At 47.2% G+C, this 144179-nt stretch overlaps 2 protein-coding genes across 3 annotated transcripts; one reads left to right on the top strand and one right to left on the bottom strand.

Moving 5' to 3' along the window:
* Positions 1 to 82028: 82028 nt before the first annotated feature.
* Positions 82029 to 105201, bottom strand: vrtn (vertebrae development associated). The gene is made up of 2 exons (XM_080202104.1): positions 105088 to 105201; positions 82029 to 84073 (listed from the first exon to the last, which is right to left on the bottom strand). The coding sequence occupies exon 2, from the start codon at positions 84069 to 84071 to the stop codon at positions 82029 to 82031; it is 2043 nt and encodes a 680-aa protein (XP_080058230.1). The 5' UTR covers positions 84072 to 84073; positions 105088 to 105201.
* An 8047-nt stretch (positions 105202 to 113248) lies between these two features.
* abcd4 (ATP-binding cassette, sub-family D (ALD), member 4) lies at positions 113249 to 143431 on the top strand. Of its 2 annotated transcripts, XM_080202294.1 has the most exons (19): positions 113249 to 113345; positions 114644 to 114762; positions 115525 to 115652; positions 118504 to 118643; positions 119945 to 120061; positions 120186 to 120311; positions 121311 to 121361; positions 123419 to 123513; positions 123809 to 123930; positions 126792 to 126883; positions 127980 to 128072; positions 128959 to 129173; positions 129769 to 129860; positions 130930 to 130966; positions 131066 to 131115; positions 135955 to 136007; positions 139381 to 139457; positions 139952 to 140067; positions 142164 to 143431. In XM_080202294.1, the coding sequence occupies exons 1-19, from the start codon at positions 113296 to 113298 to the stop codon at positions 142224 to 142226; spliced, it is 1836 nt and encodes a 611-aa protein (XP_080058420.1). In that variant the 5' UTR covers positions 113249 to 113295; the 3' UTR covers positions 142227 to 143431. The 2 variants fall into 2 exon arrangements, with proteins under 2 accessions (XP_080058420.1, XP_080058421.1); XM_080202295.1 differs by lacking the exon at positions 120186 to 120311.
* Positions 143432 to 144179: the final 748 nt, after the last annotated feature.

Below are 144179 nucleotides of genomic sequence, written 5' to 3'. Positions count from 1 at the left end.
TTTTCAAAGTACAGTACCGCACAGGAACAGGCCCTTCAGCCCTCCAAGCCTGCGCCGACCACATTTACCCATCTCACCCAACCACTTATATCCCTCTATTCCCCATTGTTCATATGCCTATTAAGATGTCTCAAATGTGACTAATGTAACTGCCTCAACCGCCTTATTTGGCAGTGCATTCCAGCCCCCCCACCACCCTCTATGAAAAAAACTTCCCCCCCACATCTCCACTGAATCTTTACCCCCTCGTCTTGAACTTGTGTCCCCTTGTAATTGTCATTTCTGCCCTGGGAAAAAGTTTCCAACTGTTCACCCTCTCTATACCCCTCATTGTTTCATAAACTTCTATCAGGTCGCCCCTCAGCCCCCATCTTTCCGGGCAGAACAATCCCAGCTCATTCAGTCTCTCCTCATAGCTAATACCCTCCATACCAGGCAACATCCTGGTAAACCTTTTCTGTATTCTCTCCAAAGCCTCCACGCTGGTAGTGTGGTGACCAGAATCGGAATTCCAAATGTGGCCTAACCAACGTTTGATACAACTGTAACATAATTTGCCAAGTTTTATACTCAATTTTGCCAAAGTTTTTCATCTTGCACTCATCAGGACAAATGCAAAAATGCCAAATTTCAAACTCTCACAACAATTTATACCATAGGAGAGAAGGCTGCTGATTGGTCGACATTGCCATGGAACAAGCAAAGAATAGGCTCCACAAACTCACGGGTAATTCAAGTAAGGCACAAAGCTTGAATATATTTCTTTTGTTTGCATTGAGTGGATACCTGTATCTGAATGTCTGTTGTTTCTAGCAAGTATGAATATACCATGTTAGGAGCTTGATTAATATCAGTAAAGTTCTTCAAGTGGCTCAGTTACACTTGCTAGAAGCTAATTTCAGCAACAGGTGAAGCTAGCTGTTTCACTCTACAATAGCAACACGAGTGGTATTCGCCACAAGATGCTGTCGTCAAGCCATAAAGGTGTTCTGCCCATCACACAAACAGGTACTGTGGTATATGAATTTTAGTAACAATGTGATACATACATGCCAAAGACTGATAGATCGTATTAAACAGTATGTCCCTTCCACTGCTCACAATGGACAAGATACGGACTATACGCAACCAGTCTATGTCTGAAATACAGATGGAACAGTGGCTGTACTGCTGCCTCACAATGCCAGGGACCTTGGGTTCAATTCCAGCCTTGGATCACTGTCCATTTGGAATTTGCACGTTCTCCCTGTGTCCACTTGGGTTTCCTCTGGGTTCTCCGGTTTCCTCCCACAGTCTAAAGATTGGTTTAGGTTGATTGGCCATGCTAAGTTAACCCTAGTGTCAGGGGGATTAGCAGGGTAAATATGAGAGGTTATGGGAATAGGGCCTGGGTGGGATTGTGGTTGGTGCAGACACGATGGGCTGAATGGCCTCCTTCTGCACTGTATGAATCCTATGATTCTTCTATGATTCTAACTCAAAACATAGTATCCAACATTAGTTGTGTTTCTGTAGTTCGACAACATTTGCTAAATAATCCTCAGCGTGTTAAAAATAATACTGACAACCGATGTACAATTTGCTTGTAGTGGAAGCTACATATATAAGTACACAGGGCCCTGTATTTTACAGACAAAAGAAACTTGTACACACATTGTGCCTGCTTCAGCTAAACAAAATAAGTACTAACCATTCGCTGGTTCATCCCTCCGGACAACATCTTGACCAATCAGAGTCAAGCTACTTGGTGCTTGGCAGCTAACTGTCAATCACCACAACCGGTACATTCTCCATGGCAACACCTCTACCAATCGGAGTTCACTTGCCAACCAATCAACCATTCTCTTTGCACACAGCATAAGGTTAATGTTTCCCCGGACATTGATTTCTTGCGATTGTGCTGATGAGTGCAAAATTTGATTTGATTTGATTTATTATTGCCACACGTATTAACATACTGTGAAAAGTATTGTTTCTGGCGTGCTAGAGAGACAAAACATACCATTCATAGAGAAGGAAAGGAGAGAGTGCAGAATGTAGTGTTACAGTCATAACTGGGGTGTAGAGAAAAATCAGCTTAATACAAGGTAGGTCCACTCAAAAGTCTGACAGAGCAGCTGTTCTTGAGTTGGTTGGTATGTGACCTCAGACTTCTCTTTCTCCCAATGGAAGAAGGTGGAAGAGAGAATGTCCAGGGTGTGTGGGATCCTTAATTTTGCTGGCTGCTTTGTTGAGGCAGGGGGAAGTGCAGACAGAGTCAATGAATGGGAGGCTGGTGAAAAGCTTCAACAAAAGATCTTCTCTCCAGCAATGCTCCAGACGCTAATTGCTTGGAATTGGTTGTAACAACTCACTCAAATGGCCAAATTGGCCAGATGGATTGAGTCGCCAAGAATTACACTGATAACCAACTTAAGATAATCAGTCAGGCTCACAGTGTGGCTCACTTATGCATGCTAGAAGCCATATACATTCAGATACTGGAGCCTGTCCTTTCCAGACAGAAGGAGGATGCCCTCACATTGACCTTTTTCCATTAAACAAAAGCTTGGAGGACAGTCATTCCCTGGTTCATTCCTCATAGCAATGCCTTGACCAATCAGGGTTGACCAGCCTGGTTTGAATTTAAATAAAACCTTGGCAATTAACTGTTCCCTGGTGCATTCTCCGATCACCAAGTTTCCATCTACAGCACCTTCCAAACTCACGACTTCCAGCCAGCCTCTAGAAGGACAGTGGTAGCAGGTGCTTGGGAACTTGGCCGCCTGCAAGTCCCACACCATTCTGACTCGGAACATTATCGCTGTGAGCTCGCTGTCACTGGATCCTCGTACCCCTGCTTTGTGCGTGTTCCCACACCACATGGACTGTAGCAGTCCAGGAAAGCGGCTCACCCCTGCCTGCTAAAGGACAATTAGGGATGGGAAATAAAAGCTGGCCTAGCCAATGGCCCATAAATGAATAAGAAATAAAACAAGACACAAGGAGAATCAGAGGCGACGTGAGGAAGGATTTATTTTACACAGTGAGTTGGAACAATCTGGGATGCAGTGGCTGATAGAATAGCGAAAACAAATTCAAGAGCTATTTTGAAAAGCAAATTGGATAAATATTCAAAGGAAATGCGTTTGCACAGAGATGGGGAAGGAGAGGGGGAGTGGGACTAATTGGATAGCTCTGTCAAAACACTGGCACAGCTCTGATGGGCCGAGTGGCCTCCTTGGGTTCACTGTCATTCTGTGATTCCAAGTCAGGCTGTGTTTTGAAAGGAAATTGTTGACACCTTCACGTAAAGACGCAGCACCAGAAGTGTCCAGAATCAGAACCTTTTAGTCCCAATTACGGGTTTTGTGCTAAGCCCAGATTGTGTTATTCTGTTTTCATTTCTCACAGTGAAATCTGACAGCTCTGTAATTTGTCAAGGCGCCCCTTCTTGCATGAGTGAAAGAGAAGAACTAGTCACAGCTGAGGAGCTGCAGTCCCCTTCGTCACAGCAAGTGCTTATTAACACGGTCCACTTGTCAATCAACCCTCGTGATTGCGTCAATTTAGCAAGGAGGAGATTTTGGAGTGTTTCAAGCAATCGGCATCATTCTGTGGTGATTAAGATCTGACAGCCATCTGGATCAAGCCAGTGACACAAAATATACAAATGACTCTTAAAGAGGAAGGCCACATAAGCCGTGGAAAACACGCCTCTTCCTATACTTCCGGGATAATCCTCCCAACTGGGACCCTTGCCCGTTGAAAACGCACACAGAGTAATTGGAAAGTGCCCATACTTACCCAATAAGAAGTCTCACAACACCAGGTTAAAGTCCATTAGGTTTATTTGGTAGCACGAGCTTTCGGAGCGCTGCTCCTTCATCAGGTGGGTGCAGGATTCATTTCACAAACAGGGGATATATAGACACAGACTCAATTACAAGATAATGGATGGAATGTGATTCTCAACAGGTAAAGTCTTTACAGGTGCAGACAATGTGAGTGGAGAGAGGGTTAAGCTCAGGTTAAAGAGGACTTTGACCTTGTATTGTGAGACTACATGTCTCTTTAACCTGAGCTTAACCCTCTCTCCACTCACATTGTCATAAGAACATAAGAAATAGGAGCAGGAGTAGGCCATCTAGCCCTTCGAGCCTGCCCCGCCATTCAATAAGATCATGGCTGATCTGTCGTGGCTCAGTTCCACTTTCCCGCCCTCTCCCCATAACCCTTAATCCCCTCTCTTATCAAAAACCCATCAACCCGCGTCTTAAAAATATTTAGCGAGGCAGCCTCCACCACTTCAACGGGCAGAGAATTCCAGAGATTCACCACCCTTTGAGTGAAGAAGTTCCTCCTCAACTCCGTTCTAAACCGCCCCCCCTTTATCTTGAGGCTGTGCCCCCTAGTCCTACTGTCTTTTTTGAGCGGGAAGAGTCTCTCCACCTCTATCCTATCCATCCCATTCATCATCTTATACATCTCAATGAGATCTCCCCTCATTCTTCTAAACTCTAACGAGTACAAGCCTAGTTTATTCAGCCTCTCCTCATAGCTCAACCCCCTCAACTCCGGTATCAGCCTAGTAAACCTCCTCAGCACTCCCTCCAAGGCCAAAATATCTTTGCGCAGGTGCGATGCCCAAAACTGCACACAGTACTCCAGCTGCGGCCTCACCAATGCCCTATACAGCTGCAGCAAGACCTCCCTACTTTTATATTCAATCCCCCTCGCTATGAAGGCCAGCATCCCATTCGCCTTCCTGACCACCTGCTGCACCTGCAAGCTGGGTTTTTGCGACTCATGCACAAGGACCCCAAGGTCCCTCTGCACCGTCGCCTGCTGCAGTTTTTCGCCCCGTAAGTAATAGTCCTTCCTACCATTCTTCCTACCAAAGTGGACCACCTCACACTTGCCAACATTAAATTCCATTTGCCATTTCCTGGCCCATTCGCCCAGCCTATCTAGATCCTTCTGCAGACTCTCCACACCCTCCACACAATTTGCCGTTCCCCCAATCTTGGTGTCATCAGCAAATTTCGACACCCTACACTCGGTTCCCTCCTCCAGATCATTTATATAAATGGTAAAAAGCTGAGGCCCCAGCACCGACCCCTGGGGCACTCCACTAGTCACCATCTGCCAATCCAAATAGCACCCGTTGACCCCCACTCTCTGCCTCCTATTTGACAACCAACCCTCTATCCACGCTAACACCCTACCCCCAACTCCATGTCCCTCGACCTTCTGCAATAACCTCTTGTGAGGTACTTTGTCAAACGCCTTCTGAAAATCTAGAAAGACCACATCCACCGGCTCTCCTCTATCCACCGCCCTAGACACATCCTCATAGAACTCCAGTAAATTTGTCAGACGCGACTTCCCCTTAACGAAACCGTGCTGCGTCTGCTCTATCAAGCAATTCCCTTCAAGATGCCTCGCAATTTCCTCCTTGATGACAGATTCTAACATTTTACCTACCACAGACGTTAAACTAACCGGCCTATAATTCCCCGCCTTTTGCCTGGCACCCTTCTTAAACAACGGCGTAACATTAGCCGTTTTCCAATCATCCGGCACTTCCCCGGAATCCAGCGACGTCTGGAAAATAGGTCTGCACCTATAAAGACTTGATTACCTGTTGAGAATCGCATTCCAACCATTATCTTGTAATTGAGTTTGTGTCTATATATGTCCCGTTTGAGAAACAAATCCTCCACTCACCTGATGAAGGGGCAGCGCTCCGAAAGCTCGTGCTACCAAATAAACCTGTTGGGCTTTAACCTGTGAGATTTCTTACTGTGCTCACCCCCGTCCAACACGGGCAACTCCACATCATGTCTACTTACCCAGTACGCGCTGTCAGCAGACTAGGCTGCAGTAGGGGAGTGCAAGGAAAGGAAAATGTTCTTTTATCTCTTCTCCTCTCTTCCACTCCACTGGTGTGAAACCATTGCCAACCATTCCCAATCCGATTGTCACATATGACTCCAAAATTACATTGAATACAAAATCGAAAATTGGTGCTGTAGATTGTGCAATTATCAGCGAACACCCCCACCTCTGATCTCACAAGGAAGGGGAGGTTATTGATGAGGCAACTGAAAATGGTTGAGCCCAGGACACTATCCTGAGGAGGTCCAGCAGTGACATACTGGGACAGAGTCTCCAACGACAGGCATCTTCCTGTGTGTAATGTGTATAAATGACTTGGAATCTGGTCTGATAGACAAGTTTGCAGATGATACTAAGATTGGCAGAGTTGTGGGGGGTGATGAAGGTTGGCAGAGAATACAGCAGGTTACTGATAAACTGGGAAACTGGGCGGAGAAATGGCAGATGGAAATTAATCTGGACAAATGCGAGGTGACACATTTTGATACAGCCAATTCAGGTGGAAGCTAAAATATAAACGGCAGGACCATCAGGAGCAGAGACACACTGTGACACACATCCTTAAAAGTGGCAGCACAGGTGGAAAAGCTGGTGAAGAAAGCACATGACATGTTTGCCTTCATCAGCTGGGGCATTGAGACTTTGGGGCCTCCATCCCCCACACACAGTGGCAATCACTGCCTCCATCACCCACACACAGTGGCAATCACTGCCTCCATCACCCACACACAGTGGCAATCACTGTCTCCATCACCCACACACAGTGGCAATCACTGTCTCCATCACCCACACACAGTGGCAATCACTGCCTCCATCACCCACACACAGTGGCAATCACTGCCTCCATCACCCACACACAGTGGCAATCACTGCCTCCATCACCCACACACAGTGGCAATCACTGCCTCCATCACCCACACACAGTGGCAATCACTGTCACCATCACCCACACACAGTGGCAATCACTGCCTCCATCACCCATACACAGTGGCAATCACTACCTCCATTCCCCACACACAGTGGCAATCACTGCCTCCATCACCCATACACAGTGGCAATCACTGTCTCCATTCCCCACACACAGTGGCAATCACTGTCTCCATCCCCCACACACAGTGGCAATCACTGCCTCCATCACCCACACACAGTGGCAATCACTGCCTCCATCACCCACACACAGTGGCAATCACTGCCTCCATCACCCACACACAGTGGCAATCACTGCCTCCATCACCCACACACAGTGGCAATCACTACCTCCATTCCCCACACACAGTGGCAATCACTGCCTCCATCACCCATACACAGTGGCAATCACTACCTCCATTCCCCAAACACAGTGGCAATCACTGCCTCCATCACCCACACACAGTGGCAATCACTGTCTCCATTCCCCACACACAGTGGCAATCACTGTCTCCATTCCCCACACACAGTGGCAATCACTGCCTCCATCACCCATACACAGTGGCAATCACTGCCTCCATCACCCACACACAGTGGCAATCACTGCCTCCATCCCCCACACACAGTGGCAATCACTGCCTCCATCCCCCACACACAGTGGCAATCACTGCCTCCATCACCCATACACAGTGGCAATCACAGCCTCCATCACCCACACACAGTGGCAATCACTGCCTCCATCACCCACACACAGTGGTAATCACTGTCTCCATCACCCACACACAGTGGCAATCACAGCCTCCATCACCCACACACAGTGGCAATCACTGTCTCCATCCCCCACACACAGTGGTAATCACTGTCACCATCACCCACACACAGTGGCAATCACTGTCTCCATCACCCACACACAGTGGTAATCACTGTCTCCATCACCCACACACAGTGGCAATCACTGCCTCCATCACCCACACACAGTGGCAATCACTACCTCCATTCCCCACACACAGTGGCAATCACTGCCTCCATCACCCATACACAGTGGCAATCACTGCCTCCATCACCCACACACAGTGGCAATCACTGCCTCCATCACCCATACACAGTGGCAATCACTGCCTCCATCACCCACACACAGTGGCAATCACTACCTCCATTCCCCACACACAGTGGCAATCACTGCCTCCATCACCCATACACAGTGGCAATCACTGCCTCCATCACCCACACACAGTGGCAATCACTACCTCCATTCCCCACACACAGTGGCAATCACTGCCTCCATCACCCACACACAGTGGCAATCACTGCCTCCATCACCCACACACAGTGGCAATCACTGCCTCCATCACCCACACACAGTGGCAATCACTGCCTCCATCACCCACACACAGTGGCAATCACTGTCTCCATCACCCACACACAGTGGTAATCACTGCCTCCATCACCCACACACAGTGGCAATCACTGCCTCCATCACCCACACACAGTGGCAATCACTGCCTCCCTGCCCCACACACAGTGGCAATCACTGCCTCCATCCCCCACACACAGTGGTAATCACTGCCTCCATCACCCACACACAGTGGCAATCACTGCCTCCATCACCCACACACAGTGGCAATCACTGTCTCCATCACCCACACACAGTGGCAATCACTGCCTCCATCACCCACACACAGTGGCAATCACAGCCTCCATCACCCACACACAGTGGCAATCACTGCCTCCATCACCCACACACAGTGGCAATCACAGCCTCCATCACCCACACACAGTGGCAATCACTGCCTCCATCACCCACACACAGTGGCAATCACTGTCTCCATCACCCACACACAGTGGTAATCACTGCCTCCATCACCCACACACAGTGGCAATCACTACCTCCATTCCCCACACACAGTGGCAATCACTGTCTCCATCACCCACACACAGTGGTAATCACTGCCTCCATCACCCACACACAGTGGCAATCACTACCTCCATCGCCCACACACAGTGGCAATCACTGTCTCCATCACCCACACACAGTGGCAATCACTGCCTCCATCACCCACACACAGTGGCAATCACTGTCTCCATCCCCCACACACAGTGGCAATCACTGTCTCCATCACCCACACACAGTGGCAATCACTGCCTCCATCACCCACACACAGTGGCAATCACTGTCTCCATCCCCCACACACAGTGGCAATCACTGTCTCCATCACCCACACACAGTGGCAATCACTGTCTCCATCACCCACACACAGTGGCAATCACTGTCTCCATCACCCACACACAGTGGCAATCACTGCCTCCATCACCCACACACAGTGGCAATCACTGTCTCCATCACCCACACACAGTGGCAATCACTACCTCCATCACCCACACACAGTGGCAATCACTGTCTCCATCACCCACACACAGTGGCAATCACTGTCTCCATCACCCACACACAGTGGCAATCACTGTCTCCATCACCCACACACAGTGGCAATCACTGCCTCCATCACCCACACACAGTGGCAATCACTGCCTCCATCACCCACACACAGTGGCAATCACTGTCTCCATCACCCACACACAGTGGCAATCACTGCCTCCATCACCCACACACAGTGGCAATCACTGCCTCCATCACCCACACACAGTGGCAATCACTGTCTCCATCACCCACACACAGTGGCAATCACTGCCTCCATCACCCACACACAGTGGCAATCACTACCTCCCTGCCCCACACACAGTGGCAATCACTGCCTCCATCACCCACACACAGTGGCAATCACTGTCTCCATCACCCACACACAGTGGCAATCACTGTCTCCATCACCCACACACAGTGGCAATCACTGTCTCCATCACCCACACACAGTGGCAATCACTACCTCCATTCCCCACACACAGTGGCAATCACTGCCTCCATCACCCATACACAGTGGCAATCACTGCCTCCATCACCCACACACAGTGGCAATCACTACCTCCATTCCCCACACACAGTGGCAATCACTGCCTCCATCACCCACACACAGTGGCAATCACTGCCTCCATCACCCACACACAGTGGCAATCACTGCCTCCATCACCCACACACAGTGGCAATCACTGCCTCCATCACCCACACACAGTGGCAATCACTGTCTCCATCACCCACACACAGTGGTAATCACTGCCTCCATCACCCACACACAGTGGCAATCACTGCCTCCATCACCCACACACAGTGGCAATCACTGCCTCCATCACCCACACACAGTGGCAATCACTGCCTCCCTGCCCCACACACAGTGGCAATCACTGCCTCCATCCCCCACACACAGTGGTAATCACTGCCTCCATCACCCACACACAGTGGCAATCACTGCCTCCATCACCCACACACAGTGGCAATCACTGTCTCCATCACCCACACACAGTGGCAATCACTGCCTCCATCACCCACACACAGTGGCAATCACAGCCTCCATCACCCACACACAGTGGCAATCACTGCCTCCATCACCCACACACAGTGGCAATCACAGCCTCCATCACCCACACACAGTGGCAATCACTGCCTCCATCACCCACACACAGTGGCAATCACTGTCTCCATCACCCACACACAGTGGTAATCACTGCCTCCATCACCCACACACAGTGGCAATCACTACCTCCATTCCCCACACACAGTGGCAATCACTGTCTCCATCACCCACACACAGTGGTAATCACTGCCTCCATCACCCACACACAGTGGCAATCACTACCTCCATCGCCCACACACAGTGGCAATCACTGTCTCCATCACCCACACACAGTGGCAATCACTGCCTCCATCACCCACACACAGTGGCAATCACTGTCTCCATCCCCCACACACAGTGGCAATCACTGTCTCCATCACCCACACACAGTGGCAATCACTGCCTCCATCACCCACACACAGTGGCAATCACTGTCTCCATCCCCCACACACAGTGGCAATCACTGTCTCCATCACCCACACACAGTGGCAATCACTGTCTCCATCACCCACACACAGTGGCAATCACTGTCTCCATCACCCACACACAGTGGCAATCACTGCCTCCATCACCCACACACAGTGGCAATCACTGTCTCCATCACCCACACACAGTGGCAATCACTACCTCCATCACCCACACACAGTGGCAATCACTGTCTCCATCACCCACACACAGTGGCAATCACTGCCTCCATCACCCACACACAGTGGCAATCACTGTCTCCATCACCCACACACAGTGGCAATCACTGCCTCCATCACCCACACACAGTGGCAATCACTGCCTCCATCACCCACACACAGTGGCAATCACTGTCTCCATCACCCACACACAGTGGCAATCACTGCCTCCATCACCCACACACAGTGGCAATCACTGTCTCCATCACCCACACACAGTGGCAATCACTGCCTCCATCACCCACACACAGTGGCAATCACTACCTCCCTGCCCCACACACAGTGGCAATCACTGCCTCCATCACCCACACACAGTGGCAATCACTGTCTCCATCACCCACACACAGTGGCAATCACTGTCTCCATCACCCACACACAGTGGCAATCACTGTCTCCATCACCCACACACAGTGGCAATCACTGCCTCCATCACCCACACACAGTGGCAATCACTACCTCCCTGCCCCACACACAGTGGCAATCACTGTCTCCATCACCCACACACAGTGGCAATCACTGTCTCCATTCCCCACACACAGTGGCAATCACTGCCTCCCTGCCCCACACACAGTGGCAATCACTGCCTCCATCACCCACACACAGTGGCAATCACTGTCTCCATCACCCACACACAGTGGCAATCACTACCTCCATCACCCACACACAGTGGCAATCACTGTCTCCATCACCCACACACAGTGGCAAGCACTACCTCCATCACCCACACACAGTGGCAATCACTGCCTCCATCACCCACACACAGTGGCAATCACTACCTCCATCACCCACACACAGTGGCAATCACTGTCTCCATCACCCACACACAGTGGCAATCACTGCCTCCATCACCCACACACAGTGGCAATCACTGCCTCCATCACCCACACACAGTGGCAATCACTGCCTCCATCACCCACACACAGTGGCAATCACTGTCTCCATCACCCACACACAGTGGCAATCACTGTCTCCATCACCCACACACAGTGGCAATCACTGCCTCCATGCCCCACAATGGCAGCAGTGTGCCCTATCTACAAGATGCACTGCAGCAACTCATCCAACAGTCCTGAAACAGCAATTTCCAAACTCAAAGACCCCCCCACCGCCTAGTAGAATAAACTCAGCAGACACATGTGGGAATGCCTGCAAATTCTCCTCAAAGTCACTCACCATCCTGATGCAGAAATACATTGCCATTGCTTCACTTGTCACTGGGTCAAAATCCTGGAGCTCCTGCCCTAACAGCACGGTGGGTGTACCTACACTGTATGGACTACAGCAGCTCAAGGAGGCAGTTCGCTACCAGCTCCTCAAGGACAAAGAGGAATGGGCATGGTTGTGGGGTGGGGACTATGAAGGGTGTAGGTTGGGGTATTCACTGGGGGGGGGGGTGTGGGAGGGAATGTCGAGAGTTTGGGGAGCATTGTTGATGGGGATTCATGGAAATGGGCATGTATTCGGGGAGGTCGGGAGAGTAATCCGGTGAGGCTGGGGATGTAGTGGGGCTAGTTGGGAGTGATCTGAGCATGGTGACCAGGATGGGGGGAGGAGGGGGATGATTTGCAGGGGTGGGAGGTGGGGCCAGCCTTCCAGTGAGGACTGGGGGAGTCAGTGCCATAGTTATACAATCCCTTCCTGGGTAACTATTCCGTGAAATGTATCCGAGGCATCCAGCTTCTTCAGTTGAAACAAAAAGCGTTGGGATGGATCCGGGTGTAGGGAAGTTACCCATTGGAAGTTGAAATTCCCAGGCAGTTCCCGTGCAATCCTCACAAGGGGGCTTCTGGAGGGTGGGGGGGTTGCCCCAGTACATCATCCAAGATGGTCCTCAGGAGATTAGAAGTTCCTGATCATCGATCCCAGAATTCTCAGAGCAATTGAACCAAGAAGTGTGAAAGTAGTTGGGGGAATCCTGATGATTAGGGGTTCGCTCCTTAACCTCTGGTCCAGGGCTGGTCTGGAGTCTAGTTACCTTTTGGCCTGTTATCTGAGAGAGGTGGTGGCTGGCTCAGGGAGAGGGAAAGGAAAATAATCCCCTCACAAGAGGAAATCTGGCTCGGCGTATCAGACTGAACCTACCAAACACTGGCAGCTGCTCCTCGATACTGTCGAGAGACCTCTTGTCACTCTGAATTCTAATCACCCCGTACGTTCCCTATTTGTCTAATTTAAAAGCTCACCAAAGACTTTGCAGAAATATTAATTATTCATCAGTTTAGCCGATTGAGTAACAACAATACATTTTACTTCAAGAAATTAGTCTAATTATTCATTACCACTTTTCTCCCTGGCCAATCACTGCACATTCCAGTGTAATACTGTTTAAACAATCCAGGCACAGCTTCTGGAGAATGCAGTCAGTGAATACATTGGGAATCCTTAAGGAATATTTCCTGCAGCTATCTGCAAAAAACCTGGGAAAAGGACAACATTTGTGATGTGCTTTAACATATGCTATTTTAAATAATAAGCTTCCTCAGCTGTTCACACTGTACATAATAAATAATAGCTCTAGTCAATTGCAACAGAAGTGGGGTGGGATCTCTTCTCATTCAGAAAGTGCAGTGAGTAAGAGGCCACCGATTAACATAACAACCCAAATCTTCCAAGGAGCGATGTGGAGAAAATGTTATTATTTTAATAAGTTGGGGTTTTATTGTGTTTTTCTATGAAGCAGGCTGGTGTCCGTGTGTTTCTCTGTGTCCCTGTTTGTGTGTGTTTGTGTGCATCTGTGTGTGCGTGCGTGTGTGTTCGTGTGTGTGTGCACGTGTTTTTGTGTGTTTCTGTTTGTGTTTCTGTGTGTGTTTCTGTGTGTGTGTTTCTGTGTGTGTTTCTGCGTGTGTGTGTGTGTGTGTGTGTATGTGTGTGTGTGTTTGTGTTCCTGTGTATATGTGTGTGTTTCTGTGTGTGTGTGTATTTCTGTGTGTGTATGTTTGTATGTGTGTGTTTCTGTGTGTTTATGTGTCTGTTTCTGTATGTGTTTCTGTGTGTGTTTCTGTGTGTGTGTGTTTCTATGTGTGTTTCTATGTGTGTGTTTCTGCATGTGTTTCTGTGTGTGTGTTTCTGCATGTGTATGTGTCTGTGACTAGTTGAGCTAGAACATCAAAGGTCTAGATGTGAAAGACAGGCATTTGAAGCAAATAGGCACAAGCTGAATGTCCTGCAGATAAATAAGACAGGGTTAGAAATTTGCATTAGGAGATAAAGACGGTCTATTGTATTCAGTTGTTCAACTTCAAAAGGAACAACAAAGAAGTTTACAGCTGGGAAAAGAACAGAAATAAATATTTGGTTTTATTTTACCCAAAAGTGTCGGCCATAAGGAAAACATAAAAGATATTTGTGCTCTGGAAAGAGTGAATTGCAAAGAAGGATACGGGCAAAGGGATAGGATGAAAAAGAATCACATATTTAAAGAGAAGTTGCGAGTTGTGAGAGAGAGGCTTTGGAACTTCTTTTCCCTTCAGCAACTGTGGGGTGTGCTTTGTGGTAATATTACTGGAATTTTTGTGGATTAAATGTCTTTCAGAACTAATGAGGTGTTCATTTGTGTATATAGCTAGGTGGAGATTTTTGTGGGAATGTTCTGTAAGATTAATTTTATAAATGTAATCTTGTGAGTTAAGTTTTCTTTCCTTTTGTCAGTAAATGTCAGGAAAGCCTACCAAGTTTCCCTTTGGGCTTAGGCTTACACAGTATGGCCTGTTGATCATAACCACAGCAATCACCATCGATTTCCCTCTCCACTGTGCCACTCCGGAGTGGCCAGGACTTATGGCTGGGATCTCTGATCCCAGCTGCTCCACGTATGCGAAGTGTACCTGATAAGGAACTGCTGTTAGGCAGGCTAGACCATTAGGGCATGGGGATAGGGATGAGGGAGGAGTTCAAACTTCCCAAGTAGTTCCCATGGAGTTGATCCATTGGAACTTCCAAGGGGTCCTGGAGCACAATCTGGAGACTGGAAGAAGTCTCCAGGGTGGGCAGTGGCCTAGTGGTATTATCGCCAGAATATTAATCCAGGAACTCCACTAATGTTCCGAGGACTGGGGTTTGACCCTAACCCTAACACTAACCCACCTCGGCAGATGGTGGAATTTGAATTTAATCAAAAATATCTGGAATTAAGAATCTATTGATGACCGTGAAACTGTAGTCAATTGAAAAAAACCCCTCCTGGTTCACTGATGTCCTCAATGGGAGGAAATTAGTGGACCAGGTCTGAGCTACATGTGGCACCAGAGCCACAGCAATGTGGCTGACTCTTAACTGCCCTCTGAGCAAGGGCAACTACTGATGGGCAATAAATGCTGGCCTGCCTGTTACTCATGTATCCCATGAATGAAAATAAGTAGGCCAATGAAAATGAGACTTGTATTTAATTATCGGGAGTGGGGGGTGGTTTGGAATACGGAAATGATGTTTTAATTATGTAAATCAAACATAATTGAGGCAATGAACTTCTGTTTTGAACATTAAACATCTAGAAAAATATATACATTAGAGAGAGATCCTTTCACTACTTTGGGATGTCCCAAGGTGCTTTAAAACCAATGACATACTTTTTATGCTCTAAACCGAACACATGATTAAACAAAAACAACAGGGGATGCTACCCTCTGGTGAGGTACGAGAAAAAATTGAAATGCGAAAGGAAACTTATCAAATTAAAATATCTTTCCTGAGGTGATAATGTACCTCAGCCCCTGTGGTGTCCACTGGCCACAGAAGGCCTTGACATGCTTATAGGTGTAGTCATGGTATTATGTAGGAAAATTGTGGTCATGTGAGAAAAGCTCCGGCTTTTAGGGATTATTGGAGGCAGGGAGGGTCCCAGCGGACTGGAAAGTAGCTAATGTAACACCGCTGTTTAAGAGGGGAGGGAGGCAGCAGCTGGGAAATTATAGGCCTGACTACAGTCATTGGCAAAATTTTAGAATCCATCGTTAAAGATGAGATTGCGGAGTACTTGGAAGTGCATGATAAAATAGAACTGAGTCAGCACAGCTTCGTCAAGGGAAGGTCATGCCTAGAGTTAGAGTTCTTCAAAGAGGTAACAAGGAAGTTAGATAAAGGAGAACCAGTGGATGTGCTTTATTTAGATTTCCAAAAGGCCTTTGACAAGGTGCCGCAGAGGAGACTGTTAAACAAGTTCAGTGCCCATGGTGTTAAGAGTGAGATCCTGGCATGGATAAAGGATTGGCTGACTGGCAGAAGGCAGAGAATGGGGATAAAGGGGTCTTCCTTAGGATGGCAGCCGGTGACTTGTGGTGTGCCTCAGGGGTCAGTGCTGGGACCACATTTTTTCACAATATACATTAATAATTTGGAAGAAGAAACTGAAGGCACTGCTGTTAAGTTTGCGGATGATACAAAGATACATAGAGGCTCAGGCAGTATTGAGGAAGCAGGGAGCTACAGAAGGACTTGGACAGGTTAGGAGGATGGGAAAAGAAGTGGCAGATGGAATACAATGTGGAAAAATATGAGGTCAAGGGAGGTGTAGGAAAAATGCATTGTTAAGGTGGCAGCGTGGGCTCGTTGGGCCGAAGGGCCTGTTTCCTGTGCTGTGTTGTTCTTTGTTCTTTGTTCTTTGAGGTTATACACTTTGGAAGGAGGAATGGAGGCATAGATTATTTTCTAAATGGGAAATGCTTAGGAAATTCAAAGCACAAAGGGACTTGAGAATCCTCGTTCAAGACTCTGTTAATGTTAATGGGTAGGTTCAGTTGGTAGTTAGGAAGGCAATTGCAATGTTAGCATTCATGTCAAGAGGGCTAGAATACAAGAACAGGGATGTACTTCTGAGGCTGTATAAGGCTTTGGTCAGATCCCATTTGGAGTATTGTGAGAAGTTTTGGGCCCCGTATCTAAGGAACGGTGTGCTGACCTTGGAAAGGGTCCAGAGGAGGTTCACAAGAATGATCCCTGGAATGAAGAGCTTGTCTTATAAGGAACGGTTGAGGACTCTGGGTCTCTACTTGTTGGAGTTTAGAAGGATGACGAGGGATCTTAATGAAACTTACAGGATACTGCAAAGCCTGGATAGAGTGGACGTAGAGAGGATGTTTCCACTAGTAGGAAAAACTAGAACCAGAGGGAACAACCTCAGGCTAAAGGGACAATTCTTTAAAACAGAGATGAAGAGAAATTTCTTCAGCCTGAGAGTGGGGAATCTGTGGAATCTTTGCCGCAGATGGCTGTGGAGGCCAGGTCATTGAGTGTCTTTAAGACAGAGATAGATAGGTTCCTGATTAATAAGGGGATCAGGGATTATGGGAAAAAGGCTGGAGAATGGGGATGAGAAAAATATCAGCCAGGATTGAATGGCGGAGAAGACTCGATAGGCTGATAATTCTGTTCCCTTGTCTTATGGTCTTGTGGCTAATCTGTGCAGAGAGAGCAAGTTCCTACAAATAATGTATTTATGATGTTGACTGGGGGCTAAAAGTTGGCCCAGAACCGTGGGAACACCACCTGATCTTCAAATAGAGCCATGGGATTGTTTACATCCATTGGGGTTGGGGGGGGGGGGGGGTAGTGGTTGAGGGGGGAAATGGCCAGGGGGAGGGGGGGCAGTGGCAATTTAATGTCTTAATTAAAACATGCTGCACTGGGAGTTCTTGGACTTTGAAAACACAACCAATTAAAGAAGATTACAACACTGAAACAGGCCATTCTGCCCATCTGGTGGAGACTTAACACAAGCCTCTCCTTATTGCTTCATCTCCTATCCCTTTCTCAATCACTCGATCAGCAATGTGAAGTCGACAGGCAGTTTGATTTTGATTAATGAAATGACGATGGTAAAGAATGTTTCTTGCTCTCAGCAGCTTTGGACATAATTAGCAATGACCTGATTTTGCAACCATGACTCCCCAAGCCAACTTCCCTCTGCATAGAAAAGAACTCAATTGGCCAATAAGTCTCCCTACTCTCCATTCATTCATCATGGATTTTTCTTATTAATTAATGGGGTGTGGGCATCGCTGGCTGCGCCCACATTTATTGCCCACCCCTGAGGGCATTGAAAAGTTAACCACATTACTGTGGGTGTGGAGTCACACATAGGCCAGATCAGGTAAGGATGGCAGATTTCCTTCCCCAAAGGAAGTTAGTGAACCAGATGGCCTTCTATGACATTGGTTTTATGGTCATCATTAGATTCTTAATTCAGGATTTTAATTGAATTCCTAATTTCACCAGTTGCCCCAGTGGGATTTGAACTCAGGTACCCCAGACTATTACCCTGGATCTTATTACTAGCCTAATGACAATGCCACTCTGCCACTGCCTCCCTCTAATGTTCCAGTTAAGTTTTCTCATCAGTTCAACAGCAGTGACAGAAAATCTTGATTTCCTATCTATTGCCTCTACCCTCCGTATGTACCGCACTGGGTGCCAGATTGCATAGTTTCCCATGCCAGCTTTGCCAGCTGACCCATCAGAGGTCTTTAACACAGATGACACAAAGATATGTAGCAGTCTTTTTCGTTTGGAAACCTCTTCCACCCACACACCAGCCACACGCTTTTGATCTTTCTTTAAAAAGATTTTTACTCTTTGTAAATACTCACCGGGGTACTCGTGATATGTGAACAGTTTCTGTCTTGATCTAGTTTAGTGGTTGTCTCTTCAAATTAAATCAGTGTGTAAGCAGTTTAAAACAACACAGCTGCACATTCACCCATCATTTCAATCCGATTAAAGGTTGGAGGTGAGATACATTGAAATTTGGCATTGTAGTCGGAGCCCGGGAGGTCTTTTGGGTTATAAAGGGCTGCTTCTCTGAAAATCTCTGAGGAGATAAGTTAGTAACTTCATTGCAGTGTTAATGTAAGCCTGGTTGTGACAATAATAAATAAACTTGAACTTAAACTTTGGAACTTCAGAATTGTGCAGTTGCCGCATCTGTAATTTATCTTTGCTGATTCCTTAGAGTTAGACGCCAAAACTCTCCATTCTCGTTTGTGGCTGGGATTCTCCGTTGCCGTGGAAAGTGGATTGGGGTTTGTGGCTGGAATGCCAAATTCTCCATTCTCACTTGCAACGGGGCAGGGATGAGATTGGAGAATCCAGCCCAGAATCTTGAGCTGGTGCAGATCAGAGGCCATTCAGCCCATTTTACTCTGTGCTGGTTCTTTAACTGAACCATCTCCCTCCCCTGCTCTTTACCCACCTCTCTTCAAATATTTACCCAATTCCCTTTCTGAAGTCTGCTCATGAAATTGTACTCACCACAATCAGCACATTCTAACACTGGAAACGATTTTCCTTAATGTTAACTTATGTTTTTTACCCATTTGTGCTTTCTAGTTATCCAAACTTCAGCCATTGGGAATTATTTTCCATTATTTACTCTTTCTAAACCCTTTGTGATTCTAAATACTGCAACCAAGTCTCTTCCTATTCTCTCTGCTCTCAGAACAACACTAACTTCTCTATTTTACCCAAGCAGAGGAAGGAGACAATGGCATAGCAGCATTGTCACTGGATGAGTAATCTAGAGTAACTTTCTGAGGGTGTGAGTTCGAATCCCACCACAGTAGATGGTGAACTTTGCATTAGGAGTTAATCCCAAATCTACTGATGACCATAAAGCCATTGTCGATTATCACAAAAACCCATCTGGTTCATTAATGCCCTTTAAGGAAGGAAATCTGCTGTCCTTATAATTGATAAGCATATTACTTCAGATACTAGAATCTGAAACCAAAAGAGAAAATAACTTATCTACCTCCCAACAACTTCTCCTTCAACTTATCCCATTTCTCCAAATCAAAGCAGTAGCAATGGGTACCCATGTGGGTCATAACTATGCTTGTCTTCTTATGGGCTATGTGGAACATTCCTTGTTGTAGGCCTACCTAGATCACTCCCACAACTCCTTTACCAGTACTTTGATGACGATTTTGATGCCACTTCATGCTCTCATCCGGACAGGGAAAAATTCATCAACTTTGCTTCCAGTTTCCACCCCTTTATCATCTTCACCTGGTCCATCTCAGGCACTTCCCCACCCTTAACCTTTCTGTCTCCATTTCCGGCAATAGACTATCTACCAATATCCATTACAAGCCCACTGACTCCCACAGCTATCTATTTTTCTATTTTTTTCTCCCTATTTTATCCCCCCTTTCTTTACCTTTGCTTCCCCTATCCCCCTTCTTCTCAATTTCCCCTCTCCCCCCACATCTTTATCTATGACCGTTTACCCTCTGATTTCAGCTTCTCTGCCGTTTGGCCATTCACATTTTCTATTCTCTCTTTGGCTGCCATTAGCAGCCTTTCCCCTTGTTTTTGTGGCTATGACTCATCTTTCATTCCCTCACCTGCAGTATAAACATCTCCCACTTTCTATGCCTTTTAGAATCATAGAACCCTACAGTGCAGAAAGAGGCCCTTTGAGTCTGCACCAAACACAATCCCAACCAGGCCCTACCCCCATATCCCTACATATTTTACCCGCTAATCCCTCTAACCTATACATTCCAGGGCACTAAGGGGCAATTTCATAGCATGGCCAATCAACCTAACCCGCACATCTTTGGACTGTGGGAGGAAACCAGAGCACCCGGAGGAAACCCATGCAGAAATGAGGAGAATGTGCAAACTCCACACAGACAGTGACCCAAGCCAGAAATCGAACCCAGGTCCCTGGAGCTGTGAAGCAGCAGTGCTAACCACTGTGCTACTGCGCCGACCAAAGCTTTGACAAAGGGTCACCTGGACTTGAAACATCAACTCTTTTCTCTCCTTCCAGATGCTGCCAGACCTGCTGAAATTTTCCAGCATTTTCTCTTTTGGAATCTGCTATCCTTACCTGGCCTGGCCTACGTGTGACTCCAGACCCAAAGCAATGTGGTTGACACTCAAATGCCCTCTGAAATGGAGGGCAATTAAGGATGGGCAATAAATGCTGACCCAGCCAGAGATGTTCACTTCCCGTAAAATGTAGAAATAAATGCAACAGCAATTCCTAAGCCCTGGAGCCATGCTCAAACCCTCGGCACTCTAACCCTTCATATGTTATTTAGAGGTCCTAAACTCGTGTTCTGTATTGGTTTAGTTTAACTTCCTCGATTTTGTACCCAATCCCTCTATCAGTAAAGCTCAGAATCCTTTGCTAACTGTTTCATTAATCTGACAATCAGCCCCAACACTCCATTTTTCCAGCTCTTTTATAACTGTATCATCTCTCCTCATTTTCCTATGGCCTCTCTTTCCTGCTCTGAATCTCCTCTTGCTACGGAACCATTTATTCTACAAGCCTGTCACTCTCTCCCCTTGCAGTCAGTTACTAAGCTCATCACTGTTTAACAAACCTCCAAACTTCACATCATTCACAGATCAAAATTGTCCCCTGTACCCGCTAGTCCAATTCATTAAAGTTAATTTATTAGCATCACAAGTAGGCTTACACTAACACTGCAATGAAGTTACTGTGAAACTCCCCTAGTCGCCACACTCTGGCACTTGTTCGGGTACATTGAGGGAAAATTTAGCATGGCCAAAGCACCTAACCAGCACATCTTTCAAACTGTGGAAGGAAACCAGAGCACCTGGAGGAAACCCATACAGACACAGGGAAAATGTGCAAACTCTGCACAGTGATCCAAGCTGGGAATCGAACCCAGGTTCCTGGCACGGTGAGGCAGCAGTGCTAACCATTGTGCCACCATGCAGGTCATCAAAGCCAGCAGTGAACACAGTACTAAACTGCACACCTCCCGCCTGTTGGACACATTGTCCTTTGGAACAATTTTTTCTACATTATAGAATCCCTACAGTGTGGAAGGTGGCCATTCAGCCCTTCAAGCCTGCACCGACCACAATCCCACCCAGGCCCTATTCCCATAACCCCACATATTCACTCTGCCAATCCCCCTGACACTAAGGGGCAATTTAGCACGACCAATCAACATAACCCGCACATCTTTGGACTGTGGGAGGAAACCGGAGCACCCGGAGGAAACCCACACAGACATGGAGAGAACGTGCAAACTCCACACAAACAGTGACCTGAGGCCGGAATTGAACCCGGGTCCCTGGCACGGTGAGACGGCAGTGCCAACCACTGTGCCACCCTAAATATCCTTTAGTCAGTTTTCTATCCTTGCTGTGGTGCCTGTTTTCCCCAGGGATGGATTGGGTGGAATGTTTTCTGCCATTAATATATAAACAAGATTACATGACTGCTGCTCTTGTTCATCTTTTGCAAAATTTAGTTTGATATTTTAACTTGAAGCAGAGCTTGACGTGGAAATATAAGATGTTCATTAATAAATCCAATAGCAAATGCAGAAAACATTCTGCTTTTCCCCGAGGGCAGTTGGAATGCCAAAGACAGCAAGTAATTGATGTGAATAGTACTGATGCATTTACAAAAACTAAGTAAGTACATGAGGGAGAAATAAATAGAAGGTTATAGTGATAGAGTGAAATGAAGTAAGAGAACATTCAAATCACGTGTAAATACAAGTGTAGACCAGTGCAGTGTAGTTGGCTGGCACTGTGTTTAGCTTTATTTTAGCTTCTATCTTAATCCAATCATAAACATTTATTTTGCTATCTAATTTAAATTAATCGTGAATGATGTTAATTACTTTTAAACTTCTCTTTTGATTTGATTTGATTTGTTATTGTCGCATGTATTAGTATACAGTATTGTTTCTTGCGCGCGATACAGATAAAGCATGCTGTACATAGAGAAGGAAAGGTGCAGAATATAGTCTTACAGTCATAGCTAGGGTGTAGAGAAAGATCAACTTAATGTAAAGTAGGTCCATTCAAATGATGGCAGCAGGGAAGAAGCTGTTCTTGAGTCGAATGGTACGTGATCTCAGACTTTTGTATCTTTTTCCTGACGGAAGGATGTGAAAGAGAGAATGCCCGGCTTGTCTGGGGCTCTTCCTGGTTTGCTGTCTGTGAAGATACTTCAGTGTGATTGGCTGCTCACCTGTTCACTCATTGCTGCCAAAACATCCCCTTAACATGGCGCCAGATTTAACTTGCTGTCGGGAGAGGTAGAAATCCGTGCAACAATGTATGCCAGAATGCTGTTGGCAGCTTTCTTCAAAGGCAGAGGCCTTGCTTCACTGTTGACCACTAAATCCAGCGCAAGGTTGAGGCTTGATGACCAAAGTGTCTCATCGCAAAGATGCAGCCTTGTTTCCAAGGTTTCTGTTGAGTTTCATTGGAACAGGAGGCTGAGGAGAGAGAAAGAGGTCAGAGAGGGAGCACAGCAGAACATTATAGCATCAAGCATCCAGAAATAGAGGGTCACGCTTTTGCAGACTAAATGTTGCTGTTCAGCAGAGCGATTTCCAAATCTTCATTTGTTCTCCCCAGTGTAGACCATGTCCCATCAAACTGAATGCTTTAATAATTTAATGATTTGAAATTAACAGGTAGTGTCCTCATTGAAATAGATAAAAGAATTGCCTGTACAAGCTAATCTTTGCACGGTGTAATTTCAAGCTACTTCTGAATGGGGGGGGAGGGGGAGCATCCGCGTGAAGGGCAGATTTTGAAATGAAAGAGATTCCTATGCAGGCAGAAATCCCTGAAATAATTACTGTCCGTTAAACTATTACTCACAGCTAATTTACACTGTAAAAAGCAATTCAAGCAGTTTCTCCAACTGAGAGAGCGGTCGACTAGAAACTATTTCACATGGTTAATTGTACTTTATTGTAACTCTGCCATATCGCTGTTTTAATGTACTTTACACAAAATGGAATTAGCAGCAAAGAGTTAACCACTTGCTGGACGTTGGACTGTACCCCAGCAATAACTTACTTGGGATGACATGGGTGGACCTTGCCACTTGCCAGAGTATAAACTCAATGTGAGCTAACCCAAATAAATTCAAGAAGGAAATTCAGGAGAAGCAGGGAGCAGTTAGAGTGTGGAGTTTGACTGTCATGGGGAGTGGTTGAGGGGAATAGCCTTGGTGCATTTAAGAGCAACTGGATAAATAAATGAAGGGTGAAATGACTAAAAGCATTCAATGAAGCAGGATGACAGAAGGCTCATGTGGGTGCAAGAATAGAGAGGTTGGGCCAAATGAGTTGTTTTTGTGATTTGATTTAATTTATTATTGTCACGTGTTAGTATACATGAAAAGTATTGTTTCCTGCGTGCCATACAGACAAAGCATACCGCTCATAGAGAGGGAAAGGAGAGAGTGCAGAAGGTAGTGTTGCAGTCATAGCTAGGGTGTAAAGAAAGATTGGCTTAATGCAGGAGTAAACACACTCTAATACTAAACTATCTCACAGCACTTGGTGTGAGGTTTATTTGGAATCACAAGCTTTCGGAGCACTGCCCCTTCATCAGATAAGTGGAGAGCTAGGATTCACAAACATGCCATATATATATATATATTTATGATTGGAATGCATTATCTTGCAATCGCGTCTTTGTCTATATATGCCAACTTGTGACACTAACAAATAATTAAGTAAAGATTAGGCTAGACTTTGCTGTATGCAACTTGGGAGAATAATTCTAAGGTCTTTTAAATGAAACATCAAGCTAATGACTTTCCCCTGACCGTCTATATCCACAACAAGGCAAGAAGACAAAAACTGAGCATTGTGTTTGAACTGGAAAAAGTCGCAAATATTCAGGCATTTGCATAGCACAGTGACAGACAACATAACAGTGCCATGTTATGATGTATGTGTGTAATAATCTTTTATTTCTCAGCTGCTCAAATAGACATTGAACTTCTTTAAAACAGCTTTTAAAAAGCAAGCAAAGATACTGACATAAGATGGCTGCCACCAGTCACTTGACATGTCTGTATTACAGGTTGGTCAGTTTCTGGAAGGTTTTAAAGTAGATTATGATGAAGACATGCCAAGACAAACCACCCATGAAATTTCACACTTACTGACATCAAGAATTGCATCAAAAATGAATTAAAACTTGTACCTGGCTCTTATAATTTACATTTCTATAACGATAACTTTTGGGCAGAGACAATTTTTGTTAGGATAATGGCTATATAGAAGGTCTCGATATGTTCTTCCAAGTTCAACAAAAGGAAGAATGATCCATTCAGATGTGATGTCTAGGATATCACTTAGACCATAATCTAATCCCTACACTCTGTCCAGACATGAGCTATTCAAATACCTTTTGTGGAAAATTCATCATTGAGCAGAAAGGTCATGTAACGTGAATAATCATTTTGAAATGTCTTTTTATTACAACACCCAAGCTGCTAAAAGGCAGTTAACAAGAAGAATTCTACATTGAACAGTAACAACATCTCGATAATGACTTCAATCAGGTCATTGAGATTGGCCAATGGAGTATGAACTCCCTGATTAAGGATCCAACTGATGGGCCAATCAGGGAGTCTTTGCCTTGTACTTAACTGGGAGTGGCAGTTCCTCTGGCATTCTGCGTACTGCCGTTAGACTTCGTAAATAAAGGGATTTTGGTGAAGGGACTTCTACCTCCAAAGACTTATTACAGTGTCCCAATCTGAGTTTGGAGCCCTACCTGTTGGAAACTACCATAAGAGGTTGGAGCCTTGAAAGAAATTTCATCAGCTTTTGGAAAAGACTAATTTCATTTAAAAATAAATAAATCATCTCCAAAATTTTACTGTTTATCCTCGCCCCCATGGAAATTCAAGAATGCTGTAGGGGTGAAAAACAGGCTCAACCACGAATATCAATGAAGGACTCATAAACAGTGAACTCTCCTTTTCTAACCTTTTGTCATTGAATCATTTTTGGCCACCCTGTATAGCTGGTAATGTTGCAGCTTTGTGTGTGCTCCGAAGCTCAGACAATGAGTTTGCTTTCTCTAAAATATCTTTCCCCTGGGTGGATTTTTGCTCAATTAAAACCTCTTTGTGTTTCAACTTCAGGCCTGTCAGACTGGGTTCTTGGCAACCGGCAGATAAATGGTTAAGTTCAGACATTGAATTGATGTCTTTGTCCTTGCAAACAATCGGAGGGAAAAATCCGCCCTTACAATCAATGGGGGAATGAGAAAGAAAGGACGAGTCCTGAAAAATGTCCTCAGTGGCCAGAACGAGAGTGACACACGTGATGCAAAGTGCCACCAAAACAATGTGTAGGTTAGTTATCCCAGTTGGCTCGATGACTAGAGAGGTAGTGTGATGCATCATGGCATCAATTGTGTGGGTTCAATGCTTGTACAGGCTGTGTTAGCTTGCAGAGGCTTCTCCCTGTGCCTTGCCTCGTGGAGTGCTGCCCTGTAAGCGTGATGCCTTGACAGAGACACCTTTTAGAGGCAGATAAGGGCCCTTGTGGATTCTGGCTAATTACCTAACAGAATCCGTGCTCCTGCACTGTAACATTGCTGCTGGAAGGCTGCCATCTTTCAATATGGAGGGACGGAGACCATAGATGGCCTGGTCGAACACTGAGGGCCCAATTTTGAGCTGCACTCCTTCAGGTTCCAGTCTGACAGACAACAGCAGCACTGTTAGGGGCACAGTTGCTTTTACCCTGAGAGCAGAAGGAAATATGCCACCCCCCATCCCACCCTCCCCTCCCCTCCTTCCCCAGCACCACCAGTTTGAATTTATTTATTAGTGTCACGAGTAGGCTTACATTAACACTACAATGAAGTTACTGTGAAAGTCCCCACACTCCGGCGCCTGTTTGGGTTACACTGAGGGAGAATTTAGCACGGCCAGTGCTCCTAACCAGCACATCTTTCAGACTGTAGGAGGAAACCGGGGCACCCGGAAGAAACCCATGCAAACACGGGGAGAAAGTGCACACAGACAGTGACCCAAGCTGGGAATCGAACCCAGGTCCCTGGTGCTGTGAGGCAGCAGCATTCACAACCGCACCAGCCTGCCACCCAGCTCCTAAACACAGCAGACTCTTCCTGTTTGTGTTGATCAGTGATGGCCGCTCCCATTGCCAAAAATGTCTGCTGCAGGAGGGTCAGTGCAGACGGCGCGCCTGATTCCCCCACTGCTAGCTGGCAGCTAATGCTGCTGCGTACAGGTGACTTTATTCTGTAAAATCTGCCCGAGGACACTGAAATGTGTTTGGATGATTGTGTGCCTGTCACAGTTGAATAGCTAGCTGAAGGTGGAAGCTCCTGCGATATATGGGCAGCTGAGGGGAGGGGAGGCAACTGATTGAGGTTTGAGTTGTGGTTAATAGGGGCTGTAGGGAGGCAAGCAGAGGGGGAGTGTGGTTGGAGCAGAGGCTAGTGATGCAGGTGGTAGGTTTTGGCAAACAAGGATGTATCCACTGGCCTTGATGATTCATACGAGGTCATTCATCTTCTTGTAGCACCAGATGATTGGGATTCTCCTTTCTGTTTGGATGGCCTTCTGACCCCATAAGTCTCACAACCCCAAGTTAAAGTCCAACAGGTTTATTTCGAATCACGAGCTTTCGGAGCGCTGCTCCTTCATCAGGTGAGTGGCCCATCCCAATCTAACGCAGGTATCCCCACACCATAAGGGAAGGGAACTTTGCCTCCCCAGTCATCTTGTGCTTCAGGGATTATATCAGCAATCTTGAAAGCACACTCTGCTGCCTGTTCCAGCATCTTCAGGCTCTTCCTGCCTAGACAGTATGGCAACCAAAACATACCAGCCCTTTATGAACTGCAGTTCTAGCCTGAAGGTTGTTTTGTTTTTATCCATTCACAGGATGTGGGCGTCGCTGGCTAACCAGCATTTATTGCCCATCCTTAATCACCCTTGAGAAAGTGGTGGTGAGCTGCCTTCTTGAACCGCTGCAGTCCACGTGGTGTAGGTGCACCCTGAGTGCTGCAAAGGAGGGGGTTCCAGGATTTTGACCCAGCCACAGTGAAGGAACAGCGATAGATTTCCGATTTGGAATCATAGTAGAAGCAGATACAATAGTGACTTTTAAGGGGTGTGTGGACAAATATATGAATAAGATGGGAATAGAAGAGGATTAGAGAATAACCAATGTTGTTCCTTTGTTTAAGAAGAGTAGCAGGAATAATCCAGGTAATTACAGGCCGGTGAGCCTTACATCAGTGGTAGGGAAATTATTGGAGAGGATTCTTCGAGACAGGATTTATTCCCACTTGGAAATAAGTGGACGTATTAGTGAGACGCAACATGGTTTTGTAAAGGGGAGGTCGTGCCTCACGAATTTGATCGAGTTTTTTGAGGAAGTGACAAAGATGATTGATGAGGGTAGGGCGGTGGATGTTGTCTACATGGACTTCAGTAAGGCCTTTAACAAGATCCCTCATGGCACACCAGTGCAGAAGGTGGAGTCACATGGGATCAGAAGTGAGCTGGCAAGATGAATACAAAACTGGCTTGGTCAAAGAAGATAGAGGGTCACAGTGGAAGGCTGTGTTTCTGAATGGAAGGCTGTGACAAGTGGTGTTTCTCAGGGATCAGTGCTGGGACCTTTGCTATTTGTAATATATAAATGATTTGGAGGAAAATGTAAATGTATTGATTGTAAGTTTGCGGATGACACAAAGGTTGGTGGATTTGCGGATAGCGATGAGGACCATCACAGGCTACAGCAGGATATAGATCAGTCGAAGACTTGGGCGGAGAGATGGCAGATGGAGTTTAATTTGGACAAATGTGAGGTAATTCATTTTGGAAGGTCTAATACAAATAGAAAATATACTGTAAATGGCAGAACCCTTAAGAGTATTGATAGGCAAAGGGATCTGGGTGCAGGTACACAGGTCACTGAAAATGGCAATGCAGGTAGAGAAGGTAGTCAAGAAGGCATACGGCATGCTTGCCTTCATCGGCCAGGGTATTGAGTTTAAGAATTGGCAAGTCATGTTGCAACTTTATAGCACCTTAGTTAGGCTGTACCTGGAATATAGTGTTCAATTCTGGTTGCCACACCACCGAGAAGGATATGGAAGCTTTGAAGAGGGTACAGAAACGATTTACCAGGATGTTGCCTGGTATGGAGGACATTAGCTATGAGGAGAGGTTGGAGAAACTTGGTTTGTTGTCACTGGAATGATGGAGGTTGAGGGGAGACCTGATAGAAGTCTACAAGATTATGACAGGCATGGACAGAGTGGATAGTCAGAAGCTTTTTCCTAGGGTGGAAGAGTCAATTACTAGGGGGCATAGGTTTAACGTTCAGGGGCAAGGTTTAAAGGGGATGTACAAGGCAGACTTTTTCACAGAGAGTGGTGGGTGCCTGGAACTCATTGCTAGGGGGGGTGGTGGAAGCGGATACGGTAGTGACTCTTACGGGGCGTCTTGACAAGTACGTGAATAGGATGGGAATAAAGGGATACGGTCCCTGGAAGCTTAGGGATTTTTAGTTCAGTCGGGCAGCATGGTTGGTACAGGTTTGGAGGGCCGAAGGGCCTGTTTCTGTGCTGTAATTTTCTTTGATCTTTGTGTGTGGCTCGGAGGGAACCTTGCAGGTGCTGGTGTTCCCAGGCATCTGCTTCTCTTTTCCTTCAGGATGATAGAGGTTGTGGGTTTCAAAGTTGCTGTCGAAAGAGTTCTGATGAGTTGCTGCAGTGCATCTTGTAGATGGTACTTACTGCTGCGTCAGTGGTGGAGGAAGGGAGTACTTAAGGTGACGGACAGGAAGCCAAACAAACTTTGTCCTGGGAGATGTAAAGCTTCTTGTGTTGCCGGAGCTGCACACATCCAGACAAGTAGAGCAAATGAGCTTTAATTGGCACTAATCACGTGTGAATGGAGAAAGGAAATGTGCAGCCGCTCAGCATCCAGTTCAACATAATCACACAATTGAGTAGATGTACTAAGCTTGCATCACCTCGATCGCACACCATGACAATAGCACCCAAACATTTTTTTATTCATTGATGGGACATGGCTGTTGCTGGCTGGGCCAACATTTATTGCCTGTCCCTCGTTCCCCTTGTTCGAAGGGCAGTTGAGAGGCAATCATATTACTGAGGCTCTAGAGCCACATGTAGGCCAGACCAGGTAAGGACGGCAGATTTCATAAGAACATAAGAACATAAGAAATAGGAGCAGGAGTAGGCCATCTAGCCCTTCGAGCCTGCCCCGCCATTCAATAAGATCATGGCTGATCTGTTGTGGCTCAGTTCCACTTTCCCGCCCTCTCCCCATAACCCTTAATCCCCTCTCTTATCAAGAACCCATCAACCCGCTTCTTAAAAATATTTAGCGAGGCAGCCTCCACCACTTCAACGGGCAGAGAATTCCAGAGATTCACCACCCTTTGAGTGAAGAAGTTCCTCCTCAACTCCGTTCTAAACCGCCTCCCCTTTATCTTGAGGCTGTGCCCCCTAGTCCTACTGTCTTTTTTGAGCGGGAAGAGTCTCTCCACCTCTATCCTATCCATCCCATTCATCATCTTATACGTCTCAATGAGATCTCCCCTCATTCTTCTAAACTCTAACGAGTACAAGCCTAGTTTATTCAGCCTCTCCTCATAGCTCAATCCCCTCAACTCCGGTATCAGCCTAGTAAACCTCCTCTGCACTCCCTCCAGGGCCAAAATATCCTTGCGCAGGTGCGGCGCCCAAAACTGCACACAGTACTCCAGCTGCGGCCTCACCAATGCCCTATACAGCTGCAGCAAGACCTCCCTACTTTTATATTCAATCCCCCTCGGGTTTTCCAACAATCTTTGATTTGAATTGATTTGATTTATTATTGTCGCAAGCATACACTGAAAAGTATTGCATGCTATACAGACAAAAGCATACCATTCATAGAAAAGGATTGACAATGGTTTCATGGTCATCAGTAGATTTTTAATTCTGGATTTTTTTTATTGAATTCAAATTCCAGCAGCTGCCGTGATAGGATTTGAACCCAGGTCCTCAGAACAGTAGTTGAGTTATAGGATTAATAGTTTGGTGATAATACCATTGGGCCATCGCCTCCCAACATTCAGAGTTGGTCCAATTTAGTCCCCCAAACCTCCAACACCACCCCCGCCCCACCCCACCCCACCCTACCCACCCCACCACCTCACCCTTAGCAACTCCATTGCCACCGAGCTGCATGTTCACATCTCAGAGCATCCACATTCTGCTAGCTATTCGACTGGGGAAGGCACATCAGCCAAACACATTTGAAAGCCCTCACGGCTCAGCGCCATCTTGGGGCTTACACCTAATCAGAGCTTAACTGGAATAATTGGTATCTTCAGCCCACAGGACAGAGGTTGCACGCTGTGCAGTCAATGGCTCACTTTATTCGAAACGAAAGCTAGGAGTCGGGAATCTGGTGGAAAAGAGAGCATGTGCCTGGATGGGGGCAACTGCAGCTCTCACAAAATTTGCTGCCTTTCAGGAATAAAAAGGTTATGATATCAAATGGCATGTTTATGAGACAAAACTGTAATGCGAATAATATTAACGCTGCTTACGTTGCCCTTTTTATTTAGATGTGGAGGAGCTCTTAATTGAACGGGACGCCCGGATCACCAACCATGCTGAAGCTGAAGCAATTTCGCAGCTTCTTAGACAAATGAGCTGAATAATTGCGAGTGCACATGAGTTTTAATTTGCTGCTATTAATGTGAATGCTGATTAGAACTGAAGGCTCCTCGTCCTGTGTCACTGGGGTCTCCCAGGATCCAGATGGGGTCATGGACCTTCTCTTGAGGAAGTCTCCACCGAGCCAATTAGCCGTGTCAGTCAGGCTGCAACAGCGATCCGAAACCTGGCAGCGCAATCCGCTCCCCGTGTATCGAAAGTACGCTCACCGCGTCGGTGGAGGGTGAATGAAAGTGTACTTTTAGATTGGCTTCTCCTTCTGGAGATGTGAAAATTTGTCCAACTAATTGTCAGCGGGTTGATTGATGCCTTAGCCTCGCCCTCCTCTCCCCCATAATGATTCTAACTTCTCCTGCCCTCCCAACTCACTGCCCTGAGCAACCTCTGTCAGAGAGCAAGAGGAATTAATGAAGCGTTCGTTCCCACCAACATTAAGAATCAAACCATTGATTAGTATTTTCCCGCACACCACACTTTGATATTTTTATCTGCAATGTTGCAGTTAATTACGCTGGGAGATGACTGTAGATGGTAGAATTTACTGTTCCAGGGAAGAGGAACGCATCATTAACCTGAACGCTTTCAGCAATGTGTCAATTAACATGCCTACTGGGCCACCCACTTTTACAGATCCTGGCAGTGTTGGCATGTGGCTAGTGTGAGATCAGTGCTCCGGGAAACAAAGGCGTCAGCAGATGTCACGCACCGTGTAAAATCAGCTTGTAATATAGATCGCAAACCGAGGGGTCAAAATCTCATGGGTCAGAAAATGAGGATCTCGCCGGTGAGATCTTTTCCCACTTTCCCCTCACTCACCCCCTCCCACCAGCGACATAACAAGAGTCCCACCCAGGAATTTCAGGAACCTCATTTCAATAATTGTCACTGTAGTTGGAGGGCTTTGCCACCATATCCTTCGCCAGCCTTCGGAATAACCCCCTTACTGACGTGACATGATGTTGCCGAGGTTCACGATTGATTGGCAGAAATGGGAATCAGGCGAAGGGAAGCCACTTCAGAGGCGGGGGAGGGGGGGGTTGCCACATTTAAGTATAGCCCCTGGGGATACAGACACATGCTGCACCCTGGCTCTATCCCTGGCACCACCCCCTGGTGCCAGGCCCTTCAAGCTCCGCCCCGCCCTTCAATACACTCATGGCTGACCTATGGCGACCTCAACTCCTTTTCTGTGCCATTTCTCCATAGCCCTCTATTCCTCGATCTCCCCAATATTTATCCACCTCCACTTTAAATACTATTAATGATCCAGCCTCCACTATTTTTTGGGGCAGAGAATTTCTATGAGAAGAAATTTCTACGTTCCTCAGTTTTAAGTGACTGGCCCTTTATCTTGTGGCAATATTCGAGACCCTTCCACGAGTGAAAACATCTCACCACCTAATCCCGCCCAAACCCCCTCAGGATCTTTTATGTTTGAATAAGGTCACCCTCCTCATTCATCCAAACTCCATTCAGTTCCACTTACAAGCCAGGGGTTGTCTCCGTGCTGGCTGGTGCACACGTCTCCGTCCAACATTCGAGTGACCCTGGGTGAAGATCATGTGCTCTCTTCCATCACTGTGTGGGCTGTGTCTCACATTAACCCGATGTGTACCAGGTCCTCATATTACATAATATTATGAATCACAAGGGTCCCAGACTGAACAGTCACAATCACAGGGTAGACTAAAAAAGAAGCGATTTTTTTTTTAAAGTTACACTAAATAAAAGCAGCCAAACTGTCTATACATTTTGTCATTTATCATTCCATGAAAGAGGCCTATCTACCATCCTTAAGATCCCAGGGCTCAGCAAAGTTAAAAGGCTCCATGTAAAGTGGCCTTTAGAATATAAGATGGGAATCATTAACATAAGAAGCATTGGTCTCCAAGCATTTCATAGCGCTGAGTTCAAAAGATAAAAACCATGAAAGAAAACAGCAGAATAGAAACCCATCGAAGTGTTTATCTGCATCGCCTGCAGAAACTGGGCTGCTTATATCAATCAAAACAAGGCTCGCACATCCATTATTAACAAGAGATAGAGACTGAATGAATCTGGGCCCTGCCTTATCTACCAACAGCAGGGTGAAGCTCCTCAGCTGTGTGTCTTTTTACCATCTGCAGAAAGTAAATGACATTGAAAAGCAAGGTATCCCCGGCACTGGCAGAAGGTGGTATGTAATATTCCGCGCTCTGCTGCTTTCTCCATTCACTCCCCCAGGGCCCCGCGGAGGTTTTCAACACTTTAATTAATTGGCTGGCGCGTGTGGAAAGCTTCAGAAAGTGGAAGTGGTGTGGTTTGGATTTAAATACACACACATCCACACACACACACACACACACATTCATACACACACACATACATACATACACACACACCAACATACACACACACACTCACACGCACACCAACATACACACACACATACATTCACATACACACACTCACACACACTCACACACACTCACACACACACCAACATACACACACACACTCACACACACACCAACATACACACACACACTCACACGCACACCAACATACACACACACATACATTCACATACACACACTCACACACACTCACACACACACCAACATACACACACACACTCACACACACACCAACATACACGCACACACATACACACACACCAACATACACACACACATACATTCACATACACACACTCACACACACACCAACATACACACACACACTCACACACACACCAACATACACACACACACTCACACACACACCAACATACACACACACACTCACACACACACCAACATACACACACACACTCACACGCACACCAACATACACACACACACATACATTCACATACACACACTCACACACACTCACACGCACACCAACATACACACACACATACACACACATACACATACACGCACATAGAACATAGAACATAGAACATTACAGCACAGAACAGGCCCTTCGGCCCACGATGTTGCGCCGACCAGTTACAAAACAATGACCCACTAACCTAAACCAATCCCTTTTCGTCCATAAACCTATCCACATCAACATACACACACACATACAAACACATACATACACACACACAAACATACACACACAAACATACATACACACACCAACATACACACACACATTCATACACATACACACATACATACACACACATACACACACACACACACACATACATACACACACACACCCACACACACACACCCACATACACGCACCCACATACACACACACCCACATACACACACACATACATACACACACATACACACACACCCACATACACATACACACACACACATACATACACACACACACACATACATACACACACACACCCACACACACACACCCACATACACGCACCCACATACACACACATACACACACACACATACATACATACATACATACACACCCACACACACACACCCACATACACGCACCCACATACACACACATACACACACACACACACACACACACACAGGCATTTGGAGCTGATGGGTCTGCAGGGAGCTGGGGATGCATTAACTAACGGAAAGACAGACCAAGAGTCATTTAGATTTGAGCCGTCAAGCTTTTGTTTACAGGGGGAAGCCTGTTCCCCTACTCCCCCACAGCTCCCCCCCCACCACGCCCCTACCCCCACCAGCAAGGTTCACTAAAGAATAGGCGGCACAGTGGCGCAGTGGTTAGCACCGCTGCCCCACAGCACCAGAGACTTGGGTTCAATTCCTGGCTCGGGTCACTGTGTGTGTGGAGTTTGCACATTCTCCTCATGTCTGCGTGGGTTTTCTCCAGGTGCTCCAGTTTCCTCCTACAGTCCAAAGATATGTGGGTTAGGTTGATTGGCCGTGCTAAGTTGCTCCTTAGTGTCAGGGGGTCTAGCTAAGGTTAATAATCATGGGACTACAAGGATAGAGGCTGGGTGGGATTGTGGTCGGTGCAGACTCGATGGGCCAAATGGCCTCTTCCTGCACTGTAAAGATTCTATGATTAAACTGTCAAAGTGATTCGGAGTAGCAGGAGGAGGAGAGACTCTTTGGCAGTGAGTGATGTTCCACTCAGAGACCACATTGTCATGCCTGGGCCCACCAGTTAGCTCCACAGACATAGAATCCAGAGAGTCCCTGCCAGTGCAGGAGGGGGCCATTCGGCCCATCCAGTCAGCACTGACTACAATCCCACCCGGGCCCTATTCCTGTAACCCCATATACTTACCCTGCTAAACCCCCTGACACTAGGGTCAAGTTAGCATGGCCAATCAACCTAAGCAGCACATTTTTGGAGTGTTAGTGGTTGACTAGCACCCAACATGGGGGAAGGTGGTGGTTTAGTGGTATTATCACTGGCCTATTAATCCAGAAACTCAGCTAATATTCTGGGGACCCGTGTTCGAATCCCGCCACAGCAGGTGGTGGAATTTGAATTCATTTAAAAAAAAGATCTGGAATTATCAATCTACTATGAAACCATTGTTGATCCTTTTCTATGAACAGCGTTCTTCCTTCTCTATGAATGGTATGCTTTGTATAGCATGCAATACCTTTCACTGTATACTGATACATGTGACGATAATAAATCAAATCAAATCAAAGATTGTCGGAAAAACTCATCTGGTTCACAAATGTCCTGTAGGGAAGGAAATCTGCCGTCCTTACCCGGTCTGGCCTACATGTGGCTCCACAACAATGTGGTTGACTCTCAACTGCCCTCTGAAATAGCCTTGCAAACCAGTCAGTTCAAGGACAACTAGAGATGGTCAGCGATGCCTATGTCCCATGAATGAATAAAAACAGTGCGAATGGCAGATATCACTGTTCCCAAAGCAGCTTTGCTGACTGTTTCTTTGGCTTGGAGGGTCAGTGCTGACAAGGGTTTCCCAAATATCACCCCCCTCCTGCGATCTGTTCTCGTGCAGGGTGGTAGGAATGATGAGGCACAGTCCTCACTCGAGTGTCTGAACCCCTTCTCCCCCACTCCCTAGCCTGGCGCTGCCTTTTTTGGTGCCAGTCACCAGCTGGGCGTGACTGCCCCAGCCCATGTCATGATGTAGCCATCTGAGTACAAGAACTACCTTGAGGGGTCCTCAACAGGGGTTCAGCAGCCTCCTACCTGCTCACCTCCTCCTGCTCCTCCCCTACCCAGCCCGCTACCAGCCCTACCCTATCGCTCAGAGCTGCAGAGAACACTCCTGAAATCGAGCAAAATAGTGTAGCGCCATCAAACCCTTTTTTGATTTGAATTGTTCTGATTTATTATTGCCGCATGTATTAGTATACAGTGAAAAGTATTGTTTCTTGCGCGCTATACAGACAAAGCATACCGTTTATAGAGAAGGAAAGGAGAGAGTGCAGAATGAAGTGTTACAGTCATAGCTAGGGTGCAGAGAAAGATCAATTTAATGCAATGTAGGCCCATTCAAAAGTCAGATGGTAGCAGGGAAGAAGCTGTTCTTGAGTCTGTTGGTACATGACCTCAGACTTTTGTATCTTTTTCCCGACGGAAGAAGGCGGAAGAAAGAATGTCCGGGATGTGTGAGATTCTTAATTATGCTGGCTGCTTTGCCGAGGCAGTGGGAAGTGTAGACAGAGTCAATGGATGGGAGGCTGGTTTGCATGATGGATTAGGCTATATTGGTGACCTTTTGTAGTTCCTTGTGGTCTTGGACAGAGCAGGATCCATACCAAGCTGCGACACAAACAGGAAGAATGTTTTCTATTATCTTCATCCCAGTATTCCAATTTGAGTTTTGGGAGTTTGGAAAACAGGTCAAAAAAATGCCCAGACGTTAATCATCAGCCTCAGTCCTGTCACAGCAGGGTGGCACAGTGGTTAGCACTGCTGCCTCACAGCGCCAGGGACAGGGGTTCGATTCCCAGCTTGGGTCACTGTCTGTGTGGAGTTTGCACGTCCTCCCTGTGCCTGCGTGGGTTTCCTCCGGGTGCTCCAGTTTCCTCCCACAGTCAAAAGATGTGCGGGTTAGGCGGATTGGCCGTGCGAAATTGCCCCATGGTGTGAGGGGGGGCTAGGTAGGGTAAATGCCTGGGATTACGGGGATTGGGCCTGGGTGGGATTGTGGCTGCTGCAGATTCAATGGGCCAAATGGCCTCCTTCTGTACTGTACGATTCTATGATTCTAAATGATAGGCAACTCCGTAAGAGCATAAGAAGTAGAGGCAGCAACAGGCCTTCGAACCTCCTCCATTTCAACAACAAAATGATTGGTTTCATCCTCAATGTTGCTTCTGTGCTGTGGCCTATCTGGGAACTGAATCGCAGTGAGTTTCTGAGTGAGTTTATCACATGGTGTTTCAGGCACTGGGAAGGCCCAATGGCCTTTTCTTCATCCATTTGTGGGACACGGGCATCACTGACTGGCCAACATTTATTGCCCATCCCTAGTTGGGTTTTTCTGACAATGGTTTCACGGTCATCAGTAGATTCTTAATTCCAGATCTTTTTTTATTGAATTCAAATCCCATCATCTGCCGTGGTGGGATTCGAACACCGATCCCCAGAGCATTAACCTGGTCTCTGGATTACTTGGCCAACAACAGTACCACTGCATGACAGCATCCCTGCTTTACTGGGGGTGGCATGGTGGCACAGTGGTTATCACTGCTTCCTCACAGCTCCAGCGACCTGGCTTTGGTTCCCATGCTTGGGTCAGTGTCTGTGTGAAGCCTGCATGTTCCCCTCGTGTCTACATGGGTTTCCTGCGGGTGCTCAGGTTTCTTCCCAAAAGACGTGCTGGTTTACTAGGGGGTTTTCACTGCAGTGTTAGTGTAAGCCTACTTGTGACCAATAATAAACTTTAACCTTCATACCTGAGTATATTGTAATGCTACCAGTTTTACTGCTTCACCGTCAACCCAGTGGGATTGCGAACCTGAGACTCCAGTACGATAGCTGAGTTGCTGGATTAATAATCTAGCAATAGTCCCACTAGGCCATCACCGCTCCCTCAGAACGGAGTCTTTCAATCCGATAAGAAGTCAAATTTGAATATTTCATTCATTGTTTTAAAACAATAGTTCTGATTGTGAATTGGAATCTGAACCATGGAAATCGTACAGTGCAGAAGGAGACCATTCAGCCCATCAAGTCTGCACCAACAACATTACTACCTATGCCTTATCCCCATAATCCTACACATTTACCCCACTAATCCCTCTAACCTTCACATTGACACTAAGGGTCAAGTTAGCAGGCACCAAACCCGCACATCTTTGGACTGTGGGAGGAAATCAGAGCACCCGGAGGAAACCCATGCAGACACGGAGAAACTCCACACAGACAGGGACCCAAGCCGGGAATCGAACCCAGGTCCCTGGAGCTGTGAAGCAGCAGTGCTAACCACTGTGCTACCGTGCTGCCTTCCTGGAAGCCTTCAAGCTAAACCTCTAAAGGGTCAGAAATCCCCATCAGTCAACAAAGCAAAATAAGATCAAAGAGTGCCAAGGTTGGAAATCTGCAATAAAAGGAGAAAGTGCTGGAAACGTTCAGTCAGTTTAATGTGGAGATGGACTGGGGTGGGCACGATAAGAAGTCTCACTACAACAGGTCAAAGTCCAACAGGTTTATTTGGAATCTTGAGCTTTCGGAGTGCTGCTCCTTCCTCACTGGCCTGTAAGGAGTGTACACCCTAGTGGGTGATCAGGCAGCTGACTCGCACCCGAAAACAGGCGCCATCGATCTGTTCTGGACCGCTGTCCCGCTGTCATAAGACTTCACAACAAACCACATTAAACGCTTCTTTGACTAACATCGAATGCAATTCAAAGCATCGCTGATTCTAACAAAGGGAAAGGACCAGTGAGGCAATTTTGATTACATATGGAATATTTTTCATCCACTGCCACTTGTAATCACATTCACTGTAAATCACTCAGGGACAGTAGTGGCATTGATCTATCGCGGTGAAGACGCTCCAGCCTCTCTCATCACACAGCCAGCCTGATGGAAGAAATTACACTGTGCAGGTTAACAAATAGATGAGAGAACTAGTCCGCAACTCCAATGGCTGCCGCTGCACAGATCCATTGATTTATGTCTGAGCTTAAATAAAGCAAAGCAATACATAAAGAAACAGAAAAGCACATCAATAAAAACAGGCATTGCGATGTATACTGAAGAGTCCTGGTGAAAGCCAAATGTATTATATATATAGTTACACAGGAGAGACAATCCTAGTAAAGCGGGGAGTATTACAATACACCCAGGTGTGAGATCATCACAGCAAAACAGGGAGGTGGTGGCGCAGTGGTATTGGCACTGGATCAATAGTCCAGAGAATCGGGGTAATGGTCTGGTTCAAATCCCACCACGGCCGATGGTGAAATTTGAATCCAATAAAAATCTGGAGTTAAGAATCTACCAATGACCTTGAAACCATTGTCGGAAAAACCATCTGGTTGATTAATGCCCTTTAGTTAAGGGAAATCTGCCATCCTTACCCGGTCTGGCTCTCCATGTTGACATTTAAATGGCCTAGCTAGCAAGTAAGGATGGGCAACAAATCTGGCCCTGTCTGATCCCATAAAGGGATTAAAAATACAATATTCTGGAGAAGCACCATCCCAGTACAGCAATGGGTGTTATAATATACACAGTGAGAGATCAGCCCAGTATAGAGGAAAGATAGGGGCAGGAGGAGGCCATTCAGCCCTTCGAGCCTCCTCCACCTTTCATCACGATCATGGCTGATCATCCAACTCAATAGCCTAATCCTGCTTCCTCCCCATAACCTTTATCCCATTCGCCCCAAGTGCTGTATCCAGCCACCTCTTGAATACATTCAATGTTTTGGCATCAACTACTTCCTGTGGTAATGAATTCCACACGCTTATCACTCTTTGGGTGAAGAAATGTCTCCTCACCTCCATCCGAAATGGACCACCCCGACCCTCAGACGGTGACCCCTGGTTCTGGTCCCCACCCACCATCGGGAACATCCTTCCTGCATCTCCCCTGTCTAATCCTGTTAGCTGTGGGGAATGTGGAAAGCCCTGCTTGGACATTCCACATCAAAGGCTTAGAAATGATGGAATAAACTGAACAAAACATAGAACATAGAACATTACAGCGCAGACCAGGCCCTTCGGCCCACAATGTTGCGCCGACCAGTTAAAAAAAAACAATGACCCACTAACCTAAACCAATCCCTTTTCGTCCATAAACCTATCCACGGATCTCTTAAACGCCCCCAAACTAGGCACATTTACAACTTCAGCAGGCAGGGCATTCCAGTCCCTCACCACCCTCTGGGTAAAGAACCTACCCCTGACATCCGTCCTATAACTACCCCCCCTTAATTTAAAACCATGCCCCCTTGTGTTAGCTTTCTCCATCAGAGGAAAAAGGCCATCACTGTCCACCCTATCTAAACCTCTAATCATCTTATATGTTTCAATAAGATCCCCTCTTATCCGTCTTCTTTCCAGCGAAAACAACCCCAATTCCCTTAGTCTCTCCTCATAGGACCTCCCCCCCATACCAGGCAACATCCTGGTAAACCTCCTCTGCACCCTCTCCAAAGCCTCCACATCCTTCCTGTAATGTGGGGACCAGAACTGCACACAGTACTCCAAGTGCGGCCGCACCAGAGTTGTGTACAGTTGCAACATAACACTGCGACTCCTAAATTCAATCCCCCTACCAATAAACGCCAAGACACCGTATGCCTTCTTAACAACCTTATCTACTTGATTCCCAACTTTCAGGGATCTATGTACACATACACCTAGATCCCTCTGCTCATCCACACTATTCAAAGTCCTCCCGTTAGCCCTATACTCGACACATCTGTTATTCCTACCAAAGTGAATTACCTCACACTTATCCGCATTAAACTCCATCTTCCACCTCTCGGCCCAGCTCTGCAACCTGTCTAAGTCTTCCTGTAGACTATGACACCCTTCCTCACAATCTACCACACCTCCGACTTTGGTGTCATCAGCAAACTTACTAATCCACCCAACTATACCCTCATCCAGATCATTAATAAAAATTACAAACAGCAGTGGCCCCAAAACAGATCCCTGAGGCACACCACTCGTAACCGAACTCTAAGACGAATATTTACCATCAACGACCACCCTCTGTCTCCTATCTGCTAGCCAATTTCTGATCCAATTTCCTAGATTACCCTCAATCCCATACATCTGCATTTTCTGCAGAAGCCTACCATGGTGAACCTTATCGAACGCCTTACTAAAATCCATATACACCACGTCAACTGCCTTACCCCCATCCACCTCTTTGGTCACCTTCTCAAAAAACTCAATAAGGTTAGTAAGGCACGACCTACCCGCCACAAAACCATGCTGACTATCTCCAATCAATTTATTACTCTCCAAATAACTATAAATCCTATCCCTAATAATTTTTTCTAAAACCTTGCCCACAACAGAAGTGAGACTCACCGGTCTATAATTCCCGGGGAAGTCTCTGTTCCCCTTCTTAAACAATGGGACAACATTTGCTAACCTCCAATCTTCCGGTACTATACCAGAGGCCAACGACGACCTGAAGATTAGAGCCAGAGGCTCTGCAATCACTTCTCTTGCCTCCCAGAGGATCCTAGGGTAAATCCCATCCGGACCAGGGGACTTATCTATTTTCAAACCCTCCAGAATATCCAGCACATCCTCCTTATCAACTGTAATACTGTCTATTCTACTCCCCTGCAACCCAGTGTCCTCCTCAGCTATATCCATGTCCCCCTGCGTGAACACCAAAGAGAAATATTGGTTCAATGCCTCTCCAATCTCTTCCGGTTCCACACATAACTTCCCTCTGCTGTCTATAACTGGCCCTAATCTTGCCCTGACCAACCTTCTGTTCTTGACATACCTATAGAACGCCTTAGGATTCTCCTTAATCCTATCAGCCAAAGTCTTCTCATGTCCTCTTTTAGCCCTTCTTAGCTCACTCTTCAACTCCCTCCTAGCCAATCTAAAGCTTTCTAATGCACTACCCGAGCCCTCAAGTCTCATCCGAACATAAGCCTCCCTTTTCTTTTTAACCAACGAATCAACTTTATTGGTGCACCACGGTTCCCTAGCCCTACCAATTCCTCCTTGCCTGACAGGGACATACCTATCACAGACTCGCAGTAGCTGCTCCTTGAAAAAACTCCACATTTCGGACGTTCCCAGTCCCTGTAATCTCCTAGTCCAACCTATGCTTCCTAATTCCCTCCTAACAGCCTCATAATTACCCTTCCCCCAGCTAAAACCACTGGCCCGAGGCTCATGCCCGTCCCTTTCCATCACTAAGGTGAACATAACCGAATTGTGGTCACTATCACCAAAATTCACACCAACGTCCAAGTCTAGCACCTGGTCTGGCTCATTTCCCAGCACCAAATCCAATATAGCCTCACCTCTAGTTGGCCTATCTACATACTGAGTCAAAAAACCTTCCTGCACGCTTTGCACAAAAACTGACCCTTCCAACGAGCTAGAGCTATAACAATTCCAATCAATATTAGTAAAGTTAAAGTCCCCATAACAATTACCCTATTACTTTCACTCCTAACCAGGATCGTCTCCACAATCCTTTCCTCAACCTCTCTAGAACTTTTAGGAGGTCTATAAAAGACTCCCAACAGGGTGACCTCTCCTCTCCTATTTCTAATCTCCGCCCATACTACCTCAACAGACAAGTCCTCATCAAACTTCCTCTCTGACACTGTAATACAGTCCCTGACCAATAATGCTACCCCTCCCCCCCTTCTACCTCCTTCTCTGCTCCGACTAAAACATTTGAACCCCGGGACCTGCAACAACCATTCCTGACCCTGCTCTATCCATGTCTCTGAAATGGCCACAACATCAAAGTCCCAGGTACTGATCCACGCTGCAAGTTCATCAACTTTATTGCGAATACTCCTCGCATTAAAGTATACGCATTTCAAACCCTGCTCCACCCCACCCCTGCGATGCCGTGCATTGCAGTCCCCATCTATGCCTCCCTCACTTTCACCCCCTCTACTCAGGATCCCACCCCCCCTCCGAATCAGTTTAAACCTCCCTGCATAGCCTTAGCAAATTTACCCCCCAGGATATTGGTTCCCCTCTGATTTAGGTGTAGTCCATCCCTCTTATAGAGGTCCCACCTTCCCCAGAACGAGCCCCAATTGCTCAAGTACCTGAACCCCTCCCTCCTGCACCAACCCCTCAGCCACGAGTTCAAACTTTCCCTCTCTCTATTCCTCTCTAAACTATCCCGTGGCACAGGCAAGAGTCCAGAGATAACCACTCTATCAGTCTTGGCCTTTAGTTTCCACCCCAACTCCATAAATCTCTGCTTAATATCCCCTTCCCTTAACCTCCCTATGTCATGCGTCCCCACATGAACTATAACTTGGGGTTGATCTCCCTCTCCCCTAAGAGTCCTGAATACCCTTTCCGATACATCCCGGACCCCAGCCCCTGGTAGGCAACACACCAGCCCTGAGTCCCTACCATTACTTCCAACTCTCCTATCCGTCCCCTTAACTGTTGAGTCCCCAATCACGAGGCCCAATCTTTTGCATCCCCTAACCACCTGAGCTTTCACACTAGGCTCACCCCCAGAGACCTGCTCCCTTTGGCTATCCCCAGTCGATTCCTCCTCAACTGTAGCCTCTAGGGCCGAAAACCTATTTTGGAGGGGAACAGCCCCAGGAGATTGTCCCCCCGATTGCTTCCTTCCCCTCTTCCTGGCAGTGACCCAAGACTCATTTCTAGGAGTGACTATCTCCTTATAACTCCTATCGATGGCCTCCTCCGCCTCCCGAATTATGCGGAGTTCCTCTAATTCCACCTCCAGCTCCTTTACACGCTCCTCCAGAAGCTGCAATCTAACACACTTCCTACAAGTAAAATCACCTGAAACACTACTAGAGTCCCTCACCACATACATCCCACAGGAGATGCAGCATACTGCCTGAACTGCCATCCCTGCAACAATTACCAGCAGAAAAATAAATAAATAATTTAAAAAAACTTCCCCCACACTTATAATTAGGTTAGAGGAGGTGGAAGGGTGGGATTCTCTACCAGTGTAGAGAATCGGGTATCCTCTCTGCACTAATTTATAGGGTTAGGGGCCCGAGAAAAAAAAACTACAACTACCGGTAAGCGTCCTAGTGACGACTTCCGGTTTCTAACTAATTTAAAATAAAACCGCCGAAACTCGCGACTTTAAAACTATAAAAAAAAAGTTAAACAAAATAAACAGAAAAATGTACCTTTTTACTGCCTCCTCTCACGTCCAAAATCGCTGCCTCTCGACACTGCTCCTCAGGAACAATGAGCAAAACGGGCATGTGGTGGAGATTATGGAAGAGGGGATTGCAGGCAAAGTAAAATAAAGTTTATTTATTAGTTGCAAGTAGGCTTACATTTACACTGCAATGAAGTTACTGTGAAAGTCCCTGAGTCGCCACATCACATCACCTGTTCGGGTACACTGAGGGAGAATTTAGCACGGCCAATGCTGGCCTAACTAGCACACCTTTGGGCAGTGGGGGGGGGAAACTCAAACACCCAGAGGAAACCCACGCAGACACGGGGATAATGTGCAGACTCCACACAGACAGTGACCCAAAGCCCTAATCGCACCCAGGTTAACCACTGTGCTCAAGTGGAAGATGTTACATATTGGAAGAAAAATTAGAAGACACGTGTACTCCACACTGTGACAACAACTAAAGGTGATAGCATGAGAGCCTTTCAAACTCTGACTAAAATCAATACTGAGCATGTGCAAACAATTCTGAGAGGCAATCGTCAAACACGGTTGAATAGTTAATGCCAAGACCAAAACAGTAGGATGCAAATGAGGTGCGGCTGTGAGCTTACGCTATAGTGCTCTGGTCAGACCAAACCTTGTATCCACCTGAGACACAAAATTAAAGTTAAAGCTTTATTTATTAGTCACAAGTATTCTTACATTAACACTGCAATGAAATTACTGTGAAAATCCCCAAGTGGCCACACTCCAGCCTGTTCTGGTACACTCAGGGAGAATTTAGCATGGCCAATGCACCTAATTAGCACATCTTTTGGATTGTGGGAGGAAACCGGAGCACCCGGAGGAAACCCACACAGACACGTGGAGAATGTGCGAACACCACATAGACAATCATCCAAGCCAGGAATCGAACCTGGATCCGTGACACTGTGGGGCAGCAGTGCTAACCACTGTGCCACCGTGCCAACCCAAAAAGGAGAGCTCCAGGCGCTGGAAGCAGGGAAGAGCCATAAGCCCAATTCCGATTACCAGGAGTTGGAGCAATGAAGAGAAACTGGGACTTGGATTCTTCACACAGAGGGATCAGAGGTGTCCCTGACCTTGTGAGATAGTTAAAAGAATGATAAAGCTAAAGTGCAAATGATTACAGTAAATGTGATAATGAGAGTAGGGTAAGGGGACACAGCTCACAGTGTTAAATGGTAAATACAGGACTGGATCAGTTGTCCTGTCTGATGTTCACAATCATTAAGCTGCTGCAGCTTGGTTAGAGTCACAGGGCAGGATTTACCAGCCTCGCTCATCCCGAAGCTGGAAAATCCAGCTCCAGGTCAACAGACCCCCTCACCCGCTCCGATTCCCATGGTGGGCAAGACAGTGAAATTCCCCCCATAGAGTCATGGAGTAATACAGCACGGAAACAGGCCCTTCGGCCCAACCGGTCCATGCCGACCACAGTGCCCTCCCAACGAGTCCCAATTGCCCACGTTTGGCCCATATCCCTCCAATCCTTTCCCATCCATGACCTTATCCAAATGCTTCCCAAATGGCATTTCCTGCTGATGCTTAAATGCCCAGTGACTCAGTTGGTACAGACACATCCCAGAGATGTTGACTGCCTCCAACTTTGTGTCCACACTCTGATCCCCCTCCCCATCCCTTCCTTGTCACCCCCCTCCCCCCATCCCATCTCCATCTTTTAGCTTATTCTAATCATTCAAAACCCATGGGGATAAAAAAAACAATTTGCCAACAACTGTGTGATATCCCCCTTCCCGGAAAAATTCATTACAAAGGGAATTGTGTCTGACTGGTGGTGAACACACCTATCTGATTGATTTCTGGGATTTCATAAGCGGAATATGGCGAAAATGAAATAACAATCTGTATTTAGACAGCGTGCTTGGTGAAATCAAGTGCCCCATGGTTCTTCAGGTTGGGAGGTTTTGGGTTTGCCGGGATTATGCCAATAGTATCTGTCAGAATGCTTGAGACAGCGGATGTAAAAGTAATGATCGGATTTGGAGGAAGTACAGTTCCCTGATTGTACGCTCAGTTCAGCTCAGTTCCTTCCACATGCATCAGAAACTCAGATAGTTATCCCACTCTCTTTAAGATGCAAAATGTTGTCCTGGTATCTTTTTCATTGTATCCTTAACACTCAACATGATCTTGGAAGTGAAAATTCAGTGTGATTGCCTGATCATTTATAAATCAAACTAATTAATTCCCATCCCACTATAAAAACAATCTCATACCCACTTTATCACCAAGTCAGGGTGTATGAGTTCCTTACAAATCTTCTACAGTTTGGCTGTGCTCTCTCTGACATTCCCAGCCTCTCCCTAACCTTATCAAGTGAACCAAACCACAATGACCTCTCGTTCACCTCCCCATCCTGTTTCTAACTTGGCTAACCTCCCTCTCTGGTCCTCCCAGATTGTGTCTGATAATCACTCCATGGCCTTACCAACCCGTCCCCAACCAGCTGACCCCTCTCTGACCTCAATCATCTATCTCATAGGAAATAGATGCAGGAGTTAGGGGTAAGTTTTTCACTCAGAGGGTGGTGAGTGAGTGGAATCGGCTGCCGTCAGTGGTGGTGGAGGCGAACTCGCTGGGGTCTTTTAAAAGACTTCTGGATGAGTATATGGGGTTTTATGGGATTGGGGGTTATAGATAGGTCTATAGATTGGTAGGGGTTGATGTGATCGGCGCAACTCGTGGGCCGAAGGGCCTGTTTGTGCTGTAGTGTTCTATGTTCTATGTTCTATGAGTAGGCCATTTGGCCCTTTGAGCCTGCACCACCATCCAATATGATCATGGCTAATCATACACTTCCAGTATCCCACTCCCGTTTTCTCTCCATACCCCTTGATCCCTTTACCTGCAAGGGCCGTGTCCAGCTCCCTCCTGAACATATCCAATGAACCAGCCCCAACAGCTTTCTTGGTGGAGAATTCCACAGGCTCACAATTCTCTGAGTGAAGGAATTCTTCCTCATCTCAATCCTGAATGCTTTACCCACGATTCTGACCTAGCTGACAGTCACTGACCCAACAACCTGGTCTCTGACCTCAGCAACCTGTCTCTGACCCTGGCAACTCTCTCTCTCTCCCTCTGTTTCCAGTTGTAGCAAACAATATTTGACTCCATTATATTCCATTCTATTTCACCAAACATGGAGAAAAGTTGTTTATGTATGTGTGTGTATGCATGTGCATATATATGTGTGTATATGTGTGTGTGTGTATATAGGTGTGTGTTAGGGTGTGTGTGTGCGCGCATGTGTGTGTATGTGTGAGTGTGGTGTGTGTATGTGTGTGTATCTCTGTCTGTGGGTGTCTGTGCATGTGTGTGCGTGTGCACGCATGTGTGTGCGTGTATGTGTGTGGGTGTGTTTATCTCTGTGTGTGGGTGTCTGTGCATGTGTGTGTGTGAGTGTGTATGTGTGTGGGGGTGTGCATGTATGTGTGTGTGTGTGCATGCACGTGTGTGTGAGTATGTGTGTGTGTGCACGTGTGTGTGTGAGTGTATGTGTGTGTGTGCGCGCACGTGTGTGTGAGTATGTGTGTGTGTGCACGTGTGTGTGTGAGTGTATGTGTGTGTGTGTGCACGCACGTGTGTGTGTGTTTGAGTATGAGTATATGTGTGTATGAGTGTGTGTGTGCGCGTGCACGTGTGTGTGTGTGTGTGTGTGTGTGTGTGAGTGTATGTGTGCATGCGTGTGTGTGCGTGACTGCCCTAAAGGACACTTGTTTAAATATTAAGGCCTGACCCAACAGCAGTAATGAGAATGGAGAGTGTGGAGTGCGGGAGGTTGTGATTGAACATGAGACTATGTGATTAAATGACATGACCCCGAATGTCACTCTTCAATCTCCTGCCTGTCTTCAGTTGCAGTCAGCTACTTTTCCAGCTGTCTATTATGGCTTAATTTAAATCCAATCAAAATTTATGGAGTTTCACTGTTTCATACAAGCTTTGTTGTTTAACCTAACCCTGTGTTTTTGTGCACAGACAGCCCTGGGATCTGAGGTGTGGGTTTACTCGTTCTACCTCTGAAAATCCGTGGAGAGATCTTCCTTTGCCAATCTCCAATCACACTCAATTCGTTTAAAATTAACTTTACATTTCTCCTCCAGGCACTAAGGTTAAAGCCATCAAAGAAAGTGCTCCGACAGAGGGGGGGAAAAATAATAATGGGAACATCAGAGGGAGAAGATGAAAGGGAAAAAAGAAATCAAGCGCGAGTGCGAGAAATTTATCCTTGTAATTTTTTTTAAATTCTTCTCAAACGCACTATAGCAGTTCTATAAATATTTTGGCGAATGCCTTCAGGAGATTTGAGAACTGATGGAGTTTTTTTCCTCATTTTCTTCAAGTGTAATGAAATAAATATCACAAAGTGTTTCGAGGAGATTCAGCAGAGAAAAAGCAGCTGATATTTTGCATTTGGACTAACAGGAGGATTTTGCCAGGATTCACTGACGGTTAATGGCACAGGCGAGGAGGTGAGGAATTGCGAGTAAATTGAGGAGAATAACTTCCACCTATTTTTAATAAAGAATTAGCTTACATTTACGTAGCGCCTCCCACAACTTCCAGGCTTTCGCCAATGAAGTACTTCTTGCATTTTTTTTATTCATTTGTGGGACATGGGCGTCGCTGGCTGGGCAGCATTTATTGCCCATCTCCAGTTGCCCTTGGAGGGCAGTTGAGAGTCAACCACATTGCTGTGGCTCTGGAGTCACATGTAGGCCAGACCAGGTAAGGATGGCAGATTTCCTTCCCTAAAGGACATTAGTAAACCAGATGGGTTTTTCCAACAATCGTTTCATGGCCTTCAGTAGATTCTTAATTCCAAATTTTTAATTGAATTAAAATTCCACTGTCTGCCGTGGTGGGATTCGAACCCGGGTCCCCAGAACATTAGTTGAGTTTTTGGATGAATGGTGTAGCAATAATACCACTAGGCCATCACTTCCCTAAAGTGTGGTCACTGTTGTATTGTAAGAAATGCAGTGGCTAATTTGTGCACAGCAAGATCCCACAAACAGTAACATGATCCAACCAGATTATCTCTTTCAGCGATGTTCATAGGATCATAGGGTCCCTACAGTGCAGAAGGAGGCCATTCAGCCCATCTAGTCTGCACCGACCACAATCCCAACCAGGCCCTATCCCTGTAACCCCTCATATTTATCCTGCTAATCCCCCTGACACTACGGTTAACTTAGCACGGTCAATCAACTTAACCTGCACACTGTTGGACTGTGGGAGGAAACCGGAGCACCTGGAAGAAACCCACGCAGACATGGGGAGAATGTGCAAACTCCACACAGATGGTGATCCAAGGCCAGAATTGAACCCGGATCCCTGGCGCTCTGAGGCAGCAGTGCTAACTACCGTGCCACCATGCCACCCTTATTGATTGAGGGAACTCCCAAAGCTTCACTTCAAATGAGTGTGACAGGATCTTTTACATCCATCTGAGAAAGCAGAGTGAGTCTCAATGTAACATCTCACACAAAAGGCAGCAGTCCAAAAATGTGCAGGTTAGGTTGATTGGCCATGTTAAAATTGCCCTTGGTGTCCCGAAATGCGTGGGTTAGAGGGATTAGTGGGTAAATATGTAGGGATATGCAGATAGGGCCTGGGTGGGACTGTGGTCGGTGCAGACTCGATTGGCCGAATGGCCTCTCTCTGTACTGTAGGGACTCTATGATTCTATGAACCTGTGGCAATGCTGCACTCCCTCAGCATTGCATTGGAGAGTCAGCCTTGATGTTGTGTTCAGGTCTCTGGAATAGCCATTGAACTTGTTCATTCAAAGGGAAGAGTGCTGGGACCGAGAACAGCTGATGCAGCTTTGTACGTATGGATAGCTTGGGATGGGAACATCCAAGGAATAAGCAAATTTCCAAACTTACTGATGATGATCGGGAATAAAGCCAACAATAGCAGAACATGAGGATGAGCAGAACATGCAGACACTCAGGTCCGCTCCACCATAGCTGATCTTCTGCCTCAACTCCATTTTCCCGTCCACTCTCCTTGGGCGGCACGGTGGCACAGTGGTTAGCACTGCTGCCTCACAGCACCGGGACCCGGGTTCAATTCCCGGCTTGGGCTACTGTCTGTGAAGTTTTCATGTTCTCCCTGTGACTGCATGGGTTTCTTCCGGGTGTTCAAGTTTCCTCCCACAGTCCAATGACGCACTGGTTAGGTGTATTGGCCATGCTAAATTCTCCCTCAGGGTACCCAAGCTAGCACCGCAGTGTGGCGAGTAGGGGATTTTCACAGTAACTTCATTTCCATGGTATTGTGAGCCTACTTGTGACACTAATAAAAATAAAAACTTTAAAACTTTATATCCCTTCATTCTCTGATTGACCAGAAATCTCAATCTCAGCTTGCAACATTTTCAACAATGGAACAACTCTCTGGGGTAGTGTGAAGATAGTTCTTGCTATAGATATAAATATATATCATTTTTTTAAGTTTAAGGGGAATGTTTAAAGATTCAGTTATTTTCTGCAGGCAGTTGGTGTGTCTGGAAAACACACAGCTCAGATGAAGGGAGAGCAGGATATTTACTCATTTTAGCCATGTAGTGTTTACTTTGGAGAGAGCTAATTGATTCCTGTTTATAGATGAAGATTTCCTCAGGGGCTTTTGATTAGGTTGATTGACAGGATGATGTGATAATGTGGGTAATGGGAGGAGCTAAGTCTCTAGCAGAGAAAAACAGCTTTCAGTTGTGTCTGAGGTTTGTTTGAAGACAGAGGTTTGAAGATGCTCTGAAAATCAAAACCTTCCCAATGGCTCAAGACTGCTACACCCTTATAGCAAATATACTTCTGGCTGCTAACTGTATTTAAAATGGAATTTTAAGTCTGTAAGAAGAATTTTGCTTATTTGGAACTTTAACAGCGATAAATTGGAAATTAAAGTTGTTTCCTTTCATTTTTAAATACTGTTCACCTGTTAATAGTGAAGCTGCTTCACGTTGTCAAAATTATGGTTAAGCTGTGTTCTTGATATGGGTCCTGCTCTGCCCAAGGAACAAAAAACTACAATTGGGTGAATGTAGCCCAATCCATCAAGCAAACCAACCTCCCATCCATTGATTCTGGTTACACTTCCCACTGCCTCAGCAAAGCAGCCAGCATAATTAAGGACCCCACACAGCCCAGATATTCTCTTTTCCACCTTCTTCCATTGGGAAAAAGATACAAGAGAGGTCATGTACCAACCAATTCAAAAACAGCTTCTTCATGGCTGCTGTCAGACTTTTGAATGGACCTACCTTGCATTAAGTTGATCTTTCTCTACATCCTAGCGATGGCTGTAACACTACATTCTGCACTCTCTCCTTTCCTTCTCTGTGAACGGTATGCTTTGTCTTTATAGAGCACAAGAAACAATACTTTTCACTGTATACTAATACATGTGACAATAATACTTTTCGCTGTATGTTAATACAATAATAAAGCAATACAAATCAAATCAAATTCTTGAATAAAGTTTGTTTTACTATTAAAAAAATCCCTAATTTGTCAATGGAATAATTCCTGGAGTAAATCCTCACATTCACGCCAAAATAGAAAAATTGTTGGGGTCTGGTCTGGCTTCCTAATAACATTTGGGATTCTGCTCCAGGACCCTAATAAATACCAGGAATTCTTGTGGGATTTAGAAGTATAATTCCTCGTTTGGCTTGCGATTATTGAACTCAGGGACAGTGGGAATCGAGGAACTGATGATTTCTTTCAGGTGTTGCAAATGGTTATTTTAAATAGGGAGCGCCTTGTGAAAATGACTCTTCCAGTCTTTGCTGGGTGTGGAAAGGGGTCACTCGGAGTCATTTACAAAGGGTGGTTAAAGCAACGTTTTTTGGAATTGATGAACAAGTTTCAGTTGACTATACTTGCAGGGGGGCGAGGAAAACGAAGATAATTTCAACAGTAACAGCATATAAAATTGCCAAAGACATAGGCAGAACCTGTAAAGACTACAATCAGGCCATTGGGGTTGGCCTATTGGAATGTGAACTCCCTGATTAAGGGTCTCCTATGCTCCTGATTTACGGGCACCTAGTGCGGAAGCGAGTGAGGGAGGAGGAGAATCTCCTCGTGAACCCATCCTTGTAATCCTAAACATTTACCCTGCTAATCCCCTTGACACAAAGAGGCAATTTAGCATGGCCAATCCACTTAACCCGCACATCTTTGGACTGTGGGAGGAAACCAGAGCACCCAGAGGAAACCCACACAGAGACTGGGAGAATGTGCAACTCCACACAGACGGTGAGCCAAGCCGGGAATTGAACCCAGATCTCTGGCATCGTGAGGCAGCAGCGCTGACCACAGTGCCGCCATGCCACCCCACATTGTTCAACTAATATAATTTAAATAATTCAACTCTGTGATTTCACCTTGCGCAATGAGGTCGCTAGATTCATTGAAATATATGATGCAGAATAAGGCCATTCAGCCCATCATGTGTATGCTACACAAGCCAAAAAAAAGTTATCCAGCCTAATTCCATTTTTCAGCTCTTGGTCCAAAGTCCTGAGGTTGCTGCTCTTTCTGTGAGCGTTTCTGCCAAGATCACAATGCCCCCACCCATACCCTCCCCTCCCCTCCACCTTCCAGATGAAAAGGTTACTCCTCAGCTTCCCTCTAATCTGTCCACTTTCCTTCTGTGTTTGGTGATTTTTGGTGATTGTCCCTTTTAGACCAACACGACAGAGTATGGGTCACCTATCTTAGGGGACCAGTTGGGACTCGCTGAGGGTAATCACGCCAGGGGCTGGAGCCCTGTTAGGCAGGAGACAGGCAGGGAACTAGATGCAGCTTTGAGGTTGTTGTCTTCGTAGAATCATAGAATCCCTACAGCGCAGAAGGAGGCCATTCGGTCCATCGAGCCTGCACTGACAACAATCCCATCCAGGCCCCATCCCTATTACCCCATGTATTTACCCTGCTAATCCCTCTGACACTAAGAGGCAACGTATCCTGGCCAATCAACCCAACACATACATCTTTCAGACTGTGGGAGGAAACTGGAGCACCCGGAGGAAACCCACGCAGACACGGGGAGAACGTGCAAACTCCACACGGACAGTGACCCAAGGCCAGAATTGAACCTGTGTCCCTGGCGCTGTGAGGCAGCAGTGCTAACCATGGTGCCACCCATTTAAATACATTTAAATATCATTAGCGGGGATCCCTGATTTTATTGCGCTGTAAATAAAGTCTATTCCACACATAGTAACTGGTGTCATCTCTGAGTAGCTCCAAAATAGAAAATATGCAACATCAGGATCTGCTGCACCTCCACTTCATTCGATGCATCACCATCTAAAGGGAATTCTCTTCCTCTTTTATCACTTCTAACATTTTACTTCACGTTTCTCGACATTATGGTGCAGTTTTATAGCACTCTGCCTCGGGTTCGAATTCCGGCCTCTGTGTCTGCGTGGATTTCCCCCGGAGGGGGCTCCAGTTTCCTCCCACAGTCCAAAAGACGTGCTGGTTAGGTGCTAAATTCTCCCTCGGTGCACCCAAACAGGGCGCCAGAGCGTGGCGACTCGGGGATTTTAACAGTAACTTCACTGCAGTGTTAATGCAAGCCTTACTTGTGACACGAATAAGTAAACTTTAAAAACTTAAACTTCACCTGCCACCCATTTGCCCACCTTGGTAACTTGCTGTAACCTTGCACCATTCTCGCCGCAATGTTCCTCCCCACCACACCCTACGTCCCAACATCAATTTGCGGTGATACCGCGGTGCAGCCGAGTCGATCTCTGGAATGAGCACTGGCGATTAAAGAGTTAATTCACTTTCCTATTTTATTGCTTCATTTGAAAGATGGAATGCTGCGCATAACATGATTGGGTTGGATTCGTACTCAACTCATAATCAGCAGCATTGTTGTACAGAGTCTGCGAGCCTAGACTGTGCTCTATCTTCTACCTGTTTTACTCCATTGCCTGGGGCCATTCCAGTTGCGAGAGAGAAAAGAAATTCTTTTGACAGTGAATAATTTAAGCGGTAGATTGGTACGCAGTTGGGAAGTCACACTTTTGCGAAGATGTGGTTAGAAAAGTTACCTTTGATTTCTGTTTCTGCGTTTGGAAGGGTTCCTTCATTAGACGCATGAGAAACAGGGTACGTCAGAGGGGAGAAGCTGTAGGTAGTCATTGACCCTTCTCCCCCCCCCGAGAAGTGGGGAGTCACCGCCGTCAGTAAACAGGGCAAACGTGGGGTGAGGGGGGTGAGGGGGGTGCAGGGGGAACAATTTTCGTTGAGAAAAACCCTCAGATAGGTCACAAATAAACAACAGCTCCTGCAGACATGAGAAGTGGCTGCGTGAATGATGAATGGGGCTTCTCTGGGTGCACACAGGCCTCTGATTTGAAGCAATGTGTGAAGGGAAGCAGTGAGTATGACTGTCAATTCTCTTCCACAGCTAACAACGGGTATCCAAGGAGTTTACTGTTGTCAGACACGCTTGCCTGAATACACTCAGCAAAGTACGTTTTTATATCCAACACATACTGCAACATTTTAAAGATGTAACACAAGGGGAAGGCATCGAGGATACTTTCGAGGTGTTAGAACAGGTCAGCAGATGGAAACAGGTCGGAAGGGATTGTGATTAACTGTGATACGTCACGGTGGTACAGTTGTTAGCACCACTGCCTCACAGCACCAGGGACCTGGGTTCAATTCCAGCCCTGGGTCACTGTCCGGGCGGGATTTTCCAGCCGTGCTCGCCCCGAAGCTGGAAAGTCATGCCCGAAGTCAGTGGACCTTTCTGTGGTCTGTGTTCTGTCCATTATGATTCCTGTGGCGGACAGGTTATGGGAAGTCCACCCTCAGTGTGGAGTTTGTATGGTTTCCCTTTCTCTACGTGGGTTTCCTCCAGGTGCTCTGATTTCCTCCCACACTCCAAAGATGTGTGGGTTCAGTGGATTGGCCGTGTGTGTGTGTGTGTGAGTGTGAGAGAGTGTGTGTGTGTGTGTGCGTGTGAGAGTGTGTGTCTGAGTGTGTGTGTGTGAGTGTGAGAGAGTGTGTGTGTGTGTGTGCGTGTGAGAGTGTGTGTCTGAGTGTGTGTGTGTGAGAGTGTGTGTCTGAGTGTGTGTGTGTGTGTGTGAGAGTGTGTGTGTGTGTGTGTGCGTGTGAGAGTGTGTGTCTGAGTGTGTGTGTGTGTGTGTGAGAGTGTGTGTCTGAGTGTGTGTGTGTGTGTGAGAGAGTGTGTGTGTGTGTGTGCGTGTGAGAGTGTGTGACTGAGTGTGTGTGTGTGAGTGTGAGAGAGTGTGTGTGTGAGTGTGCGTGAGGGTATGTGTGTGTGCGTATGAGAGTCTGTGACTGAGTGTTTGTGTGTGTGTGTGTGAGAGTGTGTGAGTGGGTGTGTGAGACAGTGTGTGTGAGTGTGTGTATGTGTGTGTGAGTGTGAGAGTGTGTGTGTGTGTGTGAGACAGTGTGTGTGAGTGTGTGACTGAATGTGTGTGAGTGCGTGTGTGTGTGAGACAGTGTGTGTGTGTGTGTGTGTATGTGTGACTGAATGTGTGTGAGTGTGTGTGAGAGTGTATGTGTGTGGCTAGGCTTGATGCGGTGTATTTCCCCTCAAGCTATAAAGCTCTGACAACAGACTAGCGACCTGTTTCAGGAATAGTTTGATGGAAGTCTGACCTGTGCACCAGCAGAGAGATTATACTTCGCAAACAGAGTTGTTGGAGAAGGATGTGGGAAACTTGCTTCACTTTGTGATTTGTCATTCAGCTGATGGTGATTCTCAGTTGGAAGCACACACACTCTTACATTTCAGTAAATGGCTGGAAGCGGACTGTACCAATGTAGCAGCCTAAAATAAGGGTGTGAGTGATTACGAGAGCCCACAATATTTTGACTCGAGACTTAGTATTCCCAATCAGCCAACACTGCGGCTCTGTGAATCTCTAGGAACCTCTTCACTGACGATAAGAAGGTGTTGACAATATTTTGATTCTCTGCAACTTTTACGCGCATCAAATCTCCCAAACAATCCATCCCTCTTGTTTTGGGACTTCTGCGCAATCCCTGACTCCTCACCCCAACTTTTGACCAACGAGACCCTACAGACTACATTTGGGCACTGTGGTGCATGGGTAAAAACATATAGGGTGGCACAGTACCACAGTGGTTAGCACTGCTGCTTCACAGCACCAGAGACTCAGGTTTGACTCCTGGATTGGGCTGCTGTCTGTGTGGAGGCTGCACATTCTCCCCATGTCTGCGTGGGTTTCCTCCAGCTGCTCCAGTTTCCTCCCACAGTCCGAAAGACGTGCTGGTTAGGTGCATTGGCCATGCTAAATTCTCCCTCAGTGTACCCGAACAGGTGCCGAAGTGTGGTGACTAGGGGATTTTCACAGTAACTTCACTGCAGTGTCAATGTAAACCTACTTTTTGATTTGATTTGATTTATTATTGTCACATGTATGAGTACACAGTGAAAAGTATTGTTTCTTGTGCGCTATAGAGATAAAGCATACTGTTCATAGAGAAAGAAAGGAGAGAGTGCCAATGACTGTAATGTTTACAGTCATAGCTAGGGTGCAGAGAAAGGTCAACTTAATGCGAGGTAGGTCCATTCAAAAGTCTGATGGCAGCAGGGAAGAAGCTGTTTTTGAGTCGGTTGGTACATGACCTCAGACTTTTGTATCTTTTTCTTGACGGAAGAAGGTGGAAGAGAGAATGTCCGGGGTGTGTGGGGTCCGTAATTATGCTGGTGGGAAGTGTAGACAGAGTCAATGGATGGGAGGCTGGTTTGAGTGACGGACTGGGCTACATTCACAACCTTCTGTGACACTAGTGAATGAAATAAATAATCAGAGATGCAGAAGCACACTCCCAAAGTGAACCACGCAGGATGCAATCTTGGAAAGGGGCTTGTGCGCAAGTGGGACTCACAGTTAGTAGCACGAAGCAGCAAGGTGAGGGAGCAGGAAGCGTACATCACTCATCTGTAGTTACCATTTTCGTTTTCAAACTCCACATTCCGGGCTCCGTTCTGTCCTAACCTCACCCAACCTAACACAGCTTTAAACAGAATAAAGAACTGCCCACCAACCACCCCTTAAGGACATCGTGAACTACCTTGAGACTCTGTGTTGAAACGAATATAACAGGTGGTGAATGAGGTGGTGAACTGAGCAGCAGGTGAGTCTATCGACAAAACCGAAAATTAAACTCACACCTTGACAACACACATCGGGCGGTTAAATTTCTTTCTGCGCTGTATCCAGGTCCTTGGCTCTATCACCCTGGCAGTGACCTTCACTTCTTCCCACTGTGCCCACAGGGACTCCTTGTCCCTGTCTCCACCCTCTCGGGAATACAGGATTCCTCTCCTCTCCGGATCTCAGACCTGTGAGGAAATCTGAGTGCTTCCCGCACCCCCCCACCCCTCCGCCTCCCCCCCCCCCCCACCCCCACCTACACTTCCTCACGGTCTCACAGCACAATGTTCAGGTATGGAATGTCCCCTCGCACTTCCTGCAGCCACAGTACCCCCTCTCTGTTAAGAGATGCAAGCTGCCTTGAAGCAGTGCTAAACAGCGTGTTTAATAGCTTGTCTGCAACACAAAACACAGTGGTGGGTTAATGTGGCCTTGTGTACCACGCACACGGCCATTTTCCTAGGCGGCGCGCACCCACTCTTCCCAGTTTCCTGAAAAATGTGCCACCTTATTGTTGGTTACATTTCAACCCCACACTCCCGGTGCGGAGGTGATGTGGGGAAGGGAGGAGATCCTCGTGGCTCTGCTCCTAGCCCTAGCCAAGCTGGACATTCATAGGGACAGGCACCAGCGGTGGAGGGGGTCATCTGTCCTGACTGTCTGCCCCTCCTCTGTGACTACTTTTGCTGCTGGGTGCCCCTGGAAAAGCAGCGCAGTGGCTGCTGGTACCAGCAAGACCTCCCGTGCTCAGTGGGCACCACGGGGCTGCTCTGTTTTATCAATCCCTTCAATCACCATTTGTTTTGATATTTTAATTTTGATTTAATTTGATGTATTATTGTCACATGTATTAGGACACAGTGAAAAGGATTGTTCCTTGCGTGCAATGCAAAGCATACCATTCATAGAGTACACAGAAGAAAAGAGTGCAGAATGTAGTGTTACAGTCATAGCTAGGGTGTAGAGAAAGATCAGCTTAATATGAGGTAGGTCCATTCATTAAATTGATCTTTCTCTACTCCCTAGCTATGACAGTATCCCTACATTCTGCGCTCTCTCCTTTTCTTCTCTATGAACGGTATGCTTTGTCTGTATAGCACGCAAGAAACAATACTTTTCACTGTATACCAATACATGTGACAATGATAAATCAAACCAAATCAGAAGTCTGATGGCAACAGGAAGAAACTGTTTTTGAGTTGGTTGGTACATGATCTCGTATCATTTTCCCGACGGAAGAAGATAGAAGAGAGAATGTCCAGGGTATGTGGGGTCCTTAATTATGCTGGCTGCTTTGCCGAGGCAGCGGGAAGTGTAGACAGAGTCAGTGGACGGGAGGCTGGTTTGAGTGATGGATTGGGCTATGTTCACAACCCTTTGTAGTTCCTTGCAGTCTTGGGCAGAGCAGGAGCCATACCAAGCTGTGGTATATCCAGAAAGAATGCTTTCTGTGTTGCATCTGTAAAAGTTGGTGAAAGTTGTAGCTGATATGCCAAATTTCCTTAGTCTTCTGAGAAAGTAGAGGCGTTGCTGGGCTTTCTTACCTATAGTGTCCCTGGGGGGACCAGGACAGATAGTTGGTGATCTGGACACCTAAAATCTTGAAGCTCCCGACCCTTTCTACTGCATCCCCGTTGATGTAGACAGGGGCACGTTCTCCACTACACTTCCTGAAGCTGATGACTATCTCCTTCATGATCGTTAGGTTTCCTTTGAGATTGTTTCCATTGATGCTGCCTCCCTTTAAAGAACTGCGTTTTTAATTGAACCCTCGGTTGGTTGATTTAGTTTACTTGTTGAACCGAAAGAAGTCCAGTCATGGGTTAAGTGCGTATTGTGATTCCCCATACCCGATTTCGGCAGTTATCCGATTTAACCTCCTTGAAGTTACGAGGCAGTGTGGGGTGAATTGCTGCGATAGCCAAGCTGATATCTGATGTAGAGATGCACACTCTATCCGCCTGATAAAATACAATCAGGAAATCTCTTGCTCCGTTGGTTCTGTCTGTACCGTTGGTCTCACAGTGTCTCTTCTGAGAAAAGTAATCTTAAGAAAAATAGAGCCCCCCGGTAATCTGAAATGGAATCATTCTGCTAATTTAACTTGCAATATTTATGTCATTAGAACTGCTTATCGCAGCTCTCCAGCCTGTTTGTGTTGGACTATCATGATAGCAGGATTCGCACAGAGACATATCACACACAACTTCTCCCCAGTTTATACCTTGTTTCAGGGTCAACTCCGCAGACTGTACCCTCCTATTCTTGTGATTATAAAATTGTTCTACCATCTATAACATTACTTATCCCATCGCCACCCCATTTTCCTTTCTTTCATCATCCGTTTTTTTGGTTATTGGCTGGGAATACTGCAGCGAGTAACTCACCTCCTGACTCCCCAAAGTCCGCTGTCTACAAGGCACAAGTCAGGAGTGTGATGGAATACTCCCCACTTGCCTGGGTGGGTGCAGCTCCAACAACACTCAAGAAGCTCGACACCATCCAGGACAAAGTAGCTTGCATGATTGGCATCACGCCCACAAACATCCACTCCCTCCACCACCGGGGCTCAGTAGCAACAGAGTGTACTCTCTACAAGATGCACTGTAACGATACATGAACGATCTTTTCCTTTCAAATCCACAGCCACTTCCATCGAGAAGGATAAATAGGGACACCACCACCTGCAAATTCCCTTCCAAGTCACTCACCATCCTGACTTGGAAATATATCACCGTTCCTTCACAGTCGCTGGGTCCAAATCCTGGAATTTCCTCCCTGTGGGTCAACCCACAGTGTGTGGACCGCAGCGATTCAAGAAGGCAGCTCACCACCACCTTCTCAAGGGCAACTAGGGATGGGCAATGAATGCTGGCCTAGCCAGCGACACCCCTGTCCCACAAATTAATTTTTAAAAAGTCAGTTGTGAGATCACGACTTTAAGAATGTCTGTGAGGCGTCCTCCATTACATCACCATGGTAAATTTGGTTATGAGTAACCGGTGGTAAAAGTCCCTGAGGAAATATGGCAGTGAGTTTTTTTTTAACAGAACAGAATTTCATCTGATTTGAAATAAAAGCAGAAAATTCTGGAAAATCTCAGTCGGTCTGGCAGATTCTGTGGAGCGGCAAACAAAGGTAAAGTTTCCAGTCCAGTACGGCTCCCGTCACACTCCTGATCTGTGTCTTGTAGATGGTGGATGGGCCTTGAGGAGACAAGAGGTGAGTTATTTACCTGAGTGATGGCTCTGGCTTCCACCCAGACCAGCTTTACTGTGCCTCCTCCACCCCAATCCTACCCCGAAAAGCGATGCACAAGCGCTGGCCAACTGGACTGCAATCTCCAGAGACTCGCAGACTGAACACGTGCATCATCCAGCACCAAGCGACTCCCCGCCCCCTAACCCCTGCCCCTCCCCACCCCCTCCCCGTTCCCTCCCCCTTCCCCACCCACTACTGCCCTCCCTGCCTCCTCCCCCTTTCCCCACTCCCTTCCCTCCTCCGTCCCCACCCACTACTGCCCTCCCCACCCCCTAACCCCTGCCCCTCCCCACCCCCTCCCTGTTCCCTCCCCCCTCCCCACCCACTACTGCCCTCCCTGCCTCCTCCCCCCTTCCCCACTCCCTTCCCCCCCATCCTCCCCACCCCCTACTGCCCTCCCCACCCCCTAACCCCTGCCCCCCCAACCCCTCCCCATTCCCTCCCCCCTCCCCACCCCCTATTGCCCTCCCTGCCTCCTCCCCCCTTCCCCACTCCCTTCCCCTCCCCCCTCCCCACCCCCTACTGCCCTCCCTGCCTCCTCCCCCCTTCCCCACTCCCTACTGCCCTCCCCACCCCCTAACCCCTGCCCCTCCCCACCCCTCCCCGTTCCCTCCCCCCTCCCCACCCCCTACTGCCCTCCCCGCCTCCTACCCCCTTCCCCCCTCCCTCCACACCATCCCCCCTCCCCAACGCCCCCTCCTCCCCTCCCCACCCGTTCCATCCTCACCCCGCCCACTCCCCCCCTCTCCCCCTTCCTCCCATCCCCCACCCCAAGCTTCCCGCGACAGCTCACCTCCATCGCTAGATAAATCCAAATAGAAACAAATCCCCAACACTTTGGAGGGAGATTGGGAGGGTGACAGTCTACAGGGCCTGTTATTCACGGGGCATCTTCTCACATCTCCTCAGGAACATCTCAAAGCACATCACACGCAACGCCACTTGGTAAAGTGCCACGGATTCCGCTTGCCTGCAGAGTCAAAGGCCCGAGGCTCACGAGGTCAGACACAGCACACACACACAAGGCTGACTAGAGGTTAGGGCACAGAGAGCTGAGCTAAGGGGCTGTTTGTCTGGATGGGGGAGCGGGGTCGGGGGGTGGGGGGGGTATGAGTCCCCCAGCATTCAATCGTGAGGCTGTTACAAGCCTTTGATAAAACGGTTTGCAGAGGAGGGGGTGTGGCGGAGATGGGGGGCAGTCAGGGAGGGTGTGAGGAGGGGGCACAGCGAGGACAGCACTTGGAAACGTTGAACAGCCGGGAATAGGCTTCAAATAAAGGGGCAGAGTGGCAGTGGCTGTTTGCTCAAAGTCTCTGGAGGATTCAGGGCCTAAGCACGCAGTTCATAAAAAATATATTCCCACCAGAGGCAGAGGGTGGAATTTTACCATCCCGCATGCCCCGGGAATCAGAGCGAGCCAAGGGGGGGGAGGGCGGACCGTAGAAACGTCCGCTGATCTCCGGCTGGATTTTCCGGTTTCGGGACGAGCGAGAATTCCGCCCACAAGGGCACAAACGTCAGCCGGTTCCACTAACCCGCTGCAGAACCCGGGGTTCAGCCCCGGCTGGACTGGCTCCAGCCCCGGGCACCGGGTCTGAGAAAGGAGGGAGCCGGGGTTGAGCGATTCGAGCTACGGGGTGGGGGGGGGTGGGGGGGTAAACTCGGAAAAGGGGTGTGCGGTGCCACACCCGGGCGAGACGGGGGAATCGAGTGAGAAGGTGGCTGAGGGGGGGATTTGGGGCGGGGGCCTCCAGTTGTTGGCGAGTTTCCTTCCTTCTCTCCAAGCTGGGTAAGTGCAACTTTCTATTACTTAAAGAAGGGAAGAGCGTTGGACGGAAATGGCAGGGCTGCGGCACGTGGGAACGTGTACGGCGCACTGCAATCCTGGACAACCCCTACTCAGGAGGCCATTCCGCCCATCCAGCCTACTTCACCATTCAGTGAGATCATGGCCGATCACCCCTACAGCGCCTTGTTCCCCAAACTGTCCCAGATTCCTTAAAATATCCCTTCCGGATGCGTCACAGCTTGGTGTGTCTCTTGCACTGATCAAGAGCGCAAGTGTAGGGGGCTGTCAGTGAGCTGATTCTCTTAAAAACTTAAGAAAATACAAGAATTAAACTCGCAAATTATTCTCAGTCTAAGAGGTAATTAAAAATTTATTCAAAGCAAATGTGGGTGGCGCAGTGGTCAGCACTGCTGCCCCACAGCGCCAGGGACCCGGGTTCGATTCCCGGCTCAGGTCACTGTCCGTGTGGAGTCTGCATGTTCTCCCCATGTCTGCGTGGGTTTCCTCCGAGTGCTCCAGTTTCCTCCCTCAGTCCAAAGATGCGCGGGTTAGGTGGGTTGGCCTTGCTAAATTGTCCCTTGGTGTCCTGGGATGTGCAGGTTAGAGGGATTAGCGGGGTAAATGTACGGGGTTGTGGGGATAAGGCCTGGAGTGGGATTGTTGTCAGTACAGATTTGATGGGCTGAATGGTCTCTTTCTGCACTGTAGGGTTTCTATGATTCTATCAAAGACATACAAAACATTAGCCTCGGCTGCGGGAGGTCTTTGGATGATCGAATAGTTCAAGTTAGTGCTAAAGACCCCTCCAAAGATAGAATCTAAGCCAAAATTCATTACAATTCTATCTTTCCGATATCTGAGATACTCCCTCAGATTAGCTGAGACTTGATTTCATTTCACATTAACATGTCAGTCCAACACATGACAGATTATCTGAGCCAATTGCGATCGATGGCTTGGCTTAGTGATCTTTCATTTGCCGACCCAGAAAGCAGATTACCTCCCCCTGCCTGGTTTACCTCCTCATTGCTTTGTCTCTCTGAGGACACGACCACTCAAATACCTTTCCCACTGGCACTGTGCCAAGACAACCAACAGGATCAGCCCTGGGCACGAGGACTGATACTCTCTACGCCTGGACAATAGGACCTTCTGCTTTTGATATTAAATATTTTAGAATTTGTTCCGAGTTTGAAATCTCATTGCATTTCCGCTGACTAAATGGCTTTTGGCTATTGAACTTTTGAACTTTTATAGTCTCTGCAGTGCTCGCTTTTGGCTGATATTTCCATTAAACTTAATATATTAATATATATTATTATTTAATATAAATATAGATACTTAACATTAAAATCATTTCTCATTCATTTTTAATAGTCTTTAGCATTCACATCTGAGAAAACCGTTAACATTACCCTGTTAGGTGAAGGTCATCTTAACTCATTCCTTCTCAGCTGCTACTAAAACCAAGAATCTGCCAGTGGCTCTGCTCATTAACTCAGAACTCCCCTTTCCACAGCAAGAAACTATAAAAGGTCATGAACGTAGCCCAATCCATCATGCAAACCAGCCTCCCATTCATTGGCTCTGTCTACACTTCCCGCTGCCTTGGAAAAGCAGCCAGCATAATTAAGGATCCCCACACATCCCGGACATTCTCTCTTCCACCTTCTTCCGTCGAGAAGAGGATCTAAAATTCTGAGGTCATGTACCAACCGACTCAAGATCATCTTCTTCCCTGCTGCCATCAGACTTTTGAATGGACCTACCTTACACTAAGTTGAAGAAGGCGAATGGGATGCTGGCCTTCGTAGCGAGGGGGATAGAATATAAAAGCAGGGAGGTCTTGCTGCAACTGTACAGGGCACTGGTGAGGCCGCAGCTGGAGTACTGTGTGCAGTTTTGGTCACCGCACCTGCGCAAGGATATTTTGGCCTTGGCGGGAGTGCAGAGGAGGTTCACTAGGCTGATACCGGAGATGAGGGGGTTGGACTATGAAGAGAGACTGAATAGACTGGGTCTGTACTCGTTGGAGTTTAGAAGGATGAGGGGGGATCTTATAGAGACGTATAAGATAATGAAAGGGATGGATAGGGTAGAGGTAGAGAGATTCTTCCCGCTCAGAAAGGATAGCAGGACTAGAGGGCACAGCCTCAAGATAAGGGGGGGTGCAGTTTAGAACGGAGTTGAGGAGGAACTTCTTCACTCAAAGGGTGGTGAATCTCTGGAATTCTCTGCCCGTTGATGTGGTGGAGGCTACCTCTCTAAATATATTTAAGTCACGGGTGGATAGGTTTTCGATAGACAGGGGAATTAAGGGTTACGGGGAGAAAGCGGGAAACTGGAACTGATCCACTTCAGATCAGCCATGATCTTATTGAATGGCGGGGCAGGCTTGAAGGGCTAGATGGCCCACTCCTGCTCCTATTTCTTACGTTCTTATGTTTCTCTACACCCTAGCTATGACTGTAACACTACATTCTGCGCTCTCTCCTTTCCTTCTCTATGAATGGTATGCTTTGTCTGTATAGCACGCAAGGAACAATACTTTTCACTGTACGTTAATACATGCGATAATAATAAATCAAATCAAATCAAATCAAATTATGTCATTGGGATTGAAACGTACTCAGTGACTGAGTTCCCACTCTTTCTGGGGCAGAAAATTGAAAAAAAATTCATAACCCTCCGAGTAAAGAAATTTCCCCTCACCTCAGTCCTACATGGCCTTCCCCTTATCCTGAGCCCGAGACCCCTGAGTCAAGACTCCCCCAGCCAGGGGAAACATTCCTTCTTCATCTACCCTGCCCAGCCCTGTAAGAAGTGTGAATGTTTGAATGAGATCACCTCTCATTCTTCTAAACTCCAGAGAACCAAGGCACAGCCTACTCCAGACTTCCTCATAGCAGGGGGCCTGGGTAAGATGCTACTCGGAGAGCCGGTGCACACCCAATGGGCCGAATGGCCTCCTTCTGCTCTGTAGGGATTCTAGACTCTACCACAATCTCACCCATGAGTGATCCAAAATGAGGGATTTGGAGGGTCAGTCTGGAGTTGGGAGGCTGAGAGTCTTGGAGGCTCAGTGCTGAGGCTGAGGGGCTGTGTGGAGTTTGCACATTCTCCTCGTGTCTGCGTGGGTTTCCTCTGGGTGCTCTGGTTTTCTCCCACAGTCTAAAGATGTGTGGGTTAGGTTGATTGGCCATGCTAAAATTGCCCCCAGTGTCCTGAGGTGCATAGATTAGAGGGATTAATGGGTAAATATGTAGGGATAGCGGGGTAGGGCCTGGGTGGGATTGTGGTTGGTGCAGACTCGATGGGTCAAATGGCCTCTTTCTGCACTGTAAGATTTCTATGATTCTATGACTGAGGGACTGAGGGAGAATGAGTGCTGAGACTGAGGGACTGTGAGGGACTTGGAGGGTCAATGCTGGAACTGAGAGACTGAGGGATTTGGAGGGTCAATGCTGGAACTGAGAGACTGGGGGATTTGGAGGGTGAGTGCTGAGGCTGAGGGACTGAGGGATTTGGAGAGTGAGTGCTGAGGCTGAGGGACTTGGAGGATCAGTGTTGAGGCTGAGGGACTGTGAGGGATTTGGAGGGTCAGTGCTGAGGCTAGGACACTGTGAGGAACTCTGCACTCAGTTTGATCTCAATGTGATTTCTTCAATGAGGCATTCTGCTACTGTTATCTGTAAGATGTGGAAATGCTGCCATCTAGTGGATTCTATAGGAGAGACAGCTCAATGTCTCACAACAAGGAGCTGTCCCAGGTGACTCACAGTAAAAAGTCTGACAACACCAGGTTTAAGTCCAACCGATTTATTTGATAGTAAACTCACTAGCTGTCGAGGTTTCCCTCTTCATCAGGTGAATGGAGAGTTCTGGCCTCAGACACAGCATATAAAGCACAGACAGTTTACAGATTACTGATTAGAATGCGAATCTTTACACCTAACCTGCTGTTCAAGTCCTAAAGTGGCTGACAATGTGAGTGGAAGCTCTGAGGTCAGAATGCTCCATTCACCTGACGAAGAGGGAAACGTTGAAAGCTTGTGAGTTTACTATCAAATAAATCGGTTGGACTTAAACCTGGTGTTGTCAGACTTTTTACTGTGTTTACCCCAGTCCAACGCCGGCATCTCCACATCCGGGTGACTCACAGACAGCCCTCAGTTCAGTAGGACACAGAACTATCTCATTCTTGTTTGCTCTGACAAACCTCGGCCCATAGAATGCACGGCACCACACACACACACACAGACACACACACACACAGATAGCAAACAGAAAAGTGAAGAATGTGTGGTTCGTGACACCAAGCTTTCGGTATAAGAAGCTGAGAATTGGAAGAACACAGGTCGACTGTTGGATTAACCGCCTGAATGTTTGTCTGGAGACCAGTGAAAGGAGCTGAGGCTGAGATTAAGCCCACTGTTTCCAGCTGTGATGGACTGGAGAGTGCCAGGAGAGGTTTGTGTGTATAAACCTCCAGAAAGTATTCAATATAACAGCATCAGTGCTCGGGCACTGGCAAAGATCTGAGTGCACAGATCCGCCCCACCCGGAATCGGTGCGGGCGAGGGGCGGACAATGGGAAAGGTTAGTGACTTCGGGTGAGATGTTACAGTTTCAGGACAAGCGAGGCCATAACATCAATTGGTTGGCAAGTAGGTGCAGTGAGAAGGTACAGAGGGTCAATTCTCTGCTTGGAGAGATGTGACAAGTGGTGTTCTCCTGGAATCTATCAGAACTTTCACAACAGCAGGTTAAAGTCTAACAGGTTTATATAGTATCACGAGCTTTTCGAGCACTGCTCAATCATCCTCCATTCACCTGATGAAGGAGCAGCGCAACTGATCCATTACTGATACCCCACTGATAACTGATCCATTACTGATACCCCACTGATAACTGATCCATTACTGATACCCCCACTGATAACTGATCCATTACTGATACCCCACTGATAACTGATCCATTACTGATACCCTCACTGATAACTGATCCATTACTGATACCCCCACTGATAACTGATCCATTACTGATACCCCCACTGATAACTGATCCATTACTGATACCCCCACTGATAACTGATCCATTACTGATACCCCCACTGATAACTGATCCATTACTGATACCCCACTGATAACTGATCCATTACTGATACCCCCACTGATAACTGATCCATTACTGATACCCCCACTGATAACTGATCCATTACTGATACCCCACTGATAACTGATCCATTACTGATACCCCACTGATAACTGATCCATTACTGATACCCCCACTGATAACTGATCCATTACTGATACCCCACTGATAACTGATCCATTACTGATACCCCCACTGATAACTGATCCATTACTGATACCCCCACTGATAACTGATCCATTACTGATACCCCCACTGATAACTGATCCATTACTGATACCCCACTGATAACTGATCCATTACTGATACCCCCACTGATAACTGATCCATTACTGATACCCCCACTGATAACTGATCCATTACTGATACCCCCACTGATAACTGATCCATTACTGATACCCCCCGATAACTGATCCATTACAGAGACCCCCACTGATAACTGATCCATTACTGATACCCCCACTGATAACTGATCCATTACTGTTACCCCCACTGATAACTGATCCATTACTGATACCCCCCGATAACTGATCCATTACAGAGACCCCCACTGATAACTGATCCATTACTGATACCCCCCGATAACTGATCCATTACTGATACCCCACTGATAACTGATCCATTACTGATACCCCCACTGATAACTGATCCATTACTGATACCCCCACTGATAACTGATCCATTACTGATACCCGCACTGATAACTGATCCATTACTGATACCCCAATGATAACTGATCCATTACTGATACCCCACTGATAACTGATCCATTACTGTTACCCCCACTGATAACTGATCCATTACTGTTACCCCCACTGATAACTGATCCATTACTGTTACCCCCACTGATAACTGATCCATTACTGATACCCCACTGATAACTGATCCATTACTGTTACCCCCACTGATAACTGATCCATTACTGATACCCCCACTGATAACTGATCCATTACTGATACCCCACTGATAACTGATCCATTACTGATACCCCACTGATAACTGATCCATTACTGATACCCCCACTGATAACTGATCCATTACTGTTACCCCCACTGATAACTGATCCATTACTGATACCCTCACTGATAACTGATCCATTACTGATACCCCACTGATAACTGATCCATTACTGATACCCCCCGATAACTGATCCATTACTGATACCCCCCGATAACTGATCCATTACTGACACCCCCACTGATAACTGATCCATTACTGATACCCCCACTGATAACTGATCCATTACTGATACCCCCACTGATAACTGATCCATTGCTGATATCCCACTGATAACTGAGCCATTACTGATACCCCCACTGATAACTGATCCATTACTGATACCCCACTGATAACTGAGCCCATACTGATACCCCACTGATAACTGATGCATTACTGATACCCCCACTGATAACTGATCCATTACTGATACCCCCACTGATAACTGATCCATTACTGATACCCTCACTGATAACTGATCCATTACTGATACCCCACTGATAACTGAGCCAGGGGATATAGATTTATGTTGAGGGGCAGGAGATTTTGTGGGGATTTGGGGGAAAGCCTTTTCTCCCAGAGTTTGGTGAGAGTCTGGAACTCGCTGCCTGAAGGGGTGGTGGAAGCAGGAACCCTCACAACATTTAAGAAACAGTTGGATGAGCGTTTGAAATGCCGAACACACCAGGCTACGTATCAAATGCAGGAAAACGGGATTAGAATGGAAAGGTGCTTGATGGTCAGCACAAACACAATGGGCCAAAGGGCCTCTTTCTGCGCTGTAAAACTCTGTGGCTCTAAGGGAATGGAGTCCTCACATTGCAGGAGGAGGCCATTCAAGCCTGCAACCAATAATCCCACCCAGACCCTATGCACGTAGCCCCAACTACTTTACCCACTAGTCCCCCTGACACTAAGGGGCAATTTAGCTTGGCCAATTCACCTAACCGACACATGTGGGAGGAAACTGGAGCACCCAGAGGAAACCCACGCAGACATGGGGAGAACATGCAGACTCCACAGTGACCCAAGCCAGGAATTGAACACAGGTCCCTGACGCTGTGAGGCAGCAGTGATAACCACTGTGTCACCCCCTCAATGCACAACAAAGACAGGAGTTAAGATACAGATCAAGCCAACAGGAGCTGCTAGGAGCACTGAATGGCCTGTCCCAATGTCCCTGCACGGTATCATTCACAAAGCCTCACTACAGTCAGGCAGGCACTGGGCATGTTTCTCAGCTTCCACCGGTCGAACCCCTCAAGAAGCATTTCAATTTCTTTTTGGCTGCAACACCACGTTGACCAAAACCTTTCATCCTCTAGCCATGCAGAGCAATTTCACACATTGTTAAATGGTTTTAAAATTAGAATTCAATGAATAACTGGAATCTGTTACTCCACCTTGACGTAGTTGAAATACCTTATAATTACAGCTTGTAACAGCTATTAGAACCATTCAAAGCGGTGAGTTTCCACTGGCACGGAAGCGATTATAGTAAGAAAACAGGAGTCACCATTCAAGGAGTGACAGACTCATACAACGCGCTGCCAAAGGCAGGAACCCTGTGGAACTTCCCCCTTCCCTCCAGTCCCTGGCTACAAACTACAGCTCCAGCTCTCCTCTCTGGGATGTTGCCTGATATGGTGGGCTTTAGTTATGAGGAGAGGTTGGAGAAACTTGGTTTGTTCCCACCAGAGCGACAGAGGTTGAGGGGCGACCTGATAGAAGTCTACAAGATTATGAGGGGGCATGGACAGAATGGATAGGCAGAAGCTTTTTCCCAGGGTGGAAGAGTCAATTACTAAGGGGCGTAGGTTTAAGGTGCGAGGGGCAAGGTTTAAAGGAGATGGACGAGCATGTTTTTTACAGAGGGTGGTGGGTGCCTGGAACTTGCTGCTGGGGGAGGGAGTGGAAGCAGATACAATAGTGAGTTTTAAGGGGCGTCTGGACAAAACGTGAATAGGATGGGAATAGAGGGATATGATCTATGGAAGGGTAGGGGGTTTTAGTTCAGGCAGGTGCATAGTCGGTACAGGCTTGGAGGGCCAAAGGGCCTGTTCCCGTGCTGTAATTTTCTTTGTTGTTTGAAGCATAAGGATCGAGTCCTGCTCCAGACCTGCAGTCCTGACTCACACCCCCAAAAGCACACAAGAAATAGGAGGAAGTGTCGACCGTACAGTCCACCAAGCCTGCCCCACCAACCAACACAATAGTTGCTGCTCTCGAGCTTAACTCCACTTCTCCTCCTGCTCCCCACTTCCCTCGATTCGCCAATACCCCTCTGTCTATCTGTCTATCCCAGACAAAAATCTGTCCATCCCAGACAAAATTCTGTCCATCCCGGGCTGGAAAGTTTTCATCGATGGGAATGATGTGGAGATGCCGGTGTTGGGCTGGGGTGGGCACGGTAAGAAGTCTCACGACACCAGGTTAAAGTCCAACAGGTTTATTTGGAACCACAAGCGTTTGGAGCGCTGTCCCTTCTCGGGTTCACGTCACACTACAAGTAACCCCCACCATTTGGCCAGGACTTGCAAAATCCCACTGTCTTGGCTTGAGACAATTCACACCTCTTTAACTTGTGATTATCCCTCTCTCCACTCACATTGTCTGTATCGGTAAAGACTTGATTATCTGTTAAGACTCACATTCCAATTATCGCATTTGAGTCTCTGTCCTTAAATGCCCTGTTTGTGAAACTTATCTCTCCACTCACCTGATGAAGGGGCAGGGCTCTGAAAACTCGTGATTCCAAATCAACCTGCTGGACTTCAACCTGGTGTTGTAAGAATTCTTTCAATGATGAAGAGTCCACTATCTCCTGGGTAGAGAACTCTGGTATTTCTCTCCACAGTAACTTCATTGCAAGCCTACTTGTGACACTAAAATATTGATAGGATCCAGAGAAATCAGAGTATCTCTCTGATGTATGAGGAGAGATTGACGAGGTTAGGATTGTTTTCACTGGAGTTCAGTCGAAATAGGGGAGATCTTACAGAGACTTATAAAATTCTAACAGGATTAGACAGGGTAGATGCAGGGAGGTTGTTCCTGATGTTGGGGGTGTCCAGAACCAGGGGTCACAGTCTGAGGATTCGGGATAGACCATTTAGGACAGAGGTGAGGAGACATTTCTTCACCCAAAGAGTGGTGAGTCTGTGGAATTCATTACCACAGGAAGTAGTTGATGCCAAAACATTGAATATATCCAAGAGGCAGCTGGAGATAGCACTTGGGGTGAATGGGATCAAAGCTTATGGGGAGAAAGCAGGATTAGGCTATTGAGTTGGATGATCAGCCATGATCATGAATGGCGGAGCAGGCTCGAAGGGCTGAATGGCCTCCCCGTGCTCCTATCCCCTAGGTTTCTATGTTTTTGAGTGAAGAAATTTCTCCTCATCTCAGTAATTGGGCATTATCCTGAGACTGTGCCCCCACCCATGTTCCAGATTCCACAGCCAACAGAAACAATGGGCGGGATATTCCAGCCTCGCTCTCCCAAATGCCATCACTTCATGATGCTTTAGCTTGCAGCTATAGAGTGAACAGCCCTGGTTCACTGAGGTCGGTGCACAGTGTGTCCTAACAGAACATTGACAATTTTTAAAAAGATAAGGTTTTCGATTGAAAGTGCCGGTGGCCATCAATTATCTGTTAGTACATTGGAAATTATCTGTTAGTACATTGGACATGGAGATTTTTGGTCATTTATCACAGCAAGGGAGGAAACCATTAGGAGGCAGCAGGGTGGCACAGTGGTTAGCACTGCTACCTCACAATACCAGGGACCCAGGTTCAATTCCGGCCTCGGGTCACTGCCTGTGCGGAGTTTGCACATTCTCCCCTTGTCTGTGTGGGTTTTCTCCAGGTGTTCCAGTTTCCTCCCAGTTTGAAAAATATGCTGGTTAGGTGCATTGCCAATGCTAAATCCTCCCTCAGTGTACCCGAACAGGCGTCAGAGTGTGGTGACTGGGGGATTCTCACAGTAACTTCATTGCAGTGTTAATGTAAGCTTATTTGTGACATTGATAAATAAACTTAAACTCAATCAAGTCTCCACTGGGTCTATATAGAACAATCCAATCAATCCCATTTCTTCCACTCTGCCGCATTGTCCTGGGTGTTTAAACACTCACGTGTCTCCCAATTTCCATTTTGAAATTATTCATTCTCTCCACTCCCACCACCCTCAAAGGCAGTGAGTTCCAAGTCATTCCCACTTGCAGCACGAAGAACAAACTCTTCCTGCCTGCCTCTCTTTCCCAAAAGGTTTAGATCTTTATCCCTGCGATCAGGTCTGCAGTTTTGTAATTGTTACATGGGTAAAATAGCACAGGAAAGAATGTCCCTATAGGAAGATTTCCTATCACCGGCCCTGTGCAAATCACTGCAGAGTAAAAAGTCTGACACCAGGTTCACAAATCACTGCAGAACAGCTATCTTCCTGCAGGTGTCGCTGTTCAGCTGCTCTGACCAACAAAGCTCAGCGCTGCCACCAGCAGGGAGACAGCGGCACTCCACCTTGGAAAGAAGTCATGGTGGCACAGAACAGCTGCCTGACAGCACCAGGGACACAGGTTCAATTCCGGCCTTGGGTCACTGGCTGTGCATATTTTGCATGTTCTCCCCATGTCTGTGTAGGTTTCCTCTGGGTACTTCAGTTTCCTCCCACAGTCCAAAAGATGTGCTGGTTAGGTGCATTGGCCATGCTAAATTCTCCCTCACTGTACCCGAACAGGCGCCGGAGTGTGGCAACTAGGGAATTTTCACACTAACTTCATCGCAGTGTTCGTGTACGCCTACTTGCCACACTAATAAATAAACAAGTCACATTCAGAATAACCAAAAATAAGCAAGAAAATGCTGGGGTCTAGCGGCATTTGTGGAGAGTGAAACTGCCACCAATTTGTTCAAACTCACCTCCACCTTCAACATCCCATCATAAAAACAATTGGACACTCTCTCATCCTGGCTCCCCCCTCGTCTCCGCACACGAACGTCCAAATAACGCAGACCTGAACCTCTCCAACTCACTTTCCCATTTCCAGTCCCTTCGCAAGACCAAGTTCCTGGTCACCTTCCCGAATATCTTATTATTCGGTTATGGGATGTGGGCTGGGCCAACATTTGCAGCCTGTCCCTAATTGCCCATGAAGGGGTATTTAAGAATCAACCACATTGCTGTGGGTCTGGAGTCACATGTAGACCAGACTAGGTCAGGACGGCAGATTTCCTTCCCTAAGTTAGTGAGCCAGATGGGTTTTTACCACAAGCGACGATGGTTTTATGGTCTTCATTATAGACTTTTAAATCCAGATTGTTTTTTGCTGAATTCAAATTTCACCATCGGCGTGGGTTTCCTCCGAGTGCTCTGGTTTCCTCCCAATGTCCAAAGATGTCCAGGTTGCCCCTTAGTGTCCCAGGTCCTTAGGTTAGAGGGATTAGCAGGGTGAGGTTATGGGGATAGGGCCTGGGTGGAATTATTGGTAGACTCGATGGGCCGAATGCCTCCTTCTGCACTGTAGGGATTCAAATAGAGGTCCCCAGGACCATTAACCTGGATCTCTGGATTACTATAATCACTCAGTTTCATCTTTTGTTTCTTGCTACCTTTGTGCAGCACCTTGCAATTTTATTACATGACAAAAAACGTATAAATAGATGTTAATGTTACAGAAGCAGAATAATTCACAGCAAATATTACAATCGGTGTGCAACAGTTACAGTGTTCAAGTAATAATCAGATCAAGGGAGTAAAATATTAAAAAAAAAGGGGCAGCAATCCTAAATGAATTCTTTAGTACATTAAAAAATCTAAGGTATTTAGAAAATAAGGGTTCAATAAAAACATTTCCATTCATCTCCCTATAAAGTGATGTTAGCATAAGAGATTCAGCTGATTGGATAACAGCTATTGAGTCTTTATTTATTTAAGTCATAAGTTAATAGTCTAATCCAGGTGTGTCGGGACACCTTGGTCCCAGAGTGTGCATCCTGTTCCATGTGGGAACTCCAGAATATTTCTTGTATCCTGAACATCCAGATGTGCAGGAAGTGTTGTCAACCGCAGCAGAGTTTGAGCAGCATTCATGATGCTGGGGGTTTTGTAGATGTCGCGTCACCACCCTGCAGTTTAAGATTAAGCAGGGAGGCAGAGAGGCAATGCCAGGCAGGTCTGAAGGATCAGACAGACAGTGCAGGTATCCCCTGAGTGCATCTCATTCTCCCAAACCGTATTCAGTTCTGAGGACTGCCAAGAGTGATGGTTCATCTGGGGAGTCAAAGTCCACGGCACGAATATTGACTGAATTGTACATGGGGGCAGCGGGGGAAACAGGGGGGTAGCCTACTAGTTAGAGGAACAGGCGAGCATTTCCACAGCTGCAGATATGGATTCAGGATTGTATGTTACCCCCCTGCAGCCAGGATTAAGGATGACACAGCTTTTGCAGGAAATCCCGGAGAGGGGGTAACAGCCAGCGATTGGGGTCTACATCATTATCAACATCATAGGTAGAAACAGGGCTGTGGTTCTGCAGGCATAGTTAATGACACAAGGAAAATAACTAGCATGTAAGACTGCAAAAGATTTAAGTCTTGCTGTCACATTCTCATGACTATAGAAACAGGAGGAGAATGTGTGTCTGGAGAGATGGTGCACAAGGAAGGACTTTAGATTCTTGGGACATTGAGGCCAGTTGTGGGACAGTTGGAACTTGTACAGGCCAAATGGATCAAAGGCAAAATGGATTGTATCAGAACCAATGCCCTTTGTGGGTTGCTATGCTCTGATGGAAAAATCTAGCACGAGGGGGCATGGCTTTAAACTAAGGGGGGGTAGTTATAGGACAGATGTCAGGGGTAGGTTCTTTACCCAGAGGGTGGTGAGGGATTGGAATGCCCTGCCTGCTGCAGTTGTAAATGCGCCTAGTTTGGGGGCGTTTAAGAGGTCTGTGGACAGGTTTATGGACGAAAAGGGATTGGTTTAGGTTAGTGGGTCATTGTTGTTTTTTTCTAACTGGTCGGCGCAACATCGTGGGCCGAAGGGCCTGTTCTGCGCTGTAATGTTCTATGTTCTATGTTCTATGCTAGTGCCATTGGGAAGAACGTAAACTGACTTGGCCAGAGTGTAGAAAGCAGGAGGTAAGTAATATTAGAGCAATTCCCAATAGAATTGGAAGGGGCAGGAAGCATTGGAGTATGAAGTAATATTAATAAGGTGGGCTCAGAATGAGAGAATGTATAGTATGGTCATTGTGCATGTGTGTGAATATACCTGTCTATAAGAGTGATGAGCTATACAGATAGCAACGTGGAAGTACAATGTTGACCAATCAGTCAACCCACTCAGCTTGACTTTGAACAAATGCTGAGATTTGTTCAAAGAACTCTGATGAAGGGTCATCCAGACTCGAAAAGTTGGCTCTATTCTCTCCCCACCCCGATGCTGTCAGACCTGCTGAGGTTTTCCAGCATTTTCTGTTTTTGTTTCAGATTCCAGCATCCACGATATTTTGTCTTATTGGGGCAGTTACTTGTTCTCTGCTACATCTGAGATGGCAGCACCTCACCCAATCAGAGTCCACTTGCCAACCAATCAGCACTCTCTTCTCGCGCAGTATGAATTGTTGTTTAGCTGTCCTGGTGAGTGAAAGTTGAAAAGTTTTGACAGTTTGTATTTTTTTCTTTTTCAGCGACACTCAAGATACAATGTTGCAGCAGCAATGGGAGATCTGATTCAAGGAAAGATAGGACCGGACAAGATATATTTCTGGATAAGAGGAGTTCAGGAAAGGTAAGAGAGGAGAGGAAGGGGGAGGGGGGGTGGCAGTATTAACTATGGAGAATATCATGGTGCTGGAGATAGAGAAGGGCTGGGAGCGATTAATCTGTTTTGTAAAGAGTCAAGAAACAACAAGAGATACCATTCCATTTCTGGGTGCATCCTATAACCACCAGCTAATGGGAATGCTATAAAGGAACAAATCAGCAAGCAGATTACAGGGAGATACAACAATTCTACAGTAAGGTGGCTTTAATTATCCAATGTACACTTGGATATTAAAAATTGGCAACAGTAGGATTCGGGCCAATTAGGGACCAAAATCGGGGGCACCAATTCTCCAGCCGCTCATGCCGGTGGGATTCTCCAGTCCTGCCAACAGCGCACCTCTGCCTATAGGTTTCCCACAGATTTGGGGGGGTGACATCAATGGGAATTTCCATCGGCAGTAGAGGGACCAGAGAATCCCGTCACTAGCAAACAATGTGCCACCTCCCGCTGGCGGGAAACATACGGCTGGGAGGTTGGAGAATCTCATTACGGATGGAGACTGGGAGCATGGACGGGGTACCCCTTTGCATCGGTCTTTACAAAGGAAGATGCTGCCAAAGTCCTGGTTGAGGTGTGGGATGGGTTTGTCCTTACATGGATAGGCCAGCTGTACTGGCTGAGGTATCAGTGCTACCCACTATCCCATCACTCTCCCACCTCCCATCCTTGTTAGGGATGATCCGGCAAGAGTTTTTTTTGGGATGAGGGCTTTTGGACAAGATCGGAATGACCAGCGGAGGGTGACTGCCAGCCTGGGCCTTGTCACTTTCTATTCTTCTGTGTGTTTTTTAGTTGGGGAGTTTCTGAATTTATTGAGCAGGAATATACACGGCTGTTTCTCCCTCCATACGGAACAGTGCCCGGTGTCATTTCACAGAGACAGTGAGAATCACACGGGCAGCTGGAGGGGTGGGGCCCCGGAAACTCACTGGCACCCAGAATTCCCAGATCATGGAATCTTTTTCAAAGGGCGTCCCAATCTTTGACTTAAAAAGTCTCTCTGACACGGAAACCCCCACGAGGGACATGGGGAACCCACCCCACCCGTGATCATAAATACCCTCCACGGTCACAGGGAAACCCCCTCCAGGGACACAGAGAAAGCCCCTCATAAAGACCTGCCCATGGACACAGGGGAACCTTCCCACAGTCACCAAGAACCCCCATGAACACAGGGAAACCCTCTCGCGAACATCAAGAACCCCCCCACGGATACAGAGAAACACGCCCCTAATCCTAATCGCACCCCACCCCCCCCATCCTCATGATCACAAAGATCCCCCCACGGACACAGATAACTCCCCCACAATGACATTCAGATCCCACTCGCAAGAGTAACAACCACCACCCCCGCCCCCCCCCACCCCCGCCTCAACACCACCATTTCATGGATAAGTGGAACCCAGCTACAATGGATGTCATGCCATCTGGGTGGGTAGTTCAGACAAGGACAGAAATAGCAGTGTCAAGCCCGCTAATGTCATGTTAATTAATGCGAGACAGACTCCCACCCAGAACCTGATTGCATCACTGGCAGGGGGGAAGGGGAAGATCCCATCCCGCAATCTCACTGGTGCAAATTCTGTTTCCGGTCTCTTGGGAGATTTTGCGGACATTACGGGATTTGCACCCACGATCAACAGGGTCATTAGGTCACGGCCTTTGTGTCTGTCATCATGGGCGAAGATAGCAAAAAACTCCCAGAAAGAAAGGAGAACCAACAGACTCGAGTAAACAAGGAACTGCAAGATATTAATATTGGGTAAAAAAATAGTACTGGATAGGTTAATGGGACTAAATCCCCTGGACTTGATGATTTACATCATGGATTGCTGCCAGAGGTGGCTGTAGAGATAGCAGATGCATTGACGTTCATCTTTCAAAGTTCTATAGACTCTAGAATGGTTCCTGCAGATTGGAAGGTGGCAAATGCAACCCCACTGGTTAAGAAATGAGGGAGGAAGTAGAGAACAACAGATTTGTTAGCCTAATATCAGTCATTGGGAAAGTGTTAGAATCTGTAATCAAGAATGTGATAACAGAACATTTAGAAAATAATGGTGGTAGACAGAGGAAGCATGGATTTCTGAAGGGAAATCATATTTACCAAACCTTTGAGAGTTTTATGAGGAATAGTTAAGGGGAATAGGTAGATGTGGTATATTTAGATTTTCAGAAAGCCTTTGAGGGCGGCACAGTGGCACAATAGTTCGCACTGCTGTCTCACAGCACCTGGAGCCCAAGTCACTGTCTGTGTGGAGTTTGCATGTTCTCCCTGTGTCTGCGTAGGTTTCCTCTGGGTACTCCGGTTTCCTCCCACTGTCCAAAGGTGTGTGAGTTAGGATGATTGGCCATGCTAAATTGACCATTAGTGTCAAGGGGATTAGCAGGCTGAATATATGGGGTTATGGGGATAGGGCCTGGATGAGATTGTGGTCGGTGTCGACTCGATGGGCCAAATGGCCACTTTCTGCACTGTAGGGATTCTATGGTCGACACAAGAAGTTAGTAAATAAAATGAGACTAGCATGGATTGAGAATTGGTTAACAGACAGAAAGCGGAGAGTCAGAATAGATGGGTCATTTTCAGGTTGTGTCTAGTTGGGTATTATGGGAATCAGTGCTTGAGCCCCACCCATTCATAATCCATATCAATAATTTGAATATGGGGATCAAAAGCAAAGGGGCGAATCTTCCCGGGAATCGGAGCAGGCGAGGGGCAGGCCAGGGAAAGGTCCACTGACCTCGGGCAGGATTTTCTGGTTTTGGGGTGAGCACAGCTGGAAAATCCCATTCAATATTTCCAGATGGCGCAAAACTAGGTGGAAGTGTGAGTTGTGAGGAGGATGCAAAGGCGCTTCAGGGGGATTTGTAGAGGCTAAATGAGTGGGCAGAAATTTGGCAGGTGAATAGAATGTGGAAAAAAGGTGATATTATCCAAATTGGTAAGAGAAACAGAGATCCACAGTACTTCTTAAATAGTGAGAGATTGGAAAATGTTGAACTTCAAAAGGACCTGGATGTTCTGGTTCATAGGTTAATGAAAGGCAGGTACAGCAAGAAATTCAGAAGGTAAATGGGTGCTAATCTTTGAGTAAAGATATCTTATTGCGATTGTATAGAGGCTTGGAGAGAAAACATTTGGGGTATTGTGTGCAGTTTTGTTCTCCTTACCCAAGGAAAGATATTTTTGCCACAGAGAGAACGCAATGAAAGATCATCACACACATTCCTGGGTTGGAGGGAATGTCGTACAAGGAAAGATTAAGATACAATGGACCTCTCGGGACGTTCCTGGAAATCTAATGTTACATGTGTTGATGTTTTGTCTCTTTTACTCCGCAGGTGTGTCGGTCCACCTTGTTGTCTAACGAGGGGCATGCATACAGTGGGTCGTGTGTGGGCTGCTCTTGGATGTTTCGAGAGTGGCCTAGTACTTCACGTCGTTTGTGTATGCTTCAAACTGGACCAGCAGATGGGCACCACAACAGCTCAGTGACTATCACTGCTAGCTGTGCAGATACATGGATTTGGGCCAGTGTCTGTGGGAGTTTGCGCATTCTCCCTGTGGTTGCGTGGGTTTCCTCCCGCACCCCAAAGATGTGCTATTAGGCTGATTGGAAACCAGATTAAGAGGAGAATAATTTAGGGACAACTTGTTACACCAATCAGGGTACCATAATCATAGACACGGGTCAGCGGTGGTGTAGGAAAAATACATTGTTAAGATGGCGGCACGGGCTCGTTGGGCCGAAGGGCCTGTTTCCCGTGCTGTGTTGTTCTTTGTTTGTTTGTTCATTCTCTGGAGTTTAGAAGAATGAGAGGTGATCTCATTCAAATATACAAAATTCTTGCAGGGCTGGGCAGGAATAATTGCAGAAGGATGTTCCCCCTAGCTGGTGAGTCTCAAACTTGGGGACACAGTCTCAGAATAAGGAAGGGTCCGTTTGGGACTGAGATGAGGAGGAGTGTGTCCACTAAGATGGTGCTGAATTTTTGGAATTCTCTGCCGCAGGGAGCTGGGCAAACTCAGTCATTGAGTGTGTTCTGGACTGAGATCGGTAAGATTTCTACATCTTAAAAGCACCAATGGATACAGAGATAGTAGAGGCGTGACAGATCAGCCATGATGTCATCGAATGGCAGAAGGGGTTCTATGGGCCGAATGGACTACTACTGCTGCTATAATGTTCTTCTGTTCTAACTGTGAAGCTCCGATACAATCACCAGCCCAATGCCAGTTAAACATGCCAGCCTAAATCCTCAACACTTTAACTGCATGTAATTCCAACATTATTTTCTAATTAAGAGGAAATCCCGCAAGGAAATAAGTTGGGAATGCAGTGAAAATCTTAATTATGAGAATTCAGCAGTTTAAGCACACCAAGTCTTAAAGAAAGGATATACTGGCACTGGAGTGGGTACAGAGGAGATTTACTAGGTTGATTTCAGAGTTCAGAGGGTTGGCTTATGAGGAGAGACTGAGTAGACTGGGGCTATACTCATTGGAATTCAGAAGAATGAGGGGAGATCTTATAGAAACATTCAAGACTATGAAGGGAACAGATAAGATAGAAGCAGGGAAGTTGTTTCCATTGGCAACTGAAACTAGAACTAGGGGGCATGACCTCAGAATAAGAGGGAACAGATTTAGGACTGAGTTGAGGAGGAACTCCTTCATCTAAAGGGTTGTGAATCTGTGGAATTCCCTGCCCAGTGAAGCAGTTGAGGCTACCTCATTGAGTGTTTTTAAGGCAAGGATAGATAAATTTTTGAACAGCAAAGGGATTAAGGGTTATGGGAGTGGGCGGGTAAGTGAAGCTGAGTCCACGAAAAGATCAGCCATGGTCTTATTGAATGGCGGAACAGGCTGGAGGAGCCAGATGGCCGACCCCTGCTCCGAGTTCTTATGTTCTTCTAAAAAGAGAACTGTACAAAACAGATCTCCCGCCAACATCGCTGGTCGGTTGTGCAGTTGATTGTCCGTCCCAGCTGGCAGTTTGGGTTTGCCCTTTGGCTCTCAGTCTCCTGCTCCACAATCCATGAGCATCATCCCATTGCACAGAGCTCGCTTCCACATGTAATAGGTGGAACGGGGGGTCAGGGGGAAATAACCACTGAACTCTCGAAAGGTCGGAAAGTTCTTCGACATGTATCGGTGTTGAAGGAAAAGCTTGGCCTTGGTTTTGGAGGCGGCTCCGGGTAAAGTGCCTGTGGCCAGTGAAGGCCCAGACTGCTCCCTGGAGGTTGTACAGTCCAACACCACCGCGCCACTGGGGCTTAAGGATGCCTCGCCTGACCGTGCCTCTTCCCATCTGACTCGCTCTCTGCGTTTGACCGGGATCTCCGCTTGACGCAGCCTCCCCACCTTCACCCTCGCCCTGCTGGAGGCAGCTAAGCATTTCCACCTCAGGAAGGTTGTGGTGGGGATGGACGGGTACCTCACACGGAAGGTGGACAGGGGAATCTGCCACCTCTGGGCTTGCCTCTTGGCTTCCTCCAGTTTCACCCCCTGCGGGTAGGAGGAGGTGGCCCTACCGCGGAGGAAAGCACTGGGGCCCCACCGGCTATTTCTTGTCCTGCCAGGAGGTGCCAGCTGACGGTCCGCACCAGGGAGGGGGTTGGCCGCACCGGCCTCCGAGCTAGCCACCCTCAGGCTGCCGAATCCAGAATGGGCCGCGTGGGCTCGAGCCCCGGCACGGTTCATCGCCTCTCTCCTCCAGTTGTAATAGCTGGATCGGGAAATCCAGGGGTAACTCTTCCTGAAGCTCTTGTAAGGGGGGCACATGTTGAGGAGGACGCACTCCCGGAGGAAGTCTTTGGCGTGTTGCTTTGAGGGCGATCGCTGGCCGTTGAAAGATTTGAACCCGCCACTGCCGCCGGCGGCTTTGGAAAGGTCGGCGCTCCTGTTCTTGGGGACCCCGGACGGCGGGGAGGAGCTGTCAGCCCTCAGCCGCCCGCTCAGGTCGAACTCCTGCTCCCCGGCGGGTCGGCGCCCCTCCGCCCCGCCGCCCGCCATCAGCATCTCGTGTTTCCAGGCGTAGTAGGTGGAGCGGGAGATCTCGGGGAAGCGGCTTCGGAACTGCTGCAGGGGGAGGACGTTGCCGTCGGCGAAGGACTCCTGCAGGTAGTGTTTGGCCTCGTACCGGGTGGCCGCCTTCCGCCGGTGCTCGTGGCTCTGCTTTTTCCAGCGGTAAAAGGTGCTCTTGGTGATGCTGTATTTCTCCCGCAGCACCGAGTAGGAGATGTCCGGGTCCGTGTTCAGGAGCTCCAGGGTCCTCAGGGGCAGGAGGGACTCTGCGCCCTCTAACCCCTGGCACCGGAGGTCGTGGACGGGGACAACGGGCGCAAAGTACTGGGGCTTAAAGACGGCCTGCGATATCTGCTCGCCCGACCACATGATGTGCAGGGTCTGCAGCTCCACGGCTGGTGAGCGGGTTCGGGGTCGAATCATCCGGTTGAAATACGGACGGATCTTCAGATTGCTCATGGGATAGATGGAGTAGATGTTACTCTGCAACACCGACGCCAGGGCGTAGACGTGCCACATGTTGGCGAAGGTGCCCGGGAAGCAGGTCGCCTTGACGTCCGCGTCGAAGATGGCCTCCAGGATGTCCATGGGCAGGTTCATCTTCTGGGCCGACTCCTCGGTGCACAGGGAGTACCGAGCGGCCTGCAGCATCACCTTGGAGTCGATCATCCCCTTCAGGTAATACTGCTTATGGAGGAACATCTCCACCATGGTCCTCAGCTGCAGCTCGGTGCTGAGGCTGCCGTCCCCCACCAGCAGCATGCTGGCCGCCTCAAACAGGTGGTTCCCCTCCCCCTGGCAGGCCACCGGCACCATGTCCCCCGGGGCATCCTCGGGGTACAGGCCTCGAGCCTTGGCGTCCACTTCCGTTTCCGCGGAGAAGGTTCTCCGGGAGACCAGGGGCACGGGCACGCTGGACAGCAGCTTGTCCACATTGACCGTCACGGCTCGGAGGAAATCGAACTCAACGCACTCAGTGGCTTCCTGCAGTTTACAGCGTAACGCTTCTATCAGTTCAGCTCTTTGAGGCATTCCTGTGACAGGAGTGGGAGTGGGTGGGAAATAAAAACAAAACTCATGTCTCATTCATAAAATCCAGATTCCACACTCGCTCAATGTTGCGACTGTAATGTTCTTTCTGTGGCTTATCCCAAGGTGGACTTGACATATTAAAGTTTATTTATTCGTGTCACAAGTAGGCTCACATTAACACTGCAATTAAATTACTGTGAAAATCCCCTAATCGCCACACTCCAGCGCCTGTTCGGGTACACTGAGGGAGAATTTAGCACTTAACCAGCACGTCTTTCGGACTGTGGGAGGAAACCGGAGCACCCGGAGGAAACCCGTGTAGACACGGGGAGAATGTGCAGTCTCTGCACACACAGTGACCCAAGCTGGGAATCGAACCCAGCTCCTTGGAGCTGTAAAGCAGCAGTGCTAACCACTGTGCCACCGTGCCACTTCTTCAGTTTAAGGTGTTGGTGGAGTCAGGCTGGCAGGTCTGGCAAAGAGGGTAGTTTAGTTCAGTTTATTTATTAGTGCCACAAGTGGGCTTACTTTAATTCTGCCATGAAGTTACTGTGTAAATCCCCTAGCCTCTACACTCCAGTGCCCGTTTGGGTACATTGAGGGTGAATTTAGCACGGCCAATGCACTTAACCAGCACATCTTTCGGACTGTGGGAGGAAACCGGAGCACCCGGAGGAAACCCACACAGTCACGGGGAGAACGTGCAGCCTCTGCACACACAGTCACCCAAGCCGGGAATCGAACTCAGGTCCCTGGTGCTGTGAAGCAGCAGTGCTAATGTTAGGTTAGGTGGATTAGCCACGCTAAATTGCCCCTTAGTGTCCCAAGATGTGTAGGCTAGATGCATTAGCCATGTGCGGGGTTACAGGGGACAGTACAGGGGAGAGGGCCTGGCTAAGTCACTGTCAGAGGGTCAATACAGACAGGATGGGTCAAATGGCCTCCTTCTGCACTGTAGGGATTCTGTGATTCTCTGAAGCCCCAAACCCATTCAGCCACTTCCTGCCACTAGGTGGGAGCGCAGTCAACCCAAAAGCAGGCAGCTGGTGTGTGGAAACTTTTATCTTTAAGTTTACTGTATGTTGTAACTTTTATTTTAGCAGATATTTGATTTCTGAATGTAGGCATTTAGGAAGGTATACATAAACTTACACATGATTTTTTTTCTGTTGAGAAAGATCCTAAATCACGGTATTTCTTTCATATTTAGTGATTTCATAGAATAGAATCATAGAATCCCCACAATACAAAAGGAGGCCATTTGGCCCATCAAGTCTGTACCAACCACAATCTCACCCAGGCCCTATTCCCGTAACCTCACATATTTACCTTGCTAATCTCCCTGACACTAAGGTCAAGTTAGCACGGCCAATCAACCTAATCCACATACCTTTGTGGACTGTGGGAGGAATCTGGAGCACCCGGAGGAAACCCACGCAGACACGTGGAGAATGTGCAGGCTCCACACAGACAGTGGCCCAAGCTGGGAATCGAACCCGGATCCCAGGCACTGTGAGGGTGCAGTGCTAACCACTGTGCCACCCCCCCAATCATTTTGTTTTGCAAGTCACTTCAGCTGGATACGTACATGTTTGTTACAGTATTTCAATTTGTACACTGTTTATTTCCAGGCGAGAAATATCACTGGCTGTGATTCTCCGGTCTCGTTCACCCTGCACCCCCCCTGCTGCCAACGAGAATGGAGAATTCAATGTGCAACCGAAACTCCATTCAATGCAGCGGAACTGGAAAATCCCAGCCACGGGCGAAGTTGGAGAACTCTGGCCATTACCTCTGGATTAGTCATCCAAGAACATACCAGATAGCAAAAATTCTGGCAAAATCTTTGACCTGAAATATTGGCCGGAATTTTCCAGCCCTTCCCGCCAGCAGAATCTTCCAGTCCCACCGGTGGCATTTCCTAAGATGTGATCCCTGCCAACGGGGGTATGCAGGGCAGGGCACACAAAACCCCGCAGAAATCAGCCTGCTGGCTAGTGGTGGTGGCCACCTCCATCACCAGAAAATACACCATGGGGTTTGTGGAAAATACACCACAAAATCCCACCAAATAACTGTTTCTCTCACTCCTCAGATGTTGCCAAGTTCCTGAATATTTCCACATTACCTGTGGATCATTAATGCAATAACGTAACCACGGTGCTCGCTTACAGAACTGCCACAATGCCCCGATCATCTATCTTCAATGATCTTACCCCAAAGTTAAACATTACCAGGGGCACTAAGTATGACTCCCACTGCTCTCCTTCTGCGATAGGATCTTTTAAATCCATCCTGACAGAGGGAGGGATGGCAGGCAGGGTCTTGGCTCTTGTCTCACCTGAAAGGTGGTACCTCCCACAGTGCAGCACCCCCCTCATTGCCTCACTGGAGTGGTCCAGCCAACCATGAATGAATAAAAGGAATTAACTGTGGTCCTCACCTTGAAGTTGATTTGTTAGAGAAATGATTTGAACTTATTGCAAGTTTGCATCATCTGTGTGCTGAGGTAAAGTTAAAAATTTTCAAAGAATCATAGAATGCTACAGTGCAGAAGGAGGTCACTTGGCCCATTGAGTCTGCACTGACCACAATCTGACCCAGGCCCTATCCCCATAACCCTGTACATAAGAACATAAGAAATAGGAGCAGGAGTAGGCCATCTAGCCCTTCGAGCCTGCCCCGCCATTCAATAAGATCGTGGCTGATCTGTCGTGGCTCAGTTCCACTTTCCTGCTTTCTCCCCATAACCCTTAATCCCCTCTCTTATCAAAAACCCATCAACCCGCGTCTTAAAAATATTTAGCGAGGCAGCCTCCACCACTTCAACGGGCAGAGAATTCCAGAGATTCACCACCCTTTGAGTGAAGAAGTTCCTCCTCAACTCCGTTCTAAACCGCCCCCCTTTTATCTTGAGGCTGTGCCCCCTAGTCCTACCGTCTTTTTTGAGCAGGAAGAGTCTCTCCACCTCTATCCTATCCATCCCATTCATCATCTTATACGTCTCAATGAGATCTCCCCTCATTCTTCTAAACTCTAATGAGTACAAGCCCAGTTTATTCAGCCTCTCCTCATAGCTCAACCCCCTCAACTCCGGTATCAGCCTAGTAAACCTCCTCTGCACTCCCTCCAAGGCCAAAATATCTTTGCGCAGGTGCGGCGCCCAAAACTGCACACAGTACTCCAGCTGCGGCCTCACCAATGCCCTATACAGCTGCAGCAAGACCTCCCTACTTTTATATTCAATCCCCCTCATATTTATCCTAGCTAGTCCCCCTGACAGTAAGGGGCAATTTATCATGGCCAATCCACTGGGGTTGCAATCTTTGGACTGTGGGAGGGAACCCATGCAGACATGGGCAGGACGCGCAGACTCCACACAGAGATTGACCCAAGCCAGGATTTGAACCCAGGTCTCTGGTGCTGTGAGGCAGCGGTGCTAACCACTGTTCTGCCCAGTTCTTAAAACTGATTAGCCCGGGTGTCTAATTGGAAAGGAATCGGCGTTATTAGAGGGATTGGAATGGCTGTGAAGAGGAGAAAAATCGAAGATGAGAACTGAGAGTTACAAAGCGAATGGACTGGCTTTATTTCCAATCCTCCCAAAGCCAGCTGGATGCCCCGTGTCTCAGTGAGAAACTCAACAAGAAGAAACAAAACCTCCAGAGGCATTCCATCACCTGTGCCAAAAAGCATTTGTCTTCATCTTCATTACAGTTGGGTTATTGCCACCCTTTAAGCGGTTTTGACTAAACATGTCTTTATGTTATTAGGGTTGTTGGCTCCTGTGTTTAACTGAGACCCCATCCAGTCTCCTTAGGTGATTCCGCATCAGCAAACTTCCCAACCTTCATCAGGTGAGTGGGAGGTGAAGGAGCAGTGCTCCGAAAGCTCATGATATCAAATAAATCTGTTGGACTTTAACCTCATGTTGTGTTGCAGTCCAAAGCCGGCATCTCCACATTATTCCCATCCTGAATTTAAGTTTATTTATTAGTGTCATAAGTAGGCTTACATTAACACTGCAATGAAGTTACTGTGAAAATCTCCACACTCCGGCACTTGTTCGGGTACACTGAGGGAGAATTTAGCATGGCCAATGCACCTAACCAGCATATCTTTTGGACTCTGGGAAGAAACCGGAACACCCAGAGGAAACCCACGCTGACACAGGGAGAACATGCAGATTCCAAACATGCAATGACCCAAGACAGGAGTCAAACCCAGGTCCCTAGTGCTGTGAGGCAGCAATGTTAACTAATGTGCCACCGTGAATCACTATCTATTCCAGGCTTTTACACCCCAACTAAAAATCCCAGCCTGTAGACATTTACAGATAAGAACAGACACTTACAAAGCTATTGCTCTGCAGTCTGCTAATTTAAGGTCCCTTTGTATTAGTCTGCTAATTCAAGTTCCTTGTATTAATGTTCAGCAGCACAGCCAATATACAGATGCTGTGCAGGCAGTGGCAGTTTAGAAGTAAATCTGACAGATTCATTTGGACAGGATGAGGCTGGAAAGAAAAAAAAGCAACTTCTCTCTGTCCGATGTTATGAGGATCAGATATTTGGGTAGATGTCGACAGTGAGAACACAAATTCAAAGTGAATCACCACCTTCAAGTGAAACGGGAGGAGGAAATAATCCTCCCTCACACATATCGTAAAACCCTACAGTGCAGAAGGAGGCCATTCAGTCCATTGAGCCTGCACTGACTCTCCGAAAGAACATCCCACCTTCCCCCCCCCCAATCTCCATAACCCCACACATCTCCACCTAACATCTTGGGATTTAAGGGGCAATTTAGCATGGCCAATCCACCTAACTTGCACATCTTGGAACTATAAGGGGCAATTTGCCATAGCCAGTCCACCTAACCTGCACATCTCTGGGCTGTGGGAGGAAACCAGAGCACCCGGAGGAAACCCACGCAGACACAGGGAGAACGTGCAAATTTCACATTGTCACCCAAGGCTGGAAACGAACCTGTGACCCTGGAACTGTGAGGCAACAGTGTTAACCACTGTAGCACCATGTTGCATTCAGGAGTTGACGCTGTCTAAAAATATAAAATTGCTTGGACTGGTTTCTGATGTTGGTCAACACATTGTATATTTATTGCTGCAATTTGGAGCAATAGCCCTAGGGCAGGTGATTGCTTCCCCATTTTGTGTCCAGTTTCTCTGATACGCACACCCAGAAATTAAGCTCCAACCTCATTCCAATCAGACTACAGGCAGTGCAGACTCCTGCTTTAGTCAAAATTGACCATTTATTGTACATTGCAGTCATCTAGAAGAGGGGAATTATAAAGTTGCAGTCCTGTTCACTTATGTCTATTTTGCCCTGAAATAGTTGGTCAGTAGATCCTGTGCCCACCTATACTGTATCACTGGCAGCACAACATGGCAGACCCGGCTGATGTACAGCTGTGATGCCCCTACAGTCAAATAGCCATACCAACGCTCAGGCAAAATTGCACACTCGACATGCCAACACATCCATATCTCTGCCACCCATAAACTGAGCTGTAAGACCCAGTGACCATCATGCTTTGCCCATGCCCAATGCCGATGACTGCCTGTATCCCAAACACAGCAAAATACCCAAAGTGCTTCATAGGAGAATAATCGGACAGAAAATTAGTTAACACAACTGACCAAGACGTCACTTTCAAGGAGCATCTTAAGGTGAAGAGACCGAAAGGTGGAGGGAGGGAATTTCAAAGGAGGTTAATTGTTGAAGGGCCGAAGGGCCTTTTCAGTGCTGTACCACTCTATGACTGTATGACAGTGAGACAATACAGGTAGGGGATGGCCATGAAGAGATTCAAACACTCGGGGCGAGAATTTTTAAACAATGTATGTTGGATGTTAACATCTTGTGCTCCATCCTGCCCCATATTCCAACCCACACAATCAATCCTCTGATATGTCTCTCATAAAGGTTAATTCCATCTCTGAACCTTACTTAATATCTCTCCCCATTTTTCCAAAACCTCCCCAATTATTGAATGTGGCGGCACAGTGGTTAGCACTGCTGCCTCATAGCACCAGGGACCCAGGTTCCATTCCCAGCTCGGGTCACTGTCTGCGCGGAGACTGCACGTTCTACCTGTGTCTGCATGGGTTTCCTCTGGGTGCTCTGGTTTCCTCCCACAGTCTGAAAAACATGCTGATCAAGTGCATTGGCCGTACTAAATTCTCTCTGTATATCCGAACAGGTATCGGAGTGTGGCGATTAGGGGATTTTCACAGTAACTTCATTGCAGTATTAATGTAAGCCTACTTGTGACGTTAATAAATAAGCTTTAAACCAGGGCGGCACAGTGATTAGCATTGCTGCCTCACAGCGCCGGGGGCCCTGGGTTCGATTCCTGGCTTGCGTGACTGTCTTGTGTGGAGTTTGCACATTCTCCCCATGTCTGCCTGGGTTTCCTCTGGGTGTTGCGGTTTCCTCCCACAGTCCAAAGATGTGTGGGTTAGGTTGATTGGCCATGCTAAATTGTGCCTCAGTGTCAGGGGGTTAGCAAGGTAAATAAGTGGGATTATGGGGATAGGGATTGGGAAGGATTGTGATAGGTGCAGGCTCAATGGGCCAAATGGCCTTTTGCTGCACTGTAGGGATTCTATGATTCGATTCTATGATCGTTTCTGGTTTAAAAAGCCTCAAGAGAGACGAATATAAAATCGTGTTTCCAACCAGCAGCTGGTAGGGATGTTTTTTTCTTAATTTAAGAGGAAGACATTTAAAAATATGCAAAAACTCGCCCACATCAGAGAAGCAAAGATACTGTGGATGCTGGAAGTCAGAGTGTTAATGCCAGGTGGAGTAAACTGCAGTTCCCAGGACAGGGCTGTCTCATCCCCTCTCCCATTCCGCAGGAGTTCCGGAAACTTAAAACGAGAATCAAAAGAAAACGCACAAAGTTTGACTGCAAATCTCCCCGGCCGTTGAAATCTCCCAGTTCAAGAACAGATCATGGTTTTGGAGTTCAAAGAGGAACTGGACAATTACATGCATTTTGTTATTTTTCAAAAAACAAGCAAGGAAATTAATGCAATTATTTTAAAACAATCAGGCTGGGGAGAGGGGGTGGGGAGGCTGGAGTGCGGGACGAGTTCTGAGCGACTAAATACAATTGGATGGGTGGATTATATTTCTTGCTATAACACTCTTGTGGCTTCCACTCTTCCGGGACACATGCACCGTGTTCATATTCCTCTTACACATCAACAACTTTTCTCCAACTTAAAGCATTCCTGAGCCAAAAACTCGTCCACTTTTGAGATCCCGCGGAACAAGGGAACCGTAGATAATGTATTTTTTTTTAACCAAAAAAAAAGCCCAATTGCAAACGGTTCGTCAAGCAAACACTCCGCATTTCACCCCTTTGTTCAGGCACAGTGTTTAAATGTTATGATAGTTGCTCACCCTTAACCTCAAATATTTTTGTTTAGGAGAGAGATCAGTAAATAGCTAGCACTCACCTCAGATCAATGAGCACCCGCATAAATTCAAGGCGGATAGGGTGCCCAATCACTTGTGCCTTGTCTCTTTCTCCCTCGGTTCTCTGCAACCCGTTCCAAATTGAGACTGAAATGAAGATTCCCAATTCTGGAGCCTGATGTGGGAATGTGAAAGGGATCAGAGCTGTGTCAAACCCCACCCCCACGAGGAAATAGTCAATTCCACCTCCCCCCCCCCCCCCACTCCACTCCACTTTGGGATAAAAGGAGTCGTCAGTCTGATCAGTCCCAATGGTAGGTGATAATGAGGATTGTGCTCCATGCATTAGCCATCAATGTGTTTTTTTTCTCTCTCCCTTGTTCTGTCCCAGCTCTTTCATTCGCCTGGGGAGGGGGCTAGAGGTACTTAAGTTACTGGTGCCAACACTATAGAAACCCACATTCCCCCCCCCCCCTCCCCGTTTGCCTCCCCTGAACCATTAAAAGAGAGCCTCGGGTACTGCCAGCCACACCTGGGTGGAAAGGCTGACTAAACTCAAGAGATTAGCGCGGGATATCTACTGAAGGACTGGTCAGATGGCGAGGTTAGTCAGCCTTTCCGGGGCCTGTGTTATTCACATGGGCACTGCTACATGAGGAACACACCTGCCCCCCCCCCCCCCCAATTCTTACATAGGCTATCTGCCGGCATGCCCACGCCAAAAGCATGTATGTTCACCAGTGTTCTCCTGCACAGCACCCCCATTGAAATCCTCATCTGACCTTGACCATGCGTGTGAGGTCATTGAACTTTCTTCAACACTGCTGTTAGGTCCTTTATACCAAACTCCTTCATTGATCTCCTTGCCCACCCATTCTTTTTGAAACTGATGATGGCCCCCCACAAAAACATGTCCTCCCTCCTCCCATTCATTCATGGATGTAGGCAGCTGGACCGCCATTTGTTGCCCATCTCTAATTGCCCTTGAGCTGAGTGGTTTGCTAAGCCATTACAGAGTCAACCACATCGCTGTGAGTCTGGAGTCACTTGTAGGCCAGACCAGGTAAGGATTTCAGATTCCCTTTCCTCCGCAGAAGGGAATTAGTGAATGATCAACAACGGTTTCATTGTTATCACTGGACCTTTGACTCCAGATTTTTAATTGAATTTAAATTTCACCATCTGCCATGGTGGGATTCGAACTCAGGTCTACAGAGCCTGGGTCCCCAGATTACGAATCCAGTGACAATCATCTCCCCAATGAGTATTTGTGCCATGTCTGTGAACCGGAGTTCCCTCTACACTGACCTTCCCTTGTCATTATCTCCAATCGCAGAACTCAGAAACAGCTTCTTTCTAAGGCCATTTGAAATTGCCCTTTAAGAGGAACAGGTTACCTTTAAGGGATTTTAGAATTGAAAGTTGTACAAAATTTAATTTTGCTGAAGATTTCAGCACATTCAGGCTTTGGTACATGAACTCCTTTCTGATTACCTCTCACCACCACCCACACTCATTCCATTTCTCTGCTCTCTTCTTTCAGATTTCTTCAAATATTTATCCAAATTTCTCTTGGTCAGTTTAGCTTCAACAAGCCCATTACAAGATAATGGATTCCAGTTTCTCATTGTTTTGCTCACTGGAAATCTTAATATATCACATACTAAACCTTAATATAAAACTGGTCAATTTTTTCCAACAAATATATTTTTATATCTATTCTGTAAAAAAAATTGCTATTTATTTTGTTTTAAAGCTGCAGGTGCCAAAACTCTACATACACCTTCAGGTGTGCTATTACTGTCCATACACTCCTCCAGGTGTGCTATTATTGTCCATATATACCTCCAGGTGTGCTATTACTGTCCATATACTCCTCCAGGTGTGCTATTATTGTCCATATATACTTCCAGGTGAGATGTCAGTGTTCATATACACCAACAGGGGGGCTGTTACTATCCATTTACACATACAGCTGAGATGTTATTGTCCATATACACCACCAGATATGCTGTTACTGTCCATATACACCTACAGGTAAGTTATTAATATGCATATACATCTGCATGGGAGCTGCTACTGTCCATATATAGCTCCAGGTGAGATATTAGTGTTCATGTACACCTGCAGATAAGCTGTTACTGTCCATATACACCTGCAGGGGAGCTGTCACTGTCCATTTGATTTGATTTGATTTGATTTATTATTGTCACATGTATTAGTATTCAGTGAAATGTATTTTTTTTTGCATGCTATACAAAGCATACCATTCATAGAGAAGGAAAGAAGAGTGCAGAATGTAGTGTTCCAATCATAGCCAGCATAATTACGGATCCCACACACCCTGAATATTCTCTCTTCCACCTTCTTCCATCAGGAAAAGGAGACAAAAGTCTGAGGGCATGTACCAACCAACTCAAGAACATCTGCTTCTCTGCTGCTGTCAGACTTTTGAATGGACTTATCTTGCATTAAGTTGATCTTTCTCTACACCCTAGCTATGACTGTAACACTACATTCTGCAATCTCTTGGTTTCTTCTCCATGAATGGTATGTTTTGTCTGTAAAGCGCGCAAGAAACAATACTTTTCACTGTATGTTAATACATGTGACAATAATAAATCAAATTAAATCACATAGCTAGGGTGTAGAGAAAGATCAACTTAATATAAGGTAGGTCCATTCAAAAGTCTGACAGCAGCAGGGAGAAGCTGTTCTTGAGTTGGTTGGTACATGACCTCAGGCTTTTGTACCTTTTTCCCGAAGGAAGAAGATGGAAGAGAGACTGTCCAGGGTGCATGCGGACCTTGTTTATGCCGGCTGCTTTTCCTAAGGCAGCAAGAAGTATAGACTGAGTCAATGGATGGGAGACTGTGGTTTGCGTGATGGATTGGGCACAACCCTCTCCACCTCCAGGTAAGATGCGATCCTGAATACTGCCATCCTTGAATAGATGGAGGGCTAAGGATAAGTTCCAGGCGACAGGCAGCAGGCTGAGTGTGGCCTGGGAATCAGGAGCCAACAGCACAAGCAGTTTGATCAAGGCACATAGTCCCACTCTTACTGCAAGTGTTTCATTTAGAAAAAATAGAATTTCCAGATTCTAGAGCAGGTCCTGTACTTTAGGGAAAGTACTCTGGCCAATATTCATTCCTCAACCAACAATTAAAAACAAACCATCTGCTCATTACCTCTTGTGGGAGCTTGCTGTGTGCAAATTGACTGCCACATTTCATACAATAGTGACTGCACATCAGAAGAAATTCATTGGCTGTAAAGTACGTCGCGATGTTCTGAGATTATGAAAGGTGCTATATAAATGCAAGCCTTCCTTTTCTTCTTTCGCGGTCACCCAGGAATTTGGTTTAAGACTATAAGGCATAGAAACATAAAAACTAGAAGCAGGGGTAGGCCATTCAGCCCTTTGAACCTGTTCCACCATTCATTTTGATCATGGCTCTGATCATCAAATTCAATATCTTGATCCTCTTTTCCCCCTTATCCCTTGATTCTTTTAGCCCCAAGAGCGATATCTAATTTCTCCTTGATGTCAGACAATGTTTTGGCCTCAACTACTTTCTGTGGTGGTGAATTCCACACATTCACCACCGTCTGGGTGAAGAAATTTCTCCTCACCTCAGTCCTAAAAGGTTTAGCCCCTTCAAACTATGACCCCCAGTTCTGGACTCCCCCCACCACTGGGAACATTCTTTCTGAATCGACCCTGTCTAAATCTGTTAGAATTTTATAAGGTTCTACGAGATCCCCTCTGACTCTTCTAAACTCCAATGAATATAATCCTAATTGACTTAGTCTCTCCTCATATGGCAGGTCCCAAGGACCATCCTTGGAATCAAACTGATCAACCTTCGCTATACTCCCTCTATAGCAAAGACATCCTTGCTCAGATAAGGACACCAAAGCTGCACACAATAATCCAGGTGTGACCTCACCAATACGCTATACAATTGCAGCAAAACATCCCTATCCCTATACTCATTGTGAAGGCCAACATACCATTTGCCTTCTTTACTGCCTACAGTACCTATGCACTTATTTTCAACAACTGACGCACAAGGACACCAAAGTCTCACTCAGTATCCATCTCTCCCAATTTACTCCCACTCAAGTAATAATCTATCTTCCTATTATTGCCAGCAAAGTGGATAACCTCACATTTATCCATATTATATTGCACAGCCATGCATATGCCCACACACTCAGCCTGTTCAAATCACAATGAAACATCTCTGCGTACTCCTCACAACTCACCTTCCCACCCAGCTTTGTATCATCTGCAAATGTGGAGATAATACATTCAGTTCCCTCTTCCAAATCATTAATATTAAAGTTCGGGTTCTAGCACAGATCCCTGCAGAGTCATTGGCTGCCAATCAGTAAAAGATCAATCGATGCCAATTCCTTGCTTCCTAACTGGTCACCAGCTTTCTATCCATCTCAAGACATTACTTGCAATCCCACGTGCTTTAAGTTTACATAGTAGTCTGTTATGTGAGACCTTGTCAAAATTCTTCTGAAAGTCTAAATAAACATCCACTGGTTTTCCTCGGTCAATTCTACTAGTTACATCCTCAAAGGATTCCAATAGATTCATCAAGCATGAATCTATTTATAAGTTTATAAGTCCACGCTGACGTTGTCTGACTAAACCATTGCCTTCCAAATGCTGAGTTATGAAATCCTTGATAATGGACTCTAACAACTTCCCCAGTACCAACATTAGGCTCACTGGTCTATAGTTCCCCGTTTTCTCACTACCTACCTTTTTGAGTAGCAGGCTTACAAATTAGCTACTTTCCAAGAGGTAGGAACTATTCCAGAGTCCAAGGAATTCTGGAAAATAACCACCAATGGATCTACTATTTCCAGTGCCACTTCCTTAAGTACTCCGGGATGGAGATTATCAGGACCTGGAGATTTATTCACCTTCAATCCCATCAATTTCCCCAAAACTGTTTCTCCGCTAATGCTGATTTCCTTCAGTTCCTCACTAAAACTTGTTTCTCTCAGAACTTCTGGTATATTATTCATGTCTTCCTTTGTCAAGACTCAAGCAAAGTATGAATTTAATTCCTCGGCCTTTTTTTATTCCCCGTTATGAATTCTCCCGTTTCTGACTGTGAGGAGCCTACATTCGTTTTTGTCAATTTTTTCTCTTTATATACCTATATATACGTTTACAATCAGTTTTTATACAGAATAGAAATAGGCCATGCGGCCCATCAAGTCTGCCCAACCTTTCAGTGAGATCATAACTGACCTGTTATAATCCACAACCTCTCTTTCCCACCTTATCCCCATAACCTTCAATTCCCTTACTGATTAAAAATGTCTGTTTCAGCTTTGAACATACTTAATGACCTGACCTCTACAGCTCTCTGTGGTAAAGAATTCCACAGATTCACTACCCTCTGAGAGAAGAAGTTCCTCCACATCTCTGTCTTAAATGGGTGACCCCCCTCCTCCCTCCCCAGTCCCCACCACTTTACTCTGGGATTATGAATTTGATCTTGGACTAAGGGACACAACCTCTCAGCATCTAACCTGTAAAACCTCCTGGGAACCCTATATCCTACATGTCTGAAGCCCTGGTCTGTGGTTGCCTGTTTCTCCCATTTCTCAACCCAGTGCCTAACCAAAGGGCCGAAACACTTTGTGACAGGTGTCTAGCTTTCCTTTTATCGGATTACAGCAAGAAACAAACCATTTAATTCATGGCTATATTTATACTGCACCTGAGTCTGCTGCCACTCTGGACTGACCCTGTTCCCCCTCTCCTTTCTGGTTGCATCAACCCTCCCTTTAAATATATCAATGCTATTGGCTTCATAGTCTACATAGGGTACAGCTGAACTCTAAAAGATACATGCTCCAATGTTCAACAACCGTGTGGATTATAGAACAATTCAGAAGACTAAAGGTGCCCATCAAATTAAAGAAGTCAGTTCATTTAAGTAAATGTAATAAGCCTGTCAGCGTTCACACTCCATTAAGCCATTACAAATACAATATTAACCCAAAGCCCTGTCAGTCTGGGCCCTAGAGTCAGATATAAAAAATTCCATCACATCGCATTGGGGCAGCACAGTGGCACAGTGGTTAGCACTGCTGCCTCAGCGCCAGAGCCTCGGGTTCAATTCCCGGCTTGGGAAACTGGCTATGTGGAGTTTGCACGTTTTTGTGTGGGTTTCCTCCCACAGTCTGAAAGATGTGCAGGTTAGCTTGATTGGTCATGCTAAATTGATCCAGGGGGATTAGCAGGGTAAATACACGGGGTTACAGGAATAGGGCATGGGTGGGATTGTAGTTGGTGCAGATTCAATTGCCAAATGGTTTCCTTTTGCACTGTAGGGATTCTATGAAACTCCTATGCTGTAAAGAGCAGGTGGAAACTTCCCAGTGACCTGGACAATATTTATCCCTCCTCCAATATTTAACAAAAAGGTTATCTGGTTGTGGGATCTTAAAGTGTATAAACTGGGTGTGGCATGCTGGCACAGTGGTTAGCACTGCCGCCTCACAGGGCCAGGGACCTGGGTTCAATTCCCAGCTTGGGCCACTGCTTGTGTAGAATCTGAACGTTCTCCCTGTTTCTACATGGATTTCCTTCGGGTGCTCCAGTTCCCTCTCACAGTCCGAAAGACGTGCCGGTTAGGCGCATTGGCCATGCTAAATTCTCCCTCAGTGTACCCGAACAGACATCAGAGTGTGGCGACTAGAGGATTTTCACAGTAACTTCATTGCAATGTTAATGTAAGCCAACTTGTGACTAAATAAATTTAATCATAACAGTGACTACACCTCATTGGCTGCAAGGTGCTAATGGGACCACCTGATGCCATTAAAGGTGCTATACAAAAGCAGGTTATTTCTCACTCTGTTTTAGTGGAACCTATGCAACTAACATCAGACTGCATGCTCAAAAATGCTGAAATGTCTCTATCCCAGTGGAGGGCTAGTGAGGAATTATAATGGAAAAACAATGAAAAACAGGGGTAACTCCCCCAGCATACCTCAGCTGCTGAAACTTACCTGCACTATTCTATCCTCTGTCTCTCTGACAATGAATTCTAGAGTTGTTGAACTGGATGCCAGAGGTGGAGATGAAAGCAAATGACTGCATGGCCCCAGGCCACAAGTCCAGGCGAGTTCTGTGGAGGTCTACCCTGCTGTGACAAGGCCTCTCTCTCACTCTCTCTCTCTCTCCACCGCCCCCCCGTCACTCCCTCCACCCACCCCCCCCCCCCCCCCCACCAAATCTCACAAAACTTTTCCAGACACTTTCTTAACAGGATGTCTTCAGAGCATTGGCTGGGCTCTTTCAGCCATGGGAGATTCGCCAGCTCAGCTTTGGCCTCCAGCGGGACCTAACAATCCTGAAGGTGGGTGGGCATAGAATCCCGCCCATTAACTCTGAGCTCAGTCATGATGCGATGTGTCCATCCCACACAACCATCCTACATTTTGTGAACCTTGACATCATGTGTCGGTAGCCTGTTTGACTACCGGAGGCATCACAATCAAACCTGCCATCCACACATATGGGCACCTTCTGACGGCAATCAGTCATGATCAACAGTTCCAGTAGGCAGATAGGGAATAATGGAATATTTACCAAGCTGGTTGGGAAGTTAAGCTGTGGGAAGGACATAGAGGGATTGCAAAGAGATATTATCAAGTTGGGTGAATTGGCAACAAGATGTTGATGGAGTATAACGTCAGGAAGTTTGAAGTTCTTCACTTTGGTCACAAAATAAAAAAACAGAATTTTTAAAAAGGTGTGAAACTTGTAAGTTTTGATGTTCAAAAAGAATTGAGTGTGCTTGTACAAGGAACACAGAAAGTTAGCATGCAGGTGCAGCAAGCAATTAGGAAGGCAAATGGCGCATTGGCCTTTATTGCAAGGAGATTGGAGCACAAGAATAAAGAAGTCCAGCCAGAGTTGTACAAGGTTTTGGTGAGACCACATCTGGAGCAGTGTATGTAGTTTTGGTTTCCATGTCTAAGAAAGGATATACTTGCAAAAGAGGTGGTACAGTGAAGGTTCACTAAATTGATTCCTGGGGTGATAGGGTGGTCATGATGTGGCGATGCGGGCGTTGGACTGGGGTAAACACAGTAAGAAGTCTGACAACACCAGGTTTAAGTCCAACCGATTTATTTGATAGTAAACTCGCAAGCTTTCGGGGTTTGCCTCTGTCAGACGAATGGAGAGTTCTGGCCTCAGACAGAGCATATATCAGCACAGACAAACCTGGTGTTGTCAGACTTCTTACTGCGATAGGGTGGCACCTTGGTTAGCACTGCTGTCTCACAGTGCCAGGGACCCGTGTTCGATCCCAGCTTGAATGTCACGCCGAGTCTGCACATTCTCAGCAGTGCTAACCACTGTGCCACTGTGCCACCTGATCACACAGCGGCCAATTTAGTGAACCTTCACTGTACCACCTCTCTGGCGAGTATGTCCTTTCTTGAACATGGAAACCAAAACTGCACACACTACTCTAGATGTGCTCAGCAAGACCTTGTACAACTCTGGCTAGACTTCTTTATTTTTGTGCTCCAATCTCCTTACAATAAAGGACATGCAAACTCCGCGTAGACAGTGATGAGAGGCTGGATTAGGTTTATATTCTCTGGAGTTTAGAAGAACGCAAGGCAAACCCCTTGAAACATACAAGATTCTCAAAGGGATTTGACCAGGTAGGCACTGAGAGATCGTTTCCATTGGATGGGGAACCTAAAACACGGGGCACAGCCTCAGGATAAGGGGTTGATCAGTTAGGACTGAGATGAGGAGAAATTTCAAAAGGTAATGGAAGCTCTATCACTAGGTACATTGTAGGCTGGGCAGGACAGACTTATGTTCTCCCGGGGAATTAAACAATACGGATAGTGGGTAGGAAAATGAAGTTGATGCCCAAGTGAATCATATTGAACGGTTGAGTAAGCTCAATGGGTTGAATGGTCTACTCCCGCTCCAATTTATTGTATTCTTGTGTCTGGCTAAAATCTCTCCAGTAAATATAAAACATCATGGATGGGATTTTCTGTGCAACGCAATTTGCCACATGTCTCACAGCGGTAGATATGGTTCACCATCAGCTGGTGATGGGACCTTCTGGTTGTCAGCGGAGTCTCCTGTTGAGCGGAGCTGCACCATCGGTAAGACCAGAAGATCCCACCAGCACAAACAGCCAGAATATTCCGGTCCATGCCTTCCAACACCCTGTACTGAAGTTAGACTCCCAACGGTGTGGGAGGCCATTCAGCCCATCAAGTCTGCACCAACTGATTTTAATCACTGTTGCTTCACTTTCATTAAAATCCTGTCCAAACTGTTGCCCGAGTTGAACTGAAATCCTGGACTGATGGGGATCGCTTGGTGTGAGTTTGTAGAGAGCTAGTGCAGCCTCTGATGGTCATAAATTGAATACAAACCAACCTATTGTAAAACAATGTAAAGTGACCCCTGGAAGAATGCAGCTTTTGGAATCAGTTGCGACATTCTTTAGCAGATTAGTGGCAGCATCAGGAAGAAGGTGAATGTTGTACATAACAAAGGCAGGATCTGTCGATGTTGTGCAACAGTCCACATGTCAGAAGGAGTGTCCAGGCCTTGCAGAGGGGGCATTTCTTTTATGTTCAGCCCTAGGACACGGGAATCAGTGGCCAGACCAGCGTCTTTAACCCATTCCTAACCACCTTCGCCAAGAGCTGAGCAGCCACCAGACTGAGTGGTGTGCCCAGCCATTTCAGGGAGCACGTCAGCTGTTAACCAATTTGAGCACAGCAAGATCCCACTGGAGACTTGGAGAGGGATGGCACTTCAACCCAGAATTGTGTTACTCAGAGGGGAAGGTGCTGCACACTGAGCCACAGTCGACAGCCAGGTATCGGTGGTAAATTCCCTTTTGTTCAAAGCACTAACAATCTGGACAGAAACATGGAAAAATTTGGGACACAGCTGAAGGTCATTCAGCCCATCATGTCCATACTAGCCAGAAGAGGCTTATTCATCTTAATCCTACTTTCCAGTGCTTGGGTCAGAGCCTGTGGGTTACAACACTTCAAATGCATGATTAAAATATTTAGATTTGATTTATTATTGTCACCTGTCACATACTGTCACATTGGGGCAGCACGGTGGCGCAGTTGTTAGCACTGCTGCCTCACAGCGCCAGGGGTTCAATTCCCAGCTTGGGTCACTGTGTGCAGAGTCTGTATGTTGGCCCATGTCTGCGTGGGTTTCCTCTGGGTGCTCCAGTTTCCTCCCATATTCCAAAGATGTGCAGGTTAGATGGATTGGCTATGCTAAATTGCTCCTTAGTGTCAGGGGACTAGCTAGGGCTACGGAGATAGGACCGGGGTGGGATTGTGGTCGGTGAAGATTTGATGGGCTGAATGACCTCCTTCTGCATTGTAGGATTCTATAATTCTATGTGTTGCGATATAGTGAAAAGTACTGTTTCTAAAGTTTATTTATTAGTCACAAGTAAGGTTAACATTAACACTGCAATGAAGTTACTGCAAAATTTCCCTAGTCGCCACAGTCCACTGCCTGTTCAGGTCAATGCACCTAACCAGCACGTCTTATATGCTATATAGTTAAAACATACCATTCATAAAGTACATAGGGGAGAGGGAAAAGAGAGGGTGTGGGGTATAGTATTGCAGTTACAGATAGGGTGTAGACAAATTTTTAAATAGAACATAGAACATTACAGCGCGTACAGGCCCTTAGGCCCTCGATGTCGCGCCGACCAGTGGAACCAATCTAATGACCCTCTAAATGTGATGAGAGTTTCTATCCTTCCCATCCTTTCAGAATTCCAGAGTCCCATTTCCCTCCAGTTGAAAATATTATTTATCAACTCCCCACTAATCCTTCCATCATTTATTGAAATTGACATTTCCCAGTTATTGGCTTCTCTACAGTGCTTTCCAACCACTCGATTTAGACCCCTCACCACTTTATACAACTCAACTAAATTTCCAGTGCTAAAGCAGAATACTGCTGTTGCTGGAAATCTGAAATAAAAATAGAAAATGCTGGAAATGCTGCTGGCAGCAGTTGTGGAGAGAGAGAAACAGAGTTAGCGTATGTGTTCAATGATCCTTCCAAACTGATGAAAGGTCATTGATTTGAACGTTATTAATTATGAATGAACTATTAATGGTGATGCTGTACCTTCTAAAGATAAATGTTGCAAAGCTTTATGATGAATGGACCACGTCCTTGGGATTTAATTTGCCTTGTAGATTCCTGCTCTAATGAAACATCCCCCCTCTTGTGCTTCCTTTTAAAGTGGAGCTCCAGTTATGAAGTTTAAAGTTTATTTATTAGTCACAAGTAGACTTACATTCATACTGCAATGAAGTTACTGTGAAAATCCCCTAGTTGTCATACTCTGGTGCCTGTTTGGGTACACTGAGGGAAAATTTATCATGATCAATTCACCTAACCTGCACATCTTTGGACTGTGGGAGGAAACTGGAGCACCTGGAGGAAACTCATGGGGAGAATGTGCAAGCTCCATACAGTGACCCAAGCCAGGAATCAAACCCAGGTCCCTGGTGCTGTGAGGCAGCAGTGCTAACCACTGTGCCACCGTGCCACCCTAAAAGACTCACTGGAGATCCAGCTGCCCAGCGCTTCATTTCAGAGCCAGAAAGATCAACACATTTACCCTCACAGTGGCAGTGCCATGGACTTGAGGTTTGCTTCTGTGTTAAAAGTTAATGTGCCTCCCCTCCCACCAGTGTCCTGTCCCAACTAACACCCCCCACTCTCTCCATTGACCCAACCAACACCTCCCACCCTGACTGCTGATCCAAACTCCTCACTCCTGCTATCTCCTGTAGCTAGCCCTTCACTCCACGCTCCCACCCAGGTCCCTAAATCCTTCGCAAGTCATGACCTGGAATCCTAACAACCTGATTTCCTGAGCCCAGCCACCATCCATGGGATATCGCTGGCTGGCCAGCACTTATTGCTCATTCCTAGTTGCCCTTAGAGGGCAGTTGAAAGTCCACCACATGGCTGTAGCTTTGGCATCACATGTAGGCCAGACCAAGTAAGGACAGCAGATTTCCTTCCCTAAAGTACATTACTGAACCAGATGGGTTTTTCTGACAATTGACAACGGGTTCATGGTCATCAGTAGATTCTTAATTCCAGATTTGTGTTATTGAATTCAAATTCCACCATCTGCCATGGCAGAATTCGAACTTGGGTCCTCAGAACATCGCTGAGTTTCTGGGTTAATAATCTAGCAATAATACCACCAGGCCATCGCCTCCCCATACTAGCCACACTCAGATCAGTAACTATCTCTCCCCATCTCCTCACCCCAGCAACTTCCCTGGTCTTCAACCACAAACCTCTGCTTCCTATTCCCATAACTTTGGAGAAAATTCATTTGTCGAATATATATCTTCACCTTTCCAAAGTGATGATCGACTCTGTTTCAAGCCCTGTTTCCAGCAAGGCACAACTTGTCCCAGTAACAAACGATGATGATGCTGTATAGGTGAACAGCAATGTCTCGATAGCATCCAGAAAGATTCTGAGAACCCTTGACATGAATATATTTCTTCACGCCTGATGATCTTACATTTATGCCTCTCCTCACTGGTTCATTCACCTCTGAAATAGGTTTCTCTGACATACTTGGATCAAATTCCACCATAATTTAATTAAGATTTTTGATTTGATTTGATTTATTAGTCACATGTATTGGGATACAGTGAGTTGTATTGCTTCTTGCGTGCTATACGACAAAGCATACTGTTCATAGAGTACACAGGGGAGAAGGAGATGGTGCAGAATAAAGTGTTACACTTAACAAAAGAGTTAAGAGAAAGATCAGCTTAATATATGATTGGATCATTCAAAAGTCTGATGGCAGCAGGGAAGAAGCTGTTCTTGAGTTGGTTGGTACATGACCTCAGACTTTTGTACCTCCTTCCCAATGGAAAAGAGCATATCTGCAGTGCGTGGGGTCCTTGATTATGCTGGCTGCTTTTCCAAGGCAATGGGAAGTGTAGACAGAGTCAATGGGTGGGAGGCCGATTTGCGTGATGGTTTGGGCTATGTTTATAAATCTTTGTAGTTCCTTGCAGTCTTGGTCAGAGCAGGAACCATACAAAGTTGTGGTGCATTCGGAAAGGATGCTTTCTATATTGCATCTATAAAAGTTGGTGAAAGTCACAGTGGATGTGCTGAATTTCCTTAGCCTCCTGAGAAAGTAAGGGCATTTGTGGGCTTTCTTAACTAGTATCGGCATGGAGGGTCCAGGACAGATTGTTGGTGATCTTGACACCTAGAAACTTATTTGCAACTTTTGTTTTAGTTGATTTGACAAATTCTAAATGTTAAATATTGTTGAGGAGAGAATCAATAGTGCAAAAGGAGGCCATTTGGCCCATCGAGCCTGTACTGACAACAATCCCACCCAGGTTCTATCACTGTAACCCCACATATTTACTGTCCTAATCCTCCTGACCCTAAGGGGCAATTTATCACGACCAGTAAGCCTAACCTGCACATCCTTGGAGTGTTTCAGGAAACTGGAGCACCTGGAGGAAACCCACGCAGATATGGGGAGAACATGCAGATTCCGTGATCTGAGGCTGGAATCAAATCAGAACCTGGGTCCTTGGCAATGTGAGATAGCAGTGCTAATCACTCTGCCACCGTGCTGTCCCTGTCATCAAGAATTAATATCAAGAGGATAATGTAGGTAGGTAACCAAGGCTTGTCTGTAACAACCACTCCAGAAATTTCAAAGACAGGCCTTTAAAAAGCAGTGTTTTTTTTATGGGCCTTGTCCAGGATTCATGAAACAAGGTCACTTCACAGCTCCTGCCCAGTTTCACACAGCTGGTGGTTTAAACTCAGTAAGTATAATAACAGTGCACTCACAAAGCTGTTAGTTCCTCAAAGTTAGGTTTGTTTGCTCCAAGAAGTCCCAGTGAAGGAGGCAGATTGTGGGGTGGATTCACCTTTAAAATGATGAAAGTTAAAGTTTATTTATTCATGTCACAAGTAGTAGGTTTACATTAACACTCCAATGAAGTTACTGTGAAAATCCCCTAGTCACCACACTCCGGCGCCTGTTCGGATTTACTGAGGGAGAATTTAGCATGGTCAATGCACCTAACCAGCACGTCTTTCAGACTGTAGGAGGAAACGAGAGCACCCGGGGGAAGCCCACGCAGACATGGGGAGAACGCACAGGCTCTGCACAGATAGCCAGCCCAGGTCCCTGGCGCTGTGAAGCAACAGTGCTAATCACTGGGCCACTGTGCTGCCCTGACTGCTGTCAGAATTATGTAGAGAACTAGTTCTAAAAGAGAAAATCTTTGCTGCTTTTCACTGATAACCTTTTGTTGGTATTGTTCATATTTACACACAATTGCACATCCCCCCAGTAATCCCTGACTAAAAAAGCCTGTTTGGATCTGGTCAGGAATTTGGGCAATTCAGCCTTTATCAAGGTTTACACCTTAGGCTAGCGTCTTCTCAATGCAGTCAAGATCAAAGATTTCCTGCCCACTCATTGTCACCTAGGCATCAAATACACCACCCCCTTCCTCAGCCCTCCTCCCCCTCCCCTCAACCAGCCTCTGCATCTAAAGTACACAAGATCTGGATACCAGGAGATCATTTCTAATGTGCGAGGAGGAATGGGTTGTAAAAGATGCAGATTGCTGGCAGGTTAGGCCGGCTCCGGGAGTCTGGCTCCTGGAGTGCTTCAAAGGGTAAGAGGCAAAGGGTTTAGAATTGAGAAAGGAGCCAGGCCCCAGTGTGTTGATATGCAGCTTTGTTCATGATCTTGGCAGTGTGAGGCCTGTACAAACAGGCAGCTATTATACACTTGATGGATTTTCACAGCAGGCGTTTGCTTTCTACTTCCACAGAAATGTTCCTTTTGTCTCTCGTTACAATGGCTGCTGCACACCCCCAGAAATAAACTCGGCAACATGTATCATTCATAGGCCCCCAACTGCTGTGGGGTGGGGTGGGGTCCGAGTCAGGAGATGGGGAAGGGTGGGAGGGGGGAGAACTAGTGACGAAGTGGGGTGGGTCGGGTGGAGCGGGGGAAGAGATAAAGAAGATTAAATTATAAATATTGCACAAGAGCAAAGTTGAGCCTGAGTTGCCCTGTCATCATTTGCGGCGCTTAAATTCGATATTTATAGCATCATACAGCACATAAGCAGCCCTTTGGCCCATCAAGTGTGCACCAACATGCAAGAAACACCTGACCTCCCACCTAATCCCATCTGCCAGCACTTGGCCCACAGCCTTGAATGTTATGACATGCCAAGTGCTCATCCTGGTACTTTTCAAAGGATGTGAGACAACCCGCTTCTACCATCCTCCCAGGCAGCGCATTTCACACCATACTGTCACTATCTTAACTCACATCAAGTCCTTTGTGTTCACTGGCCTACATTAGGTCCCAGTGTGGCAGTGTCTCAATTATAATTGGGCAGTAGGGTGGCACAGTGGTTAGCACTGCTGCCTCACAGCACCAGGGACCCGGGTCCGATGCCCGGCTTAGCTTACTAGCTGTGTGGAGTTTGCACATTCTCCCTGTGTCTGCCTTGGTTTGCTCCGGGTGCTCCATTTTCCTCCCACAGTCCAAAGACGTGCGGATTAGATGGATTGGCCAAGCTAAATTGCTCCGTGGTGTCAGGGGGACTGGCTGGGTTAATGCATAGGGTTATGGGGGTAGGGCCTGGATGGGATTGTGGTCAGTACAGACTCGATGGACCAAATGGCCTCCTTCTGCATTGTAGGATTCTATGGGTCTATGATAATATTTCCATCCTTGTTATCATATCCCTCCAGTGGACACAGGCCCTCCCCTCCCGGACCCCCAGCCTACTTCTGTAACCTTCACCAGCCCCAAAACCCTCCCAGATCCCTGCACTCCTCCAATTCAGACCTCCTGCGCATTGCTCATTTTAATCACTCTACCTGTGGTCTCTGCAATTCCATCCCTAAATATCTCTCTTTCCTCCATTAACACCAGCTTTTGGTTATTTTGTCCTAATAGCTCTAATGTGGTTACATAAGAACATAAGAAATAGGAGCAGGAGTAGGCCATCTAGCCCTTCGAGCCTGCCCCGCCATTCAATAAGATCATGGCTGATCTGTCGCAGCTCAGTTCCACCTTCCTGCCCTCTCCCCATAACCCTTAATCCCCTCTCTTATCAAAAACCCATCAACCCGCGTCTTAAAAATATTTAGCGAGGCAGCCTCCACCACTTCAACGGGCAGAGAATTCCAGAGATTCACCACCCTTTGAGTGAAGAAGTTCCTCCTCAACTCCGTTCTAAACCGCCCCCCCTTTACCTTGAGGCTGTGCCCCCTAGTCCTACTGTCTTTTTTGAGCGGGAAGAGTCTCTCCACCTCTATCCTATCCATCCCATTCATCATCTTATACGTCTCAATGAGATCTCCCCTCATTCTTCTAAACTCTAACAAGTACAAGCCTCGTTTATTCAGCCTCTCCTCATAGCTCAACCCCCTCAACTCCGGTATCAGCCTAGTAAACCTCCTCTGCACTCCCTCCAAGGCCAAAATATCTTTGCGTAGGTGCGGCGCCCAAAACTGCACACAGTACTCCAGCTGCGGCCTCACCAATGCCCTATACAGCTGCAGCAAGACCTCCCTACTTTTATATTCAATCCCCCTCGCTATGAAGGCCAGCATCCCATTCGCCTTCCTGACCACCTGCTGCACCTGCAAGCTGGGTTTTTGCGACTCATGCACAAGGACCCCGAGGTCCCTCTGCACCGTCGCCTGCTGCAGTTTTTCGCCACGTAAGTAATAGTCCTTCCTACCATTATTCCTACCAAAGTGGACCACCTCACACTTGCCAACATTAAATTCCATTTGCCATTTCCTGGCCCATTCGCCCAGCCTATCTAGATCCTTCTGCAGACTCTCCACACCCTCCGCACAATTTGCCGTTCCCCCAATCTTGGTGTCATCAGCAAATTTCGACACCCTACACTCGGTTCCCTCCTCCAGATCATCTATATAAATGGTAAAAAGCTGAGGCCCCAGCACCGACCCCTGGGGCACTCCACTAGTCACCATCCGCCAATCCGAATAGCACCCGTTGACCCCCACTCTCTGCCTCCTATTTGACAACCAATCCTCTATCCACGCTAACACCCTACCCCCAACTCCATGTCCCTCGACCTTCTGCAATAACCTCTTGTGAGGTACTTTGTCAAACGCCTTCTGAAAATCCAGAAAGACCACATCCACCGGCTCTCCTCTATCCACCGCCCTAGACACATCCTCATAGAACTCCAGTAAATTTGTCAGACACGACTTCCCTTTAATGAAACCATGCTGCGTCCGCTCTATCAAGCAATTGCCTTCAAGATGCCTCGCAATTTCCTCCTTAATGACGGATTCTAACATTTTACCTACCACAGACGTTAAACTAACCGGCCTATAATTCCCCGCCTTTTGCCTGGCACCCTTCTTAAACAACGGTGTAACATTAGCCGTTTTCCAATTTTCCGGCACTTCCCCGGAATCCAGCGACGTCTGGAAAATAACCACCAAGGCATCCGCTATCACCTCCGCCATTTCTTTCAGAGCCCTCGGATGCATTCCATCCGGTCCTGGGGACTTGTCCACAATCAGCCCCTCCAGTCTGTCGAGCACCGCCTCTCTAGTAACAGTAATGTCATTAAGACCCTCCAGTCCTACCACCTTTCCATCACTAACACCCGGCAAATTATTCACGTCCTCCTCCGTGAAGACAGAAACAAAAAAGTTATTCAATACCTTAGCCATATCCCCATCTCCTACCACTAGGTCCCCTTTCTCATCCTCTAAAGGACCAATGTTCACCCTAGCCAGCCTCTTCCTTTTTATATATTTATAAAAACTCTTGCTATCCTTTTTTATATTAAGCGCTAGCCCAGCTTCATAGTTTCTCCTACCCTTCTTTATCAACTTCTTTGGTTCCAAGTTGAATTTGGATTGCTCACACTTCTGTGAGGTTCCATATAATTTGTTGTTGTCATGTGTGCAGTTAAAGGTTTCTGACTCTCATGGCCTATCACCAGCGACGATGCCAACTAACCTTGGCCTCCGGTGCTATGCGATGGCCCACATGTTTGGCTGGGTCTTGGTGCATCTGACAGATTTACTTTCATGCTATTTTATAAATTCATGGGATGTGGGAGTCGCTGGCTCAGCCAGCATTTATTACCCATCCCTAATTGTCTTTCAGAAGCTGGTGGCGAGCTACCTTCATGGACCGCTGCAGAAATACATAGAAACTAGAAGCCATTTGGCCCTTCAAACGTGATCTGCATTCATTTTGATCATAGCTGATCATCAAATTCAACATCCTGATCCCCACCTTCCCCCCATACCCTTGATCCCGTTAGCCCCAAGAGCTATATCTAATTTCTTCTTGAGATCAGACAATGTTTTGGCCTCAACTACGTTCTATGGTAGTGAATGTCACCACCCTCTGCATGAACAAATTTCTCCTCACCTCAGTTCTGACAGGTTTACACCTTATCCTCAAAATTATGACCCCTAGTTCTGGATTCCCCCACCATTGAGAAGATTCTTTCTGAATCTATCCTATTAAACTCTGTCAGAATTTTATAAGTTTCTATGACATCCCCTTTCACTCTTCTAAACTCCAGTGAATATAATCCTAACCGACTTAGTCTCTCCTCATATGACATACCCGCCATCCTAGGAATCAGCCTGGTAAACTTGTGTACGTACATCCACAGTGCTGTTAGGGAGGAAGTTCCAGGATTTTGACCCAGTGACAGTGAAGGAACGGTGATATATTTCCAAGTCAGGATGATCAGTAACTTGGAGCGGAACTCCTAGATGGTGGTGTCTGCTGATCTTGTCTTCCTAGATGACAGTGATCGTGGGTTTGGAAGGTGCTGCCTAAGGAGCCTTGGTGAGTTCCTGCAGTGCATCTTATAGATGGTACGCACTGCTGCTACTATGCGTCAGTGATGGAGAGTTTGAATGTTTATGAATGGGATGCAAATCAAGCAGCTACTTTGTCCTGGGCGACGTTGAGCTTCTTGAGTGTTTTTGGAGCTGCATTTATTCTGACAAGTGGACAGTATTCCATTACACTGACTTGTCCTTGTAGATGGCGTACAGGCTTTGGGGAGTCAGAAGGTTACTTACTCGCTGCAGGATCCCCAGCCTCTGACCTGTTCGGGGCAGCATGGTGGCACAGTGGTTAGCTGCCTCATAATGCCAGAGACCCCAGGTTCAATTCTGGCCATCAGCCACTGTCCGTGTGGAATTTGCATGTTCTCCCTGTGACAGCATGGGGTTCCAGTTTCCTCCCACAGTCCAAAAATGTGCAGGTTAGGTTGACTGATATGATAAATTGCCCCTCAGGGGGTTAGCAGGGTAAATACATGGTGTTGAGGGGATAAGACCTTGGTAGGATTGTTGTTGGTGCAGGCTCGATTGGCTGAATGGCCTCCTTCTGCACTGTAGGGATCTTGTCCTTTGCCACAGGAAACGGCTCCAATTCAGTTTTTGATCAATGGTAACCCCCAGAATATTAGCAGCGGCAGATTCAGCGATTGTAATGCATTAAATGTCAAGGGGCGATGGTTAGGTCCTCTCTTGTTGGAGGTGGTCATTGCCTGGCACTTGTGTGGCATGAATATTACTTATCAGCTCAAGCCTGGATATTGTCCAGGTCTTGCTGCATTTGGGCATGGACTGCCTCAGTATCTGAGGACTCGTGAATGGTGCTGAACATTGCGCAATCATCAGCAAATATTCCCACTTCTGACCTTATGATGGAGGGAAGGTCATTGATGAAGCAGCTGAAGATGGCTGGGCCTGGGACACTACCCTGAGCAACTGCTCCAGAGACGTCGTGGAGCTGAGGTGATTGATCTCCACAACCATCTTCCTATGTACCAGGTATGACTCCAACCAGCGGAGGGTTTTCCACCTGATTTCCATTGACTCCAGTTTTGCTATGGCTCCTTGATGCCATACGCAGTCAAATGCTGCCTTGCTGTCAAGGGCAGTCACTCTCACCTCACCATTTGACTTGAGTGCTTTTGTCCATTTTTGAACCAAGGCTGTAATGAGGTAGGAAGTTGAGTGACCCTGGCGGAACCCAAACTGTGTCAGCGAGTAGGTCATTGCTGAGTAAGTGCCATTTGATGGCACTGTTGATGAAGCCTTCCATCACTTCATTGATGATCGAGAGTAGACTGATGGGGCAGTGATTAGCCCAGTTGGTCCTGCTTTTTGTGTTCAGGGCAAACCTGGGCAATTTTCCACATTGTTAGATAGATGCCAGGGTTGCATTGGAACAGCTTGGCTCGGGGACGTGACAAGTTCTGGAATATTGTCAGGGCCCATTGCCTTTGCGGCATCCAGTGCCTTCAGCCATTTCTTGACATCACGTGGAGTGAATTGAATTCTCAGAAGACTGGTATTCATGATGTTGGGGAGCTCCAGAGGCCAAGGTGGATCATCCACTCTGAAATTCTGGCTGAAAATTGTTGCAAATGGTTCAATCATATCTTTTGCACAGATGTGATGGGCTCCTCCATCATTGAGGATGGGGATACTTGTGGATTCCCCTCCTCCAGTGAGGCGTTTCATGTTCACTACCATTCACGACTGGATGCAATAGGGTTACAGAGCTTTGATCCATTAGTTGCAGGATCGCTTGGTTCTATCGCAGGCTCCCTAAGCTGTTTGGTACACAGTGTGCAAAGCCTGGGGACATTACTGTTGGTAAACAGTGAAATATTGTGTTTAAAATTCACAATGAATCTAGAAGACAGTAAATCAGGAGAAACTATTCCCCTTGGAGGAAATGTTGAGAACTAGGACACACCGATTTAAGGTGATTGGCAAAAGAGCCAGTGGTGAAATGAGAAAAAAATGTTTCTTACACAATTAAGATTAGGAATGCATTATCCGAGTGTGGAAGATCCAGATTAAATCACGGGTTTCAAAAGGGAATTGAATAATTACCTGAACAGAGGATAATTGTGGTGCTATGGGGAATAACAAAGAGCTGTCATGGACAGATGGGCTGAATGGCCTCCTTCTGTGTTGCTTGGCTCTATGATTGAGTAAATGTGAGGGAAGGGGACCGAAAATCTGAATCCTGGCCGAAAGATCCAAGGCAGAAGGCAGGGAATGGGGCTATTTGACCTTGAGAGGCTTCACTATCCAGGGTGTGAGACAATGGCAGGGCCACAACACTGACTGAGCAGCAGTGCTCAAAGCAAAAAATGGGGAACGGTTATTGCCTGGGCGGGAACAATAAAGACTGTAGATCCAAATGGAAATAAGGGACACATTCAACAGTAACTCTAAATATAAAGACCAGAAGCCCGAAGACCCCCGCCTTGACCCTGGGGGCATTTGATGCGCTGTGCGTGTGACGTCACCGCGCCGACAAATGGGCGGTGCTCGACGTGACGATATGACGTTGCAGTTGCCGACGTTCTGCGCGTGACGTCAACACGTCACAGAATTGGCGGTGCCGTGTATGACATCATCGCGGTACCCACACTGGCGGCGCTACGCTTGACGTCCTCAGATACGGCACACTGCGTGTAACGTCATCACGGCGACAGCCCCCGGCGGCGCTACGCGTGACGTCAGACGCAGTGTGGACTTTTGGCTCAGCTGCACGTGACTGACGGGCGGATCCCAGCTGTTGCTTAGGGCAATGTCTGGGTACGGGCGGCTGCCCAGGGGGCAGGAGCTGAAATGCAGCAGGTAGGACATACCAGTCCTCACCACCACCACTAATTGCTGTAAAACAGGGAAACTCAGGCTCTGCCAGCTGGACCCTTGGTTTAGTTGGCACGGTGGCGCAGTGGTTAGCACGGCACCCTCACAGTGCCAGGGACCCGGGTTCGATTCCCGGCTCGGGTCACTGTCTGTGTGGAGTTCGCACGTTCTCCCCGTGTCTGCATGGGTTTCCTCCGGGTGCTCCGGTTTCCTCCCACAATTCAAAGATGGGTGTGTTAGGCGGATTGGCCATACTAAATTGCCCCTTCGTGTCAGGGGGACAAGCTAGGATAAATGCGTGGGGTTACGGGGATAGAGCCTGGCTGGGATTGTGGTTGTTGCAGGCTTGATGGGCTGAATGGCCCCCTTCTGCACTGCATTGTACTCACAGTTGCTGCTCCTGAGGTTGGCAATAGCCTCTCCCCCCCACCCCTTTAAAATTCCTTTCCCATCCATTGACCCCACTGCCACTTGTGCCAGGATGAAGTTCCTTAGGCACCAGCAGACCAAAAAAGGAGAGAATTCTTCATCTGTGAACCAGAGAGTGTCAGTGTGCTATTCAGCTGTCGAAGACATCACAGTCCAGGCTGACCATGCGGCTTCTCCCCACGCACTCCCACCACACTCCCCAACCCCACGCACTCCACGCTCCCCCACACACCCACTCTGCTGGCACATTGCAGACCAGCTGGAGATGCTGGATTCAGTCAGGCCCAGCTGATTTGCCTGCCATGCTCTGCAATTCGCAGTGCCCTGCCTGTTAGCCAAGGGCATTGAGACCACTTGAATCATCACTGCCACTGTCTTGGCCAAGTCCTCGGTCAGCATGTAGTATCTACTGATCTGTGCATCTCAGTACCTGAATGTGAGGAGCGGGTATCCCCTGCTGCCCCATGGATAATTGAAGCAAGCTACACTTCGAACTTTTAGAAGGAAAAAGAATGTTCACATTTATTCCCTGTCTTCAGATAATTAGCCGCGCCTGACAGAAAGCACAGTGATATGTCGTCCCGATATGGTGTACCACAGATTAATAGGAAACAGGGCTATTGTTGCTCACCTCCCACCCACTTCCCTGTCTAAGCTGTGCTGCTGTGAGAACAAAAGCCAAGTGAAGGCCAGGCATCCTAGGCCACCCTGTTTAACCCCCTGTTATCGTGGCTATTTGGTGTAATGTTGGTGGAACCTGGAGACTGGTTCCCAAGTCTGTTTGCCAAAAACACAGGCAGCAACGGCAGGAAGAAAACTGTACCAATTGTGAGCAGAGTGTTCTACCCTTCCAGACCGAAGCTGGATCTCCTGTTTGTGAGAAGATTCTGCCGTATCCAGGCAGTCCTCTTCCCGTCTTGGTCATCGCAGAGCGTCCTGATGTTCGCCACACTGCTCTCTGTTGTCCTCCTTGGTGAGTCTGATCTGTTCAAACTGCTGACACAAGAACAGCTTCTTCCCCGGTGTCCAACAGACTTTTGAATGGTCTTGTCACATATTAAGCTGATCTTTTTCTACATCCTAGCTATGACTGGAACACTATATTCTGCACCTACTCCTTCTCCCCTGTGTACTCTATAACAACAATATGTTTTGTCTGTATAGCATGCAAGAAACAATACCTTTCACTGTATCCCAATACATGTGACAACAATAAAACAAGAACAAAAAAGTCCAGCACAAGAACAGGCCCTTCAAGCCTGTGCCTATCATGATACCCTAACTAAACTAAAAAAAACTTCCTGCCCATACTCAGTCCCTGTCCCTCTATTCCCTTCCTATTCATGTACCCATCCAGATGCCTCTTAAATGTTGCTAATATGCCTTCTTTCATCACCACCTCTGGCAGTGCAAACCAGGCATCCACCACTCTCTGCGGGGAAATCTTCCCCCTCACATTTCCCTTAAACTTTCCCCCTCTCACCTTGAACCCGTGCCCCCTTGTAATTGACACTTCCACCTTGGGGAAAAAGCTTCTGACTTTTCACCCTGTCTATGCCTCTCATAATTTTGTAGACCTCTATCATGTCTCCCCTCAACCTCCATCTTTCCAATGAAATCAAATCAAACCCTCATAAGGCAAGCCCTTCATCCCAGGAATCAGCCAATGAGTCTTCTTGGGACTATGTCCAATGCAAGCCTATCCTTCCTAACTGTGTTTGTTATTCTTTTACAGAGCAGCTGGTGATCTATCAGGTAGGGATTGTCCCTAGTCAGTACTTCAAGGTCCTGGGTGAGAAAGACTTGGTTGGTTTTAGAAGAATCACATTCATAGCCATCTGCCTCATTGTGGCCAATGCTGTGGTAAGTAATCAAATTATTATCCAGTGAAAAAAAGAAAGCGAACTCTGCAAATAAATACAAATTGGGGCTGCATGGTAACACAGTGGTTAGCACTGCTGCCTCACAGCACCAGGGACCCGGGTTTGATTCCCGGCTTGGGTCACTGTCTGTGTGGAGTCTGCACATTCTCCCCATGTGTGCATGGATTTCCTCCGGGTGATCCGGTTTTCTGCCACAGTCCAAAAGACGTGCTGGTTAGGTGCATTGGCCATGCTTAATTCTGTCTCAGTGTACCCAAGTAGGCGCCAGAGTGTGGCGACTCGAGGATTTTCACAGTAACTTCATTGCAGTGTTAATGCAAACCTACTTGTGACAATAATAAATAAACTTTAAACAACAACACTGCGGAGTTGACTTAGGGCCAAATGTGGATCTATTGTGAGATGGACAGTACAGTCTAGAATTTCTCTCCAATGCTGCACTTACGTTTTGTACTTAAAAATAGTCACATTTTACCTGGAAATTAAGAATCTTAACTGGGTAAAGGGATCAAAAGGGACCTGTGAGTATGAATACACAAGTCATTATAAGTTGTGACCCAGGTTATTTGGGCCTTTAAGAGAGGCAAAGCAAGTTCCAAAGCTAATTCCTAAAAGGATAGAATTGAAAAGTTTTCCTTCAAGTCACTCACCATCCTGACTTGAAACAGTATCGCCGCTCTTTCACTGGTGCTTGGTCAAAATCCTGGAACTCACCCCCTAACAGCACTGGGGGTGTACCTACACCACATAAGAACATAAGAAATAGGAGCAGGAGTAGGCCATCTAGGCCTTCGAGCCTGCCCCGCCATTCAATAAGATCATGGCTGATCTGTCGTGGCTCAGTTCCACATTCCCACCCTCTCCCCATAACCCTTAATCCCCTCGCTTATCAAAAACCCATCAACCCGTGTCTTAAAAATATTTAGCGAGGCAGCCTCCACCACCTCAACAGGCAGAGAATTCCAGAGATTCACCACCCTTTGAGTGAAGAAGTTCCTCCTCAACTCCGTTCTAAACCACACCCCCGTTTATCTTGAGGCTGTGCCCCCTAGTCCTACTGTCCTTTCTGAGCGGGAAGAGTCTCTCCACCTCTATCCTATCCATCCCATTCATTATCTTGTATGTCTCAATGAGATCTCCCCTCATTCTTCTAAACTCTAATGAGTACAAGCCTAGTTTATTCAGCCTCTCCTCACAGCTCAACCCCTTCAACTCCGGTATCAGCCTAGTAAACCTCCTCTGCACTCCCTCCAAGGCCAAAATATCCTTGCGTGGACTGGGACTGCCGCAGCTTGGGAAGGTGACTCATCACTGCCTCCTCAGGGCAATTAGAAATGGGCAATAAATGCCGGCCATGCTACTAATGCTCACATATCCTAAACAAAGAGGTGATGTTAAACATATAATGGAACCTTGTTCAGCCCTATACGGTTTACAATCTGCTCTCATTTCAGCAAATGGGATGTAGAGGTAATGCAGGAGGTGCAAAAGAAGATTTATAAGGGTGATAACAAATTAATACCCATCAGGAAAGGTCAGACAGGCTGGAAAGGAAAAGGCTGAAGGGTGATCTGACAGAGGTCTCGAATGTTTTGCTAAGAGTGCATACGGAGAGAATGTCCATAGATTAGGGTTAGCTGCATTGGCCATGTTGAATTGCCCCTTAGTGTCCCAGGATGAATAGATTAGAGGGATCAGCGGGTAGATATGTGGGACGACGGGGATAGGGCCTGGATGGGATTGTTGTTGGTGCAGCCTTGGTGGACCAAATGGCCTCCTCCTGCACTGTAGGGTTTCTACGATTTCTGGAGAAGAACAGAAGCAGGGACCATCAATATAAGAAACCCAGTCAGGAATTTAGAAGAAACTTCTTTACCCAAAGATGGTGCGAATGTAGAAATTGCTACTGTAGAGAGTGGTTGAGGTGGATAGTATAAATGCATTAAAGGGTAAGCCAGAAAAATGTATGAGGATGAAGGGAATAGAGGTTTACGATGATAGATTTGGATGAGGGAAGGTGGGAGGATGTTCATTTGGAGCATAAATGCTGTCACTGACTGGTGCGGCCCTGTCTCGGATTCTGATTTTGAGGGGGAAGCCAAGAGTGGACAGCAACCTTTGACCAAAGCGGATTGGTGAGGCCGCAGCTGGAGTACTGTGTGCAGTTTTGGGCGCCGCACCTGCGCAAGGATATTTTGGCCTTGGAGGGAGTGCAGAGGAGGTTTACTAGGCTGATACCGGAGTTGAGGGGGTTGAGCTATGAGGAGAGGCTGAATAAACTAGGCTTGTACTCGTTAGAGTTTAGAAGAATGAGGGGAGATCTCATTGAGACGTATAAGATGATGAATGGGATGGATAGGATAGAGGTGGAAAGACTCTTCCCGCTCAAAAAAGACAGTAGGACTAGGGGGCACAGCCTCAAGATAAAGGGGGGGCGGTTCAGAACGGAGTTGAGGAGGAACTTCTTCACTCAAAGGGTGGTGAATCTCTGGAATTCTCTGCCCGTTGAAGTGGTGGAGGCTGCCTCGCTAAATATTTTTAAGAAGCGGGTTGATGGGTTTTTGATAAGAGAGGGGATTAAGGGTTATGGGGAGAGGGCGGGAAAGTGGAACTGAGCCACGACAGATCAGCCATGATCTTATTGAATGGCGGGGCAGGCTCGAAGGGCCAGATGGCCTACTCCTGCTCCTATTTCTTATGTTCTTATGTTCTTATGTTCTTATAGGTGAAAGGAGATTGGTTCCTTAACAAAATGTTTTATGGTGACAGAATGTGAATGTTGGAGATGAGTTTGGTTTCCCTTCACCCCAGCGATGGCCTTTCTCTTTCAGTTGAAGAGCTCTGACCAGTTCATCTCGAGTTTGATGTACGTGCGGTGGAGGCAGAGCCTCACCATGGACCTCCACAAGTCCTACTTTAAGAGGAAAGTCTACTACGCTCTGAACGTACTCCATGACAAGCTGGATAACCCGTAGGTGGAATCTGAGCGGGGCTGGTTTTTCCCTAGTCCATAGAAAATGTTTATTCTGAAGGGGGTGGGGGCGGTTGGGCGAGTGAGGAGGGGGGGGAGGAGAGAGGACACAGTCCCTCAGTTGGATTAAACAATGAGATGCTGGGCAGCAAAAACCAGGAACGTTCCAGAATCGATCTCAACGAGCTGGAGTGGACCTGGTGGAAACTTTATTGCCACTGAGTTAGGAAGGGAGGTATTTTCTATGGATCCCCGCTTTTGGCTGACCTTGCTGGCAAGCTGAGGACAGTGCACTCATTGGCTGTAATCCCTTCCTTGGATAACTAGTTGCTCTTCAGTGAAGGATAAACATTGTGGCTGGGTACAGGAGGGTATCTCTGATCTCAGCAACGTACTCAGGGTGGGAAGAGAAAAGAACTGATATTCATCGATATAACACTTTTCGTGACATCCAGACACCATTAAAATACTTCAGAGCCAATTGAATCCTTTTCTTTTAAAGTGTTCACTCCTGTGGGAAGCTAATTTACAAATGGCCTGTATATCGAAGATAATGGATATCTGAGTGTGCTGCAGAATGGAATCAAATCTAGGTGCTCAGATGGTAATATGTACCTGGGAGTGAGTTACAAGCTAGAGTCTAATCGAGATGTTTGGATAATTTGTATATAGAGTAATGGATACCTGGGAGCAAGTCACAGCCTGGAATCTAACGGAGGGGTTCAGACAGTTTACAGAAAGAAAAATGCATACTCGGGAGTGAGTTACACACCAACCTAATCAAGGGTTCAGATAGTTTATTATAAAGAAAAATGCATACTCAGGAGTGAGATACAGACTGTAATTGAAGGAAGGACCCAGTGATCCTTGCGAGAAAGATGAATGAGTTTAAACATTCCTGTGGAGCCCATTGCTGGTTCACAGCCTGAGTTAGCTGAGGGTTACCGGGCACAGCCTGAGTTAGCTGAGGGTTACCGGGCACAGCCTGAGTTAGCTGGGGGTTACCGGGCACAGCCTGAGTTAGCTGGGGGTTACCGGGCACAGCCTGAGTTAGCTGGGGGTTACCGGGCACAGCCTGAGTTAGCTGGGGGTTACCGGGCACAGCCTGAGTTAGCTGGGGGTTACCGGGCACAGCCTGAGTTAGCTGGGGGTTACCGGGCACAGCCTGAGTTAGCTGGGGGTTACCGGGCACAGCCTGAGTTAGCTGGGGGTTACCGGGCACAGCCTGAGTTAGCTGGGGGTTACCGGGCACAGCCTGAGTTAGCTGGGGGTTATCTGGCCTGAATCTGTCTGTTTTACAGGGACCAGCGTATCAGCCAGGATGTGGAGAGGTTCTGCAGAGGGTTGAGCACAATGGCCAGCAACCTCATCATCTCACCATTCACCCTGGGTTATTACACCTACCAGTGCTTTCACAGGTAACGGGGTGGGGTGAGGGGTGGTGAGTCCGTGTGTTTAAGGGGGTTCTTGCTTCTTACTCTGGGCAGTTCCCAGATGGACTATGCTGCTGATGAGGTTTGGTTTCTGCTTGGTTATTATCAGCACAGGCTGGCTGGGCCCAGTCAGCATCTTCATTTACTTCATCATTGGCTCCGTGGTCAACAAGATTCTGATGGGACCGATTATCCCAACCCTGGTCCAACAGGAGAAGCTGGAGGGAGACTTCAGGTGAGATGGGTTTATTTCTTCCTCTGGGGTTTCACAATGTCGTCTTACCCTCCGAGTGACCAACTCTCAGCGCAGTGCGATGGTGACCAGGGAGGGGAAATGTCTACCCTCCCCCCACCCAGCCCATCCACCCAGACTACCGCTGTCCACCCCCAACCACACCTACACCCACCCTATCCACCACCCCATCCTCCTCCCTCATCCACTCACACCTACCCCCAACCATCCCCAACGGCACCTATCCCCATTCACCCCCAGCCACCCCTGTCCACTGCCATCCCCTCCCTCCCTCTCCACCCACCTTCCCCAACCACACCTACCCCCAACCAGCCCATTCCCCTCCCCCACCAACCTCATCCATCCACCTACCTACCTCCGTCCACCACCATCCACCCCGTTCTCCATCCCCACTCCCCCCATCCACCACCACTTACCCCACCCTGCCCCGTTCATCCCCATCCCTGTCCACTCTAGTTTTGGATTTTCCCCAAAATAATCCCTCCAGACCTGCCCCTTTGGTCCAGACCATCTGGACAGTAAGTCCCCTTTGGAATGTTTTCTCTCTCCTCAAGGAAAGAACTCTGACCTAACTTGTCCCGAGAGCTCGTACTCTCAATTCTGGCACCACTCTTGTCAAAAAATAAAAGTACTTGCTGCCATGTTTCTAGTCGTATATGGATCAGACCTGCCCACGGTTACTCGTTAATTACAGGCTGGCGGCAGGGTCCCGGATAATGCAGCGTCACATCACTAATCAAATATTTTGATTCACTTGGTTTTTTAATAGTAAATGGTTTTGCCTCAGTTGACAAGTACTTAACCCTTTAATGCTGGATTCAGACTGGCAATAAACGAGACAGGTAATCCACCCACCATTCCGGTTTGGGAGAGGACATGGCAAGCGTGTGGGAATTTTCAATGGGTGCTTGTGTCTCCCAGCGAGGGGATATTGCGTCTGAACACTAATGGCGATGTCCTCTTCCTGCCTCTCTGCCGTAGGTTCAAGCACATGCAGATCCGCGTTAATGCTGAGTCGGCTGCTTTCTACAGGTAAGCGCGCAAGGCTGCGAGTTTCTGTGAACGGACGTGTTGTAAAAGGGACATCGTTCTTGCCCAAGGGGCTGTTTGAGGGTTGAAGCAGCTATTCTGTAGTCACAGGTTGTCCAACAGAGTTGCATTTATGTAAGGGATTTTCACAGTAACTTCACTGAAGTGTTGATGTAAGCCTACACCTGACACTAATAAACAAACTTAAAACATCTTTAGCAACCTCGGGCCATCGCAAAGCACTTTCCAGCCAGCAGGGTTACTGTTGAAATGTAATTACTGCTGTAATGTGGGAATTAGCAATCAATTTGTGCGCAGCAAGTTCCCATGGACTGACCCAATAATACGGTGACTGGAACTTTGAAAGGATATTATTAAACTAGAAAGAATGCAGAAAAGATTTACTAGGATGCTGCCGGGACTTGATGGTTTGAGTTGTAAGGAGAGGCTGGATAGACTAGGACTTTTTTCCCCCTGGAGTGTAGGAGGCTGAGGGGTGATCTTATAGAGGTCTATTAAATAATGAGGGGCACAGATCAGCTAGATAGTCAACATCTTTCCCCAAAGGTAGGGGAGTCTAAAGCTAGAGGGCATAGGTTTGAAGTGCGAGGGAGAGATACAAAAGGGTCCGGAGGAGCAATTTTTTCAGTGAGTGTCTGGAACGAGCTGCCAGAGGTAGTAGTAGAGGCGGGTACTATTTTGTCTTTTAAGCATTTAGGCATGGGTAAAATGGGTATAGAGGGAGATGGGCCAAACGCGGGCAATTGGGACTAGCTTAGTGGTTAAAAAAAAGGGTGGCATGGACAAGTTGGGCTGAAGGGCCTGTTTCCACGCTGTAAACCTCTATGACTCTAGAACTGCAACATGAGAACAACCACATAATTTGGTTGTAGCGACGCTGATTGAGGGATTAATATTGGTCAGGATACTAGGGAGACGCCCTCTTTTCTCCATTGAAATAATGCAAAGGGATCTTTCTCATACATGAGAGCACAGGCCAGTCCTCAGCTTAACATCTGATGAAAGATAACACTTTCAACAGTGTGTCACTCCCTCGGTACTCAAATAAAATGTGGAGTGGAACTGGAACCCACGACCTTCTGACTTGGGGTGTGGGATGGGCGGTTTGAGGGCGTTCGGGGGGTCAGCAGGCATTGTAAAGCAGATTTGTTTTACAGTAAGCAACCTCTCGAGGCCTTGAACGTCGGGGCTTTGGGACCAATGTTGATGTTTTCAGCAGAGGGTGACTTGAAAGGTGTGTAGGTGAGGGGAGGAAAGGAAGGGTAAAGGGAATTCAGATCAGCCTGAATGGGGGAATTGAACCAACTCAGGAAATCTGACCTTGAGATGGCACATGGCTCCAGGGATGGGAATTTTAGTTACAAGGTTGGGCCCGTGAAGCTGGGGTTTTCTCCTTGGAGCAAAGGAGATAGTGAGGAGACTTGTTTCAGGTGTAAAACATTGTGATGGGTTTAGATAAGGTAGAGAATGAAAAGCTATTCCCATTAATTAATGTACAAGGACAAAGAGACACCAATTAAAGATTAGCAAGAGATATTGGGAGAATGCGAGACTCACTCATGGAGCAAGTGGGGGCAGAAGGGATGGGCAGTGACAGGTTTAAAGTTTATTTATCAGTGCTACAAATAGGCTTACATTCACACTGCAATGAAGTTACTGTGAAGATCCCCTAGTCACCACATTCCAGCACCTGTTTGGGTACACTGTGGGACAATTTAGCATGGCCAGTGCACCTAACTAGCGCATCTTTCGGGCTGTGGGAGGAAACCGGAGCACCCAGAGGAAACCCATGCAGACATGGGGAGAACATGCAAACTCCGCACAAACGGTGACCCGAGGCTGGAATAGAACCTGGGTCCCTGGCGCTGTGAGGCAGCAGTGCTAACCACTGCCATGGGTGGGCAATGGTGGTGGGCGAGTTGATGAGGAATGCTGCCTGAGAGGAACGATGGGGAGAATGATCGGAAGTGACTTTGTTCACAAATACCTTCAATGTGAGAACACAGTCAGATACCTTGTTGTGGTGTTCCTGGTTTCAGAGCAGGGAGAGTGGAGCACATGAGGACCAACTGGAGACTGCAAGACCTGATAAAAACACAGAGGGATCTAATGAACAAGGAGCTGTGGCTGTACAGTGAGTACAGGGGGACAGTGTGTACAGTGAGTACCCAGGGACGGCGTGTGTACAGGGAGTGCACGGGGACGGCGTGTGTACAGGGAGTGCACGGGGACGGCGTGTGTACAGGGAGTGCACGGGGACGGCGTGTGTACAGGGAGTGCACGGGGACGGCATGTGTACAGGGAGTGCACGGGGACGGCGTGTGTACAGGGAGTGCACGGGGAGTAAGTAATAGCTAACTCCACTATGCCTCCCTCGCCCAGTCAGTTTCTCCTTTTTAACTCCTGGTTAATATTTTTCTCTTCCTCAGTTGGAGTGAATTTATTTGATTATCTTGGTGGAATCCTCAGCTACATCGTCATAGCGATTCCTATCTTTACTGGAGTGTATGATGACCTTTCCCCTGCAGACCTCATCGAGATGGTCAGTAAGGTAAGCTTCAGGGTTCCTGTCACAGCTTCCATTGAAAAGTCTCTTCATGTTTGCTTCATTTACATAAATAACACCCTCTCACCATCTGTAATGTATATGATCCACCCCTGCCCCTCCCCCATCCAGGATTTTACCCTCCTGCCTTGGTGTTGATCCTCCACCACGTTCCTGCTATGTCCCACACATGGCTCCCGGCCTGTGTTTCCAATGTGGCAGGGGCAGCACGGTGGCGCAGTGGTTAGTGCTGCTGCCTCATGGCGCCGGGGACCTGGGTTCAATTCCTGGTTTGGGACACTGTGCGGAGTCTGCACATTCTCACCATGTCTGCATGGGTTTCCTCCCACTGTCTGAAAGACGTGTTGGTTAGGTGCATTGACCCGAACAGGTGCCTGAGCGTGGCTACTAGGGGAATTTCACAGCAACTTCATTAAAGTGTTAATAGAAGCCTTACAACAAATAAATAAACTAATTTGTTTCTTTAGGGTTTCACTCAGGAAATATCCTAGAGATTGACCTGAGTTTGATCCTGTACCTTGTTTGTTCCTGCAGTGTCCTGGTTGCCTAGGTTACAGAAGCACCAAGCCCCATACAGAGGGGGCCAGAGCTGACTGCTCTGAACCCATTCACTTTCCCTCTGTTGAACAGTCTGTCTGAACACAGCGGGGAGAGTTGGGAGTAAGTGTGGGGTAGTTTCCAGCTACCAATTAGGTACCGCCGGAGGTTCCATCGCGTGAATGGTTTCAAGAAGAAGACAGACATATTTCTAAGATAAAGAGGGATATGGGGGACAGATGGGGAGGAGGATTTGAGACCAGGAAGAGATCAGCCATGGCCTGATTGAATGGCGGAGCGGGCTGGAAGGGCTGGATTTGTCTACATTGGCTCTTAATTCCAATGTTCCAATGACCTCGCACCCCCATAGCATACTCTTCTGCCATTGGTCCATCCTCCTTCATACTCCCTTCACACAGCCAATCGGGAAGGAGAATATCTCGTCATTATCCAATTGGATTAATCAGTACTTTCATTGAAACAGTCCTCCCTCCCCCCACTCCCCAATCCAATATTTTTATATCTTGTAAGCGAAGAGTAAAAAAAATCACTTCTGGGAGTAATTTATAATGTGGGTATGCTGGCGTTGGACTGGCGAAGGGACTAACCCCAAAAGCTTGTGAGTATATTATCAAATAAATAGGTTGGACTAAAACCTGGTGTTGTCAGAATTTTTACAGTAATTTATAAGCCACCCCCACTAACAGTAATTATACCATCTATACAGGACGAAATAAAGTGGAGGGTGTAGGAACAAAACTGCAGTCAGATGTGCTGGTTAGATGGATTGGCCATGTTAAGTTTTCCCTCAGTATATCCCAACAGGTGACAGTGTGGGGAAACTGGGGGATTTTCACAGTAACTTCATTGCAGTGTTAAGGTAAGCCTACTTGTGACACTAGTAAATCGGCTTTTTAAAAAAAAAGTCACTCGCCACCCTGGTTTGGAAATGTATCGCTGTTCCATTGCTGTTCCATCACTGTTGCTGGGTCAAAATCCTGGAACTCCCTCTCCTAACAGCACTGTGGGTGTACCTACACCTCGGGGTCTGCAGCGGTTCAGGAAGGCAGCCCATCACCGCCTTCTCTGGGGCAATTAGGGATGGCCAACAAATGCTGGCCCAGCCTTTGATATCCTGTGATAGAATATTGTAATATTTAAAGAAAGCAGTGACTCCAATTCCAGCTGAGCTGGGAGTCATATTTTAGACAGAATTATCCAGTTAAAGATACATGATCTAACAGAACAGGCTCAACAGGGTGTGCCCCCTGTTCCGAATGAGCCTGCTCTGTACTCGGCACCCTGAGGTTTGATTTGATTTGCTTTATTATTGTCACATGTATTAGCATACAGTGAAAAGTATTGTTTCTATACAGATATAGCATACCGTTCATAGAGAAGGACAGGAGAGAGTGCAGAATGTAGTGTTACAATTTATCGTTAGGACGTAGAGAAAGATTAACTTAATGCAAGATAAGTCCATCCAAAAGCCATCCAAAAGTTCTTGTATCGGTTGGTACGTGACCTGAGACTTTTATATCTTTTTCCCGATGGAAGAAGGTGGAAGAGAGAATGTTTGGGGTACATGGGGGCTCCTAATTATGCTGGCTGCTTTGCTGAGGCAGCGAGACAGAGCCAATGGATGGGAGGCTGGTGTGCATGATGGATTGGGCTGCATTCACAACCTTTTGTAGTTCTTTGCGGCAGAGCAGGAGCCCATACCAAGCTGTGATACAAGCTTTCCATGGTGCATCTGTAGAAGTTGTAGTTGATGGTGGTGATTGCAGAGTATGCCACTGGGTGGCAGTGCAGGACACGGCTGTGCCCAGTACTGAGATCTGGAGTCCCCAAAGCATCTCTTATCAGTTCATCCCAGGTTTCGTTCCTGTTTACTGCGTGATTAAGGGCTGGGCTGGTCCGTTCATCATTTTGCCTTGCCCTTTGCTGGTATCCGGGCAAATGAACGTCCAGTGGGTGGCAGGTAGGTTGCCAACTCTGCCCAGACACATTGCTAGAGGTTTTACCAGCTCTGCTGTCTCCTGGGCCAGCAGCTTTTCTCCCTCTCTGTTCACCAACATTTTTATAATCAGTGGAGGAAAGTGTTCCAAGAAAATGAAAAGGAAGGGCCCGGTTTGCTCCCTACGGTGTCCATGGGGATTAGCGGCAATCCTGGAGGGTTGGCAACACCGTTATCCCACCTAGACCCTGTTTGGAATGGGGAGAGAGCAGCAATGGGGACGTGTGAAACTCACCTTCGGACCAACGGGAGCTGCGGGATTCTGACCTTTTCCCTCTCCATCCCCTAACAGAACGCCTTTGTGTCCATTTACCTGATCAACTGCTTCAGCCGCCTCATCGACCTCTCGACAACCGTGTCTGACCTTGCGGGCTACACACACAGGTCAGTGTCTGTGCGCCAGGAGGAGAGGGGTGGGGGAGAGTGTGAGAATGGAAGGAGGGGGAGAATGATGGGGAAGGAGGAACGAGAGGAGTGAGGGTGGGAAGGGGTGAGGGCGGGGAGCAGTGAGGGTGGGAAGGGGTCAGGATAGGGAGGAGTGAGGGTGGGGAGGAGAGTGAGGATAGATGGGTGAGGATGAAGGAGGAGGAGGAGGAGGTTATAAGTGGGAGTGATGGAAATGAGAAGGGGAGGGGAGGGTGGGAACGTACACAGCCCAATGAGGAAATCTAATCCTTTCCCAGCGTTCAATCCAGGAGTGAAATAAAAACTTTTCCACGCTGTGATTTCCTCCCCATGTCTAGCACTTCCTGTACTGGAGGGACACGTGAAAAGACAACCCAGGTTTTACCCAGATCGTCCAGACAGTGAGGGCAACAGGGCCTGTCTAGATGCTGAGGGTTAAACATAAGCTTCAGTTTATCGGAGTGCAGAGATAGCTTCATTTTGGAGCATTTTTTCCCAAAGTTTTTGTTCGATTTGTAACAGTGATGTATATTTTTATTGTTATGTATTATTAGCAGTGTATTGCCCCTTATTAAGTGCTTGTGAGAAAAGCTTGGTTGTAATGGAAAATGTAATAATGGTCAGAGTTCCCGAACAAGGAAGTGGTGTAGGTTTGCCCACGGAACCCACCTGTATGTGGGTCACGTTGTGTCCTGAAGTGAGCTACACAGCTCACGTTAAGTGGCATCTGGCGATGTCCAACGTACACTAGTTAGATAACATGCCACAAGATGCAGATTGGAAGGTGCTTATTAGGCACTGTGCAAACCTTCATGTTTACGTCAGGCTTTTAATGTTCGGAATGACATTAGACGGACCCGTCTAGGCGGTGAGGGCCCACCACTGCATGAGGAAAGCTGACCCAGACAGCGTGTATGTGCCCTGAGCCGTACGTAGCCCTGGAATAAAGGGCTATCTGATGGTGTGCTTGATGTAAAGTTTGAATAGTGAGGGTTCATCATGTTGGTCAGTGGCTGTCAGGTTTCGCAGTCCTATTCCGCAGACACTCACCGTTTCTTTCTTGTGTTACTGACAGAATTGGAGAGCTGCAAGAATTAATCCTTAAACTCTCCAACTCGCATCGGAAAAGCAAACACTCTCCGCACCAAGAATTGTCGAGTTTTGACGAGTAAGTTTTACCAAGGAGCCGTGGTGATAAAGGCAAAATACTGCGCGGGTGCTGAATCTGAAGCAAAAACGGAAAATGCTGGAAAATCTCAGCAGTTCTGACAGCATCAGTGGAGAGAGAATAGAGTTTCAAGTCTGGATGACCCATCGTCAGACGATTCAGCGCATTGAGTCTGCATTGACTCTCTGACTGAGTATCTTATGCAAGCCCTCTCCGCCGCCCTATCCCCATAACGCCACACATTTCCCATGGTCAGTCCACTGAACCTGCACAACTTTGGACTGTGGGAGGAAACCGGAGCAAACCCATGCAGACACGGGGAGAATGTGCAAACTCCACACAGACAGTGACCCAAGCCGGGAATCGAACCTGTGTCCCTGGCACTGTGAGGCAGCACTGCTAACCACTGTGCCACATTAGGAGGGACGTGAGTAAATATTTGAAACAGAAAACTGTGAATGAGTGCACAGAAAGGGAATAAAGGGACCTCACGGAGAGAGCTAGCAGGGATGTGAAGGGCCGAATGCCTGTCTTCTGCGTTGAATTAATCCGTGATTTAATGTGTTTGGCTTTTGCGATTGAAATTGTCTTCCCCGAGAGCTACTTCAATCCCTGTGGGTACCACCCTTGACTGGAGGTCCACAGATACCTTCCATTAACAAACAAAATATCCATCGGATTAAAGAAATCTTCATCTGAGGTGTCATTCAGTCATTTCACTGGAGAGTTGGCTTGTGAATGTTGGAGGAGGAGCGGCAATGGTCTGGTTTTCCCTCTACCAGTGAAGAGTTACCGCCTCGATACACACACTTGGGTCTGAGGTGCAGGATTGGGGGGGCGGGGGGGGGGCAGTGAAATGCAACATTAACATTGTGATCTTCTGCAGGGACAGTTTGGATTCAGGAGAGGAGATGGAATCCGTTGACACGGCTTTTATCCTCGAGCAGGTGTCCTTTACGGCCCTGTCCTCCGAAGAGTTATTGGTGAGGAATCTAACCCTGAAGGTCACCGCGGGGCACAGCCTCTTGGTAACAGGCAACACGGGCTCGGGAAAGACCACCCTGTTACGGGTCCTGAACGGACTGTGGGAGACGACCCATGGTAAGATTTGACCGGCGGTGCAAAGCCATTCCAAGCGGAGAAACACATGGTCCCACCTCCACAAAATCTTGAATTAAAAGTCCATGAAACCATCGTTGGAAAAACCCATCCCGTTCACTAATGTCCTTTAGGGAAGGAAATCTGCCGCCCTTATCTGGTCTGGCCTGCATGTGACTCCAGAGCCACAGAAATGTGGTTGATTCTCAACTGCCCTGTAAGGGCAACTAGGGATGGGCAATAAATGCTGGCCAGCCAGCGATGCCCACGTCCCACGAATGAATTTAAAAAATAGCTCTGTCAAGGCAGGATATTGCTTCCTCACTGCCCAAGCTCCTCCAGGCCCTGCCCAGTAAGCAATGACGGCTCCTCTGACTCCCCCCCCGCCCACCCCAACGACCATCTACGCGTAGATTGGAGGAAAAGGCAGACGCAGCGTTACAGCCGGCGCCACCGGCTCAGCAGCGTGGAGACCCACACACTGGCCTTGCAGCCGCGTCGTTAGAATTTGCTTGAAGCCACCGGTTCCGGGGTCGTGTGCATCGCTGTGGAGTTGACGAGGCGAGCTGTTGAAATGCCGTCGTCTTTGTTTGCCCAGGGTCTGTCCGCACGCTGACTTCCTTCGGACCCCGGGGAATTCTTTTCCTTCCCCAGAAGCCGTATTTCACGGACGGAACCCTCCGAGAACAGGTGAAATACTGCGTTACGGGGTGGGGGCCCGAGGACACGGAGGTGGGTTTGTGTTGTTGGGGGGGTGGGGTGGTGGTGGTGGTGCGGGGGGCTGAAGGGGAAACAAAGTGGAATTGGTGTGGGGTCAGGGGTTATAGGGCATGGGGTTTGGAGTGGGGTAGGAGGGGAGGTGGGCTTGGGCGTTTAACGAGTTGGGGGGGATAAGGGGAGTGTCGGGGATAAGGGAAGGAATCCAAGGCTGAGAGTCAGGTTGAATATTTATAACAATGAATATTCTCCCCACGTCTGGGTGGAAAAGTCATTACAGACTCCCTGTCACCTTCATCAGTTGTCACAGGAGGTTTTTGTTTTTATCTCCACTCGTACAGACTTCAGTCACCTTCACTGAGTGAAAACCCAAGGAAATTACAGTAAGGAAACAGGCCATTTGGCCCCACTGGTCTTAGTCAGAATTCACCATGTCTGCAAAGGACTTGGTCACATTCATCCTGATCGTCAACCTGCCCCCCCGTCCCTTCACCCACCTGACCACACTAAATACAGGGAGGAGGGGGGGTGCTTAGACACGGAGGGAGAGAGGGAACTCCAGAGAAAGCAAAACAGAGTTCCAGAGATAGAGGGATTGACTGAGAGAGTTGGGGAAGGAGGAAAAATGGGTGCAGTGGGCAGGGAGAGCGGGGGGACGGTGGGCAGGGAGAGCGGGGGGACGGTGGGCAGGGAGAGCGGGTGTGGTGGCCAGGGAGAGCGGGTGCAGTGCACAGGTAGAGCGGGTGCAGTGGGCAGGAAGAGTTGAGGGGGGGGGGAGGTGGCAGTGGCCAGGGAGAGCGGGGGACAGTGGGCAGGGAGAGCGGGGGACAGTGGGCAGGGAGAGCGGGGGACAGTGGGCAGGGAGAGCGGGGGACAGTGGCCAGGGAGAGCGGGGACAATCATTGAGATGGCAGAGAGGAGAGAAGTGGGAGGGGAGCTACGATATTCCCAAGGCAGAGAGAGCGAGGGAGGAGCTTTCCAAGAAGCAGTCTGTAAAAATATTCATGACTTTCCCTTTCCTTTGTGTTTTTTTCTTAAACAGGTGATTTATCCTTTGAAGGAAATCTACCCCATCACAGGTATCATTTTCTGCATCATTTAAAATCCTAAAATCCCCATCAGTTTATTGGTGGAGTTGGTGAAATGGTCGTGACTCTCCACTGAATTGTGTCTCTCAGGTGTGGCTGACGATGAGAGAATTGTCCGTTTCTTAACGGTGACCGGATTGGTGAGTAATCAGCACTCGTTCACCAGCTGTTTACAGGGAAACCTCTTCACGCACACTTACAACTGGACTAAAAACAAGCAAAGCAAGATTCTCCCCAGTCACTGAGGCAAATTGCCCACGTTGCGTGCTCACTCATCACCCTGTACTTGCTATTCCATCATCACCTCCCAGTACATCGCTGCTTCTCGAGCTCAGATCCCTTCATAGCCCCTCCCTCTCGGGGTTATTTGGGTATTATCACCGCTTACTCTCTTTTCAAGGTGACTTTTTTTTTGCTGGAACATGGCAAGGGCTCCTTGAACCCAAACAAAATGTTTGACTTATTTGTCAGGAGAGCAGGGATTTGACCTTACAAAGATTTAATTGCATTAGATTTAACTACGAGGAGAGGATGTGTTTTCTACAGAGCAGATTATTGCTGGAAATGGAGAGAATCGTGAGGGGCCTGGATCAATATTTGACAAAACAGTGGCGGTATGAGAGAGAGCAGCGTGTGATATTGTTGTTAAAGTTTTCGAGATGAACCCAGAGGAGCCTCAATGGCCTCCTCAGGCAATGTGCGGTTCTGCTCCTTAAAGTGTCAGTATATCTCACATCCATAGCAGGAGTAAAGATTGTTGCGTATCTCTCCTGTAGTTTGGATCTGTGTTTCTATTTAGGCTAACTTCCACCCTGAGTAGATTTAGTGGGAATTCAGATGGTTTATGTAAAGAATAATATTTACCAGGAGTGAGTTACAGAGTAGAATCTAATCAAGGGGTTCAGATAGTTTAGAATGATGGATACCCGGGAGTGAGTTGCAGACTACAATCTTATCAAGGCATATTGATGATTTGCGTATAGAATAATGGATACTTGGGAGTAAGTTATAGACTGGAAACTAATCGAGGGACTCAGATAGTTTGCATGTAGAATAATGGATACTTGGGAGTAAGTTATAGACTGGAAACTAATCGAGGAGTTCAGATAGTTTGCATATAGAATAATAGATACTTGGGAGTAAGTTATAGACTGGAAACTAATCGAGGGACTCAGATAGTTTGCATGTAGAATAATGGATACTTGGGAGTAAGTTATAGACTGGAAACTAATCGAGGGGTTCAGATAGTTTGTAAATAGAATAATGGATACCTGGGGATGAGTTACAGATTGCAGTTGAATCGAGGGGTTCAGATAATGTGCAGATAGATTAACGGATACCCGAGAGTGAGTTACAGACTGCAGTTTAATCGAGGAGTTCATGTGGTTTATGTGTAGAATAATGAATACCTGGGAGTGAGCTACAGGCTGCAATCTTATCAAGGCACACTGTTGGTTTATATATAGAATAATGGATACCCAGTCATGAGCTACAGACTGCAATCTAATCGAGGGCCTCAGATAGTTTATATAAAGAATATTTACCAGGGAGACGGTTACAGACTGGAATCTAATCAAGGAGTTCAGATAGTTTATATAAAGAATAATGTCTACTGGGGAGTGAGTTACAGCCTGGAATCTAAGTGAGGAGTTCAGTTAGTTTATATATAGAATAACAGATAGCCGGGAGTGAGTTACAGACTGCAATCTCATGGAGAGATTTGGATGATGCATTTAAGTGTATATTTGGTGGAGTTTTAACTGTTTCTGATTGTGTTTATGTAGCTAATATAATCATTTATGTTTGTCTAATCCTCGTGTGAAGTTTATTCCTTGTTGTTTAATGGATATAGTCTCTCTGTTTTCTGCCTTCGCACTACAGGAGGAGACCATTTGGCCCATTATATTTGTGCTGACTCTGAGCTGTCCAATTAGTCCCAATCCCCCGTTCTTTCTCTATTTCAGAAAAGTATACATAAGATGCGAGCTGATAAGAGAGTCTTATTTAATCAGTGCTTCACTGCTGACGTGACAACTCCCTGTGACCCAAGGGCGCAAAGTGTTCACAGTGTCTGGCCTGCCCTCGACGACTCCGTAATCAGAAACTGTGAAGCGATACTTGGTGACTGGATCAGGAAACACCAAACCTGGTTTGACGAGAATGACTGAGAGATCCAGGAACTAGTGAGCCACAAGGGCAAGACACTTCCGAACCTGAAACAGCAACCCGACTGGAGAACAAGAGAGCAGCTCCACAAGCAGCTGTGGGCTGAGGTCCAGCAAAAAAAAAAAGCCCATGACCTGCAGAACAGATGGTGGTGGAGAAAGTGCAGGCAATCCAGCAGTTAACTGGCAACCGTGATGCCCGAGGTTTCTGTAGCACAGTCAAGATCACACATGGTCCGAGCACACAAGGCCCCACTCCACTGCTGGCCAAAACGGAGCAGTGCTTATCAAGAAAAGGGAGGCAGTCACTGGAAGGAGCACTTTGACAACCACCTTAACAAAAACTCTGCCTTCGATGTGAGCGCCCTCGACTCCAGCCTGCAGCATGCTACGTACCGCCATCACAGCACAACCCCAACCAGGACCAGGTAGAAAAGACAATCCAGTAGCTAAAGAAGTCAGCAGGAGCAGATGGAATTCCCACCGAAGTACAGCGGCACATAGGTTAGCACTGCTGCCTCACAGCGCCAGGGATCAGAGTTCGATTCCCGGCTTGGGTCACTGTCTGTGCGAAGTTTGCAGACTCGCCCTGTGTCTGCCTGGGTTTCCTCCGGGTGCTCCGGTTTCCTCCCACAATCCAAAGACCTTAACCATGGGAAATATGTGGAGTTATGGGGATAGGTTAGAGTTAGTTGTAAACGCTACTTAGTTATGGACTAAGTAGAGTGCTTTTTTTTTTGGAGAGTTGGTCAGACTCGATGGACCAAATGGCCTCCTACTGCACAGTAGGAATTCTATGGCACAGCAGCACTCCTGGCACAAATACATGGCCTATTTTCCCTTATCTGGGAGGAGGAAATCGTGCCAGGGGTCTGAGATACAGAACTGTGACCAGCTTCAAGAAAAATGACAAGTCCGACTGCGCTAGCTACAGAAAAATTTCCCGGCTGGTGGACTGTGTCCAGCAGGGACCTCAGAACCTTGGAGAAGAACCACCAGCACTGTCTCCGCAAGATCCCGCAAATCCATGGGCAGGATGGACGTATCAGCATCAGTGTTCTTGCTCAGACTCACATCCCCAGCATCAAAGCGCTGACCACACTCGATCAGCTCCACTGGACAGGGACGCGTCGTCCACGTGCCTGAGACGGGACTCTCGAAGCAAGAGCCCTACTCGGAGCCTCGACATGGTGAGCGAAGCCCAGGAGGGCAAAGGAAAACCCCGAAAGCCTCCTTCAAAAAGGTGTAACGTTCTGACCAACAGGTGGGAACCCCTGGCCCAAGACTGCCGCGAGCGGAAGAAATGCATCCGGGAAGGAGCTGAACATCTCGAGTTCAATGGCCGAGAGTGGGCTGAAGCCAAGCGCCGACAGCGAGAGGAGCGCGTGGCGCCTCACCCACCTCCCATCCACCAGCTCCTACAACCACCATCTGCCGCGCCTACGACAGACGTTGGCAGTCAGCTAGAATCATAGAAAAGCCTGGCACGGTGGTTAGCACTGCTGCCTCACTGCACCAGGGACCCGTGTTCGATTCCCAGCTTGGGTCACTGTCTGTATGGAATCTGCACATTCTCCCCATGTCTGCGTGAGTTTCCTCCCGCATTCTGAAAGACATATTGATTAGGTGCATTGATCCGAACAGGCGTCGGACTGTGGCAACAAGGGAAATTTCACAGTAACTCCATTGCAGTGTTAATGTAAGCCTTACTTGTGACTAATAGATAAAATTTTGGGTGGCGTGATGGCATATTGGTTAGCACTGTTGCCTCACAGTGCCAGGGATCAGGTTCAACTCCCAGCTTGGGTCCCTGTGTGGAGTTTGCACAACTCCCCGTATTTCCTTCCAAAGTCCAAACATGTGCAGGTTAGGTGGATTGGCCAAGCTAAATTATCTGTTAGTGTCAGGGGGACTAGCTAGGGTAAATGCATAGAATTATGGGGATAGGGCCTGGGTAGGATTGTGGTCAGTGCAGACTTGATGGGCCAAATGGCTTCCTTCTGCTCTGCAGGACTCTATTCTATTCTATTCTAAAACCTACAGTACAGAAGGAGGTCATTCAGCCCATCAAGTCTGCACTGACAACAATCCCACCCAGCCCTATCCCCGTAATCCCACACATTCATCCTGCAAATCCCCCTAACCTACACTGAGGAGCAATTTAGCATGACCTAGCACCTAACGCGCACATCTTTGGACTTTGGGAGGAGAACAGAGCACCTAGAGGAAACCCATGCAATGTAGGGAGAACATGCAAACTCCATACAGACAGTGACCCAAGCTGGGAATCAAACCCGGGTGCCTGGAGCTGTGAGGCAGCAGCGCTAACCCACTGTGCCGCCCTGGAGAACTCACTATTGATGTGGAAACTAATCATTCACAACTTCAAGGGCCACCTAAGAAAATGAAAAGAAGATTTAGCTCATTGTGTCTCTGCTGGTATCTGGCTATCCGACTAGTCTCACTCCCCTGTTCCTTATCTGTAATGCTGATCACAAACGTTTACATAAAATAAGGAACCACCTGAACGTATCTCAGAGGCAGCCAATTTTTCAGATTGATGACCTTTTATCAGAACTCTTCTCTCTCCGCAGATGCTGAGTATTTCCGGCATCTTCTGCTCCGATGTTTCTGGCTCTCTGCTGGAGCTGGGAGATAGCTGGCTCTCCTGGCAGGAGCCATGTGCCTTCTGGGCCCAGCCCAACCAGAGGACTTGGCAAAGCGGCTGTAGTCCCTGAACTTTTACTCACCCGGCCAGCGTCTAGGACACCTGGGCGGTTACAGTGGAACTGATCCTGTTTTTCTTGCTTTAAGGTGTCACTCCTGAAGAGGACTGGAGGGCTGGATGAGAGAGTGAATTGGAATTGGTGAGACACTAAGTCTTATTTGGAGATTCTGCTTTTGAGTTTCTGACTGCCAAGTTTAAAAACAAATCCACGCGCAGATTCTTGTTCTTTTGGCAACGTCCACATACTTCATTCTGCCTGAAACAAAGAAATAAGTCATGAAATGTTCTAGAAGCTGAAATACTTATGGGCATGGGACCCGTGGGTTATTTAAATAAGACTGTGAGATATAGGAGCAGAATTAGGCCATTCAGCCCATCGAGTCTACTTCACCATTCAATCATGGCTGATATAGAACAATACAGCACAGTACAGGCCCTTTGGCCCTCAGTGTTGTGCCGAGCTATGCCCAAACCCAAGATCAAGCTATCCCACTCCCTATCATTCTGGTGTGCTCCATGTGCCTATCCAATAACCGCTTGAAAGTTCCTAAAGTGTCTGACTCCACTATCACAGCAGGCAGTCTATTCCACACCCCAACCACTCTCTGAGTGAAGAATCTACCTCAGACATCCCTCCTATATCTCCCACCATGAACCTTATAATTATGCCTCCTAGTAACAGTTACATCCACCCAAGGAAATAGTCTTTGCATGTCCATTCTATCGATCCCCCTTCATTATCTTATAAACCTCTACTAAGTCGCCTCTCGTCCTCCTCTGCTCTAAAGAGAAAAGCCCCAGCTCCCTTAACCTTTCCTCATAAGACCTACCCTCCAAACCAGGCAGAATCCTGGTAAGTCTGCTCTGACTCTCTCCAGTGCTTCCACATCCTTCTTATAGTGACGTGACCAGAACTGAACACAGTATTCCAAATGTGCTCACCGAGGTCCGGTCGATTCCTAATTTGGCAATCAAAAAATTATATACATTGGAGGTTGTAAATTTTACTTTTGTTTTTGTTTTTTGATTTGACAGATTTTGAGACCAAATAATTGATTTGACTCCAAGCCGAATTTTTTTTGTGTTTTGTTTTAAATAGTTGGCTTATGAATAACAAGTCTAGCAGCTTCAAGACTCCAAGATTGTTTATCACAACCTAGTGATAATTGAGACTTGAAGAGTATGGCTCATTCAGATTTTCCCACTGTTAACTTTTAAATTAAAGTGATTGGTTATGCTTAAGCATTACAGTTTCTGACATTTAATTGATAGATTGAGCACACAAAATAACCAACTTATAAATGGGAAGTTGCCTAAATTCTAAAGCGGTAAATACGTTTAATTTTGACAAATAAAGGGTAATGGAAAGAGAGTCTGTATGGGTTTTGTTAGAACACTCATCAGGAAAATGGCTTTGATCATTGGTGTGGAGATGCCGGCGTTGGACTGGGGTAAACACAGTAAGAAGTCTGACAACATATGTTTCTCATCCCCATTCTCCCACCTTTTCCCCATAATCTTTTATCTCCTTACCAGTCAATAACATATCTATTTCTGTCTTAAATATACTCGATGACTTGGCCTCCTTCTGTGGCAATGAGTTTCGTGGATTTACCACCCTCTGGCTGAAGAAATACCTATTCGTCTCACTTCTAAAGGGTCAACCCTTTACACTGAGGCTGTGCCCTCGGATCCCAGTCTCTCCCACTACTAGAAACCATGATAAATCCTGATCAGAGGAATACCAACAGAATGCACACCTCATATAAGACTGTAAATTGGAAAAATGTTAGTCCCACTTACAGATAATAAGTAGCAATATTCATTGTCACCTGGATCCTTTCTAAAGGTGGGTGGGGGTGGGGTGCATATCTGGTAAGAATTGTTTAGGAAGGAGTAAGGCGGCACAGTGGTTAGCACTGCTGCTTCACAACGCCAAGGACCTGGGTTTGATTCCCGGCTTGGGTCACTGTCTGTGTGGAGTTTGCACATTCTCCCCTGTCTGCGAGGGTTTCCTCCGGGTACTCCGGTTTCTTCTCACGGTCCAAAGATGTGCGGGTTAGGTTGATTGGCCAGGGTAAATTACCTCATAATATTAGGAGGTTGGTAGGGTAAATAAGTAGGGTTATGGGGATAGGGCCTGGGAGGGATTGTGGTTGGTGCAGACTCGATGGGCTGAATGGCCTCCTTCTGGACTGCAGGGATTCTGTGATCCTCTATGAGTACAGGAACAGATCAAATATTCTACCCAGTTCAAGGTGGGCATGAATAAACCTCTGGAGAGAGTCACAGCTTCCTCTTAGGGTTAGCGCCAGTCAGCTCCTTGAGGCATGAAACCAACCAATTTATTACTCGCGAATGAACAAAAGAACAGCACAGGAACAGGCCCTTCGGCCCTCCAAGCCTGTGCCAGTTAAGCCTCGGCTTACAGTGAGTGCCAGCAAGCTTGCTACCATGAATCACCCAATGCCCAGACTCTAAGCACATGTTGTTGGCTACTGACCAAGAGCAGAAATTGTAGCTTATTTTCCCCTTGATCCAAGCTCTGGATGCTAATTGTAGCAGCCTGGCTCTCAGTTAACCCGGCTGGAGAGTGAGCTGCTACCCCACTGGCATGTCATTTACTGGATAGACCTTCAACACCTTTGTTGGGACGCTGATATTATGGAGAAAAAAGTCTTGTGTAATATTGCTGGTTAGAACTGAATTGCCGGAGTTGTTTGGAATTTTTGCTCAATCATCTCAAAAGTATGGGACAATTTTGATTTGACTTATTGTCACATGTATTTACAGTGAAAAGTATTGTTTCTAGCACGCTATATAGACAAAGCATACTGCTCATAGAGAAGGAAAGGAGAGAGTGCAGAATGTAGTGTTACAGTCATAGCTGGGGCGTAGAGTAAGATCAACTTAATATAAGGTAGGCCCATCCAAAAGTCTGATGGCAGCAGGGAAGAAGCTGTTCTTGAGTCGGTTGGACCGTGACCTCAGACTTTTGTATCTTTTTCCCGATGGAAGAAGGTGGAAGAGAGAATGTCCGGCATGTGTGGGGCCCTTAATTATGCTGGATGCTTTGCCTAGGCAGCGGGAAGTGTAGACAGAGTGAATGGATGGGAGGTTGGTTTGCGTGATGGATTGGGCTCCATTCACGATCTTTTGTAGTTCCTTGCGGTCTTGGGCAGAGCAGGAGCCATACCAAGCTGTGGTACAAATAGAAAGAATGTATTCTGTGGTGCATCTGTAAAAGTTGGTGTGAGTCATAGCTGACGTGCCAAATTTCCTTAATCTTAGTCGAGATTTCACAATGATTCATCAATCTGGAGGCCGTTGCTGCACTTCCTCGCCTCCTTCAGGAGACTGAGTGAGGATTAGGTTGGTTGTGCGAGTTGTGTAAGTTGTACCCAACACCCTGCAACAATTTGGTCTGAAAAATCTCCTCTACTTCCTTCTGCAGTGGTTAGCGGACAAACTGTTAGGATCTGATTGACCTGTCTGTGTGCATTGCTCTCCAGGTATGATGTCCTGTCTCCAGGAGAAATGCAGAGACTCTCCTTCACTAGGCTCTTCTATCACCAGCCAAAATATGCAGGTTTGTGTTCGCCAGCCTTCCCCACAGAAGCTGCTTCAGAGTGACATAAGCAAGAGGAGTTGATCATTCAGCTTTACAAGCTCTGTCATTCAGCTGATCGTCTGTCTCAATTCTACTTTCCACCCCTAGCCCATTTCCCCATTCCATCAATGTTCAAGAATCTTCTGTTCTCAGCCTTGCACATACTCATTGGCTGAGAATTCACAGTCTCTGGAGAACCCCAATGATTCACAACCTTCTTGAGTGAGTGAATTTCTCCTCATCTCAGTCTAAAATGGTGTCCCTCTTATTCTGAGGCTATGTACACTCTCCACCCAGGAGAAAAAGCTTTCTCAACATCAGCCCTGCCAAAGCGCCTCAAAGAATTTTGTACGTTTCCATACGATCACTTCTCATTTCTCCCAGTCTCCATCCAGCCCAGCTCCCTTCCACAAATCCCGCTATGAATGAAACTTGCAACCTCCTGATTCCCAATTCCTGTCTTCTCTTCCCAGTGTTGGATGAAGCTACAAGCGCACTGACCGAGGAGGCGGAAGCAGAGCTGTACCACACCTGTAAACAGCTGGAGATGACCGTCATCAGTGTGGGTCACCGCAGCAGCCTGGAGAAGGTAGGGGGGGGAAACATTATTCTGCTTCACAGAGAGACTCTAACCTTTTCATCGAACCCGTGAGTTACTGTGTCATTTAGGGAGCGATTCCAGCAGTTTACGTGGAGAAAAATATTCTGACATTGGAGGCAGTCTAGTGAAGGTTCACTAGGTCGATCCTGAGTATGGAAAGTTTATGGAGTGAGTTTAGAAGAATGAGGGGAGATCTCATTGAGACGTATATGATGATGAATGGGATGGATAGGATAGAGGTGGAGAGACTCTTCCCGCTCAGAAAGGACAGTAGGACTAGGGGGCACAGCCTCAAGATAAAGGGGGAGCGGTTTAGAACGGAGTTGAGGAAGAACTTCTTCACTCAAAGGGTGGTGAATCTCTGGAATTCTCTGCCCGTTGAGGTGGTGGAGGCTGCCTCGCTAAATATTTTTAAGACGCGGGTTGATGGGTTTTTGATAAGAGAGGGGATTAAGGGTTATGGGGAGAGGGCGGCAATGTGGAACAGAGCCACAACAGATCAGCCATGATCTTATTGAATGGCGGGGCAGGCTCGAAGGGCTAGATGGCCTACTCCTGCTCCTATTTCTTATGTTCTTAAAGATTTTCTTACGAGGAGAGGTTGAGTAGGTTGGGCCTGTACTCATTGGAATTTAGAAGAATGAGAGTTGAATCATAGAATCCCTACAGTGCAGAAGGAGGCCATTCAGCCCATTGAGTCTGCACCGACAACAGTCCCACCCAGGCCCTATCCTTGTATCTCCACAAAATCCCATTCACACTAAGGAACAATCCCACCCAGACCTGTTCACCATACCTTTAAGTATTTACCCCGCTTATCCCCCTAACCTACACATATTGGGACACTAAGGATCAATTTAGCATGGCTAATCTGCCTCACCTGCACATCTTTGGAGTGAGGAAGGAAACCAGAGGAAATCCACGCAGACACAGGGAGAATGTACAAACTCCACATAGACAGCCACCTGAGGCCGGAATGGAACCTGGGTCCCCAGCACTGACAGGCAGCAGTGCTGACCACTATGCCGCCTTTATTGGTGACCTTATTGAGATATATAGGATTCTCAGGAGGCTTGAGAGGGTGTTGCGAAGTTTATTTGCCTCTATGGGAGGGTCTAGGACCAGACGGCATAATCCTAGAGCAAGATGCCACCCATTTAAAACAGATGAACTACGTCTTCGAGGGTAGTGAAAATGTAGAATTCTTTACCACAGAGGGCTGTAGAAGCTGGGTCATTAAATATGTTCAAGGCTGAGATAGACATTTTTTAATGAGTATGGGAATCGAGGGTTATAGGGAAAAGGTGGGAAAGTGGAGTTGAAAATTTTCATATCAGAGCAGTCATTATTGAATGGTGGAGCAGACTCGATGGGCAGAATGGTCTACCTCTACTCGTGAGTCTTAGGGTTGAGAAGTTGGTTTGCCTCTATGGGAGGGTCTGTGAGGACGCTGGATGGATGGATGAGCAGAGACTGGGCTGTTTCGTGGATCAACTTCATTCAGTTCTCGCTGGCAGCCCAGCTCCATGGTTCTCCTCCACCTCAACCCCCCTGTGATGACGTTACAACTCTTTTTAAACTAATATATTCCACATCCCCCCCCCCGCCGACCCCCAAGGCAGGAAATGAGGGAAACTTTTTGGGTGCGTACAGATCAGGGAGGTCGTGGGTTCAGTCCCTGGTAAGCCCTGAATTGGTTAATCCCATCCAGTGGTCAGGTCACCACAGTTCCCCGCGCTGCTGCCCTGGGCTGGCAGGGGAGGGTTGAGTATGCTGGGGATTTGAACCAGTGACACCCATTAGAAACAGATGAATAACTAGTACATGAGTTGCCCCAGGGTCTTTGTTGTCCAGGCACTGGTGTGCACTGACGGTGGGTTGACGCCAGCGAATCTTGGCCCTCATCGAGAGTCAGCAGTCTTGACGTTGGGGCCAGTGCCGTGAGGGGAAAATGATCATCTTTTTAATTTGCTGTTTCTCGGCAGCATGTGTTCCAAGAGAGAGAAAAATTACCACCTTAAATTTCAATGTATGAATTAATGTTTGTTTTTTCTTCCTCTCTCTCTCTCTCCTTCCCCGGACAGCATCATGATTCCATGCTGTACCTTTTCGGAGATGGGAAATGGGAGTTGACTCAAATCCGCTGACGCGGGTGAAGGGATCCGATGCTGCGTTCACCCTTGGTATAACTGCCATCCACCTGCCGCGCTCCACAGACTGGAACCTTAGCGTGGTCAGCAGGGCGACCAGATTGTCAAAGTACTACCTCGTGTTCCCCTCTCCTCACGACCTTGTTTTTGCTCGAGGGAGGTTTTTTTTAATATTTTGGCTTCTTTTGATATCTGAGAACCAAATAATGTATCGGTGGCTCCAGGGGTGGATGAGTGTGGCCATGCGATCCAGACACTAAACGTGCCCAAGCTCTGATCTGTAGCATAAATTTGTAATTGAATAATCAAAGGCAGCGCGTCTGCTAGTAATGGTTCTGTGTTAGCTGCCGGTGATCAGAATTTGCTTTTTTTCTGTAAAAAAAAACACAATAACCACTTCATTCTTTTTTAATGATGAACCAATTTGATGGTTTAAAGACATTTTCTGAACTATTCCCCATCCCTTCTCCCTGTGCTGTCTCAGTCAGGGTCAGCCAGATCAGGTAATCGAAGCTGGGACCTCTGGTCTGCACAGTTCAATTACTCACCCTCTTTATCCGTGTGAGAGGGTGGGGGAGACGCTCATTTTTAATCATTTGCTCGGCTAGGTGGAGGTTACAAACACCCAATTGCGTTCCCAATAAACTCCTTTAAAAATGGATTTTCTCTCGAGTGCGGCAGGGTGACGTTTCATTCCTCGTTGCAGCAACAACCTCAAGTGGCTCAAGCGAGCAGGATGGAGAGACCTGTACAGCCGAGAGGCAGTGGCGTAGTGTCACTATCGTGGGACCAGTAATTTGCTCATGAACTTGCCCAGTGCCTCGGTGGATGGTGGCGACCATCGTACGGAATAGTGTTGCCTTTCCAAGCTTTGGTGATGGCCTAGTGGTACTGTCGCTAATCTAGAAACTCAGCCAACGTTTTGGGGAGCCGGGTTCGAATCCTGCCACGGCAGACGGTGGAATTTGAATTCAGATAATAAAATAATGTCTGGCATTAAGAATCTACTGATGACCCGTGAAGCCATTGTCGATTGTCGTAAAAACCCATCTGGTTCACCGAAATCCCTTTAGAGAAGGAAATCTGCTGTCCTTACCTGCTCTGGCCTACATGTGACTCCAGAGCCGTAGCAATGTGGTTGACTCTCAGCTGCCCTCTGAACAAGGGCAGCTAGCAACGGGCAATAAATGCTGGCCAGCCTTGCTCTGTCTCTCTTTTCCTTTTATGTTTTACAAAGAAATCCACGTAAATGACATTTAATCCAACACAACAGAATCCTGGTTAAGTTAATTTAAAATATAGGAAAATCTGAGAACTAATGGCTCACTCTGGAGCCACATTTACACTCTCCGACTGGGGATGGAAGAGGGGGAGTCAGGTGCCCCGACTCTCAACTGAGGCAAGATCGGGTTCGTAAAGAAATCTTGGTCACAAGCCCATGCCTATGCCTGTGCCAAATCTCATGTATTACTCACCCAGCCAGCCATGTCCCGCTGTGTAGAGATAACTTGACCTCATCTTGAGATGAGTGACATTTGCTAACAGCGTCCAGCTGCGGAGGTTTTATTCCTGACCCCTTTCCAATTGTTAATACTTTCTCCTATTTTAAAATTCATCTGTGGGACGTGATCGTCGCTGGCTGGCCAGCATTTATCACCGATCCCCAATTGCCTGAAGGCAGTTGAGAGTCAACCACATTGCTGTGGCTCTGGAGTCACATGTAGGCCAGACCAGGTCAGCTTGGCAGACTTCCTTCCCTAAAGGACATTAGTGAAGCAGATGGTTTCTCCGACAATCGACAGTGGTTTCACGGTCATCAGTAGACTCTTAATTCCAGATCCTTGGAGGGAAACAAACCCAAGACCCCAGAACATTAGCTGAGTTTCTGGATTAATAGTCCAGCGATAATACCACTGGGCCATCACCACTGTCCAATCACCACTACTTTCT

Source organism: Carcharhinus amblyrhynchos, chromosome 14, assembly GCF_965287045.1.
Source record: "Carcharhinus amblyrhynchos chromosome 14, sCarAmb.v2.hapA, whole genome shotgun sequence".
NCBI classification, from domain to species: domain Eukaryota; kingdom Metazoa; phylum Chordata; class Chondrichthyes; order Carcharhiniformes; family Carcharhinidae; genus Carcharhinus; species Carcharhinus amblyrhynchos.
This window is presented reverse-complemented; position numbering and strand designations above follow the sequence as displayed.

Bases quoted from the DNA above. Each gene is read 5' to 3' on its own strand.
- vrtn (XM_080202104.1), bottom strand. From the start codon at position 84,071: ATGCCTCAAAGAGCTGAACTGATAGAAGCGTTACGCTGTAAACTGCAG.
- abcd4 (XM_080202294.1), top strand. From the start codon at position 113,296: ATGTCTGGGTACGGGCGGCTGCCCAGGGGGCAGGAGCTGAAATGCAGC. The intron at 118,644-119,944 runs GTAGGTGGAATC...TCTGTTTTACAG, and splicing joins CATGACAAGCTGGATAACCC to GGACCAGCGTATCAGCCAGG. The intron at 140,068-142,163 runs GTAGGGGGGGGA...TTCCCCGGACAG, and splicing joins ACCGCAGCAGCCTGGAGAAG to CATCATGATTCCATGCTGTA.